Genomic DNA, 142027 nt, shown 5'->3' on the forward strand with positions numbered 1-142027 from the left:
AAATGTACAAAGTAATGTATTAACACAGAGAAATAAATTTTTGCACAAGCAGCAAAACATAATGATTTTTGGAGTCAAAACACATAATGAGCTCTGGAGTCTTGGGCTGGGATGCTGGCATGCCACATTGCAAGTCGGGAAACTTTTCTGAGCCTCAGTTTCCCCATAACCAAAACAGTGATTTTATTAGCACCTAACCTACCTCATAAGGTTGCTGTGTGTATTAAATGAAGTAATGCTCTGCTCACCTACTTCAGTCATTCAAAAGTACCACTGTCATGATTTTTGTCATGTTCATATAGCAATGACATTTATTTAATACTTTTACTTATATTGGTTCACCTTTTTAAAAACAGTCCCCAACATTTCATTATGAAAAATTTCAAACATTCAACACAGGTGAACGAATTTTACACGGAACATCTATAAACTCACCACCTACATTCTACAGTGAACACAGTGAACACTTTACTATATTACTATACTGGCTTGATCACATTTCTTTCTCTCTATATATAATATATATTTATATTTTAATATATATAATTTATTATGTTGATTTATATAGTTAATATAAATTAGAATTAATGTGTAAAAAATAAAAATACAAAATATAAATATATAAATAAATATATACTATATAAAAATATATTAAATAAAATATAAATGTATAAATATAAATTAATGTGTAAAAAATAAAAATATAAAATATAAATATATAAATATATTATATAAAAATATATTAGGGACACCTGGGTGGCTCAATTGGTTAAACATCCGACTTCACTCAGGTCATGATCTCACAGTTCGTGAGTTCAAGCCCCACGTCAGGCTCTGTGCTGACAGCTTGGAGCCTGGAGCCTTGGAGCTTCAGATTCTGTGTCTCCCTCACCTGCCCACACTCTGTCTCTCTCTGTCTCTCAAACATAAATAAACATTAAAAAAATTTAAAAATATATATATTAAATAAAATATAAATGTATAAATATAAATTTAAATAAGATATATAAATATATAATTATATATGATAAATATATTATATACAAAAATTATATATGTGATATAAACATATGTAACCTATAGATACAAATAATATAAAAATATAATAATTATATTAATTTAATTATTACATATAAATATATATAACATATACTTATATATATCAAAATAATTAAAAAATCAAAATAAATTGCAGACAATACACTTCCTCCTAAATACTTCAGCATGCATATCATTAACTAGAGTTCATATTTGTTTACAGTGTTTTTTGTTTCATGTTAAAGTTACATAAAATGAAATGTATAAATCTTAAGTGTCCATTCACTAAGTCTGACAGATACATACACCAGTGTAACCCAAACCCCAATCAAGAAATGGAACAGTGGGGTGCCTGGCTGGCTCATTTGGAGAACATGTGACTCAGAATCTCAGGGTCATGAGTTCAAGCCCCATGATGGGAATGGAGTGTACTTAAAAAAAGAAAGAAAGAAACAAATGGAACATTAACATCATCCCCGTAAAATTCCCCTCATTCCCCTTCCTGGCTAATCTCTTTCCCACCCCCACCCAAGAGGCAACCACTCTTTTGATTTGTTTTCACCATAGATTAGTTGTGTCTGTTCTAGAATTTCATATAACTTGAATAATACAACATACAATCTTTTCTGTAAGGTTTTTTATCAGCATTATGTTGGTGAGATTCATCCCATCTTGAATCAGTAATTCATTCCTTGTTATGGATGAGTAGTATTTCCTTGTATGAATAAACCACAGATTTTTTTAAATATATTTTTTTAATGTTTATTTATTTTTGAGACAGAGAGAGACAGAGCATGAAGGGGAAGGGGCAGAGAGAGAGGGAGACACAGAATCTGAAGCAGGCTCCAGGCTCCGGGCTGTCAGCACAGAGCCTGATGTGGGGCTTGAACTCATGGACCATGAGATCATGACCTGAGCCAAAGTTAGATGCTTAACCGACTGAGCCACCCAGGCGCCCCTCACAGATTTAAAAAAATCACCTTCCTATTGGTGGACCCTAGTCTGTTTTTAGTTCTGCCTGTTATGAAAAATGTCTCTATGAACATTCCTATACAGGTCTTTTTGTAAGTATGTTTTCATTTACCCCGAGTAAAATTCTAGGAATGGAATTGCTGGGCCAGGTCGTCAGTACATTTCAGTTTTGTACCAACTGCCAGATCTTTCCCCAAAATGGCATACTATTTGACATTCCCACCAAGTAAGAGTTGGTGTCTGATGTTACCAGTCTTTTTCATTTTAGTCATTCTGATGCATGTATGGTGTCACAATATGATTTTGATTTGCATTTATCTGATGACTCGTGATGTTGCATACGTTTTCATGGGTTTATCCACCATTTGCGTCTCTTCCTTTATGAAATGCCTCTTCAGGGGCGCCTGAGTGGCTCAGTTGGATAAGCATCTGACTCTTGATTTCAGCTCAGGTCATGATTTCACGGTTCTTGAGATCACGGAACAGTGCAGAGCCTGCTTGGGATTTTCTCTCTCCCTCTCTCTCTCCCCCCTCCCTGCTCTTGCTCTCTCTCTCAAAATAAACATTAAAAAAATGTTTTTGACCTAACTTTAGCAAATGGGAAATCAAGGGGTGTGAGAGAGCAAATTCTTGACCACTAGAACTATAAACCAGTGAATTTTCACGCTCTCTCCTTACAATTGTTTCTTCAAGGAAGGGAAAGTGGCGATACATCCATTTTTGCACCAAACACCCCTCCAATTCAGGGGGACTATCTCGCACTGTCAAACTTGATGAGGCAACACTACCTCCTTCCCTTCCTGGCAGAAAACTGCACACACGTCAGACCATGACTCAACCAATCAAATCTTTTGATAGATAGAGTGTGAGCAGGGGAGGGGCAGAAAGAGAGAGAGGGAGACACAGAATCTGAAACAGGTTCCAGGCTCTGAGCTGTCAGCACAGAGCCCGATGCGGGGCTCGAACCCACAAACCTTGGGACCATGACCTGAGCCAAAGTCAGACGCTTAACTGACTGAGCCACTCGGGCGCCCTGCATTTGGCATCTTGAAGCTTGAGGAAGTATCCTGGAGATGCAGGTCCAGCTGGAACCATACCACGACTTGGTGATAAGTGCCCTGAATTGGTGACATCAGCAGTGGACACTTCCTGAGAGAGGAGACCAGAGCTCGATTTCCCTCCTCTGCTGCCCTTCATAGTTAATGCTTTGTGAGTTAGGTTCTCCAAACTTCCATCAACACCATGAGTCCCCCTGCCTCTAGGAGACTCCTTTTCTCCTTTCAGTGGCCAGAGTGGGTATCTATTCCACGCCAAGAACTCTGACTGGCACAATAAACTACTAAGAGGAAAGTGCCCTGAACCATCTAGAAGGGATTGTGGCGTCAGAAACAACATGTCCATAATAAACTCTTCAGATTAGGCAGAAATGTCCCCTCAAATTGTAGGAAAGCTTCACTTAGAAGTTATGTCTAGAAAAGGTGGGTAGGTATTTTTAAAAGATGTTTCTTCCTTGAGCTACAACCCGATGTCTTCCTCTGATAGCCGTGTATGAATATGTCAACTTCCAGCAGACATAAAACTCCCTGAGGGTAGGGGCCCTGTTTCATCTTTTAAGTTACAGCTGCCTTACATGCACTGGCCTAAGCTCTCAAAAACGCATGTTGTATGATCCTCTTTACCTGTACTCGCATCCCTCAGATTGCTACATTTATGTTCACAGCTCTCATACCTAATTTTAGATTCAGAATTTCCTTAGGGGACTTTGTCTTTATTTTATTTATTTTTTTTTTTAATTTTTTTTTCAACGTTTATTTTATTTTTGGGACAGAGAGAGACAGAGCATGAACGGGGGAGGGGCAGAGAGAGAGGGAGACACAGAATCGGAAACAGGCTCCAGGCTCTGAGCCATCAGCCCAGAGCCCGACGCGGGGCTCGAACTCACGGACCGCGAGATCGTGACCTGGCTGAAGTCGGACGCTTAACCGACTGTGCCACCCAGGCGCCCCTTTTTTAATGTTTTTATTTACTTTTGAGATAGAGAGACAGAGCATGAGCAGGGGAGGGGTAGAGAGAGAGAGGGCAACACAGAATCCAAAGCAGGCTCCAGGCTCTGAACTGTCAGCACGGAGCCTGACGCAGGGCTCGAACTCACGGAGTGTGAGATCATGACCTGAGCTGAAGGTGGACGTTTAACCGACTGAGCCACCCAGGTGCCCCAGGGGACTTTGTCTTAATTGAAGCCCAACAAGGTCATCCAGGGGTCTCAGCTAAGTATCCTTTGGAATCTGGGGAGATTAGTAGTGTTTCAATCAAAGAATGCATTGACAATTCTTTGTCCTCTCTAGACACTCTGGCTGGGAGTTAAGAGGCATGGTGCCCTTACTGACTTCCATTTAATGGACTTACAAAAGGGAGGAGGAAGGGGGCACCCGGATTTGAACCGGGGACCTCTTGATCTGCAGTCAAATGCTCTGCCCCTGAGCTATACCCCCATGACCTATTATCCTTCTCTTCCTTGTCCACTTAAGGTGACTCAATACCACCAGGTTCCACCCACACCAGAGCTCTGGCAGGCTTTGTGTTCTAAAGCTCCACCTTCTTTTGTATCCATCATCTGCTGTGGCTTTTCTCTTGGTCACCAGCAAACTGGGTGGGGGCACTTGAAAAATGACATCCTGGAAACTAGCTGAAAAGGAAACTGACAGAGCACCAGCAGAGAAAGTGCCCACAAGCACTGTGTCAGAATTACTAGATCAGAATCCAGAGGCTAAAAAACACCCCCAGATATCCCCTTGTTCATGCCCTGACTCTTGATGGACTGAGGGTAGGAAGGAGAAGGAAGATGTCAATTATTTTGGATGGGATGACTCTCAGGAAAATCAGGAAACCCTTCTCAGGGCAACCAATGACAATCCCTTTGGCCGAATCCCTTTTGGCTCAGTTCTTGATGGAACATCGGTAGCCAGTGTCTAACCCAGGGCCCTGCTGCTGCCTGGGGCAGAGCTTTGTGGAGGGCTCGGTGAGCAGTGCAGTTTCTTCTTACACGGGCGGGGGAGAACTGAGGCCTCCTTTCAAGCCTGGCACTCGTGGGCATGGAGCGTAAGGGCACAGGCCTGAGGATGGCCTCTCTCCTCCCACCTCCTCTCCAAAGGCTAGAGAAGCAGAAGGTGAAGAAACTAGCTGGCCCCGGTCCCAAACTTGGGAAAGAAACAGCACACTTGGAGGCACAATAACATCACTGTTTATATAAAAGTAGAATTGAGACATCGTCTAAACATCTGTCTTCTATTCAGGTCAAGGGGTGGGAAGGGAAGAGATGCTGTCAGAAGAGAGGGAATCGGGTGACCTCTCCAAAGACCGATGGGCGCTGGCGGAGGTCTGGGGTGTTCCTGCGATAGCCAAACCGACCATTGAACCCGTTGATCATTTTCAGATCAGCATTGTAGTTATCATGCCCTGTCACCTGCTGGAGGGAATGCCCTTGGGGGCACAGAGAGAAGCCTGAGCCTGCATTCAGCCACCACCCCCCTCCCGCTTGCTTCCCCCCCCCCTCGCCCCCGCCGTCCCAGGGCTGGTATAGAACATGCTCCCCATGTCCCAGCTAAAACCTCAATCCTGGAGTGTCTCAAGGGTCTTGATTAAAAGCCAAGGGTTGATGAAGTCAAGGAGACAGCTTTCTAGAAACCAAACCATATACCACGAGTAGTATACAGGAGGAGTGTGAATGGTATGTGCTAGCGCAGGAGGGGCCAGAAGATTCTGGGCTTGGCCGAACTTGCCTTGCTCCCAGGAAGACTGAAAACATTTCACCCTTGCTTCTGACCCATCTGGAGAAAATGGATGAGCTCACTTTGGCCAAATGGTGCATAGGATCATATGACTAGAGTGTGGTGAAAGGGCGATGGGGTTGGGTGGGAGGAGGGTTCACACTGTCAGAAAAACAGCTCTCAACCCTTCCTTTCTTGTTGCTAAGTTGGGCTCGGAAGAGGAGCAGGACACAGCCTGCTCAGGCCGGGAGCAGTGAGGGGAACATGGGTTTTAGAGTTGGAAAGAGTGGAACTCTGATCCCAGCTAAGCCCTTCTTGGCCAATCACTTTACCACCCTAAACTTCCGTTTCCCCGGCTGTAGCACAGGGATAGCGTGAGGGCAGAAAGCATCTGACATACAGTAGGCAATCACTAAATATAAGGAGCACAGTGACACCATCTGCTCATGCATGAGAAGAAAAGCTGGAGGATGCAGTCCTTGGGCCTCTTCCCCTGAAAACAGGGCTCTCTGTGGCCCGGTTTCTCTCTCTGAACTGGGGGAATGCACATCACTCTTTCAAGTGGGTCCATGGTGAGGCTGGGAAGCCAGGTGGCACTTGCCTGCCCCTGCCCAGTTTCTCCGGTTCAGGTATCTCTGTCCTTGCCCGAAGATGTGGAAATAATCCACTATCCAGCCATCCCTGCCTGTGCCCCCGAGATCCTAAAAGTGAGGGAGAAAACAGACTGTCAGCCACCATGCTGAGAGGTGCACACGCAAACTCCCTTTGGGCTTATTTTGGGGAGAGAGAAGAGGTCACAGCCAGGGGTAACTGGGCCAGACAGATTAAATATAAATATACGTATTGACCTATTATCTCTCAGGGAGAGGCAGCATAGCTGGGCAGTCAAGGGCTGTCTGTTGCCAGACAGACTGGTTCCAGTCCAGCTCTGCCACTAACAAGTTGTGTGACCCTGGGCCAATGACACAGCTTTTCTGGACCTCAATTTCCTCCTGGCTTTAAGGAGGGTTGCTGAGAGATTTAAGTGAGATAGTTCCAACAAAGGGCCTGGCATAGTAAAAGTTACTTAATTTACTTTAAAAATATGCATTATTGGGGCAACTTGGTGGCGTAGTCGTTAAGCATCTGATTTTGGCTCAGGTCATGATCTCACGGTTTGTGAGTTCAAGTCCCATATCGGGTGAGCTCGAGCTCTGCTTCGGGTGAGCCCCACTTCTCTCTCTCTCTCTCTCTCTCTCTCTCTCTGCCCCTCGCTCACTTGCACACTTCTCTCTCAAAATATAAACAAACAAACAAACATACATTATTTGGGGAAGCCTGGCTGGCTCAGTCTGTAGAGCGTGCCATTCTTGATGTTGGGTGTGTAAGTTCAAGCCCCACATTGGGGGCAGGGTTTACTTAAAAACAAAACAAAAAAAAAATCCCCATTATCTTTTTTTTTTTTTAATGTTTATTTATTTCTGAGAGAGAGGGAGAGGGAGAGAGAGAGCACATGCGAGCAGGGGAGGGGCAGAGAGAGAGGTAAACAGAATCTGGAGCAGGCTCCAGGCTCTGAGCTGTCAGCACAGAGCCCAAAGCGGGGCTTGAACCCACGAACTGTGAGATCATGACCTGAGCCTGAGCCAAAGTCCGAGGCTTAAACCACTGAGCCACCCAGGAGCCCCAAACCCCCATGATCTCTATGCAAATGAAGTAATACCTACTACAAACAGTTGTGATGGTTAAATACTTACAAATGGAAAATTTAAAAAGTGTGTACACCGTATTATTTTCAAGCTTTTAAATACTCAAGTTTTTCTCTTTTTTCCTCCTAGACTCTGGTTCTGTCATAAAAATTACATGACTAATTACACGTACACCCTCAAGCATGCCACATACAGATGTGTCCATATACACGCGATATACACGCAGACACGCAGACACAAACACTGAGATCATACACAAAAAACCCAAGATTTGTTCCCAGAATAACCCCCGCTAAGCCCTCCTCTCCCCTACCCATACCACTGTGACATATGGAGACAGAAATATTGGAGGCAAAGGTGTTGAAGCCATCAGCAAATAGCATCAGGATCTTTGATCCCGGGTAGGACTCTGCTGAGAAGGGGCAACATCCACGAGGGGAAAGGGCTGGGGAGAGTGAGGTAGCAGAGGTTCGGGAAGCTTCCTTCCTGCCTGCTCACAGAAAGTCCCATCGAGGGGGCTCCTCTGCAACTATGACGTCACCGATGGAGGGCGCCCCGCCTGGCAGGTGTTCGCTGAGGTCACAAGCATTTTCGCGCTCTTAGAGAATCTGTGGTGCCAGTTCACCCCAAGGTCGGGTCCATGACGTCAAAAAGGACAATGACACCGATCTGTTTGGGAGAGGCCAGGTTCCAGGCCCGTTCGCTAAGGCTTGCAGAAACCCAAAATGGGAACATTCTCAAATTCAGGGCTGGAAAGTGATTTTGTGAGCCCAGTGAACTCAATACCTGTCATCCGCCTGCGCCAGTTCCGGGGGTTCAGTAAGAAAACCGAGGGGGTGGGAGGGCCCGCCCGAGGGGTAAAACGCCCCGCCACAGGGTCGAGCTCTGTGGGGACAGACAGTGGGATCGTCCGGGGCACTCATAAATAACCTGTTCAGTCCGGCGCAGCACTGGCGGAACCACGCGGCTCCGGAAGTATCGGCGGGCGTGGTAGTCCTGCTGAGCGTTGTAGGGCGGAATCGCCGACCAGACCTTGGGCCTCAGGTGCTCATAGGTGCGGGCCATGGTGCTCACGGCCACACCATCCAAGATGAAGCCCTTTTCCAGCCGCAGAGGACACTCGCACACGCGCGACATCCCAACCACTACAGCCTCCGAGGGCCTTTCTGGTGGGAACTGAGGGCCCTAGGTAGGGGCTCCCTTGCGCATTGTGACGTGTCAAAGACTCCTGCGACACAAACCCTATAGCCCCATCTAATAGGGTAGGCTCCTAGGGCTGTGAGGGAAGTTGCTTGCGTGGCCGTGGGATGAAGGATGACCAACAGGAGACCACACAAGAGGAATTGGAGATTGAAGAGGGGCATTACAGAATGTGGGCAGTGTGAACGCAACTGGGCCCCGCCCTACTATATACATTTCCCAAACTCCGTCTCCTTGGGAAGCTTGTTTGTACTCAGTACGATCAGAAAGTTCAGATAGCATCTACTTCCGACTCTCATTTTACACAAGTGGGAATTGAAGCTCAAGAAACATTGGGATATTCCCTAAACCCACTTAGTGGTGGATCCAGAGCCAGAATTCAGGTCTCCTGACTTCCAGGAAGTCCTCTTAAAGCACTTCTCCCCACCCAACCCCATTATTTCCATCAGCTAGTATTCCTCCTCCAGCTTAAAAAACAACAACAACAAAAAAACACCCACAAGAAACCAGCAGGTTGACACATTATCCCCTGGCTAATTTTTTTTTGTATATGTGACAGGATATAGCAAACCATGAACAATGATTTCCTCTAGTTGTTGTGACTACAGGTGATTTTTATTTCCTTCAACTTTTCCCCTTGAAGAAGCCCTTACACAGATGGTTTAACCATCAAACTACTCCTCACACCCAACTGAGATGCTATTATCCTACACGAGACAACAGGATCAGAAGTCTTTTATATTCACTATATGAAGGCACGTGTATGAGAAAAGGTTGCTTTATACCTATACGCAGAAAACCACTAATTCTGGCAATACTCAGCATATCTAAGGTTTCTATACCATGAAAGGCAAATTCCTAGAAACCTGAAATTATAGGTTAATGTCTATAGTTTGAGTCTACTCTGTTACAACTTGAAATGGACCCAGGCAGAACATATAAGACATAAGACAAGGAAGGGAAGAGACCCAACCCTCACTCCTATTTGAAGGTGAGAAATTTCACATGTAGAGTTCACACAACAGGATAAAAAGGATTAATTTTACATCTCACGTCACATTAAAGACTTCAATCTCACCAGGCTGGAGGATAGGGGGCAGGAGGAAGACAGGTCTGTTTTAGACTTCTGAATGTATTTCTAAAACAAGATAGGCTCAGTCTAGACAGCACCAGATCTCAATCTTGGCTGCTGCACCTTGGAATCTCCTGGGGAATCTTTAAAAGGTACTGAGGTCTGGGTCCTACCTCCATAATCTGACTTCACTGGCCTGTGATATTGCCTGTACATGTCTTTTTAACTCCTCAGGTTGAGGACCACTACTTAAATCTAATACATTCCATGCAGAATCTTAAAGGACAAAAGGGTAATCTTACAGAGTATGTGCTGGGGTCCTTACATACTCTCATCTCTAGCCTTACAAGAGAACACTTAAGGCTGGGTATTTTCAGAATACTGTTAATCTGAAAATAAGATGCACGAACACAAACCTCAATCTAAAAAGCCTATTCCAACATCTTTAGGCCGCACTATTGACCCAAACCTGCCAAATGGTCACTTTTCCTCAGGCCTTGAAACATCACATAAATCTTCCCATGGTTTAGAAAGAAAAGTTACAGGGGCACCTGGGTGGCTCAGTTGGTTGAATATCCAACTCTATTTTAGCTCAGGTCATGATGCCATGGTTGTGAGATTGAGTCCAGTGTAGGGCTCCACACTCAATGTGGAGCCTGCTTTAGATTCTCTCTTAAAAACAAAAACCAAAACCAATGTCCAATTCCTTCAAGTAGAATTTGCCAAGGTTTACACCCACTGTGCTGGTATCATCACATCACCTTTATTTTTTAAGGTTTTGAAGTTTTTTTTTTTAAGTTTAGAGTGGGGAAGGGACAGAGAGAATCCCAAGCAGGCTCTGCAGTCTGGGCCTCCAACTCAGGCACTGTGAGCTTGTGACCTGGCTGTGCCACCCAGGCGCCCCCATCACCTTTTATCCTCGAACTAAGGTTTAGCAGGTACATTATACAGCCATCCTGTCAAAATGTTTTGATAGCAAAAAACCTGATAATTTAAAATAAGATAAAATAATTCAATCACCATTCATAAAAGCAAACCCAATGGCAGTTACATACATGTTAGATTTTACAAATAACGTCATTTATGTGCCAGTTTACCCAAAACCCAGAACTGCACAAATATGCATCTATACACCTGTATCTGGTCCTTCCTCACGTCACTCCTGGACCTCCATGTGTGTCTAGGACCTGACCATTCACTCTACATTATCTCAAATGAATTGCAAGGCAGTTACCTGGGGTAACCTCCTATCAAACAGTACCTACTATCTGCGATTTAAGGACTCCAAACCCAAATAAGTTTTTACAGCAGAAATTGGAAAGTCCGTAAGTGTCTATAGAGTCGAAAAGTGCAAGTACTGTTTATCTTTGTTTTACACACGTCCCCAGAAAGTTTGCACTGAGTAATTTCATTTTACAAAAGGAGGCAAGGGCTAGGTGGTGTCAAGAAGAGTAACGTGTACAAGAGAACAAGAAGGCAAACACTGGGAGCACATAACTTTTACTTCTTTTTTAAAACAGATGCAGGAAATAATCATGCGATGCTGCCAGCATTGGATGCAATCCTGGGCCACAAGTCTGCACACTCCTTTGCAACGGGTCCTGTGATAGCAGAACCTGCATAAAAAAAGAATGTGGGGACAGGTAAGATCAGACAGACCCAAGGTTAAATCGTCCCATCTCAAAGACCTAGGGAACAATGTGGATACTTTCTTACCTTTCATTTCACCTTTATTATTTACTATGACCCCCGCATTATCTTCAAAATAGAGGAACACTCCATCTTTTCTCCGGTATGATTTTCGTTGTCGAATTACCACTGCTGGATGTACTAAAAGGGAAAAAAGGGTAGCAGTCATTTAACCTGTCCCAGTGCCACCACAAGAAAGCAGTTTACATCCCACCCAGTTCCCCAACATTTCCATTTGGACGGAATGCATACTCACCATTAGCTTTTCATTCCCTAAAAGCAAGTCTGAGAGACAAACCCCTTATCAAACACCAATCGCCCCTTATGGACAGACCTTACTCCAAGTCAAAACTGCCTGCATTTCCTTCAAGTGTAAGTTTGGACCTTCTTTCAGGAGAACAATTAGCAACATACCAGCAGGAAACTTGCTAAGCACCTTCTATGCTTTCATCCAACAGGTGGGGACTGTTAAGATCCTAGTATCACAAAATGGGACCCCCTTTAGAACTGAAAAAGTAGAGGGGCGCCTGGGTGGCTCAGTCGGTTGAGTGTCCGACTTCGAATCAGATCATGATCTCGCAGTTCGTGAGTTCGAGCCCCGCGTCGGGCTCTGTGCTGACAGCTCAGAGCCTGGAACCCGCTTAGATTCTGTGTCTGTCTCCCACTCTCTCTGCCCCTTCCCTGCTCATGCTCTGTCTCTCAAAAATGAATAAGCGTTAAAAAACAAACAAACAGGGGCGCCTGGGTGGCGCAGTCGGTTGGGCGTCCGACTTCAGCCAGGTCACGATCTCGCGGTCCGTGAGTTCGAGCCCCGCGTCGGGCTCTGGGCTGATGGCTCAGAGCCTGGAGCCTGTTTCCGATTCTGTGTCTCCCTCTCTCTCTGCCCCTCCCCCGTTCATGCTCTATCTCTCTCTGTCCCAAAAATAAATAAACGTTGAAAAAAAAAAACAAAAAAAAACAAAAACAAAAAACAAACAAACAAACAAACAAACAAACAAACAAACAAACAGGGGCGCCTGGGTGGCGCAGTCGGTTAAGCGTCCGACTTCAGCCAGGTCACGATCTCGCGGTCCGTGAGTTCGAGCCCCACGTCGGGCTCTGGGCTGATGGCTCAGAGCCTGGAGCCTGTTTCCGATTCTGTGTCTCCCTCTCTCTCTGCCCCTCCCCCGTTCATGCTCTGTCTCTCTCTGTCCCCAAAATAAATAAACGTTGAAAAAAAATTAACAAACAAACAAACAAACTGAAAAAGTAGAGAGGCCAAGCTATTAACTCATTAGGCAATGTTCCACCCCAGTATAGATCCAAACTTCTAAGAAAATACACACCTAGATGTAAAAATTACTGCCCTCCAAGATTATGTTGGAACTGAATATGTACCATGTTAGATTATATAAATATCAGCTCATTTACACATGAATTTAGCCAAAGAAACCCTGCAACTTCTAGCGTGCATACGTGTACACACACTCCTTGAACTCCCTGAGTACGTCCAGGATCGTGATCACACACTCTACTTTATCTCAAATGCCTAACTGCTACTGCTGGGCACATACGTATGTTAATAGAGCAAAAACTTGGATTTAACCCATCTATCTCATGGCAAAAACACAAAGCAGAATCATTTAAAAATGATTAGATCTATCTGTAATTTTTCATATGTAGTACAATCATCTGTGAAGCAAGAAGAATGGGTTAATGGGAAGGTCATGGTCCCATTTAAACAAGAAATTTTTTGCACGCAAGTCAAGAAAAAAGGACATACGGCAAAATATTAACAGTGATCATCTCTTGGAAGTCTGAAAGTTGGGCAATTTTAATTTAACTTCTATTGCCTATGTAATTAACTGGGTTTAACTTTTTGAGGAACCGTTTTCCAGGGTCTTAAGTAACTTCTAAAAACTTACTTGCACCTAAAGTGAACACTTTCCCAGATCTTCATCTACTGCACTTGAAAGAACTAAAGTCAGACACAACCTGCATGCAAACCTTGACAGTCACTGAACAAGTTACTTAATAATCTGACGTTCAAGTTTTCCTCTTGGAAAATAGAGGTAACAGTTACATTGCCATATTCAAGGTCAGACACTGCAAATACAGGATTTTTTATAGGACAGGGATCCTGGCTATCCTTGAGGCAAATACTGTCTCTATACATAGACTCTGATCAAGTTTTTAACAATGAAATACACGTTGAGGGTTAACTAGTATTTACTAAGAGCCTCCTGTTGAGCCCTTATCTACTCAAAACCATTTTTTAAAAAGTAAACTCTACGCCCAACATGGGGATTGAACTCATGACCCCAAGACCAAGAGTTGTATGCTCTACCCAGAGCCAGTCAGGCACCCCTACTCATAACCATTTAAATTCTCACAAATGACCAATCTAGCAGATGAACAAGGCCACACAAATCCAAGACTTTGGACTTCCAAAACTCCCCTTTCCACTGCCTGCATTTCAAGTTTCTGCTATATGGAAGCCTAACATGAGGGGATGTATTCATTTAGCAGAACCCAGAACAAAGTAAGACATTGATGGAGTTGGAAATTCACAACTATTTTTAAAACCATGAAGTGTTCTCTGGTCTGTCCCACAATAATCAGATGGAGACCAACAACATGTACTGCTGCCATCTCACCAACGGTGACAAGCGGGTTGCTCTGCCCTTCTCTGACAGCTTTCCAGGCCACAGATCAGACCCAGCAAGTGTTCTAAGAGGAAAGCCTGTCCAGTCACATGTAGATCTCAATTTACACACTGATTAATCGATGTTTAACCACAATGCTTGGTACTCCTTGCCTACCAAACCCTCAAGTGGTATTAAAGGAGAACAAAGATTTTTGACCCAAAGGCTAAAAAACCAAGCAGTAGAGATGTGTGTTTATGCAGGTTTACCAGGAGTAACTGCAGTATGTGGCCAAGACCCATCATATTTGTACTGTATATTCAAGTGATAGCTCAGACTCCTCAGGAAGAGGAAAACATTCCAGGGCAGACAGACTAAACAGGTACAGGAGGAAAGTTCCAAGAGCTGAAGTTAAGTGCACGGAGTATCAGAAGCTCTAAAACCAGACAAGACATTACAAGTCAGAAGTGCTCCAAAACCTTCTCCCCTCGACCAACTCCTACACCTAGTGGGGATTAAGCAATGACCAGCTCCCCGTTTTAGTGTCTACCAGAAGAGATTTAGAAGCAACCATGACAAACTTTTGACAAGTCACAATCTTGAGTTAATCTCCTCTATAAAAAGAGCCTGCCTTAAAACACGAAGGACATGTTATTCTGTACTTACAAAGTGCTAGGTGTCCCAGGCCAAATGCTCTACACGCTTTATCTGAATCTCACAACCACTTTATGCAAGTTTTCATTCTTCCCTTTCAAATCAGTAGTTCCAGGAAAGGAAACTTGCCTGACACCTGGTCAACTCTAAATGCCTATTAAAAAAACAAAAAACCAAACAACCCCCACATTTACTGGGCATATGGCTGGCTCAGTTGGTAGGGCATGTGACTCTTGATCTTGGGATCCTGACTTCAAGCCCCATGCTGGGTGCAGAGATTACTTAAAAACTGGGGCGCCTAAGGTGGCTCAGTCAGTTAAGCGTCTGACTTCAGCCCAAGTCATGATCCCCTACTTCGTGGGTTTGAGCCCTGCGTTGGGCTCTGTGCTGACAGCTCAGAGCCTGGAGCCTGCTTCAGATTCTGTCTCTCTCTCTGCCCCTCCCTCCCCTGCTTGCACTGCGTCTCCCAAAAATAAATAAATACTAAAAGAAATTTTTTAAATTATACACACACGCACACACATATATATACACTAAACACCACCATATTCATTTGTAGCTGAGAAATCAGCAATGAGCCAGACAGTTACCTGCTCTTCTGAACTTAAGTAGAAGAAACAACTCTAATGCTACACAAAAAATACCACTTGGATTTAGGTTACTGGAGGATGGGGGGCCGGGGGTGTGTGTGTGTGTGTGTGTGTGTTGGTGGACGGGGAGATGTGTTAACGAGCAAGTGAGCTAAAGATGATTGAATTTGAGTATTCCAGGCAGGAGGCACAAAGTACAAAGGATCTGAAGCACCAAGGAAGGTGGAGGGAGAAATCAAGACCTGAAAGCTGGAGAAGGCACCATGAAGAAGGACTAAGTTCTACAAGGACAGGGCTTTTGTTTCTACAGGTATAGGTACCTGATGTGGTTTAGAACTATCCACTGAACTCGGGGAAATGGCAGGGTAAATATGTACTTCCTCGCAGCTTGTATTGGGAACCAAGAAAGAACTTAAGTAGGGAAATGACAAGCCAAGGTTTACATTTAAGCCAGCCAGGTGCCCCAAGACTTACACTTTAATTTTTTTTTTTTTTCCAAATATTTATTCAGTTCCTGACAGAGAGAGAGGGAGACACAAAATCTGAAGCAGGCTCCAGGCTCTCAGCACAGAGCCCGACGCTGGGCTCGAACTCAGAGACCGTGAGATCGTGACCTGAGCTGAAGTCTGCCACTTAACTGACTGAGCCACCCAGACACCCCAGACTTACATTTTTAAAAGATGGGCCCTGACTTCAGTGTGGCAAATACACTTAGGGCGTAAGGGGACAAGGACAAATGTAACAATGGGGTGCATGGCTGGCTCAGTCACTAGCACATGTCACTCTTGATCTCTGGGTAAGGAGTTCAAGCCCCAGGCTGGGCAGAGATTACTTAAAACAATTAAAAAAAAAAAAAAAAAAAAAGCGACAGATACAACAAAACCAGATAGGGAAGAGAATAGTCTCTAACACAGCCAAGAGCAGAACTTCAACTGCAGATCAATAGCTCAGACTTCCTCTCAAAGAAAATCAAGCGTTTAAGAAGCCTTGAAAATGGTAGAGTAACTGTTCCATTTTCTAGTAAAGGGCACCTGTCCACCAAGCAACAGGAGGACTCAGGACCTCCACTCACCCTTCTTTCTGAGCTCTGGTTTGCCTTTCTTCACTGTGGCCATCACCATGTCACCCACGCCAGCAGCAGGAAGTCTATTCAGTCTTCCTTTGATCCCCTTCACAGAGATGATATACAGATTTTTGGCTCCTATAAAAGAATGTAAACAAACATGACTTTTTTGGAGAGCTTATTAAGCAGTTCCCCCCCATCCCACCCCACCATTTCCAGAGCCTCTCCCTCCCCTCTTACTCCCAAAGAGTTAGTCACCCCCCCTCCCACCTGACCAAGGTGGAATACCTTGTCACACCACCGATTGAAGCAAAACAACACAGCATGCTGCTGCTTCACCCAAAAGCAGTGTTTTTCCTCTGCCCTTTCTTGACGGCTCAGTGGGTCATTAGTCAAGGCCCAACGAGTGCTTTTAAAAGGGGGGGGGGGTTGGCAGGGTGCAGCTGAAGGTCTCACCCGTGTTGTCAGCACAGTTGATCACGGCTCCGACCGGAAGACCCAGGGAAATCCGGAATTTCGCACCGGAGGACCCACCACGTCCTGCGGGTAGGAAGGAACACAGGAATGGGGTCGCTGTCTAGTCATGGTTCGGAGTTGCCCTCACACTCGTAAGGTATAAATTCATTCGCACGTGCTTTGGGAAACGGCAGACTAAATTCCCTCTCTCTGGGATTCCACCTACCCCTCCCCATGTGCTACCCCGTTCTCATGGCGAACAGCCAATTCCACACTATTACCGCCTTTACGTGGAGAGTAAGGGGCCTGAACCACCCAATCTTCGCTCCAGCTTTTGCACCACGTACCTCTTCTTGCAAGACGGGAGCCCGCACAAGTCGCCCAGCATGGGGCCTAAGCCAGCCCCACTTCAATTCCATTACTGGAGCTCTAAGCGCAGAGCGACCCCGCGAGGTTCGGTCTAGAGTCCCGTCCGGATCCGGCCAACTCAACCCGCCAGGCCCCCCCAGCCGCTTTCGGCAGCCCTTCCACCGCTCTCTCGCGGCCCTCCTCTCCCTCTCCGCCCGGGAGGAGCGCAAAGCGCCACAGCTGCCCGTGGCCACCGCTCCGGGCGCGACCAGCGGCCACCTCGCGACAGATGGCGAAGGATCTCCCAGATACTCACCTCGCTTCGACATCTTTGCTCAACAAGGAGTCGGAAAAGGAGTCAGTGCAAAGGACTCTGGGATATGAACTTTGATGCCCCGCCCAATCCCGTCACGTGTCCCGGAGCCTGCTCAATCCGCCTCTTCCCTCCACGGCTTCAGGGCGCAGTTTTATTACGTAATAAATGCTGGACGTGGGGTTAAGTTCTCGCGGCAAAGTGGGCGGTGTCGGCGCTGAGGGCTGCTGGAGCGAGTGACGTCCGGAGTCTCCTTTTTAAGAAGTCTAATGTAGTCGGGGGCACAGAAACATTGGTAAATTTACCCAACAACCTCTTTTGAGCACGTAATATGCGTCAGGAACTTCGCTGGACCTTAGAAGTTCAGAAGTGATTGATTAAAAGGTTCTGTGCTGTGTAGGGGCCCCCGAAGAACACAGGGCGTGGGGGACCGAGCGAGAAAGCTCTAAACGGTACCCTTAGGATGTGGTATTGAAAAAAAAAACTGTGCTGAAAAAGAGATGGCGAGTAAAAATAAACAAATGTGAAAGTTCCCTCGCCCCCTCCCCCAAAAGGATGTGGTATTGGGAAGAGCCATTCTAGCGCTGCAGATAATCCCGTGTGCGGTGTGTGTGTGTGTGTGTGTGTGTGTGTGTGCGCGTGCGTGTGTGTTTGGTTCCATACCCATTTGTATTTTAGAGATCCTGGTATGTCAGTTATCCCTTTTATAGCTTCAACCTCCCCATTCTGGCCTCTTTCCTTCTGTTGATATATTCAGATATTAATTGAGCACCTGCTTTATGCCAGGTACTGTCATGGGCATACATTAGACTACATCAGGGGGAAAAAACAGATAAACGATTCTGCTAGGGTGGCAATGACAGTGAGTATTAGACAGTAAACAATAGATACAATAACTGCAGTGTATATAGTGTGTTAGATGATGCATACCGTGGAAAAGTAAAAGCAAGGTAAGGGGGATCAGGAAGTGGGTGGAGGGGCAAATTGTAATTTGAAACAATGTGGTCAGTGTGGGCTCCATGGGAGAAGCTGACATTAAAGCAAATAAGATTATTTGATGTTAGATTTTAGGTGAGGGAATTCGCAGGGAAGGGCAGTACAGATAGTCATGAGCCAGTGAAGGCTTCCTAAGGCATGAGTGTGCCTGAGATCACTCTAATTGAAGCTAGACTGTGGGAAAGGACACAAAGTTACAAGTAAGGAGATGTGCTAGGAAGCTCTTGCAATACTCAGGAAAGAATGATGGTGATTTGGACTAGAGTGGTAGCAGTAGAGGTAATGTAATGTGGTCAGGTTCTGGATGTGTTTTGGAGGTACAGCCAACAAAATGTGGGGCATGAAAGAAAGGAAGGAATCAAAATGTCTCCAAGGCCTTAAACGTCTGAGCAAGCTGAAAATGGCCTTGCCATTAACTGGCTTGGGGAAAACTATGGGGGAACAGATTTGGGGGTTAAGAACCGGACTTCAATTTTGGACATGTTAAGTTAGATGCCTATTAGACAACCAAACAAAATTCAAATAACAAGTTGGACACATTAGCCTGGAGTTCTGGAGAGAAGGATCTATAAATTCGGGAGTTGTTAGCATATAGGTATACAGTTGACCCTTGAACAATTCAGGGATTAGAGGCTCTGACCCCTCCATGCACTCAAAAATTCATGTATAACTTTTGACTCCCCTAAAACTTAACTACTACTAGCCTACTTGACCAGAAGCCTTACCAATAGCATAAACATATTTTGTATGTTGTATGTACTGGATTCAGAATACTGGATTCTTAGAGTATAAGACAGAAAATAAAATGTTGTTAAGGAAATAATAAGGAATAGGGGTGCCTGGGTGGCTCAGTCAGTTAAGCAGCCGACTCTTGATATTGGTTCAGGTCATGATCTCATGGGTTTGTGAGTTCGAGCCCCACCTTGTGCTCTGTGCTGCTGTTGTGAAGCCTGCTTGGGATTCACTCTCTCTCCCACTCTCTCTGCCCCTCCCCCTCAAATAAATAAACTTAAAAAATAATAATTTAAGAAAATCATAGGGAAGAAAAAATACATTTACAGTACTACAATATATATACTTTTTTTAATTTTTTTTTCAACGTTTATTTATTTTTGGGACAGAGAGAGACAGAGCATGAACGGGGGAGGGGCAGAGAGAGAGGGAGACACAGAATCGGAAACAGGCTCCAGGCTCTGAGCCATCAGCCCAGAGCCCGACGCGGGGCTCGAACTCACGGACTGCGAGATCGTGACCTGGCTGAAGTCGGACACTTAACCGACTGCGCCACCCAGGCGCCCCTACAATATATATTTTTTTAAAAATGCGTATATAAGTGGACCAGTGCAGTTCAAACCCATGTTGTTGAAGGGTCAACCGTGTTTAAAGCCATGACAGTGGATGAGATCATAAAGAAGTAAGGATAGGGGTACCTGGAGCAAACGACTCTTGATCTTGGGGTTGCAGGTTCGAGCCCCATGTTGGATGTAGAGATTAATTCAAAATAAAAAAAAATCTAGGGGTGCCTGGGTGGCTCACTTGGTTAAGCATCTGACTCTTGATTTCAGCTCAGGTCATGATCTCATGGTTCGTGAGTTCAAGCCCTGCATCAGGCTCTGTGCTGATAGTGTGGAGCCTACTTGGGATTTTCTCTATCCCGCTCTCGCGCGCTCTCTCTCTCTCTCTCTCTCTTTGCCCCTCCCTCACTCACATACACACTCTTGCTCTCAAAATAAATAAATTTAAAAATCTAAAAAAAAAAAAACAGTAAGGATAAATAAAGACCATGAGCTAAGCTCTGGGGCACTTCAACATTAAGAAGTCTATAAATCTGTACATTTATAACTCTCTCTTATCACTCTTAAAATGCCTTCAGTTGATCCCACCAACTTCTCTAGCTACCAATTTTTCACTCTCTTTCACTTCTCAACCAAATTCCATGGGTTTCTGAATATATGATTTCCTTAGCAAATGTGTCTCTCTTGATAAATGGAACCACCATCCATCCAGGTGTCCATCTGAGACTCTTAGCCAAGTCTTTTTCAGGTTGCCTTCTAAAGGTCTGTTGTAGGGGTGCTTGGCTGGCTCTGTGTAGAGCATGGGACTCCTGATCTTGGGGTTGTGAGTCCAAGCCCCATGTTGGATGTGGAGATTACTTAAAAAATAAAAAAGAAATCTATAAATAAATAAGCAAACAAATAAATAAATCTTAGGGGCACCTGGGTGGCTCAGTCGGTTAAGCGTCCAAGTCTTGAGCTCAGCTCAGGTCTTGATTTCAGAGTTGTGGGTTTGAGCCCCCCATCGGGCTCCGTGGAGCTTGCTTAGGATTCTCTTTCTGCCCTTCCCAGGTTCATGCTCTTCTTCTCTCTCAAAATAAATAAAATTTTTTTAAAAAAGTGTCTGTGGGGGTGCCTGGGTGGCTCAGTCAGTTAAGCCTCTGACTTTGGCTCAGGTCATGATCTCGAGGTTCGTGGGTTCGAGTCCTGCTTCGGGCTCTGTGCTGACAGCTCAGAGTCTGGAGCCTGCTTCGGATTCTGTGTCTCCCTGCTCCTCCACCACTCGCGTTCTGTCTGTCTCTCTCAAAAATAAATAAACATTTAAAAACCAGTGTCGGTCACGTCTATCCACTTCTTTCCATCTCCTCTAGTCCTGCTACGGTCCATCTCTTACTTAAACTACTTTTGAAGCCTCCTAGCATACCTCCTGACCTCTGTTTCTCCCTCTTCCACCCACTCTCTCATGGCCAAGAATCATTTTTCACAAATACAAATATTACAGTGTCACTCTCCTGAAAATCCTCCAGTGGTTTCTAGTGCTCTTAGATCAAAGTTAAAATCCATATGGTGGTCTACTAGGCCCTGACCTGGCCTCGTCCTACCTTGTCAACCTTATCTTGCACCATGCTTGCTGTTGTTCCAAAGAGTTGACATTTTAGTCCCAGATACTGTCCATGCTCCTGAATACCCATAAGTCTCACACATGCTTGGAACACTCTACCCTGCCTACCCTCATCATGTGCATCATGTCTACTGAAGTTCAGATTTCAGTTTAAATGTCTCTTAGGGAAATCTGCCCTGACCCCCATCCTAGGTCAGGTCCCCCTGTTGTAACCTATTTTGACATGCTGCATTTTTCTTTCATACGATTTTATTTTTATTATTTAATTTTTTTAATGTTTATTTTTGAGACAGAGCGCGAGTCGGGGAGGGGCAGAGAGCGAGGGAGACACAGAATCTGAAACAGGCTCCAGGCTCTGAGCTGTCAGCACAGAGCCCGATGCAGGCCTCAAACCCACGAACCGTGAGATCGTGACCTGAGGCCGAAGTCGGATGCTTAACTGACTGAGCCACCCAGGCGCCCCTATTTTTATTTTTTTTAATGTTTATTTATTTTTTTTTCAACGTTTATTTATTTTTTTTGGGACAGAGAGAGACAGAGCATGAACAGGGGAGGGGCAGAGAGAGAGGGAGACACAGAATCGGAAACAGGCTCCAGGCTCTGAGCCATCAGCCCAGAGCCTGACGCGGGGCTCGAACTCACGGACCGCGAGATCATGACCTGGCTGAAGTCGGACGCTTAACCGACTGCGCCACCCAGGCGCCCCTTAATGTTTATTTTTAAGAGAGAGGAAAAAAAAGAGAGAGAGACTGTGTGAATGGGGGAGGGGCAGAGAGAGAGAGAGAGGGAGACACAGAATCCGAAGCAGGCTCCAGGCTCTGAGCTGTCAGCACAGAGCTGGATGTGGGGCTCAAACTCACAAACCGTGAGATCACGATCTGAGCCGAAGTCAGATGCTTAACCGACTGAGCCACCCAGGCATCCCCCTCTTTTTTTTTTAACTTTTAAAATGTCTTTTATACTATTTATTACAATTCATAAATATACATTTGAAGATTTTTTGTTGAATGACCCCTCCCCCAACTAGTCTATAACTAGTCTATAAGTTGCATAAAGCCTGGGTTCATGTTCTTTTTTTGTTCAACAGTATATCCTGAGCACTTAGGATAGGGCCTCACTCAGTAAATACATGTTGATTGGTTGCTGAACAAATGAAGAAGTTGATCTCAATCATCTCCATATGTCAGCATCCTTGCATAAAGGAGCTTTCATTCACTTACGGCAAAATTAGAAATATTTGGAATATATAGTGTTTCTTATAAAGTTACATTTACTCAATTTAAAGGACTGCCTATTATTCTGGAATTATCTTCTTTTCATCTTTTTTGATGTTAAAAATATTTCTTACAACCCTATATCAGCTTTCTACCCTCCCAATGCCACTGTTTTGTGTGTGTGTGTGTGTGTGTGTGTGTGTGTGTGTGTGTGTGTGTGTGTGTAATTTCAATGGTCCATGAAAACCAAAGGCCTGGGAATGATCAATCTCTACTTCCTTATTTCTTGTATGCACACATTCCTTGAACTCCTGTAATCTAGCTTATGTCCTCACTACATGACTAAAATTATACTAGAAATTATATATGTTGAAAAATTATACTAGAAATGTCACCATGACCTACTTGTTTTCAAAATCCAAGGACACTCCTCAGTCTTTATCCTACTTGACCTTCACAGCATTTCACATTGTGACCATTCCCACCTTCTTAACACTCTTCACCCATGGTTTCCATGATGCTACTAACAATAGAAGTTACTATTTATGGAATGTTACTGACTACTAGTCATTGAGTTAAGCATGTTACTAGAATGTGACTTCTTGGATCCTCCCAATAACCCTCGTATTATTATTCTCACTTTACAGATGAGAAAACTGAGAAATAAAAAGGTTAAGCCATGTGTCTGAGACCACATAGCTTGTGAAAAGCAGAGCTGAAATACCACCCCAAACCTGGCTGATTCCAAAGCACAGGCTCAAAGTCACTATGCTCTCTCCTCCTGTACTTCCCTAGGTGATCACGCCCATCCTGAGAGCTTCAATTGTCATCTCTATGCTGATCACTTCCCCCATCTATATCTCCAGCCCAGACATTTCTGCTTAGCTCTAGCCAATATATGGAACTGGTGATTGGGATACTTTTACCCCACAGGCTCTTCAAACCTGCCAGGTCCAAAACAGAAACCATCATTTCCCCAGGAAATCTGCTCTTCTGCCTGTATTAGTTTTCTTTCCTTTTTATTTTTTTAAGTAAAGTCTACACCCAACATGGGGCTCAAACTCACAACCCCAAGGTCGAGAGTCACATGCTCTACCAACGAAGCCAGCCGGGCCCCCTGTGTTAGCCTTCTAAATAGGTGCTACCACCAGTGTCTGACCATAAGATTCCATTGCTTAAAACCCTATGCTGGCCCACTAGTGCTTATACAATAAAGTCCAAGCTCCTTAAGCACAGTATTGGAGTCTTTTCCTGAAATGGCTTTCCTCCTCTCTGGGCTCATTTCCTATCACCTTGCCTCTTAGACTTCACTCTCCAGCAACACCATATGGCTTAGGATTTTGGGATTCTTGCCTTATCCTCGTATTCTTCAAAATTGTGCTCAAATGTCATCTCTTCCCTGTGCTGTCTCACAACCCCAGCACGCTCGCCCCTGAGCCACCTCTTTACTCAGAGCAGTGGTTCTCAAATTTTCATCTGAAGACCCCTTAACATTCTCAAGTTATCGAGGGCCCCAAAGAGTTTTTGTTTATATAGGTTATATCTATCAATATTTACCAGACATTTAAACTGTGAAATGTATGTATTTTTTAATGCACTTACGATAATAATAAGTCCATTGCCTTTTAAAAATACTTAACATCTTAAAATGAAAAATAGCTACTTTTTTCCAAACGGTAAGGGTGACTTTGCTTTACCTTCTTCTGGAGATCCCTTTAATGTCTGGCTTAATGAAAGGCAGCTTGGATTTTTATGTTCCCGCACTTATTCTGTTATGATATCACAACATGTAACTTCTGGAAAACTCTACTGTAACCTCATGAAAGAACAAGAAACAGGTAAATAACGTATTAAACGATGACCTTTTCTCTTGCTAGAAAGGGCCTCCGAGACTCCCCCCACTCCCCAAAAAAGTCCCCAGGCCACCATTTGCTATCCACTGATCCTGGAACGGTTGCAGACAGTACCAGCTTGTATGATAATTCCTTTGTCTGCATGTTGACTCAGGTATTAGAGAACCTGAAATCCACTGTAGTTTATATTTGCTGTATTCCCAGGACATTCTGCAGAATGGACAAGATACCTGTGTGGTTAGTCATTGTCCTTTTCCTACTATTTTGATGGTAGTAAGGCTTAAAAGTAAACATGGCAGGGGGCACCCGGATTTGAACCGGGGACCTCTTGATCTGCAGTCAAATGCTCTGCCCCTGAGCTATACCCCCCTCTGCCAAAGATGAAGGGATTATACCTTAATTGTAGTGTTCACTGACCAGACTTCTCTGGTGATTAATAGTGGTTTAGTACCTATGATTGACTAAACCTATGATTTCAAGTTTCCCAGGGTGATACAAAGAACCAAGGGAAGATTCTTCCTAGCAGTGCCATCCTCCCTGCGTGCAACCTGAGCTGCACTGAATCCCCCAGTCCAGTGCTGTGTGCAGGAGAGGAAGTGCTTCCCTTGCCCTTTTTGACCCTCTCTGCTCCTGTACCGGATGAGCTTCTATTGTCTCAGTTCTCAGCATCTTCAGTCATTTCCTCTCCCCCTGCTTCTTCAAACATCAACAGGTTTCCCCTAGGCTGGAAAGCTCTTCCTTTAGCTGTGATTGCCCGTCCATTTCTTCTTTCTCACTACCAGAGAGTCAGGGACTTCATTTCTTTATCCAGCACCTGTGTCTGCAGTTCCGCTACTCTGCATCTGCTTTCTCGACTGCCAGTAATTTTTTCCCCTTGGAGTACGGATCTTGTTTCTCCAACTAGACTGTAAGTTCCTTGAGGGCAGGGATCACTTTACATTCGTCCTTGTATTCCCCCACAGTAGTTGGCACAGCGCCTGGTTCACTATAAGCCTAGTTTGTAGTTGCCAGCCAAACCACAATCCTAGTTAAACTCAACTCTCACATTGATTACACCAAACTAGCACCCAAGCAGCTGAATTTTGTTGGAGGAGAGCTCATAAGTCCTCTGTCATCTCATCAATCTCAAAATACCCTCTCTGGTATTCCTACACTACTGGCTGACTAGGTTCACTTTCTCACCAAAATGACTATTTCACACACTTTCTCCTGTCTCAGACCCTCCATATTGTCTCTCTCCTCACCCTCTTAGCTGAAGAGCTGGCCTCTTCCTTCTTCGAGAAAATCAGAATCAGGAGTAGTGCTGTGCTGGTAAATGGCTGACAACTGGCTTCAAAGGACCCGATTTATAGCATTTGCTGATTCCCATGGCGCAAATACTCCCACCTGCCAATTTCAAGCTACCAACATGAAGTAAGGATGGAAGCAGAGATCAGAGGGTGAGAGGTTCTACCTTGGCTTTGAAGATGGAGGGAGGGGCCATGAGCCAAGAAATGCAGGTGGCCTCTGGCAGCAACCGAAGCCAAGGAAACGGATTCTCTCCTAAAGCCTCCCAAAAGAATACAGGCATGTCAACCTGAGGTTAGCCCAGTGAATTTGATTTTGGAATTCTGACCTCCCGAAGTATAAGATAGTAGATTTGTGTTGTTTTAAGGAAGTAAGTTTGTGGTGATTTGTTTATAGCAGCAATAGGAAACAAATACACTGCTGTAATCTAAGATACTACCACCATCTCTCACCTGCACTACTGAAATAGAATCCTAACCTGTCTCTCTGTGTCCATCTTTTTCCTTTCCTTTATTGTGGTAAGAACACTTAACATGAGATCCACCCTCTTCACAGATTTTTAAGTGTGCAAGACAATACTGTTAACTATAGGCACAATGTTGTAGAGCAGGTCTCTAGAACTTACCCATTTTGTGTAATTGAAACTTTACACCCATTGGTTAGCAACTCCCCGTGTCTCTTTCCTCATCCCTGGCAACCACCATCCCACTCTCTGCTTCCATGAGTTTGACTGTTTTAGGTACCTCATATAACTCAGTGTTTGTCCTTCTATGATAGGCTTATTTCACTTAGCATGATATCCCATGTTGTAAAATACTGCAAAAGTTTCTTCTTTTTTTAAGGGTGAATAATATTCCATCGTACGTATTCTCTATGTCAGTTCTTGAGTCCCTAAACATCTTCCCCACAGCAGTGTGGGTGATGATTTCAAATCCCCGCTCAAAACTGGCCAAAGGCTGGCTTTTCATCCATTTGGGATAAATGGATTAATCCATTTTGGACTATAAGGCCCTCTATGGCCCTGGCTAACTGTCCAGCTATGTTGAATTGCTCTCGCCTTGTCCACCTCTCCAACCTCTCTGGTCCTGGCGCCTTTGCGGTAATCATTCCCACTGCCTAGAATGCCCGCCAACTGTCAGGTGCCCAACTGTCTCTTTCACCTCTTCCAGATCTTAACTTTCTAGTGTCCAGTTTGCCTTCATTAAATTATAAACTCGGCGTGAGAACAGACAGCGTGTTCTGCACCTAAAGTGGGGTAGTTGGCTCCACTAAAAGAGGGAGCGACCACTAGAGAGTGTAGCCAGCGAAGGTTTCTCAGTGGTGTCTTGGTAGCTGATGTTTGTATTCTTTTTAGACCAGGGAAAAGGATTCCCTATCTGGTTTTGCAAAAGGTTGTTTTCTGACTTCTTTGGGTAAAGAGATGGGTGGGATTGCGGATACAGAATTGAGCCTATTTTGAAATGGTACCTGAGTTCACGTCTTTTCAAAATGCCGTGTCTTCTATTGGTGTTTTAGTTTTGTTCCTCCTTATTAAAAATTTCAGTATTATCTAGTGAGAAGAAACCAACTTTGAACAAATAATATTCAGGATGAAAATTTTAGGATTGCAGTAAAAAGAATTTACCAAGCTTTTACCAGCAGAGGGGGTATAGCTCAGTGGTAGAGCATTTGACTGCAGATCAAGAGGTCCCCGGTTCAAATCCGGGTGCCCCCTTGGCTACCTTTAAGTTTTTCACAGTCAGGTATAATAACCCAGACATCTAAGGGTTCTCTGAATCTGAAACTCTGGAATCCTGGTCTCTTCTACTTGGCTGATTTCCCCCAGCAAGTACTTGTCCCTTGTACCTGAGAAACCAAGAGCAACACCCCGGAAGTTGAATAGGGATTACTTTGCCAAGCCTTTCTACATACCCCAAACTCGTGGAATCCCTGTGGGTAGAAAGAAGACGCAGAACTATTTTCCTGAGACGGTTCTGTTCAAGATCTATTGGTTTAATGTTATAGTTTCTTTTTGGGTAACAATGGAGTGCCTGGCCAGGGCAATATTATTTTGCTTAGTTCATACTCTGAATTGAGAGGACTAGGGGAAGAGAGTCCAAGTTTGGAAGGTTTATCTATGTGGTCACGAAGTTTAAGACCCAGGGCATAGAGAAGATAGGTCAAAAGTAGACGGCGTTCTCTTTCTTTACATTAGCTCAAAGGCAAGAGCTTTGGTGTGATCAATGTACAGGTGGTAAGTTTGAGGCCCAGTGTCCAGGAAAGGGGTGAAAAGCTGGGTATTTCTTGGGACTGGGCTTTGCACCAGGACAACAGTCTCCATGTCCAGGCTCTTGACGCTTCTCAGTTATGGGAGCCATTGGGAAAAATGCACTCCAGCATTCCCCCGGGGCTCCAAAGGATGACACAACCAGATTCCGGGTTTAAAATATCACAGCTGCCCCCTGACCCAGGCAGCATGCCTCTCCCTTTCTCCTTTATTTTTTCTTTTTTTGGGCAAAATCTAGTCAAGGGGGACGCCGTTGCTGCTTTAATTCTTACTATTTCCCTGTGGCCCAACAGTGATCTGACAACAGATATCTGTCCCGCCTTCAGGTTGTGAAACTCGATGGCCTCCTATTACTAGTTCAGTGGTTCTCAAAATGTAGTCCCCCCACCACCAGCAGCATCATCACCCAGGAACTGGTTACAAATGCAAATTCTTGAGGTCTCACCCCAGGCCTACAGAATCAGAAACTGGAGGTGTCTTAACAAGCTCTTCTGGTAATTCTGATGCACACTCAAGTCTGAGAGTCACTGCAATAGTATATCAGTTTGCATCCGGTTGTAACTTTATTTTTGTAAGTTAAAATGAGCCTATGGGTGTGCCTTCGCCATTTTGACATATTTGAAGCGCTTTGGGGAAGGGCAAACACAACAGGTCTATGACACCGTTAATAAAGAAAGTTGGAGAAAGGCTTAATTTGTGGGTTTCCCTCTCTTGACCAACTCCCCCATCGGAAACGGAAAGCCAAAATCGGGGAGTAATCGTGTCCCCTGACCCTGGCGCCTCCAACTGCCTGACACATGTGAGGCGGCTGGCTGGCGGCCGCCCCAGAAATCCCGACACTTTGGGCGCAGATCATGGGGACGCGCAGCTTTTGTACTTGATTTATGCGAACATCCACTCCTCCTCCTGCTGGGTACAAAGCAAAAGCGAAAGCTTTCTGCTAACGGTTGGAAAATGAGGAAGGCATTTTACAAAACTCGACTTTCTGTTTTCTTTTAACCTAGGATCCAATGTTAAGAGTAGATCCAGTAGTTTGTTAACTACTTTACCACAGAGTGAAGGAAAAGCCACGAAGGGGGCACCCGGATTTGAACCAGGGACCTCTTGATCTGCAGTCAAATGCTCTACCACTGAGCTATACCCCCGCGCCGCTGCTGCGCTTGGAGATGGCTCTTTTGGATGCTAAGACACTGCTACACTGAGGGTAGGGAGAAAGAGTAAGGGGAAAGGAATGAAGGAAGAAAGGGGGCCAAGGGGAAAGCAGAGGTGTCCGGACCCGGAGAACCCCGGGAAAGCTGCAGGGCAGAGCGCGGGAAGGGTAGAACTAGCTCGGGCTGCGAGGCGCAGTGTCCCGGCGGTAGGGACGGGTTCCGCCCTACAAATGTGGAAAAGGATGTGGGGGGAAGGGAGGCTGAGGGGCGGGGCAGGGGCTTCCCGTTCCGTCCGCAGGTTCACGCCAGGTACCTACGGGCACAAAGGAAAGTCCCCGAATCTGGTGAATCCAGTCGGGCGTTCCGGAGCGTTCCAGCCCCACCCTAGACGGGTGCGAGGGATTTGCGCGCCTCTCTCTGCCCGGGCTCCCCAGATGTGCAGCCAGACCGGCTCCGCGCGGTCTCCAGTGCCAAAGGGCCCCTGGCCTCGGGGCGCGCCTCTCCCGGGCACCTTTTGCTGGAGAGCGCCCGGGCACGCGGGACCCTCCCGACGCACCTAGACGCGCGCCCCCGGCCCCGCAGCCCTCCCCGGAATCCGCCCCCGCGCAGCCCCACGTCGCCCGGGGAGCGCGCCGCCCGCGCGCGCCCCTGTCCGCGCCCGCGGCGCGTCCCCGCCCCGGTGCAGCCCCTCCTCCCCGCTGTGTTTATTAGGGGAAGGAGGGCGGAGGCGGAGGCCAGTTCCCTAGCTCCAGCCGCCGTCGTCGCTGCCTGTGTAGTTGCAGCCGCGGCCGCCTCCCGCCAGCTCGCTCCGGGGAAAAGAGAACGCGCGCGAGCTCGGGCGTCCCCGCCCCAGCCCTTCCCGGAGCCATGAATCCCAACTGCGCCCGGTGCGGCAAGATTGTGTACCCCACGGAGAAGGTGAACTGTCTGGATAAGGTGAGCCCCGAGATCGGGAGACGCGTCGTTGCGATCCCCGAGCAATGCTCCAGATTAGGGGAGGAGAGAAGGGCCGGGTCTCTGCAGCCTCATCCCAGCGATCCCGGGAGGAGGGAAGGAGGGCGGTGTCACAGGGTATGGGGACAGACCCCAGTCTGGAAACCGGGAGATCTGCGGCAAGGCGAGGAGTCCGCGCGTGGCGGAGGGCCACTACCGGAGAAGAGTGGGCTCTGTGCCCTGGGGCTGGGAGGACGGAAGAGGAGTAGGGAGGCCAGGCCCCGGGGTGGGGGAAGGTTAGGGGTGCAGTCCCGCCCCCTAGGGCCGGGAGAGTGAGAGGAGACGGCCGCTCCCTCTCCCCGGCGCGCTGAGCGCCAAGTAGGCGGAAGCGCGGGGCGCTGGGGGAGGGGGAGGGGGAGAGGGAGGGGGCGGCGGGGGGGGCGGGGCAGAGGCTGGGGGGCCCAGTGAAACCTTCAGCTCTGGCCGCAAATGGCTGGACTTCATGGCCTGGAGACTGGGGGGCGGGGGCTATCAGCCGGCGAATGTTGCATCTGGTGAACTGGGCTTCGGATAAGGATCCGAGCCCTTCTGCGAGACCCCTTTTTTTGGACGACCTGCACCCCCCTCGGTGGTTCAACGCTTAATGGACTAGGAGCAGACCTCCTCTATAGCTTCCCAGCCCCCACCTCAAATTAGAAGCCAACTCCCGGGGCTGGGCTGCCCAGCCAGAGCGGGGCGGGGTCGGGTGCTGGAGTAGGGTGGGTGGGGGTGCTTTGCAGAGATCTCCTGAAATTGTGCTCAGAGCCTGAGACTGGCTTGTAGAACAAAGAGCTAACTTTTCAAAGCAGGTTTCCCCAATGGAGGGTGAGGTTGGCTGAGTTCAGGGGAAGCCAAGAAAAGGGGGAGGTGTTAGGAAGAGGGGAAGGTGGCCTTCTGGAAATTCACGGTCCCCTGGGGGCCCTTACGCGTCGTCTCCCCCATCCATGCTGGACTTGTTCATCTGGTTGCTATTATACTTTTGGAGGGGGGTGGAGAGTAGAACTGGGTGTTTCCAGCAGTTTGGGGTAGGTTCCGGTCTTTTAAGCTCCCTGAGATACTAAGGCGATGCCTCCCCTCTGCATCTTCTCCCCACTCTGGAGGAGAAGCCTCTGTGATTTTGTCTCCCTCCTCATCATGCCTTTTGCCCACCTCCCAAAGCTGGCTCCAAGTCCAAATGTTCCCTCCTAACTGTCTGAACTGGCAGGGGTTGGGGGGCATGGGATGGAAGAGGGGTACAGAAGTCAGGGGCCAACTTTTTCATTGCACACCTGGAGCCAGGGTTTATTTGGGAAAGGATAGTGCATTGGAAACTTTTGGTCTCTTCCCTCCCCTTTGGGATTGACGCTTTCTCAGTGATCTTTAGCCTCTGAATCAGGGAGATGGGATTGTGTTCCCAGGTCCTGAAATACATTTGAACTTGCTCTTGGGGGAATCGAGTATATAGGACTGCTGCTGTTTCTCTGTCTCTCCTGGTCTTGGCTGGGCAGGAGGAGAGGAGGGCTTATATTATGAACACAAGCGATGTGGGTGCTGACCTTCCCAAAGACCATGCCAGCCTCCGGAGGGCAGGACTTGAGCTTGGAGGCACTAGCTAAAGAACAGACAGTCCTTGCATACTGGGATTTTTACCTTCCCCTGGTGGGGAGGGATTTTGGCCTCTGCATTTCATGTGCCTCTCTTATTCTCCATAGTCATGGACTGGGAAGAGGCTGTGGGCTCCTTCACCTGTATAAGGCAGAAGCAACGTATGGTGGAGAGATTATTGGGCCAGGAGTTGGGAGACTTGATCCTAGTTCCAGGTCTGCTCCCACCAGCTTTATGAATGGCTCGAGGCCTCTGTATTCACCATCTGTCAGATGGGTATGAATGATGTCATTTCCTTGGAGGTGGGACAGTGTACTAAAGTGCCCAGAAGGGGATGTGGTATAGGCTGTGCCCTCCCTATCTTTCTGGGATAGTCGGTCCAGCCCCACATTCAGCTCCCTCGTAAAGTCTTTTCAGAGTGCTGTGTGCCAGAGGGGGGAGGGTAGTGATCCCACAAAGTGCCTTCCCCTGGGGGTTCTCTTGTCCTAGCTGGAAGAGGACATTCAGGCAGGTGGGGGGCAGGTGGGGTTGCCCTGGGAAGGAGGTTTTTTTAAAAAGCCCCGCGAGGGGCTCAAACTCACGATTCTAAGGTAAAGACCTGAGCTGAGATCAAGAGTCTGACGCTTGACTCTCTGAGCCACCCAGGTGCCCTTCCTCCTCTTTTCTTGAGCTCTCCTTACAGGAGGTGGCCCTGGGGAGACCTCACCCCCTGCACTGAGCAGGAGGCCTAGAATATTTAGGTATCAGACCTGTTCCATGTAACCCTCCCCAGGCAGTAAGGACAGACACTTGGACTAGGGACCTGGTGCCCAGAGGACCGAGACCTGGGAGGGGGGAACATTCAGTCCCATAGGTGTGGTTGCTAACCAACTTCCCAAGGCCTGCCATTTTATAGGAGAGAGTCAAATTAGACTCATTTCACCACGATTTCCCTATGGCACATAGCTCACGATGTGACCCAGAGCACAAGCCACGTCCTTGGTGTTAGTCTTTTCTCCTCCCTGAGCCTTATCTCCCGAAGGCTTAAGTGGGTAAAGGCCATGTCACCTCTGATGGCCACCCTGCCCCCAACCTGCAGTACCCAGTATGCCGTGCACGCTGAATAAATATGTATTGCTGATGACGATGTTTGAGGAAGGAGGTCGAAATGTGCTTCCCCAGAGGACTTCTGGGCTTAGAGTTGGGGGGAGAAACGGGGTGACCTCATTCACTCATTCATTCGACAAATATTTATTGAGCACCTGCTTTGTGCCAGGCTCTCTGAATGACTGCTGCAGGAACGTTTGGGGAGGAAGAGAGTCTGTGTCTTGACACGTCCTCTACATTTTGAGAAGGGTGGAGTTTCGTCTCCAACCCTGTTGGGAAGCATTTGTATCCGGGGACCTATGCACTGTCTAGAATCTCCCCTGGCTTGCTTTCCCAGGCTCCTGAAAACAGGTGGAGATATTCAGGAAGGCTAGAGGACTGGTAGGCTGCTAGTTCCCCTGGAATGCTTTTTTTTTTTTTTCTGGAATGCTTCTTTGGGAGGGCTCTCCTCCTCTGGTGGTCTGAGCCACCCCCCCACCCCCCCAGGGGGCAGCAAGGCAGAAGGCGGCTGGGCTAGACACAGAAGAGGAGGCAGGTCCATGAAGCCATGGTGCCCCATTTTCCCAGCTGAACCCCACGATCACTTCGTGATCATCCGTTCACAGGAGCTACTCCTTATTGCGACGTGTCAGCTTCAGTCTTCACAAAACCGATGCGATTGCTCCTCTGAATTATGAACCCCCTAAGCGGAGGCTCAGATAGGTCATGCGGCTCACTCCCCACTCACCCAGAGCTGTGAGCAGCCGCTTCCCCTACCTGCACCGTGATTCCAGAGGGAGGGTGGCTGGCCCAAGCCTCGACCAAGTATGGAGGACCTTGCTTCTGCCCTCATCAGCCTCCATTTGCCTTTCTGTGGAGTGGGGTTTCAGTGGAACCGGTTGTAGTTTTGGAGCTGTGGGTGAGAGCGTGGAGGGCACTGCCGGTGCCTGGAGATGGGCTGAGAGGGTTCTTATTGGCACTGACGTCTGGGTTTTGTGACTAGGGAAACTGTGGACTCCCAGGGCAGCAGGAAGGATTAGAGTTGCACGCCCAAAGGTGTACTTTGTCCCCCCCCCCCCCCCCGAGACTACAGGCTCAGGAATGCATCCTGAAAACTTCTTATCTGGGGCCTTCAGGAAAAGGGGGTGCTCTTGCTCTGGGACAGGGCCAGTGGGGCAAGGGAGGGAGGCAGACAGGTCCTGGTGGGGCCGTACTGACTTATTTCCCTGTGTCATTCGCTGGACCCGACTGAAACAGGGATGGGGTTTCTTTCCTCTTGGGGTCCCCAGCCCAGGCTTGGCCCACAGGGACTGTTGGGTGACTTGTCATCTTCTGTTCCCCCTTCCACTCCTCCCTCGCCCCGCTCCAAAGAGGACACAGTAGCGGGAGCTGCCGGATTTTCTTTAACCTTGGAGCCCTCCTCTAGAGAGAGGAGGGAAGTGACAGGAAGCCGCTATCAGTGCTGGGCTTCGAGCCTGGAACTGGGTCATCTCATTCCTCCCACCACCCCCACCCCGCCCCTCTGTGAGACCACTTTCCAGACTCAGAGACTGAGTTCAGTAGTGACCCTGAAGGCACTCGGTCCCCTCTTGTTTTCATTATTCTGCTCCTGAGCCCCATGTAGGGAACAGGTGACTACTGCCCCAGCCTTTAATGTGTTAGCTGAGAGCAAGGGGTCTTGGGGTGAGGGGGGAAGAGCTAATGATGGAAATGGGCCCCGTCCCCTCATGGGGGCCCCCTTCCTCCAAAAGGCAGCTAGGAGGTTTCTTGTGGAACCTCCTGCACCCCCAGCCTGGCCAGTCTGCTCTGCCCCCCTTCCCCAGGGGCTCAGTTCCAGGGTGGGGACCTGGCCATCTGCTAGGGTAGGGCTGTCTCTTTCTTTCCCTGTGTCTCCCCCAGGTCGATCAGGAGGCAGCGTTGGAGGTCCCCAGTCCTAGGACAGTGCATATTCCTGCATATGTGTGTGTGAAAGTGGGTCATGGTCCGGATTCCAGAGAATGTTTTTCCTGGCAGGCCCCTGAGGGGGTGGGGGGGAGGCGGAGGCCCAGGCAGGGGCCTGTGCAGCTAGGCAGGCAGCGGCCAGCAGACTGGGTGGTGACAGGGCTGGGGCACTCTGCCAGCACCTCCCAGGCATTGGGGGAGAGAGAGGGGCTGTGACTTTGGGGGCTGGTGGGGGCCGGGACTACCTTGTTCTGGTCTGCCAGCCAGGTTGCATGTGCTGGGTTTTTGTACGGAGAGGAGTCTGGGCTGGGCTCTGGGATGGGCCCAGGTTGGGGTGAGGGCCAAGCTTACGCCAGCTGTGCCTTTGCTTCCAGACTTCCAGCTGGCCATCTTCCCAAAAAAGTGGTTCTCCTATCACTTCATTTACTATTCCAGCTTTGGAGAGTCTCCTCGATAGGGAAAGTACCCTGTTAGAAGGTGATTACCCCCAAATTGTCCCCTGGTCCCTGGTTGAAGTGGGCCAGGGTCGAGGAGGTGGTATCCCAGCTTCTCAGCTTCCTTTTTTCTGTCCCCTCTTCCAAAGTGTCCCAGAAACATCCCTTGGCTGGGCAACACATTTTGAAAAGCCCTGTCTTGGAGGGATTCCTTAACAGATGGCTACGAACCAGCCCTGTGCTGGGCACCTTCGCAAGTCTCCCTGGGCTCTTCCCTGGCTTCCGGCCTCCTTCTTTGAGGGGTCAGGAGTGTCTTCCTCTGACTGCTGGGAAATGGGGCTGAGATGGGCCGGCCAGGTCACCAGACAGCCCGGATTCTGGGGTCCTGGAAGCTGGACTCCAGGTTGGTGTTGATCCTGGGCTGCCAGGGGGGGCGATTTCTATATCCTTTGTGTGGGTTTGCCCGAGAATCAGCATTTCTCAGGATGGGAGCATTTCTGTTGCATCGGTCCCCCTTCCCTCCTGGTCTTTGGCTCTGTTCCCCTTGACTGGCCCCCCTGGATTGGTCCCTGGGTTTTGCTGGAGTCTTACCCGCATCGTAGCTGTGGTTGGGCACAGGGAAGCCCCACCTCCTTCCCAGCACACACAAGCCTCCAGCGGGAGCTGCTGAGCCCCCCTCTGCTGGGTTTGTACCTGTCATGGGGCCCAGCACCTAACATTCGAGTACTTAGAGGGGGCAAGCGCTGGGCTGAGTGTCTTACAGGTGGTTTCTCATTTGCTCCTCATTATTGCTGATACTCTTTTCAGACATGAAGATGGCTCGGAGGCATACGCCCTGACCAAGTTCACCCAGCTAGTCAGGGTGGAGCTTTGATGCCCACTGTGGGGGATGGACCTCCAAGCAGAGCTCTGTAATGCCTCAGAGGGCGAGCGGCTGTGGGGGTCCTCTCGTCCCAGTTATCTGACTGGGGCTGGGAGAAGGGGAAGGGGAGGAGAAAGGGTATGAGTGTGGTGGCCAGAGCTTGGGGCACCCACCCCCCACCTGGTCACGGGTCCTTCGAAGTGGGAGGTATGACAGCTGGAGCAGGGCCAGGGGCCCCTGTGTGGCGGTCCTGGAGCGAGAGTGAGGAGTGCCAGGGTTTCGGCCCAGGGGCCTGGTGGCCGGCCCTCCTCCCCTTCTCCAGACCCTGTCAGGCTGCGGGGTTGCCCCTCTGAGTTCAGCAGCTGTGGCTTCTTAGCAACCCTGGTGCAGCTTTGCATAAGCAATGAGGCTTCTGGTGGTGGTGGTGGGGGGGGGGGGGGCAGCAGGAGTGGTCGGGGGAGGTGGGGCCATCCTTCTGGGGACAGCTTGCCACTGTTAGAACCGGCCCCTTCCACGCTCACCCTTCGTGCCTGCCCGTCTCCTGCTCCTGACAGCTCAAATGGCTGACGGGTGGGGAGTGCGGAAGGGAGGAGAATGTCAACGGCTGCCAGAGCCTGTGACTTGAGATGTCCCCGGCTCACCCCCGGGGTGACTCTGTGTTCCAGTCCCTGGGAGGGAGGGCTCCTTCCTAGGGCCCGAGTGCCCCTTCCCGAAGTCCTGGTGTCTGATGGGTGTCCCCCCTCTGTGCCTCTGTCCCCAGTTCTGGCATAAAGCATGCTTCCACTGTGAGACCTGCAAGATGACACTCAACATGAAGAACTACAAGGGCTACGAGAAGACGCCCTACTGCAACGCGTGAGTCCTGCCTCCCTCCCTAGCTCTTCCTTCTGTTCTCACGATGTTGCCCAGCACTTGCACGCTCTACCTGAGAAGCGTTCAGCGCGTTTAGTCCTCACCCCGGCTGGATGAAGTAAGGGCTGCTGGTGTGCCCATTTTACAGGGAGGGAAACTGAGGCTTGGGAAAGGAATAGTCTTTCCCCAGGTTACACGGCTAGCGAGAGGCTGGTTGAAAGCCAGCCAGGCAAGCATGTTCTTCCCAGCGCACCCTCCTGCGAGAGAGGGCCCAACGCGGTCCTTCAGGGAACAGTGCTCTCTCTTACTTACCCCCTGCCGGAGGGGCTTGAGGGGGGCTTCTGGCAGCAGCCCTTCCTGGCGTTCATCTCTTGAGAACTGAGGGCAACGTGAAGGGGTGGCTGGGCCTGGGGCAGGCCTCTTCCTGCCGGTGAGGGAGGCCGTGGAGACCTTCATGTCTTTTCCGGTGGAGTTGGCTGGGGCTCTGTTCCTTTCACACTGGGACCCGCAGCCTGTCCTGATGCGGGGAGGCGGGTAGAGGTGGGGTCCTCCATCCAGAAGGACACGCCTCTCCCATCCCTTGCCGTTCCGGAGAGTGCACCGCCTTCTACCTTCAAGTTGACGTCATATGTAGCAAGTGTAAACTCAGTGCAGGTCCACGGTATATGCAGGCCCTCCCAGCCACCCTGCTAGTGAGGGCTTCAGAAGGTCAAGTCACTGAGTCACGGCAAAATCCATATTCAAAGAAATTCAGGATCTGACTTGCGTCTAGGAATGTCTTTGGTCAGGAGGCTCTTCGCGGCAGAATCGCTGAGGAGGGGAACACTGGGACTTGTCGAAAGGGGTAGGGGGCTTAAACACCCTTGAAAGGCTGCCTCTCCCTCACAGCACCCCCAGTCCCCTCCTGATACCCCAACCTCGTCATCCCTGGGGGTTTGAACATTCATCAGGCAAGGGTGCCTGCCAACTGCTATATGCCAACCTGTGTCAGGGACTGGGAAAGGAGATTTCTTAAAAAATTTTTTTTTCTAATGTTTATTCATTTTTGAGAGAGAGCGTGAGTTGGAGGGGGGCTGCATAGAGAGACGGAGACAGAATCTGATTCAGGCTCCAGGCTCAGAGCCCAGTGTGGGGCTCAGACTCACGAACCACAAGATCACGACCTGAGCCGAAGTCGGATGCTCAACTGACTGAGCCACCCAGGGGCCCCTGGGAAAAGAGATTTCTAAATGACAAAAATCTCAAGCCCAAGGAGCAACTTGGATATTGTCCTTTCTGGGAGGGATTGGGCACTGGGAAGGCTGCCTGGGGTAGAAGGAAGATCCCAGCTCTCTCCTGGCTTTTGCTTCAGCTGCCTCCTCTCTTCTATTAGCTTCCACTGGTCCTCTCCCCCCTACCAACCCCTCCCACCCCCCAAGGGAAATGGGACATTCTTAGAATTCTTACAGGCTCACACAAGCCCTGATTCTCTGCCACTTCCTCCCTCTGTTGGGGAGCGGGGTGGGGTTCAATAAAGCCAGAGGCCCGGGCAGTGTAACCCCTTCATGGCTGGACCACTTGGAGCTGGATTCTGGGCCCTGAGACTCCTTTGGGGGCAGTTTCTGAGCCTCGGCCCCACCTGGCAGAAGTCTGGCTGAGCCACGTCTCTTCCTAAGACCCTAGTAGCCTAGCATTCAGTGAGCATTGGGAGTTGGTGACAGCAGTCAGCCTTGTCCTTGTTTCTCGGCGTTTTCTCAGCCTGATGCTAACTGCTCTCACCCTCTTCTGGGGAGGCTGCGGTAAGTGGGGGTGGGGACTCCTGGAGGTGTTGGGGTCTCTGGGGGCGGTAGAAGATGAAGCACCTCTCCCCGGATGCTGCTTCCACAGTGCCCAAGCAGAGGCTCCTGTCTCTGTCCTGGCCCCCAGCCAGAGAAGCAGACTGGCCTCTCTCTGTTTCCCCAGGCTTTACCGCCCCAGCCTCTGCCCTGCCCAGTTGACCTTTGGCCCAGCTGGGATGTTACCTTGGAGGACTCAGAGGACTCGGAATGAGAGCTGAAGCTCTGGGGGGATGTGTGGCCCGTCTGTGTCTCACCTCCGCTGGGAGTGGGCAGAGTAACACCCTGCCCGAGGCGCTCACACTCCCTCAGCCAGCGTCTGCTAGCAGTTGGTCCGGACCCAGCAAGCCTGACGAGGTGATTCCAGGATAAGCCAGATGTAGTATGCTCGGCCTGCAGGGAGCACCCTCAGGGCCTGTCTGAGCTTCAGTTTCTCCATGGTTACACATTCCCACCCAGGGATGCGGGGCCCCTAGACCAAAGAGTACTGAGCACCTGCCATGTGCCAGGCACTGTGCCCGCGTCCCCTCTCATTCCTTCCTGTTTGCTTTCTGCCTCTGGCCTCATCCTTCAGTGACATTCAGGTTCCTGAATCTTGGGGTTTGCCAGGGTGTAGCTTTGCCCCCACCCCCATCCTGGCCTTGCTTTGTGGACCTCAGGCCTGGCTTCCCTCCTTCTCAGAAGTAGCGTCTGCTCAAGACCCACGGGGGCAGGTGATCTCTCCCCGCCCTTTGCCAGGGAGTTGGACCCCCCGCCCCCCCCCCGCCCCCCCCCCCCCCCCCCAGTGAGCGAGAGTGTATGAGTTTGTTGTGCAGGGAGGCTTCTGTGTTCTGCCTCTTTCTGGCCAGTCCCTGAGTCAGGATCTTGCAGGGGGTGGTCAAGAGAGAGCAGAGGGCTGTCAGTCATTCCCCGGTTGGCTTCTCAAGACCGAGATTTTAAAATGTTCCGGAAAGGGACTGTAAGCAGCCAAAGGGCCTCTTCTGTTTCTCTCATTGCACTAGGCTTGTTTTGGGGTTAGGCAGCAGAGAGAACCCAGGCTAGATCACAGCCAGCCTGCTGGGCCGTGATGGACCCCCCCGCAAACGTACCCTTAAACACGTGCCTGCTGCGGATCCAGACACATACGCTTTCTCCTGGTGTGGGGCCGGGGAGAGATGCCAGGGAGTCAGACTGAATAGGTTGCATCTGTGTCGTACTTCCAGGCACAGCCGCCCAGGCACTGCCATGGCAAGGGGGAGGTGCGTCTTTCCGCTTTTGCACAATGGCTCGTGGTACCAGAACCACTGTTCCTCAGATTCTTTCGTGAAACGTCTGGGTGGGTGGAGTGAGCCTGCTCCCGTGGGTTAGAGGAATATTTACGCCCTCGATTATTTGTTTTGTAAACCACATTTTCCGAAAGTGGGGCTCATCTGTCCGCATGCGCGAACCTGCCCCTTTTCCTCCATGCAAATAGTGTGGGAGTGTGGAGGTCAGAGGTGGGGTCAGGGTGGGAACAAATGTGCCTGCGCCCTCCTCCTTGGGGGCCACGAATCAGTGCAGGCTGCACGCCCGAGGCAGAGTTGCAGACCAGGGGAACCAGGTTTGGGGATATCAAGTGTGGAGGTGGACATGGGCCGGGGAAGAAAGGGGGAGGCGCTCAGATGCCCCCTCCCCCTCTTCACTGACTACAGATTTCGGGGTCCATCCTTCACAGTTTCCTTGAGCTGTGTGATGCGGGGCTGAGGAGGCTGGAGATGGCCCCGGCACTGGAGAACAACTTGACTGTGGTCCTGCTCCTTCCCTCAGGTCTCAGAGTGTGGGGTCTGGGTGCTCAAAACGTCTCTGGATTCTGCCAGACTGTGTCGAATCCCAGCTGCTCTTGGGGATGGGGTATTGGTGGGCAAATCTAGGACTGGGGTCTGGGGCTTTCCCACTTCCCTCTTTCCTGCCTCTGATTGGGAAAAATGGGATCAGACGTGTCAGGAAGTAGGTGTAGCACCAGGAGTGGGAGTGAGAGGCGGGGCGGGTGTGTGATGTGTGTTTGGGATGGGGAGGCAGGCTCAAAGGGGCAGCCACAGTGGCCAAATGCAGTCTCTTCCCCCCCACCCCCACCCCGACTCATTCCCAAAGCCTTAAATCCAGAGATGTCAGGGCCTCAAGGAACCTCAGAGATCACTTTGTTTCTGAACGAACCCGTTTTATAGATGAGGAAACTGAGGCCCAGTGTTTCTATGCCTTACCCAACTTGGCAGAATTAGTTCTCTTTATGTATTGCCATCAGGGACTGGTACCAGCTTTGATTTTGCATCTTGCAGCCTGAGGGCTGGTAAGTCCCTCTTCATGTCTGGCCTTGATCCTTCTGGCTGCTTGTGTTTTTCCTCTGGTCAAACAATGCTTCCTTGTTGCTTCCTATCCCCACCATTTCAGCCCCTCAGGCCTGGGGGACTGGTAAGAAACTGGGTTAGAAAGGAGCCCTCCCCGCCTGCCCACGGGCAGTGTTCCCAGCAGGGGAATCAGCAGCTCCTTCCAGAGGCAGGATGTAGGGGCTATTTTTTTTTTTCCTTTGGTAAAACCAAAGGCTCCTTGTTGCTTTTGTTGATGTATTTTTGTTCCTCCTTGAACAAAAAGCTGTGGTTTTTGAAGGGGTCCAAGGCTGGAAGGGGCAAGGTTGCTTATAGAAAGGGGGTGCTGAGCTTTCGGGATCTCTGGTCTATTCTGGCTCAGCCTCTGGAATGCAGCTAATGGCAGGAGCAGGAGTGGGGCTGTGCCTTATATGCTGTCCCTGTCACCAGTATGTCTGTAGCAGGAGCCTCGATATCCTCCCTGTCCTCAGAGTCCTGAGCAGGAAGGTAACTCAGAGGTCCTTAGTCAGAGGACCCTTCTCCTGCATCCCTGCGCATCACTGTCTGCGCTCTTGAGACACCTGCTTTAGAAAAGTTTTAATTAAAGGAGGAGGTGGCTTCTGACTGAGACCCCACAGGGTCTCTCTTGACGCCCTAACTTGGCAACTGGTTGGGTTTGAAAGATAAAGTACTTTGTTCTTCACCCACCCCGCTAAGCACATCTTTCATTTCCCCAGGGCTCTGAGAGCTGGGGGTGGACTGGGTCCATCAGAGAGAGAGAGAGAGAGAGAGAGAGAGAGAGAGAGAGAGATGGCAGCCTCCCCCTAGATGCCTTGATGGCCGGGCAGCTGTGGTGGAGGGGAGTGCACTGGGCAAGGTGTTTGTCCTAGACGCTGAGCAGCAGTTTCTTTTTCTGTAAAACGGGCACAATGATAACACCTGCCTTTTCTAACCCAAAGCCTTGTGGCAAATCTCAAGAGACAATGTGCCTCAAGTCTATCAAGAAGTCACTCGGTATGCCTGTAAGTTCTCCCGGAGGTCTAGGCTGCTGCCCACTGCTGCCTGATTACCCTCCTGGTCCCTGTTCTTGCCCTCATGGATGCTAGGTCCTTTTCCCTGCGCCTACCCCCCCCCCCCCCCCCCATCCCCGGCTTCCCATCCTAGTGAACTTGGACTGTGTCCATGCCTCTCTCTTCCCCAGAGCAGCTGATGCTGCTGTCAAGGGTGGGGAGGGGCATCGGCAGAGGGCCTACTGCCTGGAATAGTTAACTAGGGGCTGGGTGCAGGCTGGCCCACAGACGGGACAAAGAGCAGCTGTGCTCTGCACCAAGCTCCAGGTAGGGTTGGGACACTCAGCTCTTCCCTCACTCCCTCAACCGTGATGCAGTCTGTTGGTGAGGCTGGGGTTCCGTCAGGGTCACTAGCTGGGGTGGGAGCCCCTCGTCTGCCTCAGTACCCACATTGGCACACACACACATCCATTCATCCCAACTGGGATCTGAGGGTAGCGGGTGGTGGTGGGGGTGGGTAGCTTCAACCTGAGAACAGAGGGAGGGAAAAGGTAGAATTCCCAGCAATTGTTTCTGGAAGGAGGTCAAATCAGTTGCAGCCCTCTTGGAAGGCAGTCATGTTGGTGGGGGAAGGGCACAGCACTGATGGTTGTGCGTCCTTCCTTCTGAAACGCACCCGTGGCACCTGTCTTCCTCACCGACATTGTCTATAAGGATCCTGCGTTCACGGCCTCCTGGTTTTGGCCTTCATGAGCTACTCCACAGCTGAGGACACCCTTGCTGTCTGCGCCTCTTCCCCCACCCCCACAGACTCTCTCTGTCTTCCTGCTCTGCCGCTCTCCTGCCTGGAGCTGAGGATGGGGTTGCCATGGGAACCTGAAGCGCAGTGAGCAGGGGAAGGGAAAGACAGGGTTGTCTCGCCAGGGCTGGGGGCTGTGGGGAGGGGACAGGGTTGACCCAGTAGGAGGAATAGATGTCTGCCTGCCTTCTTCTGGCTTAGGGTTGGGGCTCCGGGGGGCAGGGTAAGAGATTGGAGGTTCTGGAGCTCCTCTTTAATCTAGTTAATCTAATGCAGGATTAAAGTCTCCCCCACATCCCCCCTTCCTGCCAGATTAAGCTGCGTGAACATCTAGGCTGGTCTCCCCTCCCTTCTGATGCGATTGGTGCTCTGGCTGTCGGGGGCTAAAACCTGGGGGTCGTGGTGTCTCCAAAGAGAGGGTGATGAATACCTGACAATCCCATCCAGAGGCACTCACTGCCTTTTGGGAGGGTCTCTTGATGCCCTTCTGGTGGCCTGTCGGAGATGTGTGAATGTGGCCTGGAATGTGGGCTGTTATGCGTGGATCTTCTGGCTCCAGTGGCTACGGGACGTGCATCACTGCAGGGGGCCCATCTATGTATTCATCGTGTGTGAGGAACAACACAGCGTGTATGCTGTAGGAGCCTCAGAACTGCAGTGGGGGGGTGGGCGGTGCATGTCAGGTGCACACGTGTCTGGCTGTCCTTGGGCCACTGGAACAGGAGCTCCATTTTAACCTTGTACATTCAGGGGGTGCCTGAGTGGCTCTGTCCTTTGAGCGGCTTTTAAAAAAAAAAAATTTTTTAACGTTTATTATTGTTTAAGAGACAGAGATGCGGCATGAGCGAGGGAGGGGCAGAGAGAGACAGACACAGAATCTGAAGCAGGCTCCAGGCTCTGAGCGGTCAGCATAGAGCCCGATGCGGGGCTTGAACCCGTGAACTGTGAGGTCTTGATCTGAGTTGAAGTCAGACGCTTAACCACCTGAGCCACCCACGCGGCGCCCCAAGTGGCGGACTCTTGATTTCAGTTCAGGTCACGATCTTGTGGTTTGTGAGATTGAGCCCCATGTCGGGCTCCATGCTGACGGTGCACCTGCTTCTGATTCTCTCTCTCCCTCCCCCCACTGGCACTTGCTCTCTCTCAAAATAAATCAATAAACTTAAAAAAAAAAATTTTTTTTTTCAAAAAAAAAATTTTTTTTTAACGTTTATTTATTTTTGAGACAGAGAGAGACAGAGCATGAACGGGGGAGGGGCAGAGAGAGGGAGACACAGAATCTGAAACAGGCTCCAGGCTCTGAGCGGTCAGCACAGAGCCCAACGCGGGGCTCGAACTCACAGACTGCGAGATTGTGACCTGAGCCGAAGTCGGCCGCCCAACCGACTGAGCCACCCAGGCGCCCCCCCCCCCCAAAAATTTTTTTTTAATTAACCTTGTACATGTAGGCAAATTAGAAACCCCAGGTTTGCAGATTCGCTCCAGAGCACATGTGTTTGCTGAGCCTGCCAGCCTTCCCCCCCCAGATGCTAAGCAGTGCTATCTCAGAATTGACCTTTCAAGTTCCAGGCCACAGCTGCTGGGATGTCTTCCTCATGGTGCCCTTGCTTCAAGACCTCACCTCTCTCTGCCACAGGATTCTCTACCTGCAGATGCTCTCCTCACCATACCCCGCACCCCGTGACACCTTCAGAAGGGCTCTGATCTGGTGGGAGGGTCATCTCTGAAGCCTTCCTTGCCAGGACCTCAGGGTTAGCCAGTTCCGCTGGAGATCTTACTTGGATCCCTCCTGCTGTTATCTTTCTAGTCTCTAGGAACAGACTCCTGGTTGATCCTCCCTTTTTCTGGAACTGCTAAGCAATTTTGAATGGAGCTCCTCAGCTGTGGGTGGCCCTAGCTTCCTGCAGCTGGGCCAAGCCCGGGGACCGGACCGTAGCCTTAGCCCCATAGTCATCCACGGGCCATTTCTGTTGCCAGCTGCAGGCACCTGTGTTTGCTTTTCAGTCTCATCCCTCCCTCCCTCCGCGGGGGGAGCTGAGGGCCTGAAGTGACCTGGGAGCCAGGACCCAGGTGTGGCAGTGGAGGCTGGGGTGGGGGTGGGGGGACAGAGCTGGAATCACCTAGGTCCAGGACAGTGAAACCAGCCCAGAAGCAAAAAGGATTTGCCAAAGTCACCCAGAGAGTCAGTGGCAGGACCAGAGTCCAACACTGTGTCCATTCTGGTCACACACTCCTCCTCACCTTGGTTTAGTTGTGCAAATCCAAAGTCCTACCCTTCACAAGTGGTGGCTCACAGGGAAGTTATGTGTTTATAGGTAGCACTGGCTCAGGGTGGTGCCAGCAAGAACCTCCCAGCTCTAGGGAGCACACAGGAGTGGCGGGGGGGGGGGGGGCGGTTGCGCTCATTTCCGGCTCTAGGGCGCATGTCAGCCCGCTGGGATGAAACATGCCTGGAAGGAAGCAATCCGTCTCTTACCTGAGGACAGCGTGTGAATCGGAGATCTGCAGGTGGTCACAGTCATGGTGAGGTGTGGTCACCCAGGGCTGCAAAATAGCCGGACCTCAGCTCCTTTTCAGAGAAGCCACTCACTAGTCCCTGAAATAGTTGGGACCCATGTGGCCCCCTAGCCATTTCACATACCAGCACATACCCACAAGCCACAGTGATTCAGCGCTACGTCTCCTCTAGCTGGTTTGCTGGGGGACTTCGTGATGACCCAGTGGGATGTAGGAGATCCAAGTTCTAGTCTTGGTCCAGCTTCAGTGCCTGGTGTATCCGACAAATGTTCGTTGAATACCAGGTACTGTTCTAAGGAGTTTGAGGTTAATCAGTGGACAAAAGAGACCGAAAACCCCTCGTTTCCTGGAGAAGTAGAGAGAGGGCAATAAACCGATGTGATAAAGAAGTTAATTATGATAACAGGTAAGTATTAAGAGCGTGGTCCCAGCACGCTATTTCCTCCTCTGGGAAATGAGGAGGTGTGACTGCATGATCCTGGAGGTCACTACAGGCTTGGCTCTGAGGGCTGCCCTGGTTCCAGCTACCTCCAGGCCAGCCCTCTTTCTGGGGAACAGGCTCCTGGTCTGTCCCGTGTCTGCCAATTGGAGGGTTTGGCTCAGGATGCTGGGCCCTGGGCAGACTGGGTGCAAATTTAGATGCTACCACTTACTGGCTGTGTGCCTTGGCCACATTGTTCGACCTCTCTGAGCCTCAGTTCTCCCTTCTGTCAAAGTGGGAAAATAGGGCATTTGTGAGGATTTGGTGAACTAAGTAAGGCACGAGGAGAACATCAACCTTTGTTACGGTGTTAATCTGGCACTTGAAGGCCTCAAGCTGACTTTCCGAGTCCAGCTGATTTCTCACCTCCAGTTAAGTTAGCCCTTGTTGGCCCTTTGAAACACCACTCTGGATGTGTGCATTTTCTCTCTTTCACCACCTCCCCCAGGAAGCCCCCCCCCATATGTATGTCCCATTCTCCTTTACTTCTTCTTTTTTTTTCTTAAGTTCTTATTTTAATCATCTGGTGTTCATCACAGGTGCACTCCTTAGTCCCCATCACCTATTTTACCCATCCCCCCACCCACCTCCCCTCGGGTAACCATCAGTATTCTCTACAGTTAAGAGTCTGTTTCTTGGTTTCTCTCTCTCTCTGTCTCTCTCTTTTCCTTCTTTGCTCATTTGTTTTGTTTCCATTCCCTTTTACTTCTGTCTCTATACCCCCCCTGCCCTTCCTCTGCTTGGTCCCCATTTCTGGTTTTAGCTGAAAGCTTTGTCCTGACCTCTGCTCTATCGTCTCCCCAGTCTAGTTGGGCCGTCCTGGGTGGCCCAGGCCACTCAACCTCCCTGCACACGAGATTCTAAGGCGTGGATTATCCCCAAATAAGGGTCATCCGAAACCCTCAGACACTGTCCCTAGGGCCTCCCTTTGGCTCAGGACAGTTCTCCATGGCCGGCCAGCCACTTGGGCCTGATGTTGTCTTCCCAGTTCCGCCCCGGCTAAATCTGAGAAGCGCTTGCCTCCCCTCAGCCAAGGGTGATGCACATCGTGCTCGCGCTGCTGGGGCAGGGACAGGGGCTGCTGGCGGAGAAGAGGAAGTTTCCAGGAGAGTCATGTCTCTGAGAAGCCAGGAGGCTCCTGCCCCTTCTCCAGAGTGACCTCTACTCTGTTTTCTCTCTGTCCTGCAGACACTACCCCAAGCAGTCCTTCACCATGGTGGCTGACACCCCGGAAAACCTCCGCCTCAAGCAACAGAGCGAGCTCCAGAGTCAGGTGAGGGGGTGGGGCTGGCCCTGCGGCCTGACAGTGAGGGAGGGCTGTTGTAACCCTTGGATTTGGCAAGGGCTCCTTCCCCCTGTGGTTACGAAGCAAGGCCAGGGTGCTGAAATCCTGGTACTTGCCTTGTCTCCCTGCCCCCACCCGGGCACCAGTTGCTTCTTATTTCCTGCCTTTATCAAAGGAGTGGAGGAAGGCATGCCCCCTCCTCTTTCTACCTAAAGTGGGCTGGGGAGGTATCGGTATCTGATTCTTTCTGCTCCAGGAACTATGGTGTGGCCTCTAAAGCCCACTTCCTCCAGGAAGCTGTTTCCTTCTCCCTCCTCTCCACTCACAACCCACCCCCCCCCCCGCCCCCCAAAGGAGGGGACTCACTTCTCCAGGCTGGTGCCAGCCTGAGGTCAGTCGGCTCTTTATGGCCATGTCTGCAAACCTCCTCCACCCCTCAGAGGGCCTCTGGGAAGGGGGCCTCGCCCTGGGGGCCTGTCCTACCTTTGTCTCCTTGGGCCTGGTTTTCTTGAGCACTTGCTTTGTGGGGAGTGGTGCGTGCCACTGTGGGGGGTGGAGAGGGGGGAGATGGATTGGTGCCCCAGGGAGAACTCGGTCTTTAGGGGACACTGAGGAATAAGCAAAGGATCCAGAGCCCTGAGACCTGAACAGGTCACTCTCCCTAGTGGTCTGGGAGGGCTCCTGGGACAAACCTAGGCTGGACTGTGAAGAGGGGGGCAGGGCAGGGCGGGGCTTCTGCAGAGACCCCCTGAGGGACTTAGCCAAGTGGGCAGGGTGCCCAAGGCCAGGAACATGTTGGGAGGTCCCCCTGGGCCACAGAGGGGGATCTCTCCTGATCCCTCCGGAGTGGGGCTCCTGCTGTCTGATGTTAACATGACCTCTCTGGGGCCCTGTCTCCTAGTAGGTTGCTCGAAGGAGGACCAGCCCTGTGCTGCCTGGGGCTGTGGGCGCACTCTCTCCTTGACTCCTCCCGGCAGCTGTGAGGAAGGTGCTGTGTTTTTCCCGTGGTGCAGATGAGGAAACAGAGGCCCAGAGATATTAGGGGGCTTGCTAAGATCAGACAGTGGTAGTAGGGGTAATAACACTGTTAACCACTAACTTGTTGAGCCTCCGATGCCCTGGGCATCGAAGCTCCCTCGGTTCTCAGCCTGTGCGGCTGGCAAGGTCGCTTCTAAGGTCACTTCTACTTTAGGGAAGAGGGAAGGGATGCTGCTGACTTTGAAAGCCGGTTTATCTAATTCTGAGACTTGTGCTCTTTCCCGTTTTCCACCCAGCTCCCTAAGGAACACTGTCTCCACTTTGATGCTAAACACGATAGTTCCTCGTGCTGCTGGGAACATTTATAGTTTAGCAAGTGCTTTTAGTTACTTTGCCTCATGGATCCTTGACCCCACTCTGGGGGATATCAGATGAGGGAACTGAGGCTTTGCCTGTTGACACGCCCAGTAAATGAAGTTGCAGGATCTGGCCTCTGGTTTTTCCACTCCCAAGTACAGTGACCTTGACCATGTACAGCCCTGGTGAGGCCTGAGGCTCAGGCCTCCCCTGTTTCCCACAGCAGCTGGGAGCAAGTAGGGGAAGCTGGTTTTTCCCTCAGCAGCAGCTTACATCTGCCAGCCCAGAGGCGGACCCTGCTTGGCCTGAAACCTGTAGTTAAGGGGGAGCCGGTATGGATACCAGACCCCTGCCAGCTGAGGAGGTCAGGGTGGTCCAGCTGGCAGGGAGAGGGGCTGAGGCAGCTCTGGGGCCTGGGCCTAGTCTACACAGGGAAGATTTTGGCCAGACCCTCCTTGGTGAGCCGCGTACTACCGCCCTGGCCTCCCAATCCAGTAGAAGGCCCCCTGGGGCCAGAGGTGGAGGGGGCTTCGGGGGGTGGGTAGGCCACAGCATCCAGGGTGACCCGGACTCCCCCCACAGCTTGAGAGGGACGGTCAGATCCCCAGTTGGTGGGGGCCCCATCAGAGGAACCTGGAAGAAGAGGTATGGGGAGGGGACATTAGGTCTTTGGCAAGGTGTGGGTCCAGAGGTGTGAGAGTATGTGCACACACTCAGGCAGAGGCCAGGGCAGACACACACACACACACACACACACACACACACACACACACACACACCTACTCTCAGGAGGAGAAATTCAAACCCTATTAATTCCCTCAGCCTTTGTCAGTCCCACAAAAGCACGGCTGTAGCTCTTTTTGCCCCTGGAACCAGATCCCTGAGGGGCGGGGTCTGTAGGAGGAAGCGCTCAGTGCTCAGGCTCCAAAGGTTCCTCTGCCTTTGCTCCCTGTTCCCCAGGGGCCTGGCCTGCTGCTCACCTCCTGGGCTCCCAGGCTCCTCCTGTCTCTCGGGCAGGCTGAGGACCTTGTGAGAATGGCGGCCATTCTCCATGCGGTCCTCGCTGAGGGCCAGGCCCTGACCTCATTTAATCCTTATGACCACCTGATGAAAGAGGGATTGTTTTGTCCCCATTCTACAGATGGGGACACAGGTTTAGAGAGGCTAGGCCCCTTGCCCAGAGCCCAGTGACAGAAGCAGATTTCAAACCCTTTGCTCTTACCAATTCTGTAGTCTGACGTGGTGCCCAGCCTGGTACTCTTGACCCACAGGATGCCGTTACCAGTGGTGGGGGACAGAGAGAGAGAGAGAGAGAGAGAGAGAGTGTGTGTGTGTGTACACACATGCACACACACACACACACACACACACAGACACGTGCGTGCATGTGCGTACTGGAATACAGATTCCTAGGCCCTACCCAAGAGGTTTCTGGTTGGTAGTTCTGGGCAGGGCCCAGGAATCTGCCTTTTGACTGCCCTGGTGATTCTCGTGAGCCTTTTGGACATACTCAGAGCCTTGGAGCTGGGCTGGGGGGCAGGCAGGGAGTGGGTGGAACTGACCCCAGCTCTCCCCTTGCTTCTGCCGCGTGGGGTGTGAGTCACGGAGTCGGGGCTCTGGACTGGGGTAGGTGGCGGGTGGGGGGTAGGGCCCCTGCCTTCTTTGCAAGCCTGGTTCTGTCTTCCTTCTACCTCGCCCCCAGCTCTGTGGTCTGAGCCTGGCCGCTTTTCTCTCATAGCTTTTTTTCCCCTCCCTGGTAAAATGGGGACAGCAAAGCCCAGTCGCCTGGAGGTCCGGGGCTGGCCGATGCACTGGGTTTGGAAGGGATGAGTGGGCCTGACCGGGGGTGGTGACAGGTTCTGGCTCCTGTGGCTGCTGTGGGGGCAGGGCCTGCTAGAGCAGTCTGTGGCTGGCAGGAAGGGAAGTGGGAGCCTCCTCTGCCTACCGTGCCCCACCCCACCAGGGTGTCAGTTGGTCTCTTTCCAGGGCCCCTTCCTGGCCTGGGTGCGTGTGTCTCAGCCCTCTCCTCTGGAAGCCGCTGGTGCTATTTCAACTTTATTTGTTTTCCTGTCTCCAGTTTGGTTCCCAAAGTGGTACTTTGGGTGTCTGGGACACCTGGAGCCTCCCTTGCGGAGGAGGTAACCACAGAACTGACCAGAAATGACCTTCTGGGTGGTCCTGCCCGGGCCTGGCTGAAGCAGGGAATGGGAGACTGGGGCCCAGCTGTATCCCCTACCCGAAGTAGCTCTCCCACCTCCAGTCCCCAGGTTGAGCAGAGAGGCAACATCTTTGGGGTGGGGCTGAGCTGGGGGTGTCTGTGTGGCCCTCTGAGGCCCTGCAGAAGTGCAAAGAGAATGCCTCTTTCATTTTTTCCCCCATCTCACACCCCCGTGGTGCTGGGCAGTCCCAGCACAGAGTGAGAAATGCCCTGAGGCACAGGAGAGTGTGGTCTGTGACCAGCACAGGAGGCAGCATACTGGTGTCACTCTAATGTTTAGAGATTTATTTTTGAGAGAGAGAGAGAGAGAGAGAGAAAGACACAGAATCTGAAGCAGGGTCCAGATTCCAAGCTGGAAGCGCAGAGCCTGATGTGGGGCTCGAACTCACAAACCTTGAGATCGTGACCTGAGCCAAAGTCAGACGCTTAAGTGACTGAGCCACCCGGGCGCCCCACTTCTGTCACTCTTACCTAAACCAGCTGAAGGTCAAATCCTGGGTCTGCCACCACTAGCTGTGTGACCCTGGGCAAGTTATTTCACCTTCCTGAGTGAGCCTCAGTGTCTTCATCTGTAAAATGGGGCTTACCTTTCTCCAAAGGTTATTGTGAGGATATTAGTATATATTAGGCATTTAGAACAGTTCCTGGCATAGAGTCAGCACTCAATAAATGTTCACTATTAACTATTCTCCTGGAAAGGAGAGGAAATGGAGCCTGGGCACAATGAAGCTGGGGAGTAGACACAATGACCTTTTCATGATTGCTTCCAGCACTGACTTTCCCATTAGTTCTCCTCCCCATCTGTGTCTGTCTAATTTTAAAACTGATTTCTTTTCTGTTAGAAGGGGGTGGGTTACATCGTATGGGCGCCCAGCACATAGTAGGCACATAGTCGGTGGAAATTGTTGGTATTGTATTCTTTTTTTCCAGACAACAATTTTTTTTTTTTTTTTTTTAAGTCACGATCTTTTATGTTACGTCAGCAACGCAGTTATGTTCTAAATTATGCTGTTGGGAGATTTTGTGTTTGTTCAGTTCAGTCACCACTCATGTGACAAACACTTACATTTGTACCTCCTTTGCTCCGGCATCAGATCTGGCCCCGCCTTGGGAATTTCCAGGATGGGAGGCCCAGGCAGTTCCTGGGCATGGAGTCATCCGCCCACAGTGCTGAGTTGCACCCTGACCCTACCAACAACTAGGCTGAATGACCTTGGGCAGGTCCCTTCCCTCCGAGACCCCCATCACGTCCTGGCGAGCCATCCCAGATGAGGGCAAACACTCCTGCTTGGGTGACAAGGGAACCCGGACAGAGGGGCTCTAGGCAGCGGGGCCCTCCCTGCACTCCTGGCTCTCGACCTTTTCCCTGTGCACCTGCTCCAGCACCAAAAGGCCTCTCAGAGAATGTCTCTCACCTTGATTCTTCATAATTAAGGCCTGCAGGTACATAAAAATGGTCACAAACTCCAGAGCTGGGTGGGCTCTTAGAGATCAGCTGGCCGGCCCCCGGCTCAGGGGATTCCAGAGAGGGAGACTGACTTACCTAGTGACATACAGCAAAGAGGTGCCGAGCCCAGACCTCCCTCCATCCTTTCTCAGCCCCCATTCCACCCCAGCCCCGCCCTATCTGACTGCCTGTGCCAGGAGTGAAATGAATTCTCCTTCCCCGGCAGGGAGGGAGAGGCAGTTCCTGAGCTTGGGAACTAGCTGATGTCATTGTGGTGTCGCCATGGCAATTATTCCCCTGGATTAGGGGCCTGACCCTTACAAGGCCAGGAAGTGGAGGAGAGAATGGGGGTCTGGCGCTTGTTCAGGCACTTTGAACGTTGACAGAGCACTTCCACGCTTGCCCTCTCAGTGGGTATTGAGCCCTGCCTTGCTTCAGGATGCTTCAGGATGCAGTTGCTGTGTGAGGGCCACTGTCTGTAGTCTGTACCATTGATTGGAATGAGTGGTACTATCCCCATTTTACAGATTGGAAACGGAGGCTCAAGAGGTTAAGTCATTTGCCCGAGATCACTTAGCAAGTGGGAGACTGCGCCTGTGTTAGAACCAGCTCCCTCTGGCTCTTTGCCCATGCTCGGTGACGGGAAGCCCCCCTCTCCATATTTTAACTGATTCCTGTGACAGCCCTTTTACAGATGAGGAAACCGAGGCCAGAGACCTTGGATTTGGGGCTTCTGCATCTGGAGCTGTAATTTTCTGGCTCTAATGCTTTCCCCTCCCTAATGCCCCTTTCCCAAAGGGTCCCTCTACCTCCAACACAAAAAGTTGCCCTGCTGCTCCAGGCCTTCCTGGAAGAGGTGACGCTGGAGGCAGTTCTGGGCCCTTGGGGTGGGTCAGTACTTGTATTTACTGCATTAACTTCCAGTCTGATGGGAACTGGCATATCCAGGCCTTTGATTTTAGTCTGGATCAGAACGGAGGAGCTTCTGAAACCTTTTTAGGATGAAGAACCCCATGGATGGGTAAGCTGGGCTCCAGACGGTGGACAAGGACCTCTGACCCCTGGGGGGTTGTGCAGAGGAACTGACAGGTGTGGCCACAGATTTATACGTGTGTGTTGTCGGTCGGGTCAGGGTGCAGCTCAGCCCTGTGGCCAGATGTCTCCATGCCTGGGAGCTGCCCGGACGTCCCATCCTGGAAACTCCCGAGGTCCTGGGCCTCGTGTCCTGGGCTGACCTGCTTCTAGGACAGTGGAGCAGCCCCCATGGAGGAAATCCAGGCAGCTGGTGGGGTTGGAACAGCTGGCTTCTGAGGGGGACAGTGAAGCCTCTGGAAGCCGAACGGTTCTCTGTCCCATGGGCATTCCCAGCCTCCATTCTGTGCTTCAAACCCCCCAGGAGAAAACAAGATATTTTTCATATTTCAGTTCTATTAGTGTTCAGGAAGTCCTTTCGTACGTCCGACTTGAGCCCCTCTATACTTGAATTTCTGTGGATTTCTCAGAAGAAGAAGGCAGTGGTGGGGTGGTAGGAACCCTGTTGTGAAGTCCTGTCTGTCCCCCGCCAATTTCATCCCCTCATGTGGCATTGACCTTAGAAGAGTCTCCAGGAAGCCGCCAGGCCTGTCAAAGACTCATTGATGGAGTCTTCGAGTGGCTGTCTCACTGCCCTTCTCTCTGGGTGCTAACTCTGTCCCTTGGCACAGCCTTCATTCGGCTGGTCGCTTAAACACTCCTCCGGGCTCTCAGTGGGTAGGGCCACATCCTGGCTGGGGCTGTCTTTGGAGCTCTGGAAAGAACCTTCTTCCTATAGCTTGCAGGCAGGATAGGCTAGCGGTGAAGGGTCAGGAGTCCTGACAGATGAGAGTTTGCACCATGGTGGCTCTGGATATTTATTGCCAAGCTGTGTGACCTTGGCAGGGGACTTTGCCTAGCTCTGGCTCAGTTTCTTTATCTGTAAGATGGAGCCAATAATAGAACACGGTAAGACTCACATGAGAGAATTCACGTAAAGCACTCGGTGCTCGGAATGCCCTGAATACGTGTTAACGGGTTATCGTTAGCGGCCTAACACTTCTGGGCTAAGGCTTCTGCTCTGCGTTTGGGGGTGGGTGATAGATGTCGCTGCAGGGGGATTTCTGGTCGGGATCTCTCTCCTGGCCGGTTGCCGCCTCAAAGGTGGCCACAGGCTGGGGCCCTCTCTGCTGCCCCGCCTTCACTCGAATCCCTTTCCCCTCCTTGGTCCTCCAGGTGCGCTACAAGGAGGAGTTTGAGAAGAACAAGGGCAAAGGCTTCAGTGTGGTGGCAGATACGCCGGAACTCCAGAGAATCAAGAAGACCCAGGACCAGATCAGTAACGTATGCTCCCCTGCCCGCCGTGGAACCTGCACTGACCTGCTGCCCTCCCCGCTCCTCCCCTCCCTGCCGGTCTGGCAGGCATGAACGAGGCCAGTTCGCCGCTGTTCCCCCGGCCCTTCTGGGTGTGCCTGGGTGGCAGCCGCTTGAGCAGAGGGAAGAAGGGGTGTGGGGTTCCCAGAGGCCTTTTTTTCTGTGTCCCCGTATTCCCCTGTTCTGCCCTCTGCCCACAGAGCATGTCTGCCTTGAAAGCACCATACTTCTGGGGGTACGTGGACAGGATGGGCCTAGGTGCTGCATCACTCCCCACCCTCTCTGAAGTTTTTCCTTTGTTTCCTTTCCCCTCCTGGCTATGGTGGGTGTCAGGGTCCAGACTGACTGTTTTGTCTAAACACAGAGGTCATAACTGGGTGGCAGGGGTGGGGAGGGGCCAGCCTCCCCCTCGTCTGTCTCTGGGTGCTGACATTGCAGTCATTTCCACCCTCCCTTGGCCTCCTCCCCCACCTCAGCCTGCTCTTCCTTCCTGTGTAAAAACCCCAGCTGGCTTTGCTGGCTGGCCCCGTACCCCCTGGCCTGGCCCTCCCGGGCTGGGGATGGTCAGCCGTGTGTGGCTAGGGCAGGACTGGGTATAGAGAGTGGGTGGTAGATCGATGGGCCCATGTCACCTGTGGCCAGGGGGTAGGCATTGGTTTCCTGCTTGGTAGAGCCAGCAGCCAGCAGCCAGTGCAGCTCTGCCTTTGTGGGGAGGCTGCCTGGGGGGTTTTGGGTATGTGGGGGCGGAGCGCTGCTTTGAGCCACAAGCACAGAACATGGGCTGCGGACCTGTGCACAGGGTCCCGGGGCACAGAGTTGCAGTGTGGGCCTGGCCACCCTCGTCTGGGAGGTCCTACGAATGGACGCCTCGGCAAACAGTTGTCTTTATGGCTAGAACAGGGAGGGGTCAACAGGTTGCCCAGTGTCTCTCTGGGCTGAGGGCCTGGGTGCCAGGTGGTCCACCTGGCGCTCATCCCTGGGCTCCACAGGCCTCCCCCTTCCTCCCCCCGGCCTCCTTGATGGGGCTGTGCTGGGAAAGGTCTCCACAGCGGCTCAGGTGGATTTCAGAGCCAGAACCTACCCGGGGAGCACCCGTCACGCCCAAGCCCATGGCCGTCAAACTTTGCAACCTACACTACGAAATACATTTCACATAGCGACGCCCCAAACGGGCACGCTTGTTTATTTAGAGAGAAAAGCAAGTCAAGACTTACGTGAAAGAATCCTTACTACTTGGAGAGCATTCAGATATCTTCTGTCTTATTTTATTTTGTAAAGATGCTCGTTGCAGACTTAACCGAACGGGTAACAGAGCGGGTTTTGCCACGAGGCTGTTGCCCTGCAGTTTGAAATTTGTGGTTTGAGGAAATGGAGCGCTTCCTTTGGGCTGGGAGGGCTCTAGTCCACACCACCACCGCCGCCACCCCTCCCCTGGAATACACACATAAATAAAGCCTGTTTCAGTTGCTTCTTTATAAGCCAGGGCCTGGCCCCACACCCTAGAGCTTCCCTGCTGATGCTGCCCAGACCGTCTGAAGGGTAAAGAGGGTTAAAGAAGGTCTATGCCTTCCAACTCTCCACATGGCAAGTGGGAGGGAGGGGGCAAAGCCTTGGGCAATGGGGAAAACCTGGAATGGCTCACAAAGCTGGCATCCTGACTCCCCAGCTTCTGTGGCTTTCCACTGTGAGGACACATGCTGTCCTCCACAACCCCAGCTCCCCAGCACATCCCCTCATTGCTTCCAGCCTGTGGGTTTTAGAGGGCAGAAGACAAGCAAGCCCAGTCATCTCTGCCTCCCTCTCTGGAAGGCTTCCAGAGTATTCCCTACCCAGTTATTGGAGGTGTTAATATCTGAGGAGCCCTGGTAACAGAACTCACTGTGGCCAGGACACCTACACCTAAGGAGATAACTATCTTTTCGTTAACCACAGGGCTGCAATTAGCTGATTGTCCTCTGCTCTGAGTTGGGGGAGGTGACTTGAACCTGACCCGATTCTGCTTTTGCAGCTTTAGCTGGGACCTCTGAGGTGTGACCACGAACCTGGAGGACGCTTGGTTTTGGTGAATGCAGTTAGAGTCTGTCAAATGCGGGCCTCCAAATACCTATGCTACAATCACGTGGCAAGGTTTATTAAAAATGCAGACTCGGGGCGCCTGGGTAGCCCAGTCGGTTAAGTGTCCGACTTCGGCTCGGGTCATGAGCTCACAGTTTGTGAGTTCAAGCCCCGCATCGGGCTCTCTGCTGTCAGTGCAGATCCCGCTTCCGGTCCTCTGTCTCCCTGTGTCTCTGCCCCGCCCCTGCTTGCACTCTTGTCTCTCTCTCCTTAAAAAATAAAGATAAAAACAAAAACACTGAAAAAACTTCACCAAGCCCTCGTCAGAGGGTGTCAGGCCTGGCCGCCTCCCGAACTCTAAGGGAACTTGAAGCTATGCTTAGAGCCATTGTTCAATTGTCCCAACCTCCAGAAGAGTTTTGGGAAAAGATAGTGTTTAAAGCCACACCTTTTGTTTTGTATCCAAAATAGCATCCTGTGTATAGTTTGTCACTCACTTCCCAGGTTAGCTGTTTCCAGGGAGGTCAGAGCATCTTGCAAAGAGATGAGATTTGCCTCCCTGGAGGAATATATGCTCCAGATTAGAGGATTTACAAGCAAGAGCATTTTGAAAAAGTGGCCGGTCTCCCCCGGTGGTGTTTCAACACTTTGGACGTGTGTGGTCTGTCATCCATCAGCTCAGTGTTGTCAATGTTATTCTCATTTCTGTAAAGGCAGACCTGTCTCCTTTCCACCTTGTGGCTAAAGAAGAGGCAAAGAGGAAAGCTTGGTTGAAAAATTGGGCCGTTGTGGGTACTGAGAATGTGTGAAAACTTTTGAGGCAAGGTGCTAGTAAGTTATACTTCTGGGGTGATTGTGTCTTCATGAAAGGCATCAAAAGCGTTGAGAGGCCAGGGATGGCCTCTGGGATGCAGTGTATCCTTCTGGAATCCTGGCCTTTGGTCATGAGCTCTAACGGCTGTAAGGGACCGGGGAATTTTCGTCGTGGACACCCTTTTTCTGGAAGCCCCTGCCTAGTAGAGAAGCTCTGCTTGTATTTGCCTATGTCTCTACTTACATGATGATTTTCTGTATACAATTCTTTTCCTTCTTCTGTGAAACGTAACACCCGGTAACACATGCAGTAAACACCTCTGTGTGTACTGATCAGTCAAGAAACAATATTACTGAACTCCTCTTACAAGTTTTCAAAGTGTTAAAAACATAATTCTCCTGCAGTGAGCACCTATCATATATTTCACTTAATTATGCTGGAGGGTAGGAAGGCAGAGGTGATGCCTCCTTGGTGAAAGAAGGTGCTGGATGCAGTTAGATGCAGAGCTGGTCCATGCCCTGCCCTGTAGAACTGGTTAATGTTCTACAGGACCATAAAACCATAAACTCTGGGAATATCTTTGCCAGGGGCAGAAATGCTTTGCCTTTCTATTAGTTAAAAATAATCAGCAGGGCTGGGCACCTGGGTGGCTCACCCAGTTAAGCATCCAGCTCTTGGTTTCGGCTCAGGTCAGGATCTCACAGTTCGTGGGGTCGAGCCCCACATCGGGCTCTGAGCTGACAGTGGGGAGAGCCTGCTTGCGGTTCTCTCTCCCTCTCTCTCTGCCCCTTCTCTGCTCGCTCTCTCTTTCTCTCAAGATAAATAAACATTAAAAAAAATAGTAGCTGGCAGTGCATATTCTGTAAGTTAGCTTCAGTCTTTAGAATCTGGGCGTCATCAGCAGTAAATGGTGAAGTCAAACAAAAATTCCATCCCCAGGGTCAAGTGACCTGGAGGCAGGCTTGTGGGACAACCCTCGGGTAATTTTTGAAAACATGTGCTGTTCTTTATAAGTTTAATATGGAACCATGCATTTCTAAACACTATAGTTTTGGTTTTCCTGACTTTGAACATCTAGTAGGTATTCCTTTTGTGTCTTTCTTCCTTTGGTCGACAGGACCCGAAATTTCAAAGATTCAGGCACAGGGCGCCTGGGTGGCTCAGTCGGTTGAGCGTCTGACTTTGGCTCAGGTCACGATCTCGTGGTTCGTGAGTTTGAGCCCTGCATCGGACCCTCTGCTATCAGCGCGGAGCCTGCTTCAGATCCTCTGTCTCCCTCTCTCTGCCCCTCTCCCACTTGTGCACACTTGCTCGCTGTCTCTCAAAAATAAACAAAACACTAAAAAAAAAAAAAAATTCAGCTACGTATTCGCGTGTAGCTATAGTTCACTCTTTTTCATCGCTGGGTAGTGTTCCGTTGAATGCTTATACCAGCATTTGATTGATGCTGGTGTTTGTGTGGACTGGAATTGCTGGGTCTTAGAGTTTACGACCCTTCACCTTACGAAGTAATGCTCGTCTATTTTTCAAGTAGCTGGACTGACTTACCCTCCCGCCAGCAGTGATGAGAGAGTCTCCACAGCGCTACGTCCTTAGACTTACTCATTTTAGCCATTTTGATTGTATATCCTGGTATTTCACCATGATTTTAACTTGCCTTTCTCTGATAACTAATGAAGGTAAACAGATTTACATTTGTTTTACTTACTTATTTAAAAAATTTTTGTTTAATGTCTATGTATTTTTGAGAGACAGAGACAGAGCACGAATAAGGGAAGGGCAGAAAGAGAGGGGGACACAGAATCTGAAGCAGGCTCCAGGCTCTGAGCTGTGAGTGCAGAGCCCAACGTGGGGCTTGAACCCATGAACCATGGGGTCATGACCTGAGCCAAAGTCAGATGCTTAACTGACTGAGCCACCCAGGTGCCCCTATTTATTTTTATTTTATTTTATTTTATTTTATTTTATTTTATTTTATTTTATTTTATTTTAGAGAGAGACAGAGAGAGAGAGAGAGAGCACAGGCTGGGGAGAGGAAGAGAGAGAGAATCTCAAGCAGGCTCTATGCTCAGTACAGAGCCCGACACGGGGCTCGATCCCACAACCCTGGGATCAGGACCTGAGCTGAAATCAAGAATCAGACGCTCAACCAACTGAGCCACCCAGGCATCCCAAAGATTTACGTTTGTTTTAAGAACAAAATGTTATTAGTCTGTGATCGGGAACAATATTGCACGGTAGTTGAGAAGCAAGGGTGTGATGTTAGAGCTGGATTCCGATAACCCACCAGTTACCCACCTCCGAGCATCAGTTTCCCCACCTATAAAATGCGGGTGAGGGTGCTACATAGTTGTAGGGCTGGCTGAGAAAAGGAAATGAGTAATCCATGTAAGGGCACAAAACAGGCCCTCAGCAAGTGGGAGACGTTATAAAAAATGCACCCTGGCTGCTGAGTTGCTGATTCCATTCGGAGCCCATGTTCCCCTGTTGACCATGACGTAGAATCATGTGGCAGCATCGTGGGGAGTCAGACCTTGGTTTTCCACCAGCGTGAGGAGAGCAGGGGCTCAGAACACAGAACGTCGGCTAGCAGAGAAAATGGGTTTCTGGAGCTTTGGAAGGGACCTCCCAGCTGGTCATCCCAGAGTCCTGGCTAGCAGGGGCCTGGGCCCCTCAACCCACGCGCACTTGGATCTTCTGGGCACCGAACAGGGTGTCCTTCCATGGCGGCCCACAACAGTTCTTAAGCCGGGGATCTGCTGACAGCTCTGGGCTTGTGGTGGCCCTCCCTTTGGGGCTTTTAGAAGGTCAGAACTTTAGGGGCGCCTGGGTGGCTCAGTCGGTTAAGCGTCCGACTTCAGCTCAGGTCACGATCTCGCGGTCCGTGAGTTCGAGCCCCGCGTCGGGCTATGGGCTGATGGCTCAGAGCCTGGAGCCTGCTTCTGATTCTGTGTCTCCCTCTCTCTCTGCCCCTCCCCAGCTCATGCTCTGTCTCTCTCTGTCCCAAAAATAAATAAACGTTGAAAACAAAAATTAAAAAAAGAAGGTCAGAACTTTGCCGCATGTGGAGCGGGGACCAGCCAGACCCCCAGAGTCTGGAAAATGTTTCTTTCCCTTTCGGATGTGCGAACACCCTTTACCTGCCAATTTGCTTCTCCCATCATTCGGTGGGTTGGCAGAGCAATGACAGAAGTTTCTCACTCGCTGGGGGAACGGAGGGAGAGGAAGTGGGGAGTAGTGGCCCAGGTGGCCCAGACAGAGGGACTGTACTCTGCTTTTCTCAGGCCACTTATCCCTGCCATGCTGCCTCTCCTTCCCTCAAAGTTAGGGGGACCTTATGCTCGTCATCCCTGTCGCAAGGGAAAGGCGTGCTTACTCATAGTTATTCCAGAACAAGAAGACATGGCCTGGGACGAAGGGCAGACTTGGGCCTGTGGTCACCCTGCTCCATGCCTGCCCTCAGGAAAGGACCCGTGTAGCTGTGACTTTGTCCCTGTGTCCCTTTGTCCCTTATTGAGTAATGAAAGCTCTGTCTTGGGAAGGCATTTAACTTCTGAGCACATTTTCCTCTTCTGTAAAATGGGAATTAAAGTGTACCTGCCCAGCTTCTTTTTTCAGGGGGACTATCCCCAGGGCCAAGGGAGATCATGTGCAGAGAGGCTTTTTATGCACTCAGTGTGAATCGCTGAGCAGGTGCGAAGGTTATTAATATTAACAGTAGCAGGTGATATGTGCATGGGTGCTGGGGAGGGTTCCTTTGTGTCCGGGCTCGCCACGCCTCCCTCCACCTGGGGCAGCTGGCCCTCATGTTATCAGTATTGACTCCTGCAGGAGCTGTGTCAGAAGCAAGGTCGGTTCTATCAGCTACTTGTGGAAACACGCCCCCAGCACAGGCCTCTGTCCTCTTCCACACATGCACTTCCCCTTCCCTGGTCACTGGCTCCTGGGGTCAGGCGTCTTTTCCTTCACAGAAAGTAAACACAGGAAGCTGACCTTTCTAACCCCCCAGGACAAAAGTCGGAAGGGCAGTTGCCTTGCGTGCCTAAAGGCCTCAGGAGGGTTGGCCCCTCTCCTTACCCCCTCCCCACCAGTGGACAGGGGTCACTGAGGGAGTGGGGCTCGGGGACACTTGCCTTTTGCTCTTGTCTTAGGAATCCAAGAGCAGGGCACTGGCCCTGTGTCTGAGAACTTCACCCCTGGGTGCCCTTCTGGGTGGGAGTTGAGGGAACCCAGGGGTTTTCAGTCCGGCCAAGACTGGCTGCCTCCCCCTGAGGAATGGGCTCAGCCCATTTTGCCGTTTGGGTGTGAGTCCCCCCCGGGGCATGACGGGAAGGGGCAAGGCTGGTCCTGACCCAAACCCCTAAGTGAGGCCCTGCTGCCATTCCAGAGGACGGCCAGAAGGGACTGCCCCGGGCTGGGACAGCTCCTATCAGGCCTTGGGGCACAGAATCACTAGTTCCTTCTGCTCCAGATAACAGGGCAAGCTTTGCTCTCCTCCCTTCCTTGATGAGGAGGGAGGACCCTGCATTTCTTGTCCTGCAGCCTGGGATCCTCAACAGAGCCCGGTGAGGTCACGCCCACAGAGGCAGAATTACCTAACGCTGAAAAGCATAGGCCCTGGAGTCTGCGTGATCTTAGACACCGCACTCAGCTCGTCATTGCCTTGGTTTCCTTCTTGTGCGTTAACTGGGGACCGTCACATCCCCCCTCGTAGGTGCTGACAAGTTAAAACGAGCCCATGGTGCATCACACGTAGCACAGAGCCTGGCGCCCGGCAGGTAGTCAGGGAACCGGAGTTGTCACCCTGCAGCAACACCGGAGGTAGACACCGATGCCCTCTCTTACAGAGGTGGAACCTGAGGCCCAGCAAGGTTAAGCAGCTTATCCAAGGGCACACAGCTGGCGTGCCTCCCGCAAGGACCTGGCTCTCTCTGCCTGTAGCCCTCGGGGAGTCTCTCCTCTCCTGGGAGATCTGAAGTGGCAGGGAGCTTTGGTTGGTTTGCTGTGAGTCCTTCACCCAGCACTTTGTCCCACTGCAGATAAAATACCACGAGGAGTTTGAGAAGAGCCGCATGGGCCCCAGCGGGGGCGAGGGCCTGGAGCCTGAGCGCCGAGATTCCCAGGACAGCAGCTACCGGCGGCCCCAGGAGCAGCAGCAGCCGCCCCACCACATCCCCACCAGCGCCCCGGGTGAGCCTGAGGCCTGTGGGGCAGAGGACCTGCGACCGGGCCGGCTGTGGGATGGGGAGGAGGTCAGAGAGAAGCCTTGTCTCCGTGCACACACAGGCACCTGTTCATGCACACCCTCAGATCCATCCCACCAGGGGCATCGAGCATCGAGCACCGGGGTCAGGGTCTATGCCGGCTCCCCAGCGTGTTGGTAGAGACACAGCCCCTGCTGTAGAATATGCAACACTGACACACAAGCCTTTGAGGAGTGGGGGCCGAGCCAGGTTGCGGGGGGTGAAAATACACGACAGGGGCTTTGTGGGGGAAGGCAGGGGAATCCGGGAGGGACTGCGTTTGGCAAGACAGTTTCTGAGCCCCGTCTCCCCCCGTCTTCCAGTTTACCAGCAGCCCCAGCAGCAGCAGGTGGGACAGTCTTATGGTGGCTACAAGGAGCCTGCAGCCCCGGTGTCCGTACCGCGCTGTGCCCCAGGCGGGGGCGGGGTGAGTAGCTCTGGCCAGAGGGAGAGGTCCTGGAGCTGGGAGGTTGGATGGGGCCCAGAGGCCAGAGGTGGATGGGCAGGTGGACATTGCTCAGAGATTCTCCTTAGAAACCCCACCCAGGAGGCCTGGCTTTCCCTGACCTTTGATCCCAGCTCCTGTCGTCATCTGCAGGCGATAGGGACCTCAGCCTCTGATCAAGGAAGTGTGCTTAGCGGACTCGGCCCTGGGCTGGGATTGGGGCCCTGCGTTCGAGCTCTGGGTGTACCTTGTGCAAGTTACCTCTCCGTGCCCGGTTTCCTAACTCCGGCTGCCCAGGAGCACACAAAGTACCTTTCTGTTTGGGGCCTTCCAGACCTAGGCCACGCTCCCCACCCTTCATGAGGATGACCCACCCCCATGTCCTTCGGATCTCAGCTTGCCCCTGCCTCTGAGGGGCCCTCCCCAGCCCCCCATGTCAGGCGGGTCTCCCCTGACATCTCTACCACTCCCCCCGCTGCCCTTCAGAACACTTTTCCCAACTCAGAACCGTTCTGTGTGCCTCCCCTGCTGAATGTGAAGCTCTGTGCGGGCAGGGCAGTGTTCCTTGGGCTCAGCTACCGTGAGCCAGGCCCAGAGCGGGCACTCATCGATACCGCCAAGTAAAAACGACGAGTAAAGAGTAGGAAGAAGGGCAGGATCAGGCTTCCCAGTCCTTCGAGTCGAAGTGCCCCGTCTGTAAGTCCCGATCCTTATCCCATCGAGGGGGCTGCTGAGCCACTCACACCACCGAGCTCCTGGCTGAGCTCAGCCCCTCTGTGCTGGGTTCCTGGGAGTTCGAAGCTGCTCATGTTGGAGCAAGAGAGACAATACCTAGAGAGGTAAAATAGCCCTGAGATACATGTCCTCCTGGAGCCTTATGCCCTGGGTACGAGGCAGTAAACAAGGGAGTGTCCGTGCTGTGTAGGGTACCGGGCAGGACCGGGAATCTGTCTGTAGGATTAGATTCCAGATAGACCAGCCGGTCCTTCAAATACTTGCGAAACCTATCTTGGACAGGAGGGAGTTGGCCCTGACTAAAAGACCACGTTCCTGCAGTCTTGGTGCTTACATTCCAGTCGGGGAGGCAAACGAGGGAGTAAAATAAGAGGGTATATATATAAGGTCGGATGGTGGCACGTGTTGTGAAGAAAAAGACAGCAGGGTGGTGGGAGGGAAAGCAGCAAAGTCCTCAGGATGATGAAAGGGTGAATGATTCAGGGAGAATAGCAACTGCAAAGGCCCTGGGGCCAGCAAGAAGGCCAAGGCGATTAGAGGAGAAGGGGGTAGGAGATAAGGTCAGATCATGCAGGGACTTGTAGGCCACAGGAAGGCCTTTGCAATTAGTGAGCTACGCAGAGTGACAGGTTTTGGTTTATGTTTTTCATTTTTTTTTTTTTCTTTCACGTTTATTATCAAGAGACAGAGAGAGACAGAGCATGAGCAGGGGAGGGGGAGAGAGAGGGGGAAACACAGAATCCGAGGCAGGCTCCAGGCTCTGAGCTGTCAGCACAGAGCCCAGCGAGGGGCTCGAACTCACAAACTGCGAGATCATGGCCTAAGCCGAAGTCGGGTGCTCAACCGACAGAGCCACCCAGGCGCCCCTTGGTTTATGTTGTTAAAGGATCGCTCCGGCAGCTGTGTGAGAAGAGGCAGTAAGAGGTTGAGGGTGGAGGCAGGGAGGTGGGTGAGGAGGCTGTTGTGGGAAGCAGGCATAGCTGGCATCAACCCAAGAGATAGAGACAGACTTGGTGATAAGAGACCAAGGTCACTTCTGGGAGGGTGTGACCACTTATCCCACAGCCTTTGGGGCTGATGGAGCTGGTTTCTGTTGCTTGAAAGACAGTTTGAACTTTGGTGCTAGGGGTACCCGGCTGGCTCGGTTGGTGGAGCATGCAACTCTTGATCTCGGGGTTGTAAGTTCGAGTCCCACGTTAGACGTAGAGATTACTTAAAAATAAAATCTTTAAAAAAACACACACACAACAAAAAGAGGGGCACCTGGGTAGCTCAGTTGGTTGAGCATCCAACTCTTGATTTTGGCTCAGGTCATCATCCCAGGGTCATGAGATCGAGCCCCGTGTCAGGCTCTGTGCTGAGCGTGGAGCCTGCTTAGGATTCTCTCCCTCTCTCTCTTTCTGCCCCTCTCCCGCCCCCCATTGTGAGCACACGCCGTCTCTAAAATTAGAAAGAAAGAAAAAGAAAGAAAGAAAGAAAGAAAGAAAGAAAGAAAGAAAGAAAGAAAAAGAAAAAGAAATTTCGTCTAAAGAAAGTAGGACACAGGGGCGCCTGGGTGGCTCAGTCGGTTAAACATCCGACTTTGGCTCAGGTGATGATCTTTTGGTCTGTGAGTTCCCGAGCCCTGCGTTGGGCTCTGTGCTGACAGCTCGGAGCCTGGAGCCTGCTTCGGATTCTGTGTCTCCCTCTCTCTGCCCCTCCCCTGCTTGCACTCTGTCTCTCTCTCTCTCTCAAAAATAAATAAACATTAAAAAGAAAAAAAAGAAAGCGGGACACCTCTGAAGGATTTTAAGCCAGAGAATGACATGATCAGGTTTGCGCTTTGGAAAGTTCCCCCTGAGATCACAGTGGGTGAACAATTGGAGGGGGCAGATCGGAGGCCAGAAATAGAAAGCCTGAGCCATGGCCCTAGTGGAGTGGACCCGTGGGGGCAGATGTGGGAGGTTGAGGGGGCTCCTCCATCCTGGACCGGTCGGCCCACAGATCCCAGGGCCTGGCCTGGGGGACCACGAAGGCTGAGGTGACCCCCGGAGACCAGTCGATGTAAAGGGCAGTGAGGATCAGAGGACGTTAGAGTCTCGCCTGCCTCCCACACGGCGGTTGGATTGCAGATTCACTGGGCATTTCTCAGGGGCTTAAGCATATCATTTTGGCTGAGGTTGGAGGGTGGAAATTCTTGTGTCAAGTGCAGATTTTTCTCCCCAGAATACGTCTTTGAAACACTACCGAGCATTGTATTCATTGGACCTATTGCATTCCTGTTCCAAGAGGTGGGGTAGAGCTGTGGCAACTTCAGTCCTGCGCCCAGCCCTTGGTAGATGCCAGATGATTGTGAGAAGGGTGATGGGTCTCAGACAGGGAAACACAGGGGTGAGAAAATGCGTAGCAGAGCCCAGGCCTCCCCTGTCTCCCAGCCCCTGGTTCGCTGCTGGGCTGGGCTCTGCGCTGGGTCCTGTAGGGTTTACAAAGAAGGGAGCCAGGCCCTGGCCTGACTGTGTCCCCACCCCCGCAGAAGCGGTACCGCGCTGTGTATGACTACAGCGCCGCCGACGAGGACGAAGTCTCCTTCCAGGACGGGGACACCATCATCAACGTGCAGCAGATCGACGATGGCTGGATGTATGGGACCGTGGAGCGCACCGGCGACACGGGGATGCTGCCGGCCAACTACGTGGAGGCCATCTGAGCCCCTCCCCTGGGTGCTGCCCCGCCCCCACCCGTCTTCAGTGCGTTCCATGGCATCGCGTCTGTCCTGGGCGTGACCTGCCCACCCTTCAGTGTCTCTGTTTTGTTTTGTTTTGTTTTTTTTCTAAATCTGCGACAGCTTGTTTTATTCCCACCCTCCTCCAGCTACTTTTGCCAACCGAAGCCTTGTTCTGCCACTTTCGCGGGCTCCTTCCTCTGGCGGGTTTTCCCCTTGACCAACTTCTTGGTTTTCTCTCTGGATGGAACAGGCGTGGACCTCTCTGGGGGAGGCCGAGGCCCGGGGAGCTGGTCTGGAATGGGAGACCCGTTGGCTCCCAGGCCTCTGCCTTCACTCTTTTCTGCCCCCTCAGACCTTCCTGCCCTCCTCCGCACACACCCAAACTTTCCAGGACTCCCGGGGGACGGGGCTCCATACCCCCTTGCCCCCGGGATGGGCTTAGCCTCTGCTTCTCCGAGACGGGGCGACTGGCCCTCGGAGGGGCCCCCCAGCACCCTCTCCCACTCTCAAGGACCACGAAGGAGGGTCGAGTTCCTGCTTTGGGATTCATTCATCCCTCCCCACACGTGTTCCTTCTCACACTGTGATTTTGCTCTCCTGCCCACGCAGCCCTGGTGCGGGCAAGGAGCTCCCCAGGAAGCATGGCTTGGGTCAAGTGCTCGCCTTTCTTACTTTTAGGGACAGTTGCAGGAGGGAAGGGAACAGGGTGTTCTCTCCCACAGCCCTTTTTCCTCCTCCCACCCCTCGTCTCCAGACGCCTTGGTTGCTCCTGAACCATGAGGCAAGGAAGCCTCGGGCCTCTTGGCCTGCCACGCCGGGCCCCTGGGCTCTGGGTTAGGTGGGCCATTCCCTACTCCCCACGGGAGGATGTCTCAGGCCTCCCACGGCCTCCCCTCCTTGGTCCAACCCCACGCACGCTGGAGTTACACACAGCCACAGGACCTTCTGTGTCTCCAGGACTCAGCATGTGGGGGAAGGAGCGCGTCTATATCCATGACAGGCTCGTGTGACCGAAGCAGCCAGGGTCCCGGCCGGCGGGAGTCTCTGGGCTTACGCAAGGGTGTGTGGGGCTGTCTCCGCCTGATAGTTTCCTCACACCCCACGGTGAGAAGGGAGGGCCGTGGGAGAGAGAAGTTCCTCGTGTCTTCTTTGGAGTGAAGGCCCCTCCTTTCCTTGTATCCCCAAACGGCGCAAGCCCACCCGCCTCCTTTTCAGCGTGCTGGGCAGAGGTAAGGGGGTGGTCCTGGAGTCGGTGGGGCTGATGTTGGGGCCTGCAGCTTGCTGAGGTGAGGGTGGGGGGCAAGGTTTCATGGCTCCAGGCATATTCTCTCTCCTCACGTCCGTGTCCTTGGCTGCAGAGTAGAGCATGAGACGACCCTATGTCCCCCACACTGTGGGTGTCTCGCTCTGGGGGCTCATCCCCCGCACCACCAGACCTTCCCTCGCTTACCTAAGGCCCCCTGGAAGCAGAAGGAAAAAGTCCCAGGGCTACAAAACTGGAAGCGCAGACCCCGGGGTGAGGAGGGGAAAAATGGTGCTATTTCCAAGTCCCTTCTCTCGCTTGTCGGTGGCTGTGACCACCCTCGCTTGGCTTCACTCATCTCTGGGCTCTCTCAACACCCCTCTGGGCCTCCCCCTCCTGCCTTCGCCCTGAGTCCACTCAGGCTCCCCAGCTGACATCTTTGCCTCCTTCGGGAAGGAGGACCCTGCAGGCGAATTCAGCAATCCGGTCCTCACCGCTTGGGGGGGTGGACGTGGGAATATTTTCCCCAAATCAGAAGGTTGAAAAGAAATGGCCATTGGTGTTGGGGGAGAGCCCTGCTTGACTCGTCTCTTTTCCTCTGGCCCCAGCCGAGGTGAAGGCGGGTGGAGGGTCTTTACGTCGGACCATGTGGAAGCCGAGGGCGCTATGGGGGAGCTCTGTTGCCTTTCTTCGTGATCTCAAAGCACAACGCGGGTTCGGGGACCAAAGGTCAGAGGTGCATCCTGTTGGAGCACCTGTGGCTGGCAGCGTGGTGAGAGGCAGGAGGAAGGCCTGGAGGAGCAGGAGGCGGCCTGTTTTTCCCTCAGCCTAATTTTCCTTCCAAAGCAAGGCAGGCCAGCCACTGGAATCTTGTTGCTGGCCTCTCTGCTCCTCCCGTCCTAAAAATAGGGGACCTTTTCCACACCCCCAGAGAGAAGAGGGACTGTCACACTGGTGCTGAGGGACCCAGGGGCTGCTGGGAGTCCTTGCTCCTTTCCAGAACCATCCATCCCTAAAAGAGCACAGAACCGAGGGCTGGGCCAAGTCCCTGGTCTTTTCTTACAGTTCACAAAGGTGTTTGGCCAATCTAATCCCAGGAAAGAAGATGCGTTAAAGCTAGAATGTGAATATAACGTTAGTGGACCAATAAGAAAGTGTAAGAAGCCCAATGGTGAGAAAAGTGAATTCTATCAACACTGCTTCCTATTTTCTTCCTCATGTCCCTCCAGGGAAAACTACTTTATTGCTTAATTTCTGCCTTTTTCCTCTCACATATGCACTTTTGGGCCTTTTTTTTTTTTTTTTTTAATAGCTGGAAAAAAAAAAATACCACCCCACAAACCTGTATTTAAAAAGATACAAATGACCATGTGAAATTTGCCTCTGTCCAAACATTTCATCCGTGTGTGTGTGTGAAGCCGTCCGTTCATCTTTTTATATGGGGTGGTTGTCTTTTCTTGGTCTGTTTTGGTCCCCTCCCTTGTGGGCTTGTGCTTGGGATCAACTCTTTCTGGCCTGTTACGATTCTCAACGTTTGACTTGGACCACAAGTGAATCTTTCTCCTGGTGACTCAAATAATAAAAGTATAATTTTTACCTGCGGACTTGGTTTTCTCTCTGGCTCTGAGGTACTGCTGCTGAGTGTGTGTGTGTGCGTGTGTGTGCATGTGTGTCCGTGTCCTGTTTGGGGGCATTAGCCTGGCACCCTCCTGAGAGCACTGCTGCCCTTCAGGGACAGAGTGACCAGTTCCTCTGCCCAGCTTGGTGGCATTTCCGGAAACTTCCCCGAGCTCTTTTATTTCCCTCTTCCTGTCTGACTTCCTTAGTTATGCACCTGTCTCCTCACCAGCCAGTGCACTCAGAGGGCAGGACTTAAGTTCTCTAAATCCCCAGGGCTTGCCCGGGGCCAGGCACATAGCTGTTCAACAAATAAACCTGTTGCATTAATGCATGAGCTCAGCTCGGGGGACAGCTTTGGGACATGGGAGGAGCTGGGCGCTTGTTTGAGGGGTGAAATGGCAGAGGGGCCGTCTGCGGTGGGATACGACAGGGGATGAAGCCATCTGATCAGGTGGTCTGGCAACCCAAAGCAGTATTCACGAGCCAAATCACCACGGCGATGTCTACCTCACCGATGGGGGTTCACTGGAACCCAGGGAGGCCGTGCTTTGGCAGAAGTTGCACAGCTAGTGGCAGGGCCAGAGGTCTCAGGACCCAGGGTGTGACCCTCGCAGCCTCACGCCATGCCGCCTTGCCAGCTGCCTTGTGGAAAGGGGCCTTTCCCGCTTGGGGCTCAGAACAAAGGCATTCTCTGGCTTCAGGTCAGCAGCAGCGGAGATGGAGAGGGCTCTCCCCGAGCCTTGGGAATGGAGAGTAAGAGAGAGGCAGGGCTGGAGGGTGTAGGGAGAGTCGGAGTCGCTGGGCGGGATAATTAAAGACAGTACCGCCACCCGCTCCCTCTGGGAAGGAGCTGCCGCCTAATGTTTTCCGGCGGAAGGGAATGAGTTGGCAGATCTCGCCTCCTGTTGGCCTGCCCCCTCTTGTCTGCAGAGCTGCTGCCCTCTCTCCCAGGAGGCTTCATTCACCTTCATTCAAGGGGGCAGTGGGCTTGGGAGGGGATCCGCCGTCTCTAGAAGCTCCCCGCTCACAGAGACCCTGGGCTCTTCCTCTTGGGCACGAGCCGATGGGAGCAGTTTCTAGACCCCCTTCTAGAAGTGGCCTCAGTTCCCGCGGCCTAACATGTGGAAGGGGGTTACTAATGCCCTCACCCCTGGGGCCTTCAAAAGAACTATTTAGGGTAGGGCCAAGGACACTAGGCCTCAGAGATGTCACAGGGAATTTTTTTTTTAATTTAATAGGAAATCATTAAGACATAAAAAGGAATAAAAACAACACAAGACGTAACTGAGTACCCACCACCCCGCTTAAAAGATAAATCATTAATTCTCCTTTCCCCCCCAGAAGGCATCGCTTAAATTTGTATATCTAGACCCTCTCATTGCAGGGAGGGGCCTGGGAATTCATTAGTGTGCTCTTTTTTTTTTTTTTTTTAAGTTTATTTATTTATTTTGAGAGAGAGAGAGAGAGAGAGAGAGAGCAGAGGAGGGGCAAAGAGAGAGGGAGACAGAGAATTCCAAGCAGGCTCCACGCCATCAGTGCCGAGCCTGATGTGGGGCTTGAACCCACGAACCATGAGATCACGACCTGAGCCGAAACCAAGAGTCAGACCCTTAACTGATGGAGTCACCCAGGCACCCCAGGACGCTCTTTGATGAAACACTGCCCTGAGCTCTCTGAAGAGAACAAGAATGCGGGTAATGACCACGAAGAGACAAGGAGTCGCTGGAGGAGAGATCTCTGGCGCTCACACTGTCCATGGAGTGATCTGAGCGGTGCAGGTAGGGCTGAGGGGCATTTCAGATGAACAGGGTGGGCCCGTCAGGTTGGGGGGGGGGGGGGGAAGAACACGGACTCCCGAGTGTGCAAGCCTAGTTTTAAATCTTGGTCTCCCCCATTTCCAATGAGACATCAGGCCGGTTCCTGACCATCTCTGAGCCTCATCTATAAAAGGCTTGTGGGGAGGTTGAAATGACCTACAGCGCGTGTGCAGTATCTGGCAGAGTTCAGGAATCCCCCAAGCGTTAGCTCCAACCCCAGAGATGCCAACTGAGACTCACCCGAGGCCTTTGTCCGTGTCCCTCCACGACGTGACCCTTACCACCTGCCCATGGCCCACCCAGCTCCCCACCATTATTTTTCTGAGGTAATTGGCCACAGATGTGTTAGAGGAAAACGGAAGAAGGAAGGCAGCCAGGAGGATTCATTCCTAGGGCATCTGGATAGAGATCAGATCTCCTCCTCCGTCCATATCATGCAGCCTCCATTTAGATATGAAGGGGTGGGATTGGGTTCCTGGGGAGAAATTGAGCCTCTTCGCTTCTGCTGGGTCTAAATCGAGCAGTGTCTTGGTTACCCGCTCCCGGGCTTTGTGATTGGTTGGCTGTGGGGGGAGAGGGGGTGGGGGGGAGGGGGGCAGTAGGCTGCTGATGGAGCTGCGGCATCCCTTCGGCTGGGGCCCCGGGAGGGGGAAGGGAAAAGACGGAGCAGTGGAGGGAAGAGGGAGCCATTTCTCTCCACTGGCTGCGACCTCCGTGCTCACAGCTCACATTTGCCCGGAATCCCGAGGCCTCCTCGGCCGAGGACTCCATCATGCTGGATATTTTCATCCTGATGTTCTTTGCCATCATAGGCCTGGTCATTCTGTCCTACATTATCTATCTGCTCTAGCTGCGGCCGGGAACCCTCAGAACAGCTCGGGGGGGAAGGATGGAGCTGACCGGCCGAGCATCCTGCTTTGCTGACGCACCGGTGGATTTTTGCTTCTGGTCGTTATTTCGGGTATTGATTCAAAAACCAAATTGAAAGAGATCTTGTTAGCCTTTTTTTTTTTTTTTTTTTTTTTTGCCTCAGACGCATTGATAGAGCATTTCTCAGACCACCCTGAAAAGAATAAGAAATGCCAACTTCTTTCTCTGAGACCTAATTCGAACGATTTTGAAAATGAAAAATAAACCCCGCAGTACAAAGGATTTTTAGATAGAATGGGTTGGGAGTGGTGTGCTTGGCGGGGGAGGGACTATTATTTTCCTAGTTTTTTTCTTCAAGTTCGGTGCTCCTAGTCCAAGTTGCCTTTCTTCTCCTGGTAATTAAAGGTAAAACACATCTTTATGTGTCAGCAGAGCGGTTTGCAATTATGCTTCCATAATTGCATTAATTAATTAGTGACTCGTTTTCCCTGGAAGGTGAAGCAGCTAATGAAATGTACTTGGGAGCGGGGTCTGGGGGAGATGTCCATTCTTTTCCAACTGTGGGGTTTGGTGGCCAGGAGGGAGGAATTCCTAATTTGTTTCTTAGTCCGTAGCCAGTACTGGGTTGCTGGTATCTTTGCTGTTCCCATCTGAGCCTTGTTTCTGGGTTTCCCACAGCTCCTGGTCTCCACTCCAACCAGAGACCTCTTAGCAGCAGTCCTGCTGCCCAGCAGACCTCTTCCAGAACCTTCCGGATATGGCTAACCACTGTGGAGCAAGGGGCTTTTTGAGCCCAGAGGCAGAGGGGCACTCAGCCGGGACGTCAGGAATTCGTGGGCAAGGCTGGCAGATGCTGTGTGTGTTTGAGCTGTGGATAGAAGGTGTTGAGGACACAGAGCTGAAATGCAGACTCATGAAAGTCACCACGGAGAACTGCGCACATATCCATTTTGATAGCCTCTCTCTAGGTGTAAATGCAACTGCGTATTATGCTAAAATATGTTCTTTCCTTTCCCTCTCACACACTGGGGGATAGTTCAAGAGCACATTGTCTACCCTCATCTCTGAAGTATTCAGTTTATCACTGTCTTTGCAGACTGCACAGCCTGAGGTGGTGTAGTATCTATCCCTTGCCTCACTCTTTAGCCAGAAGGAACTCGTCATTTGAATTTTTAAGATTTATCATATTTTTTCCACTCCATACCACGTGAGCCCCAGCTTCTCATTTAAAGAGAGAAATGGTTATATAGTCATTATTCTTTGAGACTGTCTGAATTATAAATTATTGAAATAGGGTAGCTATAACTCATCTTGTTATGTGGGAAAAATCTCTCTCTCGCCCCAAAATAAATGTTTTTTTTTTTTTTTTATATTGTCAAATGTTCCTTTTCTGGAAAAAAGACTTTCAACATATTTCTTTGTCCAGTTAGGGTTGAAGAAACTATATATTTTGGAACCCAGAGTAGACTTGGGCCCCAAATCTGCGGTACCCATTCCTTTGAAAAGTCCATCATGATGGTTCTACACTGGATTTTCCTTTCTAGCTTAAAAATAAACAAGGAGAAAGATTAACTTAATAGTTTTTATTTATAATATTGTGTTCAATTTCCGTGTTTTAAAAAAGCAGTATAATTGAGGCAATACAATATATGATCCAATAAAAATGGAAAACTTGCATTTTAAGATTCTGGCCAAGAAAAATACACTACTCCAGGAGCATTGTCTTGGCAACAAATTATGTGACCTTCAAGAAGTCATTTAACGCTGAGGGCTTTTGTTTATTCTGACAAATGAAAGGGTTAGACTAGAAAATTGTTAATGGTAAATTTTTTATTTCAAATTTATTTTTTATTTTATTATTAAATTTTCATTTAAAATCTTCCCTTTCCGTTTTAAACTTCTTCAATCCTGGGATGCATTAGCTTTGGAAACCACACCTTTGAGAGCAGAATTCCTATGGAACAAACTCTTAATGTTCACCAGCAGTTTGCTTTTCTGCTCTCTCTAAATGACATTTGATAATGAAATCCAACTGGAAAACTCTCTCTCTTTTTTCTTTTTTGGGCACTACCAGCTACATTGTGAGAAGAGAAGGACAATATTTATTTACTCCAAACTTGTATCAGTGATAATTCGCCTAAGCTGTTTAGGGAATACTAACAGGTGCAATACTATATGGTGGTATGTGACACAAGGAGGTGATCTGACAGATAAGCTAGTGTAGGAAGCATACATACAGGGATGAGGCTGATCTTCAGTTATCCGGGGAGGCCTTGACATGACATTTCCCACTGAAACACTCCTCTGACTCTCTGGCATAACTTCATGTCTCACACTAAAATTTTTTCTACTGTAAGGCAAGCGTCAGTATTTTGGAGGGGGTCCAAGTTACACAGTTAATTATAGTGGTATGAATCTTCAAGGTTTAGTCTCTAACCAGGTTCACTCTGAAGTCTTTTATGAGGCCAAGGCTCTTTAGCTTGTATTCACGCATAGTTGAAATGGCTAAACAACTCCGTGAAAACAATCAGCCAGTTTCAGTCCTAGCCCACTGATACATATCACCGATATTGGGTGCAATGTAAGCACAGAAAGAGTGTCCATATTGCTTGTGAAATATTATGGTTTCAAAAAATAAGTAATTATATTTTGGAAGAAATTTTAGGACTTTGTGCCTCTATCCATGCTAGAAAATGCCAGCTTATAATAGAATTTTACTGGGTTCATCATTTCAGTACATTTTTTAAATTTCATATTTAAACTATTTGTGTATTGGCCTCCTAATACATAATAAAACACTGAAAAGAGTTACTTCTGTAATATAAAGGTTTTTAAAAAATATTTATTTTTGAGAGAGAGAGCACCCATGCATACACAGGGAAGGAGCAGAGAGAGAGGGAGAGAGAGAATCCCAAGCAGGCTCCACGCTGTCAGTGCTAGAGCCCGATGTAGGGCTCAAACCCATGAACCGTGAGATCACGACCTGAGCCAAAATCAAGAGTCAGACGTTTAACTGAGCCACCCAGGTGCCCGTATAATATAAAGTTTTGTATACATTTTATAAATCTGTCATAGGCAATCCTGTCCTATAAAGTGGGTATTACACTTGGTCCACATCAATGCAGTAATAAATCTAAATAATTGTAGATTACTTAGAAAATAGTTAATGTGGCATTACACTAATTCTTGCTTTCTTGATAAAAAATAGAAATTTGTATGGGAAAGTGATGTATTTTATTTCAGGAGAAAGAGGATATATTTTGGGAAACAGTTAAATAATAGAAAATAATAATAAATATTACTAAGTTTTAAACCACCTAAGACTCATTATTCTGGGTGTACAGAATCATGTCCAAACTCTTTGAATTTGAAACTTGGCATGACATAATTTACTAAACTTCAGAAAATTTGTTTGCTTTTAAGAGGCTTAAAATTAGCATTATCCAAAAAATTAATAAAATTAGCATTATTCAGACTTCAGATCCCTTAAAAGTACCATTTTAATGTTAAATTGCTCAAAAAAAAAAAAAGGGATTTTTCCCTTAATAAAAAGTACTTAAGCATAGCTGAAGTGGAAAATTGTCTTTGAATTACATGCTTTAGCTTATCACACTCCAAATATTTGCTAAGCCTAGAATGGCCTCTTCTAAGTTAGTTTTGATCCCATCTATTTTAAACAAAAATAAAACCAGTCACATATAAAAGAGGAAACAGAAAAAGCCATTGACACAACTTCCATTATAAACTCAAACATGCAGATCCATCTAGAAATACTTAAGAACGTTTTTGTTCTTAGAAAAACAGATCTTGTTGTCATGGGAAACTGCAAGTAATCAATCCACAATACTTAATTACATATTTTGTTTTTTGAAACTGATGTTAAACTATACTTGTAGTATTTGGAATATCAATTGCTTGGAATTTGGTCTCTGAATTAAATAGCAGAATAGTATAGAATACTGATCTACTTATAGGTTATTGTTCAATTTATGAGTTTTTGGTAGCAAATGAAATTATTTAACCAATTAATTTATATACTATAGTATTAAGCATAAATATACATAGATATATAGCTTATTGCAACATTATATTAAGATGTTTTGTTTTGATCATGGTAGAGCTATAATTAACAGCTTAAATAAAAATAAGTTCCTCCACAAGAAATAATTTAAAGGAATTACATTTGGGGTGCCTGGGTGGCTCAGTCAGTTAAGCACCCGACTTCAACTCAGGTCATAATCTCATGGTTTGTGAGTTCGAGCCCCGCATCGGGTTCTGTGCTGACAGCTCAGAGCCTGGAGCCTGCTTCGGATTCTGTGTCTCCCCCTCTCTCTGCCCCTCCCATGCTCATGCTCTGTCTCTCTCTGTCTCTCAATAATAAATAAATGTTTAAAAAAAATTAAAGGAATTACATTCAATGACTTACATAATGACAAAACTCTGAACAAGTTAGAATGTTTTTAATTTTAATTTTATTAATATGAATAAATAACAAATTAAATAAAATTTAGCAAATATTAAATATTTAGGTATCAAAGACATTTTATCATAAATATAATACTTTAAAAATAACACTGATATTTTTCAGCTTTGTACACATTTATAAGAAAGCCTTTCAAGGGCTACACTAAGCCTTTTTTTTACATCTCTGGTTACTTAAGGAAGTTTCAGAAATTATATTTGCTTTCTTGATGAAAATCAAATGTGTCCTTAGTACTTTGGCACTTTTTTTTTTTTTAACCTAGAGAAGACTATCCAATAGTTTTCAGGTCATTTTTCCTATCTTCGAGACGTTTCAATCAACGAAGAAACATATGTCCATAACCTGATTTCTTACAGGTTTCACTGCCACCTGCTAGTGGAATTGAAAGAAGTGACATCTCTAGTAAGGTGTCCAGCAACCAAAGAGCGTAACAGTTTTATGTTTTTACCCTTCACAACACTTACTGACAAAGAAATCTGTAATCGTATAATTGGATACTATTCACTTAAAGAGGCTAACTCTTGAGCGACAAACACACAAAGAGGTTAAGGTTTGTTTTTTATTGACATAAGATGGTTCTTCCAGTTGCATCTTTTCCTGTAAACCTCATGCTTGCTCTGATCTCCATTTGAGGTGAATGATTATCCTGGCAATAAAAATCTTTGTGATAACAGAAGAACTGGAAGCAAGAACTAAGTCATCAGAAGATGGGAAAAGTGTGAAATAAGGTGTCTATTGTTCATGCTATGGAGAACAGCCTGATAGGCAACCACCTGAACTTCTTGAATGATTGAACTGCTGCCCAAATTTAGTAATTTACTGCCTGCTTTGTGAATATGATAAAGAAGTTAAGGGGTCCAAAGAGCATGAGACACAATTATTAAAAAAAAAAAAGTGTTAAGGTTAGATAGATGTTCCCTGATCTCTTAAGGTACAGTGTATTTATCTCACAAGATAAAAGCTTTAAATGAGTTTCCAGGAAAAGAAGTGTCCTTAGTTTGTCAGTATGGGGTTGTGTGTGTGTTTAGAAACAATGGTAAAGATAAATATAATGATGTGTCATTGGGTTTGCCTTCTAGTAGAAGTAAAACTCAGCATCAAATGAAAGTCAAAGGAGACTGAGGGAATCACTATTAAAAGGTAAAAAAGAGTTAGAAGACCAGGTCAATCTTCTAATTTAGAAAAGGATATGGGATAAATGATCTGACCTGTTAGCAGCTCATGTTGTTATAACTGTTCTCAAGTTAGCAGTGGCCAGTCTCCTGGTTATGGTTAGGCCATTCATTTTGCGAATGCTCCTTTTTCGGTAGCACTATGAATGTCTACATCGTCACTTAAACATCAATACCAGTGATAATAATACGTGCTTTTTTTGCAAGTTAATCTCCCACCTTAACATCTGATATCACACTTCATTCCTGATGACAGATGTATTTGGCAAAAAACTGGGCTGCTGAATTGAGGAAATTGCAAGTTTAGTTTCAATGTTGTTCTTATCTATTAATAACTGAATGAAGAACTTGTCAGTTTACTTTTTATTGGTAAGCTTTTTCTTTTCACTTTCTTTTCATGTATCTACTGTACCTAAAGAATGAATCAGACTTCTTTATGTTCCAAATTTTGGGGGTGGATGAGATAATAGTCTCACAATTATCCGGGATAATACAATGATGTTTTTAAAACATTGTATAGCAACAGTCAAGTCTGTTCAAGTGTATAATGAGATTGAAAATTGGCTCCAAAAATGTTTTAAGCTAAGGGGCACCTGACCTGCTCAGTCGGTAGAGCCTGCGGTTCTTGATCTCAGGGTTGTGAGTTCAAGCCCCACATTAGGTGTGGAGCATACTTAAATAAATTTTTAAAAATGTTTTAAGTTAAACCATGCTTCTTTGTTAAACGTGCTGAAAATAACTGGTGTGGAGACTGGGATAATTCAAGGAATTCAAGAAAACTTCACAATGCCAAATTTCTTTCTGTAAGAGAATGAAACTTAACATCTATTTAGTAAAATACTAAAGATATTCACTGTTTATTTTAAAATTTTACTTTCCCCCCATTTTCCTTTTTTCTCCCCAAATAATCTAATAGGTATATTGGCAACTTGGAATCACCAGTGTTTTCATAAATAAATGGATTAGGTTTTCCAAAGCGTGTATAGGAAAAAGAGTGAGAGAGGGAGAAGAAAAGGCTAAAATCAAGGTATTATTTTGTACTCTGGTATCTGCCAACTTTTAATCTTTCTAATTTAATTGTGGATGAATTTTGTTTTTAATTTAATGTTTATTTATTTTTGAAAGAGAGAGAGAGAGAGAGAGAGAGAGGCAGAGAGTGATGGGGACAGAGGATCCGAAGCATGCTCAGCACTGACAGCAGAGAACCTGATGTGGGGCTCAGACCCACGAAATGCGAGATCATGACCCGATCTGAAGTCAGACACTCAAATGAGTGAGCCACCCAGGTGCCCCTGGGTGAATTCTTAAAATGAGAGGAAGAAATTGAAACCAGGATAAAAGCAAGAACTTTGTTTCTGCATGAATATGCAAATGCTAAACTCTGGAGAAAAAATTCCAGTCACCAACGGAAGCATAGTTGGACCATCCATCAGAGAAAGATAGTTAATTTCTGACATTCCAGAAATGAAGGAAAGTGCTTTTGCTACTGAACTATAGTAAAATCTTGTTATCACAATTGACGCTTTCTCCAAAAATTTCACTCTTCCTCAATCCTATTAAATCTCTGGGTCCCTCTTGCCAAACACTTGAGAATTTCTCACAATTTACATCCCACTTATATGGGTAATTTCTATATTTTCTAGTGTTCCTTTCCTTCATCAGCTGCAGAGGTGAGTTAAGTCAAGAGCTTAGAGAAACTAAGCCAGCATCCTTTCCGGGGGGAGGGGGTGTATCTTTAGCAGAAATAAAATGATCAAACCCAAAGGGAAGAAAATGGGAGATCCGGGAAGGCTCCAGCATGATTTCAGCCCCGTGAGACACTATCAGTTTCTATTTTAATAGTAAGAGTGGTGGTAGATGCCAGTTAGAGTGAAATAGTCCTGGAGCCTCTTGGAAACCATTTACTTGAATGAAAACCTCACTCTCTCCAGGGTTGCTCTACCCATGTGTGCTTCCACTTTCCTTCAAGTCCCACTCTTTGGGAGGAAAGCTTTAGGAAGAAGTGCAAATTACTTGTGAAGATTGTTCTGGCAGTAGAATATTCTCCCTTACTTGCAACATTTTACTCTAATCTCTGGGAAGGAATAAAAGATGATTTAATTGGGGTGCCTGGGTGGCTCAGTCGGTTGAGCGTCTGACTTCCACTTAGGCCATGATCTCATGGTTCGTGGGAGCCCCATGTTGGGCTCTGTGCTGACAGCTCAGAGCCTGAGGCCTGAATCAGATTCTGTGTCTCCCTCTCTCTCTGCCCCTCCCCCACTTGTGCTCTGTCTCTCTCTCAAAAATAAATAATTATTCAAAAAAAAAAGACTATAGACTTTCCTCTATTTATAGATTTTTGCCTTAAAGAAGGAAATATATATATATATATATGTATATATATATATATATATATATATACACAGACATACATATATATGCATGTGTATGTATACACACACTTCCTTTGGTTTTTGATCTGTTAGCTCATGCAAAACATGAACAAAATATATGTTCTTTGTAATCATATGCCAAAAGGTAGTAAAAAATGTGATTTATATGTATACATTCCAAAATATCATATCACAAATCTTCACAAAACATTTTAGGTTATGTCTACACAGTCTAAGCAAAGTGAACAGATACAAGCCATTTAGTGAATTTGAGTCATCTCTACCTATAAAACAGAATTTTCCCTTGCTTCAAACATCCACACATACAGGTTGGCCCCAGATTCTTGGATACTAATGCTCCATTTAGTTGGGTGTTAGGTTTATCAAAATCTGGAGGCACAGCTTGTTTTCCAGAGAAATCTCAATACATTCTTGGGGTTGTCTGTAATTTTTATATTAATAATGGTGTAAGTAGTTGCCTCTAAAATTCTATGGTTTTTGAGTTCTTAGGTTACTTAGGTGATAAAAAGTCCCATGGATGCTGTTCTCTGAGTGTGGAAAAGTAGCACTCTTCTAATTGTTAGTTCAGTGAGGTATTCTCTAAATGCAAGGCTTTCTGAGTAGTTAGGTGGAAAGAGTATTCATGGTCAAATACAAGACCTCCTTATGGAAGTTAGCCTGAGCATGCACAAGATGGAACAGATTCAAAAAGCTTCTGTCATCTTCATCACGGTCTCCTGTATGCCACACAGGAATGGACAGTAGGGAAAAGAAAATCACAGTTAAATTTTTAAATATATGATTTATTCAGAACAAGATGTTCCAATTTTCCCTAATAGTATGTAACAGAAGACTAGTTAGTGATCTTTACTAAGTCATACACTAACCACTGAAATCAGGGAGTTATATATGAGTACTGACTAAGAAGTAGAAGAAAAGGGTGCTGGTTCATGCTTTACTGCCTCTAACTATATGACTTTGGGCAAGTCAAGTAATTTCGCTAAGACTTAGTTTTCTCAACTGCAAAATAGGGTTGATTATCATATTGACTAGCTAATTAAACTATACAATAATATGTGTTGAAACTAAAAAATAGGGGATATTATTATGATGATTATGATAGTTGGCAAGTTAACATTTTACTGTGCAAAATTGAAACGAGTTCCTTCTGGAGCAGACTCTTCAACTTGATGTTTTCCATTAAAATCCATACCACGTTTAAAAAGTAGCAAAACCAGGAACTAAATATATCTCATGGAGAAACAAACCAAAAATGTCTGCTCCTTCTATTCTTAGTTTAGAAGTAAAAGTCTACACAGAATTATCTGTTTCAAGTGGAAATTAGAATGCATTTTATTCACACCTGTGTACCATCTACGTGTACACTCACCAGACATAATTGACTGCAGCATTTCCATTATAACACAAGCAAATGCATTTGCCACACTCTGCAGGAAGTTATTTCTTTCCACCGGAGTGCTAAAGACTTTACAGACTTTTTGCATCATTTTAACCGCCCAATTCATGCAGTATAGTTCTTTCTCACACACCTGATTTAGATATAAAAAGAATTATGGTAAATCTTCATGTAAAGGAAACTGCAGAATTTTAAAATGGTACTAATAATAACGGTTTATGACTTAACATGATTTTATTACACATAACATCATATTGAGTTTATAAGTGAGAAATGCTCTTACATTTAATTCTCCTTTGCTTCCAAATGGTACAATTTTAGTGGGAAAAAAGTGTGAGGTAAATAAAAGTTTTGCTCAAGATTATCATAGTGTATTATTTATTAATGTAAGAACTAACATTGCAAATAATTATTAAGCATATCAAAAATAAGACTTACGCTCATTCATTCAATCAGCAAATATTTACTGAGCAGATGCTAAGAGCTGGAGACACAATGGTTAAGCCATTAAGACAGGGCTTCTATTTTCCGGGAGTCCAATAAGGGTGACAAACAGGAAATTTTAATAGGCAAGAGAACTATGGTATTATCAACTCTCTACCATAAGAGTTGTAGGGAGTATTTACCTCTCTATTATTTAAAAGATAAAATATTTAAAGTAAAGATTACATGTTAATAGTCAAGAGTAGCTGAAAGGACAAAGGTTTATTTACTAACATTCTAAATGGCCAACTTAAATCACAGAGTCAAATAACACACAGCATGAAAATAAACCATACAGTAGTGTAACATTTAGTTATAATGTAAATCTGACAGGAAAGATTTGTGGACTGTGCACTGCGTAATAGGCACTGTTCCAGGCACTATGAAATTAATAAGCAACATAGTCCTGGACGTCAAAGAGCTCACGATCAATTCTGGGAGATGACTTACCCCACACATGCAATGGCTTATGACCACTATTAGCAAATGAAGACAAAGAGAAGACAAATCTGACGCCATTTAGAGAAAATTAAGGATCAGAATTAAGATGTTTATCAGAGGTTTTGCAGGGAAGTCATCCTTAGTGACTTCCTCTTCATTCCACTTGCTAGAGTGCTGCCAAAGTAAACTTCCAAAGACTTAAAACTGATCATGTCACTCACCTTCCTAAAACTTTTCAGCAGCTCCTTATTAGAGGATGTGTTCAACCTCCACAGGATGGTTGACAAAGCCCTTCCTTACCTAGCCTCTCCCTTCCTATCTAACCTTACCTCCTCTTCCTCTGAACATTTTACTCCAGAAATAGTAATACTGAACTGCTTACAGTCCTTTGAATACAGCCAGGCAGTTCCATTTCTTTCTCCTTTTGAGGGAATCTGCTTAATTATTAAAATAAATATTTGCATTGCGAATTCAGTTAATTTATAGCTTTCTTCACAGTTTCACATTTTAAGAAGAGCCACAGAGGTTTCATTCATGTTTTAAGCAGTTGAGTTGGTAAAGAACCTGGTCTCCATTTCATAGGAAACGGATTACATTCAATTACTCCTCATAATAGTCAACTGGAAGACTATTGTTGCTGCTTTTCAAGCACTGGTGGGGTGGCATCTGTGATGGTAGCTAAATCAATGAGATTTTATGTAATACGTGCAGGTACATGCTTGAATAATTTGCAACGCCCCCCCTTCAATCTTCTGGCAAACTTCTATTCATTTTTAAAAACATATTTCTACTGGGATTGGGGAAGCCTTGTCTGTGCTCTATATTCACCCAATATTGGCTCCTCTGTGTTACCTGTTTCTATTTGTACATTATTTTTGTACTTATCACACTGAATTTATTTATAAATAAATAAACTGATACCTCTTAAAAGACCTTAAGCCGCTTTTTGTCAGAGATTTGTTCTGTTAATCTCCATAGTTTTTAATAGGTATTTTTAAAAATGTTTATTTATTTATTTCGAGAGAGAGATAAAGACGGAGACAGAGAGAGCACACACAAGCAGGGGAGGGGCAGAGAGAGAAGAGAGAGAGAAAATCCCAGCGCGGAGCCTGACACAGGTTTTGATCCCAGGAACCACAGGATCATGACCTGAGCTGAAACCAAGGGCCAGAGGCCCAACTGACTAAGCCACCCAGGCTCCCCAATTTCCACAGTCTTAGAATATTACACAGTGTATGACCCGTAGTAAAACACTCGATTTGTGTTAAATGAATGCATATTAAATATATTTTTTGATGTTTTATTTTGAAAAACATTTTAACTATACAAAGTGTAAATAATAGTATAATGAACCCCCAATATACATTCCCTAGCTTCAACAATCACCAATCTTGTCTCCTCTCTACTATCATTTACTTTTACATCCTCTCCCTGCTGCCCACTGATTATTTTGAAGCAAATCATAAAAAGTGCTTTTTTAGGGGTGCCTGAGTGGCTCAGGCGGTTGAGCGACTAACTTCAGCTCAGGTCATGATCTCGCGGTTCACGAGTTCAAGCCCTGCATCGGGCTCTGTGCTGACAGCTCAGAGCCTGGAGCCTGCTTTGGATTCTGTATCTCTCTTTCTCTCTGCCCCTCCCCTGATCATGCTCTCTCTCTCTCTCTCACAGTAAAAATTAAAAAAAAAGAAATAAAAAGCGCTTTTTGAAAATGGGACTTTAAAAAAAGAATATAATTTGGCAGAGTTGTATAATAACAATATAGACATGAAGTGGGGAGAGGTGAATATAAGGAATGTTTCCAAATATGATATTATATTACTATATTAAAATATTTTTAAGTATCATAAAAATATATGCTTAAATACTTATTCTTTCAAAATGTTTTGAACATATTTCAGTTCCTTCAGGGCAGCTCCCTAGTAAGTAAACTGTAATGTTAACCTACTAGAGAAAAACTTGTTTACTTACCAAAGCCAAAAAGACTATCAGCTTTGCCAATTCAACGGCCCGTCCATTCACAGCTTTACTAGCCATGAAAGTGAAACAGATGTTGTTCCCACTTAGGATTAGGAGATGTGCATTATTCTCTAGAAGCCATTCACGGGGAACCACTTTTATTAGAGGGAGAACAGTTATTTAGTGAAAAATTATACAATAGCTCTAGTAAACACCATTAAGAACATGCAATATTATATCACCTTGTTGGAAATACAACTAGTGCCAAGGGAAAAGCTCAGAAAAAATGCTTTAGTTGTACAGCACTCAACTAGAGACAGAGATTATTGCCAAGTTATGGTGACTTTTACAAATGTTCTAGTAATATGGTCAAAGCATTTCTCCTACATATAGATCAAAAGGCATGATAGTCTAATTCTGTGTAAGGAAAGAAATCTTATAAACTTTAGAATCCGAAGAATTCTGCAAGAATGGGAAAAATTGTTTTCCTTTTCCTTGCCAATAGGAGAGGGCTTTCTTCTTACACAGCCTAGGAGGGTGTTTGTGAGAATTTACAAAATGGGAATGATTGAGCTATAATTAAATTCGTGAAACTTTCAAACAGTAATGGTAATAAATATATATGTATTGGCAAGTGGAGGAAAGTACATTGATGATATGCGTTCTCTTCAAACATAATGTCAAACTCTTTAAATATTTTAGAACATTTAGTGATCTCGAATAGGTAATTCATTTATTACCCATAGAATTATCCTTACAATTTTATAACCATATTCTGAGAATACATTTCTATTATTCTATGTGGTAAATATGTATTTTTACCTGATAGTTCATCTATAAGACTGATAACATCATCTGCTGTCCATTCTTTCATGCCTGTGTCATATAGTAATTTAATGGCATCAGCCAAACCTTTCAGACTGGATTCATCTGTAGGTTCTTCTATCATTTTCTGCCAAACCACCTGTCCTAGATAATTGAAACAAAAACTAGGCTATGACAGAATAGTTGGATTTATGATAAAGACTTCATGGATTGTTTAAAAAGGAAATTGGGGGGCGCCTGGGTGGCGCAGTCGGTTAAGCGTCCGACTTCAGCCAGGTCACGATCTTGCGGTCCGTGAGTTCGAGCCCCGCGTCGGGCTCTGGGCTGATGGCTCAGAGCCTGGAGCCTGTTTCCGATTCTGTGTCTCCCTCTCTCTCTGCCCCTCCCCCGTTCATGCTCTGTCTCTCTCTGTCCCAAAAATAAATAAAAACGTTGAAAAAAATTAAAAAAAAAAAAAAAAGGAAATTGGATTGCATAATGGAATCCCATTGCTTATATATGCTACTTTCATTTTAACTTTCATAATGAAAGTCAATTTTGATAACAGTCTAAGTTTGAATGTCTCTGGATGACGTGATGAAGCATAGGAACAATAGCTAAATGAAGTAAAGGTAGTTTTGCCAAGCAGAATAGTGCTTCTAGTTCAAAGATAATGCTATTCCTGTAACAGAAATTGTAGTAAATGATGTAATCTTAGTAAAATCATGTCAAATCTATTGATGTCCTTCTGAAAGGAGAGCATGCTGTATCTGAGTATCTTTCAAACATTTATACCAAAACACAGTAATCCAGTCAGTTTTTGATTATTTATCTATGACCAATTTGCTTTGTGAATTACACAGAACAAAATTTTATCCCAGATTGGCTTCCTGTTCCTATTCAGTGTCCTTTAAACTAGTTACTTCCTGACAGAGACAATGTGAAACAAAGAACTGCACGCTAATATTAACGTTAACCTAAGCAAAACTTAACTAGAAAGGCAAAATTTCAAATAATCATATTATGCACCCAAAACATCAATTTCGACTACTGTGCTTTACAGGCATTATGAGTCCCCTCCAGCAGCAAACATAATCTTGAGTTAAGGTAATGTTTAGAAATAAAATGTAGTGATTTTTAGGTATACCAAAGATGATTGGGATATATTTGGTAATGGCCTGCAGTCTTAAGTTATGCATAAGCCAATGTAGTGTACATCTATGAAATCATGAAACACAGTATAGCCAATAGGAATGATGAAACTGAGCAGGTACAAAAAGATATGCTTCCTAAAGTAAAAGTAATTAACCAGTTTTGTAACATACATTCCTGAAAAATGGATGCTCACCATCTTGAGGAGATATTGGTCCAAAGATGATATACAATAATCTTGCCTGATTCACCATTGGCCATGGTTTTAATATACGCGTCAACCAAAAAGCAGAATCACTTTGATGTATCCAGTGATCAAGCAGGACGCTCCTACAGAATAGTCTGATCCTTAACTCTAGTTTTCGAGCACTTCCTATGAAGACAAAAGAATTGTAAACCACTCTTCCTAGAAAGGCTGATGTGCATATTGGATAGGTCAGTGATAGACATTTGTAACATGCTTTGTACTGAAAGTGCTATTTCATTTTCCTCTGTAAAAATTTTAGATTATCAAGGGACTATTATTTATTTATTTATTTATTAAAAAAATTTTTTAAATGTTTTTATTTATTTTTGAGACAGAGAGAGACAGAGCATGAGCAGGGGAGGGGCAGAGAGAGAGCGAGACACAGAATCCGAAGCAGGCTCCAGGCTCTGAGCTGTCAGCACAGAGCCCGACGCGGGGCTCGAACTCACAAACCGTGAGATCATGACCTGAGCTGAAGTCGGACGCCTAACCGAATGAGCCACCCAGGTGCCCCAAGGGACTATTTTTTTTAACAATTTTATTGAGATATACTTTACACACCATACAATTGAGTGGCTTTTAGTATATTCACAGATATGTACAGCCAGCACCAAGCCAATTTTAGAATCTTTCATCACCTCAAAAAGAAATCCTGTTCTTTTAGCTATCACCCCCCCCCCCATTATTTACCACCCCTAGCCTTAAGCAACAATAACCAACCCTCTGTCTCTAAAGCCTTCCTCTTTCTGGACTTTCATATGAATGAAATCATATAGTATGTGGTCTTTGTAACTGGCTTCTTTCACTTAGCATGTTTTTTTTTTTTTAATCACATTTTTATTATAGCAGTATATAAAGCAAGTAACTTTAAATGTTCATAACTACAACACCTGGCATGTTTTTAAGGTTCATCCATGTTATGGCATCTATCAGTACTTCCTTCATTTTTTTTTTTTTTTTGGTCAAATAATGTTCCACTGCATAGATATACCTCATTTTGTTTATCCATTCACCTATTGATGGACATTTGGGTTGTTTCTACCTTTCGGCTATTATAACATTTGTGTACCAGTTTCTGTGTGGACATATGTTTTCATTTCTCTGGGGAAATACCTAGGAGTGGAATTTCTGGGTCATCTAGTAACGCTATGTTTAATCATTTGAGGAACTGCCAGACTGCTTTCCAAAATGGCTGTACCATCTTACATCCCAAACAGCAATGTATGAGGGTTCCAATTTTTCCACATTCTCGCCAACATTTGTTATTATTTGACTTTTTGATTCTAGCCATTCTGGTGGGTATGAAGTGGAATCTTGTGTTTGCTTTTTAAACAGACTTATTGAAATATATATAATTTACATACCGTATAATTCACCCATTTAAAGTATATAATTCAATAGTTTATAATCTATCATATTATTGGGGTGCCTGGCTAGTCGGAAGAGCATGAGACTCTTGATCTTGGGGTCATGGGTTTATAACCTCTGTTGAATGTAGAGATTACTTAAATAAACTTTAAAAATCTATTATATTATTAATTTTTAAAAATTGTGGTAAATATATATATTTATATGTATATAAATATATATAACATAGTGTTTGCCATCTTAACCATTTTTTAAAAATTTTTTTTAATGTTTATTCATTTTTGAAAGACAGAGAGAGACAGAGCACAAGCAGGGGTGGGGTGGAGAGAGAGGGGGACACCGAATCTGAAGCAGGCTCCAGGCTCTGAGCTGTCCGCCCAGAGCCCGACGCGGGGCTCGAACTCACGAACCACGAGATCATGACCTGAGCCGAAGTCGACGCTCAACCGACTGAGCCACCCAGGCGCCCCATCCATTTTTAAAGCTTGTATAATACAATGGCCTCAATTACATTCACAATATTGTTCCACCATCATAACTGTTTATTTCCAGAACTCTTTATCACCTCAAACAAACTCTATAACCATTTAAGCAATAACTCCAATTTCCCTCTGCCCCCAGTTCCTAATAACCTCTAATCTGCTTTCTGTTTTTATGAATTTGCCTGTTTAAGGTACCTCATTTAAGTGGAATCACAACACCTGTCCTTTTGTGTCTGACTTATTTCACTTAGCATGCTTTCTAAGTTCATCCATTTTAGCATGGATCAAGACTTCAATCCCTCTTATGGCTGAAAAATATTCCATTGTATGAATATACCACATTTTGTTTATCTGTTCATCTGTTCAACACTTGGGTTGTTCCCACTTTTTGGATATTGTGAATATTCTGTGGTGAACATTGGCATACATGTATCTTTCCAAGTCCCAGCTTTCAATACCTAGGAGTGGAATTGCTTGGTCATATGATAAATCTATGTTTAGCTTTTTGAGGAATGGTCAAGCTTGTCTTCCATAGTGGTGGCACCATTTTACATTTTTATACAATTTATGATCTATTTATTTATAGATAAGACAAGTATAAATGGAAAGTCTACCAACGATCTAAGGCCGTATGAAGTATGTACTTCCTAATGTGTTAAGCCACATTAGGCTTAATGTAACGTAGATGTGTAGGTGTCAGAGATCACTGAAGGCCTGGGGATCAAGAAAGGCTTTACAGAGGAAAGTCAGGTAAGTTGGGTCTTAAAAAATGAGGAGAGGGGCGCCTGGGTGGCTCAGTTGGCTGAGCGTCTGACTTCAGCTCAGGTCATGATCTCACAGTCCATGGGTTTGAGCCCCACGTTGGGCTCTGTGCTGACAGCTCAGAGCCTGGAGTCTGCTTCAGATCCTGTGTCTCCCTCTCTCTCTGCCCCTCCTCTGCTCATGCTCTGTCTCAAAAATAAATAAAAACATTTTAAAAAATGAGGAGAGATGGTATTTCAGAAAAAAAATAGAGAATGAATAAAAGATATGAAGTGGAAATGTTTAAGAGATGTGTGAGACACAGTGAGTAGAGTGAGAAGCCTACTCTATGTCAAACAAATACAGAGAATAGTGGGGAATAAGTCTGCAAAAGTTGGGTGGGATTAGAATGTAAAGGCCAGCATAAAAAGTTTGGTCTTTATTTTGAAGACATTAGGGAGCCAGTGAAAGTTTTTGATCAAGGAAGGGACATGATAAATGAATTTTGTTATTGTTTCATTGGGTTTCTAATCTGCCTTTTTGATCCATAATTTGTATCATAATGAAACATCTCAAACTGTCAGAAAAAACAGAGATACTACAAAAATACTGTGTACCAATCACGTAGCTTTGTCAAAGCTTTACTTTTTGCTATATTTGCTTCAGATTTTTAAAATAAATAAAACATTATAGGTACATTTACAGCTCCTTGTATATCACTCCCAATTCCCTTGCCCTTCATCCTCAGAGGTGATCACCATCTTGAATTTGGGTTTTGACCCTCTTCTACCTAGTCAACATTCTCTGGAAAAATAAAACAAACAGGGTGTGTATGTATACACAGAGAAGAATTTATTCTGAGAAACTGGCTCATGAGATTGTTGAGGTTTGGCAATCCAAAATCTGCAGGATATGCTGGCAGACTAGAGAACAGAGAATAGTTGCAGTTCAAGTCCAAAGGCAGTCTGCTGGCAGAATTTTATCTTGCTTGGGAAGGTCAGTCTTTTTCTACTAAGGCCTTCAAGTGATTGATGAGGGTAATCTGTTTATTCAAAGTCTACTGCTTAAATGTTAATTTCATCTAAGAAATAATTTCAGAGAAATGTCTAGAATAATGTTTGACCAAATATCTGGGTACTGTGGCCTAGCCACATGGGCACTCAAACTTAATTATCACATCTCCCAACTATGTTCTTATACTTTTCTTTTTTTACATTTTTTAAACGTTTATTTATTTTTGAGAGAGAGACAGAATGAAAGCAGGGGAGAGGCAGAGAGAGAGGGAGACACAGAATCCGAAGCAGGCTCCAGGCTCTGAGCTGTTAGCACAGAGCCCGATGCCGGGCTCGAACTCACGAACTGTGAGATCATGAACTGAGCTGAAGTCGGATGCTTAACTGAGCCACCCTGTTCTTATACTTAAAAAAAAATTTTTTTTTTAACATTCATTTATTTTTGAGGGGGAGAGAGTGCGAATGGGGGAGGAGCAGAGAGAGAAGGAGACACAGAATCTGAAGCAGGCTCCAGGCTCTGAGCTGTTAGCACAGAGCCTGACACGGGGCTTGAACCCACAAACCGTGAGATCAAGACCTGAGCCAAAGTCAGAGGCCTAACTGACTGAGCCACCAGGCACTCCTGTTCTTACACTTTTTAATACATGTATGTTACCATACAGAATATATAGAATTATTTTACATGTTTTTAATTTGTACATAAATAGTATTATATTGAAAATATCCTTTGGTTACCTTTTTCTCAAATTATATTTTAAGATTTATCCGTACATTTTAACTACTCATTAATACATTTTAACTACTAATGGGTTTCATTGTATGAATACTTAATTTATTTATCCATTCACCTGACAATGGGCATTTAGATTGTTTGCAGTTTTTCATGGTTCCATACTGTATAAGAATGTTCATTCTTATACATGTCTCCTTATGCACACTGTGGGAGTGTCTCCCAGTGATATTGCTAGATTGTAGGATTCCATAATTTTAAAAATATGAAATATTTCATATATATACACAAAGGTTTAAATAATGCTATAACAAACACCTTTGTATCCTTCATCCCGACTTAAGGAATAAAATATGAATACAATTAAGCCCTGAGTACTTCTTTCTCTAATCACATGCCATATTTGCTTCACAGTTTAATTCAGTGTTTATCATTCCCTTACATTTCTTTGTCCTTTTACTACATATGGATGTCATGATTTACTTTTTTAAGTTTATTTTTATTTATTTTGAGAGAGAGATAGCGAGCAAGTAGGGAGGGGCAGAGAGGGAGACAATATCCCAAACAAGCTTCGCTCTGTCAGTGCAGAGCTTGATACAGGGCTCAAACTCATGAACCCTGGGAGCATGACCTGAGCTGAAGTCAAGAGTTGGAGGCTTAACCGACTGAGCCAACCAGGTGCCCCTGTCATGATTTACTTTTAAATACATTTTTGAACTCTGCTCTTTTTTTTTTCCTATTTAAAAAAAATTTTTAATGTTTATTCATTTTTGAGAGACAGGGCATGAGTGGGTGGGGGGAGGTCGGTGGAGGGGCATGGAGGGGCAGGGAGACACAGAATCGGAAGCTGGCTCCAGGCTCTGAGCTGTCAGCACATGATCCATGAGATTGAACTCATGATCCATGAGATCATGACCTGAGCCGATGTTGGACGCTAGGTTGACTGAGCCTCTCAGGCAAGGTGCCCTCCTTTCTTTCCCCTATTTTAATATCTGTAATAATACTAATTAATTGTAGTTTTTTTTTTACCTGGTTTGCTGCAGACAACGGTCTGCATCTTACGGGAGAGATCAGTCAGCTCACATAAGAAGTTATACACACGATGGCACTCGAGTTCATCCCAACCTGCTGTTAAGGTCTAAGAATAATAAAATAAAGGAAACATTGCAGATGTTCAGACCATCAAATCAAAATGTAAGTCACTACTGCCTTATGAACATAATAGCTGTATCATATGATTGAGGTGATGTGCAATTTTTATGCACTATGGAATATTTAATAAGAAAATTTATATAAACAAATCCTAGAAATGCTCCAAAATCCAGTTTCTTTTTGGTTGTAAAGGGAGTATCCTTTCAGAGAACTTTCAAATGGTACTGAATCCTGAACTCTGACAGTATGAGTAAAATAACAAAGCCAAAACCCTAGAACATAGCATTAGCTATCTGACTCACAACATACGGTAGTTTAGTTTTAGACTTCAACAGAATCCCTTTAATCTCCTCTAGCTATCATTTATGATATTACATACAAGTGATAATGATTTCATTTTAATATGACAGTTATGACTATTTATTAATGACATTTTGATGTGAACGAGCAAACATTTTTATTAGGACAGAGTTCAATAATTATCATTGAACAAACCATAATGTAAAGTTATACATATATGAAAAGGAAATTCAAATGGTATACCACTATAGTTAGATTCTCAAAAGGTTGACTAATCATACAAATTTTTCTTAAAATAGTTGAACTGGATTTTAGTAGTTTAAAAATTAATCTCATTTTCTCTGGAAGGACATAGAAGAAACTGCTAACAACAGTTACTTCTGTTGAAGGGAACTTGGTAGATAAGGGACAGGCCTTGTTGGGAGATTTACTTTTCACTTTATACAATTTTGTACCTTTTGAATTTTATATGCATATATGTGTTTATATTACCTGTCCCTACCCCCTCTCCCAAAGCAAAAGTCTATCTCCCTGGAATCTGGGCAGGCAGATGGTGGCTGGGAGGCTGGGATATAGAGCAAGATTGTTATAAACATTGTAAGGTTGTTTAAGTTTTAAATAAGTTATTACAGCTGATCCTTGAACAAGGCAGGGGTTGGGGCACTGACACCCCCTCACAGTCGAAAATCCACATATAGATTTTGGCTCTCCCAAAACTTAACTACTAATAGTCTACTGTTGACCACAAGCCTTACCAATAACATAGTCAATTGACATATATTTTGTATGTTATATGTATTGTATATTGTATTTTTACAATAAAGTGAGAAAAAAAATGTTATTCAGAAAATCATAAAGGGGCGCCTGGGTGGCTCAGTCGGTTAAGCATCCAACTTTGGCTCAGGTCACGATCTCAGGGTTCATGAGTTTGAGCCCCACACACGCTCTCTGCTGACAGTGCAAGGCCTGCTTCGGATCGTCTGTTTCCCTCTCTCTCTGCCCCTCCTCCGATCTCTCTCTCTCTCTCTCTCTCTCAAAAAGAAAAATAAAATAAGAAAGAGGTAATACATTTATAGTACTATACTGATTTATTGAAAAACATCTGTCTATAAGAAGACCTGGACAGTTCAAACCTGTGTTGTTCAAGGGTATACTGTACATTTAAACTGCTTAGAACGATGTAATAGATTAATAATATATCATTAATATTGAATAACATTAAATAATAGTATTGTTATCTTCTTTGTTTATAATAAAAGATTAGTCAAAAACTTTTATTTTATTTTTTTATTTTTTTAACGTTTTATTTATTTTTGAGACAGGGAGAGACAGAGCATGAACAGGGGAGGGTCAGAGAGAGGGAGACACAGAATCTGAAACAGGCTCCAGGCTCTGAGCTGTCAGCACAGAGCCCGACGCGGGGCTCAAACTCACGGACCGCGAGATTATGACCTGAGCCGAAGTCGGCCGCTTAACCGACTGAGCCACCCAGGCGCCCCTGTCAAAAACTTTTAAAATCATGTAGTTTTATTTCTTTTTTTTAATCAACTTAATTGAGATATAATTGACATTAACATTGTGTAGGTCAAAGGTGTACCGTGTAGTGATTTTATATATGTATATATTGCAAAATAATTACAATAATTAACACATCTATCATCTCCCAAAGTTACAATTTTTTTCACTTCTAAAATCACATTTTAAAAAAATGTTTATTTATTTTTGAGAGAGAGAGAGAGACAGAGTGCAAGTGGGGGAGGGGCAGAGAGAGAAGGAAACACAGAATTCGAAGCAGGCTCCAGGCTCTGAGCTGTCAGCACAGAGCTGATGCAGGGCTCAAATCCACGAACTGCGAGATCATCTGAACCGAAGTCTGACACTTAACCGACTGAGCCACCCAGGCATCCCTAAAATCACATTTTAAATAACTAGCTCAAGACTAAAACTTCATTACACACACACACACACACACACACACACACACACACACATGCACGCACACTCCACCCCACAAGATTACTAGTCTTTACAGTTGGCTGGAAATGTCAAGGATATTAGTATGGAGCAAATAAATATTAAATGTTCTTACCATTGAGAAATTCAAGAAAAAAATCTGAGGTGGCAAACACACTATTAGATTAACACATCCTCAGATCTTTACATTTTGTTCTCTTCTAGATTATTTTTATTAACCTACAGAAAGCTAGATTACATGCTCTACTTGTTAACATTTCAAAAAGCATTCCTTTTCTTCTTCTTTCATGAAATGTACCTATAAAAAATAAATTTTAAAAATGTACCTGCAAAAACATGCCATAACATGGTAATCCTAAGCATTGGATAGGAGCTGCACAGCCATTGAATTTAAAACAGGAAACCTGTAAAGAAACAACTATTAATTCCTCTTTTTCTATGGAACTGTACAATGATTGGACATTCAAATTTAATGGAAATATGCAGGAATTTTTCAGTATTGAAAATAATTAAAACACTAAATAACTAATTAGCATTGTGTTATATAGGTGGGATCTCAAAAGAAGTATAAACAGAGTCCATCTTCAAGTTCATAATTTATTTAGAATAAAATACATGCACATGAAATTATTTTGATAATTCAGGTTAGAATACATATAAATGTTAAAATGACCAAATATACACTGTATCAGATATTGTGAAAGCAGAAACAAGATAAATTTGATCAAAACAGCTTCTGAAGGATGTGAAAAAAGCACTGTCTTAGAGTAAGATGCAAATATAATGAATGGAAAAGATAGGTGAGGGAAATGATAATGACAAAATTTTATAGAGGTAGGATAAAAAGGTTTATATGGAAAGAAAGATATGACATGCTTAATTGGGCTCAATGTAGTAGAAGTAAGGTTGCATCGTCAGGCAGAACCCTAAATATGGACTTTGGACTTTATCTTGCTGAAATTGAGTAACCACTGAAAGATTTTTAAGCAAGAAAATTAACTTGATGAAAGGGATGCTTTAGGAAGAATATCTTAATTCAACATACAGAATGTCCTGGGAAGTGAAGAAATAGATGGCAGAAAGATCATCTGAGAAGCTGCTGCAATAATATAGATCTGAACTTCATGCAAATGCCGACATGAAAAAAGCTGATGCATCAGAAACAGTTTGCATACTATTGAGTGTAGAACTGAACCGCAGCATTGGATGTATATTTGAGTTTGTATAGTGAAATTCAAACGCTTATACAGAGATTATGCCTAAACACATTGATACATATTTCCAAGTCATAAATTATCATAAAAGTTTTATTATTTCAATATTAAAAACACTTTCCTATTTTTTGAAAATTTAAACAGTAAGAAATGATTTCGTTTTAATAAAATACGTAAATCACCACTTTAAAACATCCTCAGGATTCTCATGTAGGGTAAAAATACTTTTGTACTCTGATAAGCTTAACAAACTTGAATGATGTTCTTAGTTATATAAAAATATTATTTTATGGGGTGCCTGGGTAGCTCAGTTGATTAAGCATCTGAGTCTTGATTTTGGCTCAGGTCATGATCTCATGGTTCGTGGGACTGAGCCCCACATCAGGCTTTGCGCTGACAGTGCAGAGCCTGCTTGGGACCTCTCTCTCCCTCTGCCTCTCTCCCCTGCTCATTCTCTCCTCTCTCTCCCTCTCGAAACAAACAAACAAACAAACAAACAAACATTTAAAACATTGTTATATGATAAGTAAAAGACTACTGCATTTTGGTGGTTTATAATCTCTGGATACTTGGTATTAGATCATCATCAATCAGTTTTTAGTACTAACTTACGAAATTCTACTAATTGAAGATGGATCTAAAATGAGTGTAAGACATTCATTAAAATATCTTTACTGGAAACCAAGATTATGAACTAATTAAGAAGCGTGATCTTACTTCTGCCAGTATCCTGTGAATGTACTTTAGTCTTTCCCTTGTGGGTAGCAGCAATGTACATCTTTTAAATAGCAGACCTGAGAAAGTAAAGAGACACATGAAAAAAAAAAAAAGATAACAATGCAATTAATTTAAGAGTACCTATAAAGCACAGCATGACATTTCCTGAAAGTCAAGTATGGTATATCACAGTAGACTGTGAGCTGACATGGTTCTGAAGAGGAAGTTTGGGAGTAAGAGTATATGGTATTTACCAAGTAACTCTGATGTCCACTAAGTGGCATAAAATCTTACAAAACATTATGAAATCGATATTATAAGACAGATACGGAAACTATTTAGACTTAAAAAGATACAATAACAGACACAAAGATACACTAGTGGAACTTTATATTATCTTTATTCTCAAGAAAACAGATTCCAATAGTTCTTGAAATTAACATCATGTTCAGGAAGGAAACTGTTTTAAGAGTCGTTAACGTAAAACATGGAAAGAATGAAAAAAGGGATTTTGTATTCCTTTCTCCAGATAAAAAAAATTTTAAAGCATTAAGTACTTAAAATTTCAGAGGTTAGAAGTTATTTTCACTCACAGAAAGTATCCAGTTTGGATGAAATATCCATTTCTTCCTTCAAAGATATCCTTTTATGGGGCTTATATGTTAAGAATGTATAGAATTTTATATTCAGATATTTTAAAAAAGAAAAAAAAACTCTTCAATTTCCCAGTGAGATATGTAACTTGAACTACAGTGACAGTGTATGATTTGTTTCCTGTAACTTTATGTGTTCTGTTTTCCTAAAATGGCAATACACTGTTAACATTCCTATAAGGGCAATGTTGTCCTTACACTAAAAATAAGATACATGGTAGGAAAATATATATCTGAATATCATGAATTTCTCCATTTTTATCTTCTCTGCATTTACTTTTTAACACATATAATAACTGCTTTATATAATTCTGTAGAATCTATGGGAATCCAATTTATTTTTAGAAGTTGCTATGTTTGGATAACACATGACCAGAATTGAGTTTGAAATATAAACCCTTCTTATTTTTGTACATAAAAAGACTTTTTCAGTGCTTGGTTTTTAAGCTGAGTTCTTTTTCCTTTCATGTTTTGGCATCCAGTTCCATGGCATAGCATAGCTGGGGAATTGTAAGCTATAATTGTTATGTTGGTTGCTTTTTCTAATGTAAAACTCCTATTTTTAAGGATTGCAGTTTACCATAAAAACCAGTACTGGCTGGCTTATTTATTTTTTTTAACACAGGTGCTCTGCTATACCCTTTAGAGGCCAACTTTTAAAATTTCTTCCCACTAAAATAGAATCAGATGTAATGTTCTTTTCACACTGGCCATCTGCTCTGTTTTGTATGAAGAAGCAAATTAAAATTTATAATTTTCAGAGCACAGAATTCTGAAAATGTTATTTTGATGTCTGAAAACAAGAACAGATCAGATAGGAATGGCAACATGAGAAAATGGTAGGTACATCAAATTTACCTAAAGAATAAGTCATAAGCCAGGTGTCTGCACCAAAATTAAATGGAAGGTTGAAATCATTACGTGAATAAAATTGTTCTTAAAAGCTGGCTATTAAGATCAATACATATTTGTATTTTTCCACTGAATTATCCATATAATTATCTTAAGGCTGTTTTGCTTATTTGAGTGACTAAGTCTTGGTCATGGAGAAAAAAATTCCTTCAGATCAAAACCAAAAAAATAAGCTCTTTCACCACACCACTTGTTCTGTAACTAAGGATGTTTGGAAAAGGATATTTACAATGACAAGTAGCAAAAAGCCATTGCTATATTCTGTTACAGGCTTTACTAAGTCTAATCATAAATACTGAAACCAGTAACAGTGCAATCAGATTACATACCTTTCATTTAATCTTACTAAATACACTTATCAAATACACTTTTATGTATTTACACAGGTATATAATCTTAAAGCTAGGCATCCTTGGGCTACTAAAAGATAATAATCATTGAACTATTATACCTTAATTTAAAACCTGAAAACATCATCTTAATTTTTTTTTTATTTTTTTAATGTTTATTTTTTAGAAAAAGAAAGAGAGACAGAGTGTGAATGGGGGAGGAACAGAGAGAGAGGGAGACACAGAATCCGAAGCAGGCTCCAGGCTCTGAGCTGTCAGCACAGAGCCTGACATGGGGCTCGAACTCACAAACTATGAGATCATGACCCGAGCCAAAGTTGGATACTTAACCAACTGAGCCACCCAGGTATCTCATTAATTTTTGGTTTTATTGCCATACTTTGGTTAATTACAAGGTAGTTTCATAATTAAACTGGTGTCACTAGTCAAGTCAAAATTAGAATTTTATTTCAGCACTCTGAGGGAGAATAAAATCAATGAATGGGATGAAAGACATAAACAACCATAAATCAAGGAAGAAATTATAATTTCCTTTGATAAGGTTAATTTATTATAGCATAAAGATTTATTAGTAAATGTGTGGAGTACCTTAAAAAACACATTGTTTCTGATAACAGAATAAGTGATCTTCCACAACATTTCTGTTTTAAGGACTATAGATTATGGTTAAAAGAGAAAAGAGGTTTCGAGATAAAACTCATTAGATACACAGGAAGTAAAGCATAGAAAATACATCAGTTTCCTAAACTGATAAGCCACCTAGACAATAAGCAAAGGTGACATTGTATGGACATGAAATCACAAGGACTGATACTTTACATTAAAGTGCATTCTCTCATCTTCAAAGATAAGTATAAGAGACTATTATGGGAAAGTCCTCACACTGAAGGGTAAAAGCATCATAGCAATAGGCACATCTTAAGAAATACCCCATTTCCCACAGGCCTTACAGAATTGTTTAATAAAATCCCCTTAATTAAGTGTAGTTCTTTACTTGTTACAATTCTCATTACATAAATTACCTAGAGATCTGTAATGTTCCAGTATGGCAGAGTCTTGTCTCTTGCTAGGCAGCTCAAGGTTATGAAAATCCTGTAGTAAAAGTCTTTTGCTTCCTGATGAGGTTGAGATATAATTAATAATGTGCTGGCTGATTGTTTTGGACACCATGCTTAGCATGCTGATATCCTTCACTACCAAAAGAAATATATATGCATATATATAAATGGCTTAATTATAAGGATAGCACTATTATACAATCTTAACTTATAATCTTTAAATTGTTTAAAATCTACCGCTCAATGAATTGGAAATATTTAGGGATGTAACCGCCAAGTTACCATGTTATTATAATTAGAGGCATGCTTTAAAGAGTTTGAGTGTCGTACTTTCTTCATTGTACCCCTTGCCTAACAATGATGAAAATTTAGAAAATAAACATAATGTAAATACCATTAATATTCTAGCAGGGCCTAAGATGACAAACTAGTTCTTGGGAAAAAATATTCAAGTGTCTATATAACCTACTCATAGTCCCCAGACCTCACCTGACAAATATCTTAAGATTATTTGGAATATTTCCAATGGCAAGGCTTTAAAATTTCCAAGCGTTGATAAGAGCTGAGATTCTGAGCCAAGGGTATCGGAAAAATAGCTGTTGGATCGACGATTACTACGTCTATATTTCTGGTTGGGAATCAAAGTGAAACTGGTGTTTATTCTAGATGCCATCCTCTTTCTTATCTCATGAATTGATCCTGGTTAGAAAAATAAAATATAAGAGACAAAGAAGAAAGGAGATTATAGCAATGAAGAGCTGTTCTTTTAAAATGAATTTGACACTTTGATGGGCAACAGCTGTCTGTCTATTTACAAATCTTTTTTTTTTTTCCTTAAGTGATCTCTACTCCCATTGTGGGGCTTGAACTCATGACCACGAGATCAAGAGTTACATGCTCTACCAAGTGAGTCAGCCAGGCACCCCTGTATTTACAAACGTTTTAATATAATATCCAATTTATGGAGTTCCCCCCGGTAGAGTCATTTATTCATTTCACACGATATGAAATGTTTAAAAATCTTTTCCCTCTTAGCCAAATATTCTAGATAAAGAATTTTAGTAGAATAAGAAACACGTATTTGGGTAAGATATAGTCTAAGAAAAGAAATATGCAAAAATTTGAAAAAGTAAAAGATGTGACACAAAAAACCAATTTAACAAATTCAAAACATTCAATATCTGTCCGTTAGTATGTTGCTTTCACAATCTTTACATTCTAAAAAGAAATCAAAATATCAATGTAGCTTTAAAATTTTGTAGTAAAGTCTTTCTATGTCTTTAAAACTGAGTACTAACATTTTCTTTTGTTGGAAATAGTAAAAACAAAGAGAGAAGAAATAGAAATTTTAGGGGCACCTGGGTGGCTTAGTTGGTTAAACATCCAACGAAGTCTTGGTTTCAGCTCAGGTTATAATCTCTCACTTCGTGAGTTCAAGCCCTGCATTAGGCTCCACGCTAACAGTGTGGGGCCTGCTTGGGATTCTGTCTCTCTCCCCCCGCTCCCTACCTCTCCCCACACTCGCTCTCTCTCTGAAAATAAATAAACTTAAAAAAAAAAAAAAAAGAAATTCTAAGTTTAGAGCTTTTAAAAGTTACCAGCTCTAACAGATTAAGAAGATTGCATTACTATTACCAATTAGGTACTGGATAACACAAATAAGCAGTAAAATTAAAGTCTTGTAAAATTAATAAGACTAGAAAAAATAAATGAGCAATGATTTTCCTCTTAATTCCACTTTTGGTTAATATTAGTTACTTATAAGGTTTAGGAAGGGCCTATACAACTTGATTTCAAAAATGAGCATTTCTTCTATAATTTACTTACACCAAGAAAATTATTTAAAAAAAAATTATTCATAACATGCAGTGACTTTGTGTCACTACTGCTCCCATTCAGAAAACACAGTCTTTTGTATATACACACACAGGTATATGTGCAGATGCATAACTACAACTCCAATCTAAGGCTGTCTCCGAAGTAACGACTGAGACATTTCATCAGAGTTACAAATACATCTGACCAAAATGCATTTCCTCCTTTTGTCACAAAATTGCTAAAATCACATTGTTATGTATTCCTCTAAGAGGTTACTTATAGCAACTTAAAATCAGTTACATTTGAAAACATGGCCAATAAGTGTAGTTCTTAGTGAAAAGCACACTGAGGCCCTCCTTTAAAAACATACCATAGCACCTTGCTTTAGCATTCCACGAGCATTTAAATTAGAAGAGATTTCAAAATACTCGTTAAAATTACAGAAGTAACATACTGTATTGTCAAAAGTTTACAAAATACAGCAAAACAAAAAGACCATTAAATTCACTGATAAACACTTTTGTTCATATCATCCCAGAATTATATATTTAATAACATATGTATAACATATAACACATACATTATATATATTATGTATGTTATATATACACATATATAATATATACATATATAATACATATACACATATAATATACACACATATATAATATATACATATATAATATATACATATATTATATATACACATATATATTACATATGCACATATATAATATATACATATATTATATATACACATATATATTATATATATGTATGTTTCTAACAAAACAGGGATCACCGTTCATATTATTTTGTAATCTGGGTTTTTTTTTCAATTGCAATTGTAAGTGAAACTAATTTCCTTCCATACCAACAGATACTTCTACAAGTATAGATATTTTAAAGTCTGCATGCAAATCCACCAAATGGAAGAATCTTCATTTACTTAATTCGCGAGGTTGTTTTTCACTTCTCACAGTATGTGATTTCTAAAATTATAAACCTGGCCTAGGGCTTGTCCTGCCCCTGAGGAACGTGTCAAGTGGGACTTGGGTGGGGCCTGCGGGCTCTTCAGGGCCTCGCCGAACACCTGAGGCCCAGTGGTTGACTCAGTGCGTCAACCACCGAGCGTGTGTATTTAAACCTCTGAGGATTAAAACGCAGTGGGCCCATTCTTTCAAAACCGAAGTCTCCCCTTACAATTCCTTGTTTCTCCTCACTCAGACCTGGAGGCTTCTGGGGCAGGGGGAGGGCGGGGAAGCGGGCTTTCCAGAAAATCCTAAAGGTGTAATCCAAACTACTTCCGGTTTCCCCCCCCACCCCCCGTATCCCTCAAGAGAATGAGAATCACTGCCCGAAATAATAGTAATAAAATGTTTCGATGCCTCTGTTCCAGCCCGCTCGTTTGGAACTGAGAGAGGCTTTGAGGGCCTTCTTGGCTGAATTCCCCCCCCCCCCCCCCCCCCCCCCCCCCGCTTTCGGAGAAAACCGTCCCACAGCAATTCGCTTCGATTTCTGTTTTGTTTTAACCTAACAAACCCTAGAGGAGACCCGCCACATCTGCACGGGCATTGGCCCAAAACACCTCAGAGAGGTAAACCAGGGAGGCCATAAAGGAGAAACTGGCCGACAGAAGAGTCAAACCACATGGCGATGCATTTTTTACCCCCTTCAGTCCACGAGAAGATGAAACCATCCCAAGTAAGTACTGAGGGGAAAAAAATCTCTTTTTACCACAGATTTTGACACTTTTCCGGCTAAGGAATCACAGGCAAATGGGATTTAGTTGGTCTGCCCCACCATCCTCAAATTTCTTAATGTTTAAAAAAGAAAGTATCTCCTCAAGGTTTTCCCGCCGGGTAGACGGCGGGTTCGGCTCCGGTCGGCTCCCGAATTGCGTTCCCGCCTCCCAGGCGCCCCTGTCGCCTCAAGAATATTTTAGAATCCTCCCAGGAGCCCCAGCGGGAGGGAAGCCCCGCCCCCTCACGAATAGCAAGAAGCCCCTGCTCCCATAGTACCCTCCTCCCTCATGAATATTTTAGAACCCTCTCAGGAGCTCCCGCGGGAAGGAGACTCCGCCTCCTCATGAATAGTAAAAGCCCCGGCAGGCATAGTGCCCTCCCACACCATGAATAATTTACGAGGATGTAGTCCACGGAGCCCGAAAGGAGGCCGAAGCCACCCTTTGCTCCAAGCTGAAGACAGGAAGGGGTGGAGCCGTTAGAATCTGGGGGAGGGGAGGGTGCAAACGAAGAGCCCCAACCTGGCCCGCCACGCATCTCCTCCAAACCACTTCCTTTCCCTTCAACCTAGTTCTGAACCCATTTTTGTTCCCATTGCTCCCACCCCAGTAGGGTAAGTTACAAGAGCTTTGATCAAAACTTCTGTTGGAAGAAACCTCCAAACATTCCTTTTTAAATCTATCTGGGTGCCTAGAATCAAAGGAGGATTTGTGCTTCCAGCCTCCCAAGATGGAGTCCAAGACAGATCTTACTAGCTTGCCCCTCTTCCCTTGAAAATGAAGTTTACATTCATTTATTCATTCATTCAATAGCTATTTATTAAAGCCTGCTCTGGCCAGTTACTGGAGTAGGCCGTAGGGATACAACAGAGAACAAGACACATACGTTTTCCTGCCTTACTGGAACTTATTACTTTAATGGGAAAGACCACATAAACAGTGTTATGGAGGAAATAAGGCAAGGTGGTATGGGGGGGCTGCCTACTTTAGACGGATTGGTCAGGAAGGTCCCTTTGAGGAGGTTATACTTTGAGAACTAGTGGAGGAGAAGGAGCCAGTCAGGCAAAGGGATGGGGGGCAAAGGGAAAAGCAAGAAAGATTTTGGTACATTGTAGGAATTTGTCACGCTGCCTGGCTGAGTTTAGTGAGCAAATAGGAGAGTAGCATCATGGAGACCATGGAGAGGTAAGCACAGATGGGGTTGTGTAGAACCTTATATAAAGGCCTTAAAAGAAGCTTATTTTAGAAGCCCTGTAGGGGACCTACTCCTCTTATAGCCCACATCCTTCATTGAAATAAAATACATAAATGACTACATAAAGATTGACTTTATATTTAGCATTAGTTGGCATATTGTTATATTATGAAGTCATGAACATTTATTAATTTTGACTGTAGTTTTTTGGAGTTAGTTCTTCCCCACTAACCACCCCCCCCCCAACCCGCTGAACAGTTTTTATAGGTCCATGAAGATCTCAGCCCTTAGGCAGTTGGCCGGTAGTGTCTAATGGATACAAAGATCCTGAGTGATAGCAGTTTACCTTTAATTCAAAGTGTCATGGGAAGTCATGGAGGAGTTTTAAGCAGAGAGTGATATAATCTGCTTTACATCATTGAAAAATTGCTCAGCTTTCCTGTGGAAAATGAATGAGGCTGGTAGAAGCAGAAGAGAGGAGATCTGTTGGGATGTTGATGCCTGACTAGAGGGGTGGCCTGGAGAGATAGGTTAGAGATATATTTTGGGGGTAGAAGTAACTGAATTTGCTGACGGATTAGAAATTGGTGGGAGAGAAAGGAAGACAATACAGAATGATTCCCAGGCCTCTGATGTTTAATGAGTGGGTGGATGTTAATCCCAGTTGCTGAGATCTGCAAGTGAGGAGGAGCGTTCCAAGCAGAAAATTAAGAGTTTAATTTTGCAGATGGTAAATTTGATGTGTCTAGGAGACATCCAAGTCGAGATATCAAGAAAGTAGTTGAATTTGCAAATCTGGAGGTTGGAAGAAAAACTCCGGGCTGGGGATACACGCTGATGGACATTCAGAGATTGGGGAAAGTAGGACAAGTTCTTAGAGGAATTTGAAAAGGAACATCCGGTAGAGTTAGCTGAAGAAAACCAGGAGAGAGAATGGAGTCCTGGAGGCTTGAAATAGAGTGCTTCAAGAGTGAGGAGTGGTCAGTAGTGCTGAGTGCTGCAGGGTGTCTGTTGGATGAGTCCTACCAGTGTCCGTTGGATTGGCAATCCAGTTGAGGTAGAAGAACTTTGGGTCCGTTTGTCATTTCCCATCTCAAGAATGTACAGTGACTTTGCCTTGCCAGCCACGTCAAACTCAAATCTCTGCCATTTCTTCAGTGTCCTCTATAATCTGTTTCCCTCAACTTGTTCGTTCATTTGTTGCATTTGATCCATGCCTACTTTTCTGCCAAGCCCCATGTTAACTGCAAGGGAAGTATAGTTTCTGCCTTCCATGGCTCAAGGTCACAAGCACCTGACCTGGACTAGCATGTATTCTGTTCCTTCCCAAGAAGACAAACCTGCTACTCCTGTGGGGATGAGGGGGGAGGGAAGAATGGATGGGGGAAGTGTCTCCTTTAGCAGAATTTTTGTGTTGAAACGTCCATCAAAAATGATTTCCCTGGGTGTCTCGCTGGCTCAGTCGGTAGCATGCAACTTTTGATCTCAGGCGTTGTGAGTTTCAGCCCCATGTTGGGTGTAGAAATTATTTATAAAGAAACAAACTTTAAAAAATTCTTCCTCCTTGCATGAAGCTTGTTTCTTCAATAGGTATGCTTTCCCTCCTAAATGACACTGTAAACTCTTTGAGATGCCTTATACCTCTTCCTTCACATATGAAAGAACAACAGATATAGAAATGGATCCACCATGAGCCAAGTGAAATTTAAACTTCAGGACTTCCTACTTGCATAGACTCCTTCCAAGGTCCTGCACTTAATTTTGTATTCATAAAGAGCAGGGGAACATGAATGCATGTTTGCTCATGGACTCCAAATTAACTAACTTCAAATATTTATAGATTTATTAAGCTTGTTTTATTCACTGGGATATATATGAGTATTTTAATTACTGATTATATTATTCCCTTGCCCCAAAGCCTTCAATGGATCCTTATTGCCTCTAATTAAGTCCAAGCTTCTCAAGCTAGCCTTCAAGACCTGCCTCAATGTGGCTGAATTTTATGTCTCCAGAAAACTTCCCAAACTCCCCACCACCGACCCCATTGCTGTCACCCTGGTAGTGTCATTCATGCTGATTTCTCTGCTTGGAAATCTCTCTCTTCCAGCTCTATCTTTGGACATCCTAAGATAGACTTTAGACCATTGCTTCTGGAAGAGGAGTCCCAGGACCAACAGTATGCATGACCTGGGAGTTTGTTAGAAATGCAGAATCTCAGACCCTGCATCCAGCCTACTGAATCAGAATCTGCATTTTAACAAAATCCATAGTCAAGTTCAACGTATACTGACTTTCACAGGCTATTTCCTCTAAGAGTCTTAAACCTTTAAAAATCCCTATAATGAGAAATGTTTTTCCTCTTTTGAACCTTCTTCGTTCTGGTACTGTTCTATAGGCACTTCATTCTGCCTTGAATCATAATTAATTATGTATTGGTCTAAGTTATCCTGTTATTCTTTGAGCTCTTTGAAAGCATTAACAATGGTCTCAACGTAGAGATGAATTACTTCCCATGGTATTTCTCTCTGTGCTCATGCTACATCCCCATACACACACATACACCCACCCAAACCTAGGTGATGCTGGTGTTGCTTTACTCGATACTCAGAATTTTGCAAGGATCCAAATATAAATTGACTCCCAGATAGCCACGTGTGGGCAGGGAGATCTATTGCAACTATTTTTATTTAAGAAAATGAGCACCTAACCGTTATTGTATGTCATGAAAGTCTTGAATATCATTCCCTTTACCGTTTTTTAATGTTTTTTTTTCCTTTCATTTTTGAGAGAGAGCATGAGCGGGGGATGGGCAGAGAGAAAAGGGGACAGAGGATCTGAAGCGGGGTCTGTGTTGATAGCACACAGCCTGATGTGAGGCTCGAGTCCACCAACCTTGAGATCATGACCTGAGCCGAAGTCAGACGCTCAACAGAGTGAGCCACCCAGGCACTCCCATTCCCTTTATGGGATGCCGTGTGATAAAATTATATCTTCATTCCTGACTTTCAGAGTAAGAGGAGAGAGAGCTGGCCTAAATTATTCAAAAGAAGCTGGTTATCTGTAACATTCTGTAAAAACTTTAGGGAAGGAAATTCCACAAATATTTTAAGCTGAAGCAATACACAGGTTTTCTTCTTAAAAATATGAATTCAGGGCGCCTGGGTGGCTCAGTCAGTTTAGTGTCCAACTCTTGATTTCGGCTCCGGTCACAATCCCAAGGTCATGGGATCGAGCCGTGTCCGGCTCCATGCTGAGCGTGGACCATGCTAAAGATTCTCACTCCCTCTGCCCCTCTACCCTGCTTGCGCTCCCTCTCTCTCTCTCAAATTAAAAAACGAAATAATAACTCCAAATTCCTACAAGAAATCAACGATCACTGCAAAAAAATGTAAAAATGTACACAAGTTCCACCTCTTCCCCCACCCCATCCCCCACTCCAAAATCAACCTCATCTTTCTACTTGATGATTACTACTGATAACACTTCAGTACATTTCCTTCCTGATGGGATCTTTCCTGGTCAAAAATATAAATCTATATTGTTCTTCTTACTAGTTACATAGTATTTCACTATAAAGATATATATGGTACAAAGTTTTTTTTTTTTTTTTTTAACGTTTATTTATTTTTGAGACAGAGAGAGACAGAGCATGAACGGGGGAGGGTCAGAGAGAGAGGGAGACACAGAATCGGAAGCAGGCTCCAGGCTCTGGGCCATCATCAGCCCAGAGCCCGATGCGGGGCTCGAACTCACGGACCGTGAGATCGTGACCTGAGCCGAAGTCGGACGCTCAACCGACTGAGCCACCCAGGCGCCCCCAAAGTTGTTTAATTAGAGTCATTAAATTGTTTTCAATTTTTTGCTACTCAATGCTGCAAGGAGCACTTTGTATATTCATCTTAGGATAAACTTTTTAAAGTTAACTTCTACTTTTAAGAGTAGATCACTTAAGGGGTGCCTGGCTGGCTCAGTCAGTAGAGCGTGCAACTAGAGATTACTTAACAGTAAAGTTAAAAAAAAAAAAAAAGTATCACTTAAAATTAGGAGAGGCTGCAACCGATAGAGAACTCTCAACTATTGCAGCTTAAACAAGATAGGAATTTGTTTTTCTCGCATAAATAAAGTCTAGAGATAAGCAATCCGGGCTGATGTGGCAGCTTCACCATCATCTGGAATCCAGGCTCTTTCTACCTTCTTGCTTTACATGCTTACCCTGTGGATTCCATCTCATGGCCCGAGATAGTGGCTTGAACTCAAAGCATCATATTCACATTTCAGCCTGCAGGGAGAAAGGAGGAGGAAGAAGAGACTTCTCTCTGGCCCTTTAAAGACACTTTCCTTGACATGGATTTGACCAGAAGTTAGTAACATGGTCACTCTGAACTAGAAAATATTTCATAGGGCCTTGTGCCCCACTGAAAAAGAAAATATATAAGAAGGGAAGGATAGGTATCAGGTTGTAAACAGCAGTCTCTGTACAAAAGGTTAGCACGTTTTCCATTTTTGGTCCATTTTACCGTCTTTTCCAGCCCTTTATCGACAGTTTTTAATGTGTTAATTAATCTACCAACAGCTTAAACCAATTTCCTGTTGGTTCTTGATAAAGAAGACACACAATTGGCTTATGTCTTTTATGAAATTGGATGTAATTAAAGCCACCTCTACCTTCCCTTCTTTAGACAAAGTAATTTCCTTTCTAGTTGGATTTCCTTAGAGTTTCCAAAACCCTATTCCATCCTTCTGAGATAGTTGTTGCATTCTACTGATGTTCCTTTATTTTGGTTCCTAAGTTTCTTACTTTTTTTTCTTACTAAGTCGTAATTGTCTGAATTGCACTGAATTGAAATGTAGTGATGTTCATCCTGTACTTTTGTGCATTTATTTCTTTACATACGAAGAGTAAAGCCCAATGATAGATTTTTTTTAGCTTCTCTTTTGTTCTCCTTTTTTTATTCAAAAGATGGGTATTTTATTTTTACTCTTTATCTTTAAAGACTAGTCAGCTGGCTCACAAAAATTGCCAGCAGAAATAATAAGACAGATTCAAACGATTTGCATAAGGCAGTTAAAAATATATACTAACAAAAAATAAAACTCTGTATAAACTAAGGGTTTGTGAAAGTAGGGGCTGTTACATAGAGTCCTCAGGATGTAGCATAGTGATAAAATGTCATCCCCAAATAGGCTTTGGCAGGAGAATGGCAAGAAATTCTTCACTTTTTTTTTTTTTTTTTTTTTTTAAATTTTTTTTTTCAACGTTTATTTATTTTTGGGACAGAGAGAGACAGAGCATGAACGGGGGAGGGGCAGAGAGAGAGGGAGACACAGAATCGGAAACAGGCTCCAGGCTCTGAGCCATCAGCCCAGAGCCTGACGCGGGGCTCGAACTCCCGGACCGGGAGATCGTGACCTGGCTGAAGTCGGACGCTTAACCGACTGCGCCACCCAGGCGCCCCAAATTCTTCACTTTTCAGACAAGGACACCAAGGTCCAAGGCATTCAGCGTCTTTCCCAAGGTTTTCAACTCCAGCATCCTGGCATGAACCCAGTTTGAGTAATCACATTTGGGCCATGTCACATTTTGCCTGGAAAAGTGTATGTTAACAAATCAACTATGAAGCAATACACACAGTGTTATAGTAGTTTTGAAGGGAAATATATATATACGTATATAAAATATTGGAAGGAATGGCACCATTAACATGTTGGCAGTAGTTACTTTTGCGTGGCAATATTAAGGAAGATTTGAGTAACTTCTGTTTCTTTTGTGCATTTCTGGGTTTTCCAAGCTTTCTGTATCGAGCCTGTGTTATTTGTATTATTAGAAAAAATAGTAATAGGATACACTGCTGTATATTACTGCATCATAAATGAAAAGAGGTGGAGGTGGGTTGGAAAGTAATTTTGGATGTGTTTTAATGAGTATCATCATAAGGTGAAAGATGGGTGATAAATAAATGTATTCAAATATCTAGGCCTGTCGATAGTTCTGTCAGGAAGCAGAAGGGAGTGGGCATTACCTCTTTTTCCCAAAATCTCTTCCTGTTCTCCTTTCAAAAGAAGCCCCACCCCAAGGTTAGTTTTTAGAAAGGAGTGGGACTCTGAATTTATTGCCCTTCAGATTACATCAAGCTCCTGGCAGCTATACAACAAAATCCTGTGATAATGTGGATTCAGATATGAAGGGACTGGCTGTTGGCTCCCACCCTCTGAAGCTGACTCAACCCCATCTGGCAATAAATTTAGTCCTATATTTTATATTTTATGATTGAATTATTTGGATTGCACTTGTAGCGTTATGATGGGAACTCTGGAAAGCGATTTTAACTGTCTTAAAAATGAAGCCCGATGAGCCACAGACTGGGCGTGAAAGACATAGCTTATAAAGGGCCATCATCCAAAATATACAAAGAACTCTTAAAACTCAACTGTAAGAAAATTAGCAACCCGGGGCGCCTGGGTGGCTCAGTCGGTCATGATCTCGCGGTCCGTGAGTTCGAGCCCCACGTCGGGCTCTGAGCTGACAGCTCGGAGCCTGGAGCCTGGAGCCTGTTTCAGATTCTGTGTCTGTTTCTCTGACCCTCCCCCGTTCATGCTCTGTCTCTCTCTGTCTCAAAAATAAATAAACATTTTTTTTTTAATTTTTTTTAACATTTTATTTATTTTTGAGACGGAGAGACAGAGCATGAACAGGGGAGGGTCAGAGAGAGGGAGACACAGAATCGGAAACAGGTTCCAGGCTCTGAGCTGGCAGCACAGAGCCCGACGCGGGGCTCGAACTCACAGACCGTGAGATCATGACCTGAGCCAAAGTCGGCCGCTTAACGGACTGAGCCACCCAGGCGCCCCAATAAATAAACATTAAAAAAAAAAAAAAAAAAGAAAATTAGCAACCCAATTAAACAATGGGCAAAAGACCCGAACAGATACCTCACCAAAGAAGGTAGACAAGTCACAAATAAGCATATGAAAAGATGCTCCACATCATCATATTGTCATCAAGGAATTGCAAATTTAAACAACAATCCCAGTCCACACCTATTAGAATGGCCAAAATCCAAAATTCTGACAACACCAAAATTCTCACCAACTCGGGTGAGTACGTGGAGCCACGGGAACTGTGATTTATTGCTGGTGGGAATGCAAAATGGTATAGCCACTTTGGAAAGCAGTTTGGTGATTTCTTACAAAACTGAACATATTCTTACCATATGATCCAGGAATCATGCTCCTTGGTATTTACCCAAAGGAGTTGAAAGCTTATGTCACACAAAAACCTGCACACGGATGTTTATAGCAGCTTTGTTCATAGCTGCCAAAACTTGCAAGCAATCCAGATGTCTTTTAGTAGGTGAACAGATAAACAAACTGTGGTACATCCAGTCAATGGAATATTATTCAGTGCTAAAAAGAAATGAGCTATCAAACCACGAAAAGACACGGAGAAACCTTAAATGCATATTACTAAATAAAAGAAGCTGGTCTGGAAAAGCAGCATAGCATATGATTCCAAATACATGACATGTGGAAAAGGCAAAACTATGGAGTCAGTAAAAAGACCAGGGATTGCCAGGGGCTGGAGAGGAGGGAGGACTGAGTAGCCATAATGTGGGGGATTTTTAGGGTACTGAAAATATTTTGTACGTATGATACCATAATGGTAGATACATATCATTATGCATTTGTTAAAACCTATGGAATGTACAACAAGAGTAAACCCTCAGGTAAACTGTGGACTTTGGGTGACAATGATATATCTATACAGCTCATCAGTTTTAACAAATGTACCACTCTGGTATGGGATGTTGATGTGGGGGGAGGCTGTATGTGTTGTCGGGGGTGTGCACGGCCATATGGAAAACTTCTGTAACTTCACTCAATTTTGCTGGGAACCCTAAACTGCTCTAAAAAATAACGTCTATATGTAAACAAATTTTAAGGACGGCACTGAACCTTTATTTTTTTTTTTAAGTTTTTAAATTTTAATTCCAGGATAGTTCACATACAACTTAGCCTTTAATTTAGAAAAATTTTTTCTAGTTAAAAAAACTAGACTATATGGGGCGCCTGGGTGGCTCAGCCAGTTAAACATCTGACTTCGGCTCAGGTCATGATCTCATGGTTCATGGGTTCAAGCCCCATGTTGGGCTCCGTGCTGACAGCTCGGAGCCTGGAGCCTGCTTCAGATTCTCTTTGCCCCTTCCCCACTTGTGCTGTCTCTCTTTCTCTCTCTCTCAAAAATAAATAAACATTAAAAAAAAATTTAAAAGAAAAACTAGACCGTAGATATTAAGCAGTCAGATTTTTAAAAATATGTACAGTATTCCAGGCTGTGTGTGCTTATGGGAAAGTAGATGAACAGTGTATCTTTGTCTTCTTAAATGTTTCAAAAATCATTAAAAGATATTTTAAGAAAAATAGTTTTTCTGTTCTATTAAATACTTTTTATCAGACCTCATGAATGCAAGACTAATGGCACTATTTTTTTTTTTTAACTAACAGCAATTATTAGAAAAAAATTCCATGAGTAGATTTGGCAGGGCAGTCATTGCAAAACACTGGACAAGTATAAAAAAGAAAACGTTCCTGTGGGAAAACCTGCTAAAAAATGAATTTCCAGATGGTCAAAGTTCAGGCTTGACTCATTTGGAATGTTTTACAAATTTAAAAACACTGAAACTGGGAAAACTCAGAAAACCATAATTCTCATTAATTGACTGAAATTACTAAATAAACAAGCCTCAGTATCAAGGGTACTGGCTGGATACTAGACAGAGTTCATTTCAAGCCAAAATGGATGCTGTAATTTTTCCGGCAGGTGGCAGCAGAGAGCTGTATAAGATTTTAATATGTTTTCTGGACCGAGGCCTGGAAATCCCAAAGGTAGAGGACTGGAAAACACTTTAGTCACAAAACACCTTCTCACAGACGAGGAAACTGAGCTCCATAGACATTATCTGACCTTCTGAAGGCAAAACTCTGCATTATACTTCCTTGAAACATGTCAGGCTGTGCAGATTTCATTTATAATTATACTCCACCCCATGCAAACAAATTTAATTAGATATGACAAAATATTATATTTCACATGAAATTTAAGTTATAATTTAAAAAGCTTTGGGGGTATTTCCAGAACACTCTCTCTCTCTCTCTTTCGTGTGTGTGTGTGTGTGTGTTTTAGTTTTTATTTTAGTTTTTATTTTAATCGCAGTCAGCTAACCTACAGTGTTTTAGTTTTGGGTGTATAATATAGTAATTCAACAGTTCCATACATCACCCTGTGCTCATCACAAGTGCACTGCTTAATTTCCATCACCCACTTCTCCTCTGGTAACCATTAGATTGTTCTCTATAATTAAAAGTCTGTTTCTTGCTTTGACTCTCTCATTTCGTTCCTTTGCTTGTTTGTTTTGTTTCTTAAATTCCACATATGAGTGAAAGCATATGGTATTTGTCTTTCTCTGTCTGACTTACTTTATTTAGCCTTATACTGTCTAGCTCCATCCGTATCATTACAAATGGCCAGAGAACTCTTTTTTTTAAGTTTATTTATTTATTTATTTTTGAGACAGAGAGAGAGAGAGAGAGAGAGAGAGAGAGAGAGAGAGAGAATCCCAAGCAGGTTCCACACTGTCAGTACAGAGCCCGATGTGGGGCTGAAATTCACCAACTGTGAGATCATGACCTGAGTGCAAATCAACAGTCGGACGCTTAACCGACAGAGCCAGCAAGACAGCCAAAAGCTTTCTGGTAGAAAGTGCCCCGAGAGGGAAAAGGTACAGACTGGAGAAGCAAACCTGAATTTCATTCTTCACCCATCTCATGTCTGCTGTCTCACCTGGAAAAAATTACTCAAGCTCTGCGTTTACTTGTAAAATGGAGTAATATGTACCCCCATAGACTGTGGCAAGGTTTAAATGCGATCACACTTATGATGCACTTGGCTTATACATAGCTGACACTCAATGAATGAATGTTACTTCCTTTTCCCATCCACTCCAGGGTACACAGAGATGGAAAGCCTGGGCACTTCATTCCCAGAGCTGCCAGATAAAATACAGGGCGCCCAGTAACATTTCAATTTCAGATAAATAATAAACACTCTTTTAGTGTAAATATGTCCCTGATTTTGCATGCTACATACTAAAAAGTTACTTGTTATTTATCTGAAGTTAAAATTTAGCTGGGTGTTCTATATTTTTCCTTGCTAAATCTGGCAACCCTAAGGTGGGTTTTGTTTATTTGTTTTAATAATGTATTTATTTTTAAATTTACATCCAAGTTAGTTAGCATATAGTGAGACAATGATTTCAGGAGTAGATTCCTTAGTGCCCCTTACCCATTTAGCCCATCCCCCCTCCCACAACCCCTCCAGGAACCCTCAGTTCTCCATATTTATGAGTCTCTTCTGTTTTGTCCCCCTCCCTGTTTTTATATTATTTTTGTTTCCCTTCCCTTATGTTCATCTGTTTTGTCTCTTAAAGTCCTCATATGAGTGAAGTCATATGATTTTTGCCTTTCTCTGACTAATTTCACTTAGCATAATACCCTCCAGTTCCATCCACGTAGTTGCAAATGGCAAGATTTCATTCTTTCTGATTGCCGAGTAATACTCCATTGTATATATACACCACATCTTCTTTATCCATTCATCCATCGATGGACATTTGGGCTCTTTCCATACTTTGGCTATTGTTAATAGTGCTGCTATAAACATTGGGGTGCATGTGCCCCTTCAAAACATCATACCTGTATCCCTTGGATAAACACCTAGTAGTGGAATTGCCGGGTCATAGGGTAGTTCTGTTTTTAATTTTTTGAGGAACCTCCATACTGTTTTTCAGAGTGGTTGCACCAGTTTGCATTCCCACCAGCAGTGCAAAAGAGATCCTCTTTCTCCGCATCCTTGCCAACATCTGTTGTTGCCTGAGTTGTTAATGTTAGCCATTTTGACAGGTGTGAGGTGATATCTCATTGTGGTTTTGATTTGTATTTCCCTGATGATGAGTGATGTTGAGCATTTCTTCATGTATTGGTTGGACATCTGGATGTCTTCTTTAGAGAAATGTCTATTTATGTATTTTGCCCATTTCTTCACTGGATTGTTTTTTGGGTGTTGAGTTTGATAAGTTCTGTAAGATGTTGGATACTAACCTTTTATCTGATATGTCGTTTGCAAATATCTTCTCCCATTCCGTTGATTGCCTTTTAGTTTGGCGACCCTAAGTTTTAAAGGCTGCTAGTTTATTACAAAATGAAGAAATGCCAAAGCAGTGTTATAAAATGTATGCTAAAATTTTTAAATATTTACATTTAATAAATTAGAATTCCAAACAAAAACTACAGTGCAGGGGACGCCTGGGTGGCTCAGTCGGTTAAGCGTCCGACTTTGGTTCAGGTCATGATCTCACAGTTCGTGAGTTCAAGCCCTGTGTTGTGCTCTGTGCTGACAGCTCAGAACCTGGAGCCTGCTTTTGATTCTGTGTCTCCCTCTCTCTCTGTCTTTCCCCCGCTCACACTGTCTCTTTCTGTGTCTCAAAAAAGGAATAAATGTTAAAACAAAACAAAACAAAACAAAAAAACAAAAACCCAAACTCCCGTGCAATATAACTGCTGGCCACAAGATAACAATAGGACTTACAACAACCATCCACTCTTAGGGAAGTGTGGTCTGGTATTGAGACATATACTTAAAACTGCATAACAAATGTTTTCATCTTTTTTGTGTGTCTTTTAAAATTTTTTAATTTAAATTCTAGTTAGTTGACATACAGAGCAGTATTGGTTTCAGGAGCATAATTTAGTGGCTCGTCATTTACGTACAACACCCAGTGCTCATCACAAGTGCCCTCCTTGATTCCCATCACCCATCTAACCCATCTCCCACCCACCTTACTCCATCAACCCTCAGTTTGTGTGTGTGTGTGTGTGTGTGTGTGTGTGTGTGTGTCTTTGTGACTGTATTGCAATCTCATTATAGATGAGGTCAAAGATCTAAGTTTGAGGTCTTTTGTGACTGTGAGGGCCCAGCCAGATGGCCCTCTGCCCCCTCCCCCAACCATAAGCCCTACTCACTTTGTTTTTTTTAATTTTTTTAATGCTTATTTATTTTTGAGAGAGAGAGAGAGAAAGAGAGAGAGAAAGAGCATGAGCAGGGGAGGGGCAGAGAGAGGAGACACAGAATCTGAAGCAGGCTCCAGGCTCTGAGCTGTCAGCACAGAGCCCGACGCAGGGCTCGAACTCACGAACCTTGAGATCATGACCTGAGCCGAAGTCGGACACCCAACCGACTGAGCCACCCAGGCACCCCAACCCTACTCACTTTCTGATATAATAGAGATTGTTAGTACTTCATCCTAGAAAAATGTTTCCTTTGTCAACTGTGACAAGATCTTTTACGTGCTTGTATTTTATGTGTTGTTTTTTTGTTGTTGTTGATGTTGGGGAAAAAGGCAGAGAGAGCTAATGGGCTGAATGCAGCCAAGGGACATGGTGGCCCCATTTCTACCCTGTAAGGAACTGGAGGATCTTCAGTAAGCCTTTAATATGCCCCAAAGGAGGGCATGCTCTCCTTTTAACGACCAGCATACAGGAGAGTGATAGTTTATTATGTACTGAGGTTGTCTGTTTATTACATCACAAGCACTTTTTCAGACCACTGTGGTCATCCCGGGGCACCACTAAGGTATTAGGAAAGAAGTAGCCGGGACAAGTAGTTCGATCAAGTAGCTGGCCTCAGTGTTTGACACAAGCCAGATTTACAAATAAAGCCACAAGTTAAAAAAATATACACATATATTAGGGTTTTCCTTACAAATTACACTATTTGAATAAATAAAAATGAAAATTTGCAAAATATATGTAAGGAGTAAATAATCATGATGGGAGGGACACCCATGTGTATCCCACTACCCAGTTGTAAAAAACAAAAATCAGCATGACCTCTGAAGTTCCCTGGGGTCCCCTTCCAGATCGCCTTCCTTCCCTCTCCCCCCAGAGGTAACCATTATCCTGCATTTGTGTCTATAACTTCCCTTGCTTTTCATTATTGTTTTGCTACCTGTGTTTATAGGTGTTTAAGTTTTTTTTTTTAATGTTTATTTACTTTTGAGACAATGCGAGAGACAGAGTGCAAGCAGCGGAGGGGCAGAGACAGGGAGACACAGAATCTGAAGCAGCTCCAGGCTCTGAGCTGTCAACCCAGAGCCCCACACGGGGCTCGAACTCACGAATCACGAGATCATGACCTGAGGCGAAGTCAGATGCTTAACCGACTGAGCCACCCAGGTGCCCCAATATGTGTTTAAAATTTTAAGAGAAATATGGCATGCATACTTCATGCATGAAAATCATGCATGAAAATCTATGTTTACTTAAAAAAACCAAAAATAAGGGGCACCTGGGTGGTTCAGTCGGTTGAGTGTCTAACTTCGGCTCAGGTCATAATCTCGCTGTTCGTGAGTTTGAGTCCCATGTTGGGCTCTGTGCTGACAGCTCGGAGCCCGGAGCCTGCTTCGGATTCTGTGTCTCCCTCTCTTTCTGTTCCCGCCCCCACTTGCACTCCCTCTCTCTCTCTCTCTCAGAAATAAACATTAAAAAAAATTAAAGACCACAACGACAACAATAAAATCAACACTTGTGAATCTATTAGCAGGCTGAGGAAGCACATTATCACGTCCCAGAAGACTCATGTGTGTACCTCTCCAATTGCATCTCCTATTTTCATCCCAGAGATGAGTATTCTCTGGAATTTTGTGTTAACCATGTTTTATTGGGGTAAAATCTCCAGAACACTCACCATTTTAGCCATTTGTAAGTGTACACTTCAGTTGCATTAGGTACATTCACACTGTTGTGCAACCATCACTGACCATCATCCATCTGCGGAACTTTTCCATCTTCCCGGTGAAACTCTGTACCCATTAAACACAAGTCCATTCCCCAGTCCCCTCTCCCCTCAGCTCCTGGGAGCCATCATTCTTTCTCTAGGAATTTGACTACTGTAGGTTCCCCATGTCAGTGGAATCATACGGTATTTTTCCTTTTGTGACCGACTGACTTAATTTAGCATTCAAGTTTCGTCTTCATTTTCATCTCGAAAGTCTTCAAGGTTCATCCATGTATGTGTCAGAACTTCTTTCCATGTATTTATGTATGTACGTATGTATGAGAGAGATAGAGAGTGCGTGTGAGCAAGGGAGGGCAGAGAGAGAGAGAGTGAGAGAGAGAGAGGGGGAATCTTTTTTTTTTTTTTTTTAATTTTTTTTTCAACATTTATTTATTTCTGGGACAGAGAGAGACAGAGCATGAACGGGGGAGGGGCAGAGAGAGAGGGAGACACAGAATCGGAAACAGGCTCCAGGCTCTGAGCCATCAGCCTGGAGCCCGACTCGGGGCTCGAACTCACAGACCATGAGATCGTGACCTGGCTGAAGTCGGACGCTTAACTGACTGAGCCACCCAGGCGCCCCGAGAGGGGGAATCTTAAGCAGGCCCCACCCTCAGCGCAGAACTCAAGCGGGGCTCCATCTCACAACCATGAGATCATGACCTAAGCCGAAATCAAGAGTGGGATGCTTAACCGACTGAGCCACCTAGGCACCTCCCCCCTTTTAAAGACTTAATAATTAATCTGTTGAATGGGATTGCATTGGATTTATAGATCAATTTGAGGAGGTGATATTTTTATTCATGAGAGTCTTGCAGTCTCTGAACATAGTATAGCCCTGTATTTATTTAAGCATTCTTTAATATCTTTTTTTTTTTTTTTTGACGTTTATTTATTTTTGAGACATGAAAAAGAGCAGAATGAGAGCATGAATGGGGGAGGGGCAGAGAGAGAGGGAGACACAGAATCGGAAGCAGGCTCCAGGCTCTGAGCGGTCAGCCCAGAGCCTGACGCGAAGCTCGAACTCACGGACCGCCGGATCGTGACCTGAGCTGAAGTCGGATGCTTAACCGACTGAGCCACCCAGGCGCCCCATAATATCTCTTAATAAAGTTTTATAATATTCCTCCATAGAGGTGTGGCCCATCTTCTGTTAGATTTATTCCTAGGAATTTCATATTATTCATTTTATTATAAATAATATCTCTTCTAAAAGTACAATTTCTGTTAGTAGATGGTTATAGAAATGCACTTGATTTTAATTTGTCTAATACTTGCTTGCTAAATGTATCTAACACGCTTGCTAAATTTTCTTATTAATTCTTGTAATATGTCTGTAGATTCTTTGAGATTTTCAAGTAAGTAACCCTGTTATCTGGAACAATTTTGTTTCTTTCATTCCAATTTTTATACTTGCTCTGTGTGGTCTCTGGTACAATATAGAAAATCAGTCATTTTTGTCTTGTTTTCAGTCCTAAGAAAATAATTTTTACATACTACCATTATGTTTGTTAATAGTTTTTCTTCTTTTAAAATCATGAATGGATGTTCAATTTTGTCAAAGACTTTTCCCTTACTCAGTTAATGTGGTAAATTTCATTACCTGGTTTATTTTTTTCATCATTTTTCATTATGAAAAATTTCCAGGGTACGTAAAAGTTGAAAGAACAGTACAATGAACACACATGTACCTATGGCTTAGGTACAAGCATTGTTAACATTTTATTATTTTTGCTTTATCTATGTAGCTTATATAGCTCTCTATATAGACAACATGTATACATCACATATATATATATTTTTTTTTTCTTAACCCTTTAAAGTTAACCTGCAGATATCATTACACACCACCCATAAAATACTTCAGCATGCAGATCCTAAGTATAAGGACATTTTCCTACAAAAACACAATATATCATCACACCTAAAAAAATGAATAGTTAATTGATTTATTAATAATAAATCTCTTAGGTATTCTTGGGGAAAATCCAACTTGGTAATAATCTATTATCTTTTTAAACGTTGCTGAATTCAGTTTGTCAATAGTTTACTTACGATATTTGCATCTATATTCATGAGTGAACTTGGTAAATAGTACTCTTTCCCTATATTGTCCTTGTATGATGTTACTTAGAATGTTACTTTGGCTTTGTTCTATGTGTGTCCATTAAATTAATCTAGGTAATTATGCTATTCAAATTTCATAAATCCTTACTGATTTTTTTTTTTTTGCCTGTTTAGTTTATTGATCACTGGAGGGTGGTATTAGTGTCTCCCATTATCATGATAGATTTTCAGTCTCCACTTTGAGTCTGTCAGTTTTTGCAATTTTTTTATCATTATACATATAGTGATCTCTTATCAAATAATAGATATCTTTTTGCTTTCAAGTACATTTGGTCTGATACTTTCAGAGTTATATCAGCTTTCTTTTACTTAACATTTGCTTAGTGTGTCTTTTACATTCTTTTGATTTCAATCTTTCTGTATCTTTACGTTCTAGGTGGGTTTTTTAATAAACTGTATAGAGCTGGGTTTTTCCTCTACTCTGACAATCTCTTAACTACAGCATTTATTGCATTACACATTGCAATTGCTGATGTATTATTGTTATTTTTTCTTATTTTATCATTTTGAAAAGTTTATTTATTTATTTATTTATTTATTTATTTAATCTCTACATCCGACGTGGGGCTCAAACTCACAACCCCAACAACAAGGCTTGCATGCTCTTGTGACTGAGCCAACCACATGCCCTTATTTTTCTTTTTTAAACTGTTGTTGTCTTCAGTTAACCGTTGAAGAACATAGATTTGAACTGTGTGATTCCACTTATAGGCATTTTTTTTTACAGTAGAGTCCTATAAATGAATTTTCTCTTCCTTATTATTTTCTTGATAATCCTTTGTTTTCTCTAGTTTACTTTATTATAAGAATACAGTATATAATACATGTAATATACAAAATATGTGTTAATTGACAGTTTATGTTATTGGTAAGGCTTTCAGTCAACAGTAGGCTAATAGTAGTTGAGTTTTGGGGGGAATCAAACATTATATGAAGATGTTTTATTATGTGGGTGTCAGTGCCCCTAAGCCTCGTTTTGTCCAAGAGCGAACTGTATTGGGTCTCCCCCACCCTTTTTTTTTTTTTTTTTTTTGAGAGAGAGAGAGAGAGAGAGAGAGAGAGAGAGAGAGAGAGGTAAAGAGAGAGAGAGAGAGAGAGAGAGAGGGAGAGAGAGAATCTTAAGCAGGCTCCATACTCAGCATGGAGCCCAATGCAAGGGATGATTTCATGACCCTGGGATCATGACCTGAGTTGAAATCAACTCAACCAACTGAGCCACCCAGTCGCCCCCGGTTCTCCTTTTTATGCTTATTTTTCCTTTTCTAACTTTTTATCACTTCAATTTTCCTCCTCTATTACTGTGGAAGCTAAATATTCTATTCTTAGACTTTCAGTAGTTGATCTAAAAATTTATTTTGTAGATTTAACTCATTAAAGTCTAAAGTAAATCGTTATTCTTTTTGCCTTTTTCCAAACACTGTAAGGACCTTAAAGCACTACAATTCCAATCACCCATCTTCTGACTTATGTATTACTGGGTTGTGTGTTATGTTATGTTATGTTATGTTATGTTATGTTATGTTATGTTATTTAATGTTTTTATTTAATTTTGAGAAAGAGACCAAGTGTAAGCAGGGGAGGGGCAGAGAGAGAGGGAGACACAGAATCTGAAGCAGGCTCCAGGCTCAGAACTGTCAGCACAGAGCCTGATACAGGGGTCAAACCCACAAACCTCGAGATCATGAGCCAAAGTCTGACGCTTAACCAACTGAGCCACCCAGGTGCCCCTGGGTTGTGTGTTTTTAGTTCTTTCTTGCCAGTTTATTTTTTTTCTGTAAAGCTTTTCTTATGCACAGAAGGGGGAGGGGGCTCGAGCCACTTGGCAGCTGCTTTCCTCATGGTGGCCAGGATGCCGCTCAGTTCTCTTATTTCTTCTTGGTGCAGATATGTGTCTCCAATGTTTTCTTTTCTTTTCTTTTAATTTTAAAAATGTTTATTTATTTTTGAGAGAGAGACAGACAGACAGACAGACAGAGACAGAGTGCAAGCCGGAGAGCGGCAGAGAGAGAGGGAGACACAGAATCCAAAGCAGGCTCCAGGCTCTAAGCTGTCAGCACAGAGCCCAAAGTGGGGCTCGAACCCACGAACTGTGAGATCGTGACCTGACCCGAAGTCAGACATGTAACCAACTGACCCACCCAGGTGCCACCCAGGTCTCCACTGTTTTCTTGATGAACTTGAGGGCCTACTTGCCCTTGGAGACCTTGAGCAGTTCCATGGTGTGCAGTTCATGTACCATTTAGAGCACAATTGCATACCTCTTGGATTATGTTCCACAGAAACGTGGTGTGCTTGATGAGGAACCTAAGGCTACAGCTATGTCTTGGCCTGCTCATGTTCTTGGTTACCTTGGCCCCTTGTTGAGATCCATGGCTGTGAGACAGTACAGAACCATGTCTGGACCTATACTGCATCCCTGGGGGCTAGGTGACAGCAGATAGCCTCTTGTTAGTTTTTCAATGCTATAGGACATTATCATAGTTTTATATAGTCAGTAGTAGGCCAGTATAATAGGTTGTTTATGTTTGATTCATTATTTTACCACTTTTATCTCTCTTCACTCCTCCATCTCATTCCTTCCATCTGAGATTTCTTCTGCTTGAAATATATACTTTGAAATTTGCTTAGGTGTTGATCTTTGGTAGCAAATGCATTTAGTTTTTATTTGTGTGCCATTCCTTCTTTTCACCTTTGTTCTTTTTTTAATATATTTTTTTAGTTTTTTAATGTTTCTCCATTTTCGAGAGAGAGACAGAGAATGAGCGGGGAGGGGCAGAGACAGACACAGAATCTGAAGCAGGTTCCAGGCCCTGAGCCATCAGCACGGAGCCCGATGCGGGGCTTGAACTCACGAATTGCAAGATCATGACCTGAGCCGAAGTCGGATGCTTAACCAACTGAGCCACCTAGGCACCCCTGTACTTCTTTTTTTAAAGTAGGTTCGAATCACTAAGTTCTACACCTGAAACTAATATTATGTTGTATTTGGCTAACTGGAATTTAAATAAAAACTTGCAAAAAAAATAAAGTAGGCTCTATACCCAACGTGGAGCTTGAAGTCATGACTCTGAAATGAAAAGTACCACACTCTACTTAGTGAGCCAGCCAGGTGCCCTTGACCTTTGCTTTTTATAAATATCAGTAGGTATTGAATTCTAGGTTGATTGTAATTTCTTCTTAGTACAGTGAATTCCATTATCTTTTTACTTTTGCTGTTGTTCTTGAGAAATCAGCTCCCAGTCTAATTGCTGCAGCTTTGATGTTATCTGACCTTTCTTTCTGCTTTTATGATCTAGATTCTGTCTTTGGTGTTCTGCAATTTTATTATGATATGTTGGAATGCAAATTTCCTTTTATCTCTAGTAGGAATTCATTGGGATTCTTGAATCTGAGTATGCTTTTGTTTCCCATTTTTTGTCCCGCTGTGCTCAGATGAATCATTTCCTTAGATGTCTTCTAGCTCATGAATTCTTTCTTCACTGTGTCTGTCTGCTATTAAATCTGTCCACTGAGTTTTACATTTTATTTATTACACTTTTCATTTCCAGTATCTTATTTACTTTTTACAAGCTGCTTGATCATTTTTGTAGTCTTATTATTTACTCGTATTATATTAGTAATACACAAAAAGCATATTAATGCCTTTTTTATTTCTTAAAAGCTCTAAAATAGTTATTTTATGTCATGTCTCTGATAATTCCTTTATCTAAAGTCTGTAAATCTGGTTCTGCTGTCTGTGTTTCAGCTTCTCTTGTTCATGGTGCCTAGTTTCCTTGGGTTTTATGATTTTTGACTATGGGCTTACATTTCTTAAAACTTTATCTGTGGGAGGGGCGCCTGGGTGGTTCAGTTGGTTAAGTGTCCGACTTCAGCTCAGGTCATGATCTCACTGGTTCGAACCCCGCGTCGGGCTGTGTGCTGACATCTCAGAGCCTGGAGCCTGCTTCAGATTCTGTGTCTCCCTCTCTCTCTGCCCCTCCCCCACTCATGCTCTGTCTCTGTCTCTCTCAAAAATGAATACATGTTAAAAAAAATTTTTTTAACTTTGTGGGAATTTGGGGGGGCCCTGAGATAAAGGTGGGTTCATCTAGAGACGATTTGCACTTGTTTCTTCTAGCACTACAGGCACTTAGGACCACTTTGCATTAAATTCTCTGGTGAAGGCTTTTCAGACCAAACCACTAACGTGGATGTGTGCAAGCTAGCTCTGGGTATACATTCTTGGGAATTCGTTTCACTTTCATGCGGTACCAGGAACCAAGATAGCCCATTTTGGTTGCAGACCCTCCAGGTGGAAAGATGAGATTTACAGATCTTCCTTGATTTACAGTGGGGTTACCTTCGATAAAGCCATGGTAAATTGGAAATATCTTTTTTTAAAAAAACATTTTTTTACCGTTTTATTTATTTTTGAGACAGAGAGAGACAGAGCATGAATGGGGGAGGAGCAGAGAGAGAGGGAGACACAGAATCGGAAGCAGGCTCCAGGCTCTGAGCCATCAGCCCAGAGCCCGACGCGGAGCTCGAACCCACGGACCGCGAGATCGTGACCCGAGCTGAAGTCGGACGCTTAACCGACTGAGCCACCCAGGCGCCCCTAAATTGGAAATATCTTAAGGCAAACATGCATTTGATACATCTAACCTATGGAACATCATAGCTTAGCCTAGCCTACCTTAAATGTACTCGGAACACTTACATTAGCCTGCAATTGGGCAAAACACAAGGCCTATGTTTTATAATAAAGTGTTGAATAGCTCATGCAATTTACTGAAAACTGTACTGAAAGTGTGAAACAGAATGGTTTTCTGGGTGCAGAATGCCTGTAAGTGTATCGATTGTTTACCTGCATGATTGCCCTGTCCAGCATCATGGGAAAGTATCTGACAGCATATTGCTGGCCAGAGAAAAGACCAAAATTCAAAATTCTAAGTATGGTTTTTATTGTACATGTATCACTTTTGCACCATCATAAAGTCGAAAAATTGTAAGTCAAACCATAGCAAGTTGGGGATCATCTGTTTATCTAGCTTAGTCTAACAGTGAAGATACAGTCTGTATGGCCTCACCTGTAGGAGAGGGCATCCAATCTGAATCTCCACTTCAGGCAGACCTGAGGCTCTGTCTTCTGACCCTGGAGCTCCTTAAGGTGTTGAAGACTGAGAGTTAACTGGTTTGGCAATTGCTCCCGTGATCCCTCTGGGCTCCTATCATCCCGTGGTTTGGGCTGAATATGTCTTACTTTTATTCATGTATTAGAAGAAGATACTTTTGGGGCGCCTGGGTGGCGCAGTCGGTTAAGCGTCCGACTTCAGCCAGGTCACGATCTCGCGGTCCGTGAGTTCGAGCCCCGCGTCAGGCTCTGGGCTGATGGCTCAGAGCCTGGAGCCTGTTTCCGATTCTGTGTCTCCCTCTCTCTCTGTCCCTCCCCCGTTCATGCTCTGTCTCTCTCTGTCCCAAAAATAAATAAACGTTGAAAAAAAAAAAATTAAAAAAAAAAAAAAAAAGAAGAAGATACTTTTAGTATTTTATCTAGAACTTAAAAAAATTTTTTTAGTGTTTATTTATTTTTGAGAGAGAGTGTGCAAGTGAGGGAGGGGCAGAGAGAGAGGGAGACACGGAATCTGAAGCAGGCTCCAGGCTCCGAGCTGTCAGCACAGAGCCTGATCGAGGCTCGAACTCAGGGACCGGAAGATCATGACTTGAGCGGAAGTCGGCCGCTTAACCGACTAAGCCACCCAGGCACCCCTAGAACTTTAAATTGTTTACAGCAGGACAGTCAGGGTGCCTGGGTTCATTATGTCATGTGAAATTGAAGACTGCATCACTTATTTTTCATTAATATTCTTTTTTTTTTTAAATGTTTTATTTATTTTTGAGACAGGGAGAGACAGAGCATGAACGGGGGAGGGTCAGAGAGAGGGAGACACAGAATCTGAAACAGGCTCCAGGCTCTGAGCTGTCAGCACAGAGCCTGACGCCGGGCTCAAACTCAGGGACCGTGAGATCATGACCTGAGCCAAAGTCGGCCGCTTAACCGACTGAGCCACCCAGGCGCCGCTCATTAATATTCTTAAAGTTCCTCTAGAAAATCCTCAGGCTTTTATGTGTCAAACCTTTTCCCTTCTCTTTATCCCATTCTTCTCTCTCAGTACCTTGTCTTTTTTTTTTTTTTTTTAATTTTTTTTTTTTCAACGTTTATTTATTTTTGGGACAGAGAGAGACAGAGCATGAACGGGGGAGGGGCAGAGAGAGAGGGAGACACAGAATCGGAAACAGGCTCCAGGCTCTGAGCCATCAGCCCAGAGCCCGACACGGGGCTCGAACTCACGGACCGCGAGATCGTGACCTGGCTGAAGTCGGACGCTTAACCGACTGCGCCACCCAGGCGCCCCAATACCTTGTCTTTTAAGTATGACACATACTGACCAAATTTTTAGCATGTGACCCTGATAGCTTGGGCCAATGAAGAATTATGTAATGTTAGGCAGAGAAAAAGATTTCAAGGGCAGCTGAAGTCTGCAATGTTCATGCAGTTTTGGATTTTTTTTTTTTTTTTTTTTTTTTTTGCCTCTTGTTTTCTTTTATGGTTTAAACTTCAATTTTGAAATACTCCTAAATAGCCCTATTGTTTATTTTCCTTGTTAACATTTCTGGTAAACAGAACAGTTTGATGTTTATCAAAGGAATATTTTTAAGGACAGCATGATCACATTGGATGGTCTCCATTTTTAGCGTGTCTGGTTTTGAAGCACGTCATTGAAACATTTTGAACATCTGATTCTCCTCATTTCATTAAATAACATGCGTTATTTTCTATGAATGCACTGATTATTGCAGCCAGAGTCAAGAAAACACGGCAAAGACGAGACGAGATGCACTTAACCCTCTCTCCTTCCTGTTCTCAGCTGGGAAGCTCTTTTCTTTTTCTCACTTTCCTTCTATTTTCTAAAACCTTCTCTGACCAGCCTGGGGGAAGTCCTCTCCTCCTGAAAGGGAAGGAGGAAGGTACTCTTGTTCTCAGTAGCGTCTCCCCAGGTGACCCACTACATCTCAGTGTCTTCTGGAACATCCTTTTCTCCTTTTTTTTCTCTCTTACCTCTCTGGCCTCTCCTCCTGACCTCCTTCTCAAGAGCCCCTTCTCATCCACCTACTCCTTAAATGCCAATGCTCCGTAAGGCTGTGCGAGAGACTCTTTTCTCTTCCCCAGCCAAATACTCACCCCCATCTGAGGCTCCAACCACTGCCTTATGTTGTGACTCACAAAGATATATCTTCAGGTCAGTTTCCCCAGGAGCCCCAGATCCCACATCTAACTACCCACTGGGCTCCTCCACCTGGATGTCCATGGGCTTCTCAACCCAATATATTCTGAACTCATTTTTCTACCTAATGCCCCAACTCTACCAATAGCTGCTTCTCTTCCTGCTTCTAGCCGGAAGCTGGGAGTCATCCTAGACCCTTCCATTTCCTTATTTCCTCCTCTTCTTTTTCCTCTAAGGCTGGCCAGTTTTTTCCTACATATAAATATTTGTTGTCTATTCCATTACAAATGCCACTGTCCCATCAAGGCTGGCTTCATCCTTTCTTGCCTAGGCCACTGAATTTGCATCTTAACTGGTCTCCCCGCTTCCCATAATATCTTGCTCTCACCCATCCTCCATGCTTCCTCCAGGGGTCCTCCAGAGTGATTTTTCCAGAACGCAAATCTGATATCTTTCCCTCGCTTAAAACCCTTTGCTGGTGCTCTCACCTTAAGGACCTGATTAGAGGTCCTCAGGGACGCACGCCACGCCCCCCCACCCCGGACTTGGCACATGCCTCTCCTGGACCTTGCCACACCTACCCTCTGTTCCAGCAGAGTGAATTGCTCTTAGCTTCCAAAGGCTCCAGGCTCTTGTACCACTCTCCTTTGCTGGAAATGCCTTTCCCCTTGTCAGCCTGCTTGTCGCCAGCTCATTCTTGTTTATCCTTCCAGATTCAGCTCAATATCACCAATTCTGGAAAGCCTCCCTTGGATCCTAACCCTCTGCCTTCCTTGGTCCGAGCACAATTATGTCTTGGAGCAGATCGGTCAGTAGTGTGGAGGTCAGTCTCCGGGGTTGTGAGCTCCTTGAGCGCGGGTGCCATTTCTGTTCTCTTTGGGACCTTTGGCACCTAACACAGTGCTGGCACAGCAGGCATTTGGTCAATAAGCGTCTCATGAGGGACTTTTTGATCCTGAGTTCTTCCGTTTATTAGGTGTGTGATCTTGGGTGAATCATTTAACCTCCTTATGTTTTAGTAGAGATAATAATACAACCCTCACAAGGATCAAATGAGATAAAGCACATTAAAGTGCTCTGTAGATTGCATTTCACTGCTACTCAACGTTTTTTATTTTATTTTTCAAGAGACATAGAGAGACAGAGCACAAGCAGGGGAGGGGCAAGAGAGAGACACGCACACACAGAATCAGAAGCAGTCTCCAGGCTCTGAGCGGTCAGCACAGAGCCCGACGGCCGTGAATGTGAGATCATGACCTGAGCCGAAGTCAGATGCTCAACCGACTGAGACACCCAGGGGCCCCATCGTTGCTTTTCAGATACAAGGACTTATTGTTATCACTATGTGCTGCTCTGATTGGTAGGCTTTTTCAAAATACATGCTGTCTCGGTTTTCCCTTCCTTCTCTGGGATTTGCTCTGCTCCCCCAAATGGCCTCTGTCCCCTTCCTTTCCACCTCTCTGCTTCTTTCTCGTCTGCCTACAAATCTGTTATCATCTCACCCATTCCAGAAATCCCATCTTCCTCCAACCCTACCTCCCACCACACCGCCCTGGTCCTTCCTTTCTTCTCCCCATGGCTGCCAGGGCCCTTCAAAGAGCGCTTTAGGGGCACCTGGGTGGCGCAGTCGGTTAAGCGTCCGACTTCGGCCAGGTCACGATCTCGCGGTCCGTGAGTTCGAGCCCCGCGTCGGGCTCTGGGCTGATGGCTCGGAGCCTGGAGCCTGTTTCTGATTCTGTGTCTCCCTCTCTCTCTGCCCCTCCCCCGTTCATGCTCTGTCTCTCTCTGTCCCAGAAATAAATAAATGTTGAAAAAAAAAAAAATCAAAGAGCGCTTTAGCTGGCCGCCTCCAGGCTTTCACTGCCCGCTCCTTCCCTACCAGACACCATCTGGATCCCTCAGCAGCGTCACAGTCACTGCGCCCTCTGTGGGCTCTTGTGACCTCCTGTTGCCAAATCCTGCGGGCTTTTTCAGACCTCGTCCCACTGGACCTCTGAAGCATCTGGTCCTGCGATCACCTCCCCCTCGAAACCAGCCCCCTCCGCGATGCCGTGCTGCGCTTTCCTGTTTTCCCTTTTGTCTCTCCAGCTGCTGCTTATTCTCTTCCCTTGGTGTGGGCATTCCTCAAGGCTCTGCCTCTGAGGCTCCAGGCTTGGGTGTCCTCTCTCCTCTGCCCCGTGACCTCACCCACTCCCAAGATTGCCACTGGAACCTCTCTGCGGATGCCCCCCGGGTCCAGAGCTCCCGCTGCATTGCCTCTTGGCTAGCTGGCTTTGGGCACGACCTGAAACTCAGAGTGTCCAAAATGAAAATCATCCTTTGACTGCCTTCCCCCACCTCCATGCTTCTCCTCCTGGTTGTCTTATTTCTATTAATGGCCCCATCATCTTTTCCCAGTCATCCTAGGATCCTTGTTTTTGCTTTCCTCCCCCACTGGCCATGCCAGAGATGCTCTTACTGAAGTACTGTGGATCGCCCACCTGACCATTTCTAACTCCTCCGTCACTGCAGAAAGGTCTCTGGTGCCTCTCCCCAAACTATCTTCATAGCATACCACAGGTTTGGCTTTTTTTTTTTTTCCTTCCTTCCCTCCCACCTTTCTATTTCTTTCTTTCAATAAATATTTAATGAGCACCTACTATGTGCCAAGCTCTGGGGAAACAACGAATTAATGCAGTGCAGGACCGGACTCAAACTCACGAACCACAAGATCATGACCTGAGCAGAAGTCGGATGCTCAACCAACTGAGCCACCCAGGCGCCCATGTCCTTAGCATGTTTTAATGGGTTTTCATCAAGTGCCCCGCCTGCTTGTTCAGATGCACCTCCCTGGTTTTCCCTCTCTGTCTTCCCCCATGGCCCACCCTCTAGATGGGGTTCCCTGAACATGCTCTGTTCCGGCTTCTGTGCCTTTTTTTTTTTTTTTTTTTTTGTAAATGTTTATTTATTTTGATGTGGGGGGGGGTGGGTCATGTAGAGACAGAGAGGGAGAAAGAGAATCCTAAGCAGGCTCTGCGATGTGAGTACAGATGTGGGGTTCAAGTGAGATCATGACCTGAGCCGAAATCAAGTTGGACAGTTAACAGACTGAGCCACCCAGGTGCCCCATGCATCTGTGCCTTCTGCTAATAGTTCCATCCCCCCGTCACCCCTGCCTGTAAAAATCCCAACCACGGGTCTATTTTCAGCCCTGATTCCGGGAGATACAATTCTTTCCTCCGATGGTGCTTCAGACCATTTCATCATCCCTCCAGTGTGCAGGAAACCACTGATTTGGTGAGCAAACCCGCCGCTGGAGACACAGAGAGCTGCAGCATCACCCAACTGTCTGGGGTCAGCAAGCAACCCCTCGAGAGCCATCACCAGCAGCAGCCAGGCTTCCACAGTAAGTGTAGACAGCCCAGAGCTGTTAGGGGGCACCTCCGGCTCATGGAGGAAGAACGCAGATGGGACCAGAGCCAGCTACACTCGGTGAGCACCAGCACCGCTGTCGTGGTGAGGCGACGCTGAGAGTAGACCCAGCGGGTGGTCTCTTGAGTCTGTTTTACACGGGGGTGTAGAGCATGTCACAGAGTCCTGGGGGACATTCTACATCTCAGGTGCCACCCACGCTTTCCTGAGTTCTCCAGCTCACGCTTTACTGCTATCACCTTTCAACTCCCATGACGTGTTGCTTTTCACACCAGTCACCCAGTTGCAACCGCGACAGTTGGGATGTTCTGCCTTGGAGTTCTGCTTATTTGTGTACTTTGTCTTATCCCCCCTGCTAGACTCGTAAGCTCCCTAGGATGGGGACCACGAGCCCTGTGGCATGAGAGACGGGGATCCGCAAAGTATTTGCGGATTTCAATACAGAGAAACTTCTTCCACTGCAGTATAAAGCAGGAGCTATATTCTATTCTTGATGCTTCCAGGGTGACTCACACACACGTGTTCTCAAGAAATACTGCTTGAGGGGCACCTGGGTGGCGCAGTCGGTTAAGCGTCCGACTTCAGCCAGGTCACGATCTCGCGGTCCGGGAGTTCGAGCCCCGCGTCAGGCTCTGGGCTGATGGCTCAGAGCCTGGAGCCTGTTTCCGATTCTGTGTCTCCCTCTCTCTCTGCCCCTCCCCCGTTCATGCTCTGTCTCTCTCTGTCCCAAAAATAAATAAACGTTGAAAAAAAAAATTAAAAAAAAAAAAAAAAAGAAATACTGCTTGATTGATGGGCCCAACCCTTGAAGGGTCCCTTCCATAGTATTTCAGTTGAAACATTATGATGAAATCCCAAACCAAACGGAAATGCGAACCACAAACATCAAATCTAAGTGTTTAAAAAAAAAAATCAAGCATTGGGTTCCTGCCACATAAAAATTCCTAGGTCAGCGTCTGACGTACGGGTGTGTTGAATAAATGTTAATGTTATTCCATGAGCACTGGACAGCCAACTCAGTAATGTGTCCTGAGATAGCACAGCTGGAAGAAACTGGTTCGGTAACATTTTCTTTATTTTTTTATTTTTATTTTTTTACATTTTCTTGTCTTTTTTATTTATTTATTTTTTAATGTTTATTTATTTTTGACAGAGAGAGACAGAGCATGAGCAGGGGAGGGGCAGAGAAAGGGGGAGACACAGAATCCGAAGCAGGCTCCAGGCTCTGAGCTGTCAGCACAGAGCCCCACGTGGGGCTTGAACCCACGAGCCATGAGATCATGACCTGAGCTGAAGTGGGACGCTCAACCGGCTCAGCCACCCTATGTTTTTTCTTTAGAGAGATGCTACTGGGGGTAACAGGCAGGAAGGTTTGTCCATGTGGCCAGGTGGGCGGGTCTTCATGGGGTTGGGCTGCCAGAGGGGCCTTTTTGGACTTAGCAGATCATGACGGTAGCCTCCCCACATTATGCTCAAATGCCACAGGCGGCCAGGGAATGCTTCATTCCCCCCTGGGGGTGATGTAAATCTTACACTTTTTCTGGGCGTTCTGTGGTAATCTCTCACCCGGGGTCATTATTTTGAGGGAGTCAAGAGCACAGATTTAGAAGATCTTTCTCTTTTAGAGATACAAACTGAATTGTTAATGGATAAAATGGCATGATGTCTAATGTTTACTTCGAAGTAACCTAAAAAAAGAGAATGGGCAAGCATAGAATGGTAACAAAGGCTCTGTGTTGATGATTGTTATAACTTGGTGTTGCGTATATGGCTATTTGTGGTGCTTTTCTGTATGTTAGAAATTTCCCATAATAAAATTTAAAAAACTTTTTATAAAGACTTCTTTATTTTTTTTAAGTTTGTTTATTTTTGAGACAGAGAGAGAGAGAGAGAGAGAAAGAGAGTATGTGTGCATGAGCAGGGGAGGGGCAGAGGAGGGAGAGAGAGAATCCCAAGCAGGCTCCGCACTGTCAGCACAGGGCTCAACACAGGGCTCAAACTCACGAACCGTGAGATCATGACCTGAGCCAAAACTGAGAGACACTTAATTGACTGAGCCACCCTGGTGCCCCTTATTTTGTTTTTTAAAGCACAGATTTTACAGCATGGCAGAGCTGGCTTTAGATCCCTTCTCTGCTACTTTTTGTCTGGGTGATCTTGTCATTTAATTCTTCCGAGTCCGGTTTCCACATTTCCAAAATGTTAATAAGAATAATTCCTGGCTCACACATTTGTGGCAACTATGTAGATAGAGACTTACGGCAAAGCACATGGCTGGAATCAACAATGCTACTAGGGGTTTGCGTGAGCCTAACTATGCTAGTTACACCAACTCTTAGAAACAGTCGTGGCTAGGACCGCAAACCGTGGCTGCTGGCAGGTGGTAGACCTGAGGTCTTGACCACACGGGGCCTCCCACAGCTTCTCTAGATGAATTGCAACTGGGGATCAAATTATAGGCTTCAGACCCTTTACTAAAACCCGTAATTCTGTGTCAGAATAATTTATTATTATTTTCTTTTTATTTTGAAAGTGGCAGGGAGGGGCGCCTGGGTGGCTCAGTCGGTTAAGCGTCCGACTTCGGCTCAGGTCATGATCTCGCGGTCCGTGAGTTCGAGCCCCGCGTCGGGCTCTGGGCTGACAGCTCAGAGCCTGGAGCCTGCTTCAGATTCTGTGTCTCTCGTTCTGACCCTCCCCCATTCATGCTCTCTCTCTGTCTCAAAAACAAATAAACATTAAAAAAAAAATTTTTTTAAAGAAAGTGGCAGGGAAAGGAGGGAAGAGGCAGTGGCAAGGTTTAATGATGCCAATTCTCATGGCTGTGAGTGTTCTGGGTTCACAGCTCTGTTGTCACTGTGAAGGGGACAGACCAGGAAAGCAGACCCCTGGAGTATGATGTCACAGGAGCTGGGTGGGTGGGGGGGAATCCCTTTTGCAGATCCCTCCTCTTGTATTCTGTCCTCGACTTTATTTATTTATTTAATTGGAAAGAGAGAGGGAGAGGGGCAAAGAATCTTTTTTTTTTTTTTTTCAATGTTGGGGAGAGAGACAGAGACAGAGAGAGACAGAACATGAGCAGGGGAGGGGCGGAGAGAGGGAGACACAGAATCTGAAGCAGGCTCCAGGCTCTGAGCTGTCAGCACAGAGCCCGACGCGGGGCTCGAACTCATGAACTGCAGGATCATGACCCAAGCCGAAGTCGGACACTCAACCGACTGACCCACCCAGGCATCCCGGGGCAAAGAATCTTAAGCAGGGTCTACACTTAGCTCAGAGTCCAACACGGGACTCGATCCCAGGACCCTAGGATCATGACCTGATCCAAAATCAAGAGTCAGATGCTCAACCGACTGAGCCACCCAGGCACCCCATGTCCTCAACTTTCATCCGTTAGCAAGCAGCCAACAATTCACAGGCTGCGCTGGGACTCGGGGTTCCGTCTACCTGGGCACATTGCAAGCTCTGGCTGGCAAAGCAGCCCTATTGAGTTTTGCAGAGGAGGGTGTGCTGGAAGGAGAGTGAGATCACAAGGAATTCATTAGCATCCCAGATCCTTCCTCTTCTCCTCTCTATGCCTCTCCCAACCCTGAGTCCCAGTCCCTACCCCCAGCAATGTCTTTTTTCCCCTTAGAGTAGCTGAGGGAACCTGTCAAAGCCAGGCCAGAAGCTTGCCTTTTCTAAAGACACAGCATTCAGCCCTCACCAGATGGGAACCTGTCAGCACAGCGGGCAGATAATTATCCTTTCAGTGGTGGGAAGCCTTAGCATGAATGGAAATTCAGATGTTTGCTGCAGCTGTGGCCCCACAGCCAATCAGGGAGGCTGTCTGTGCACATGAAGCAAGTGAGATTTACCTAGGTCAAGTCTGTAGGACGTGCTGGGCAGTGAGGTGGCCCGAGTGGGGTGTAGGGCAAATTAGGGCGCCCTTCCCCACAAAGCAGTGATGAAACTGCCGGACCTGTATCTGAGACCTCTCCTTAAAGGCCAGTGCAAGCCAGCCTGTCCTTTCAGCCTAAGCTCAAGTTGGCTGCCTCCTCTCTGAGTATACGAAACTCAAGGACAGAACTTAGGATGGACTGATGTCTCCTCATTTAGTGGAGGAAAATCTAATAAGCAGGTGGCCAACAATAGGGCATGCTGCCAGGAAAGGCAATGACCTCCCCATTACCATAGGTATTCAAGCAGATGCTAGCCGTCTGTCTTCCAGGAATGCTGCAGAGAGATGACCTGACATGGGTGGGAGTTCAGCTCCTCTGCCCTCTGTCAAAGGTTCCAAATAGCCAAAGCAAAGCCAATGAATCACTGAAGCAGGAAATAGGAGAAATTTATTGTGCACACACCAAAAAGGCAGTTTGCAAACTGGGAGCACTCAGACCAGAACATGGAATGAGGCTCAGGAGTATATTGCTGTCAAGCAGCTTAGATAATGAGAAAGCAGTGATTGTTTATTCTTCACAGTGATTGGTTACAACATGACAATTTTCAGTGGTTCCCTCCTAGCAAGCTGGGAAACAGTTCAAGTTTTGCTTATCGTTTGCAGAGGCACAAGCAAGGAATAATCCAGGTCAGGTTAGCCTTGCAAAATAAGCTAAATTAAGCTTTGCCTGCATGACTAAACTGGTTCTGTCTCCTCAGGGAACCTTTCAAGGCCGGTCTCTCTCTCTCTCCCCTTGATTTTAACACCTCCAAAGCCTTCTTACCTCTGTAGTTTCTCATGGGGATGAGAACAGGCATTAGGAGTTGTCATAGATCCAGGTTCGAGTCCTGGCTCTGCACTTGTTGAATGGATATGGGCAAGTCACTTAATGTCTTTATTTAAAGTAAATTACACAGGCATAGTTTATTTTCCTGATAAAGGATGATCATGGTTAAAAAACCAATTTAATGGTTAAAAAACCTGAGTGGCTCAGTCAGTTAAGCATTCAACTCTTGATTTTGGCTCAGGGCATGATCTCATGGTTCATGAGTTCAAGCCCTGCATTGAACAGCACAGCACAGCACAGAGCCTGCTTGGGATTTTCTCTCTCCCTCTTTCTCTTTTCCTCTCTTTCTCCCTCTCTTTCAAGATAAATTAATGAACATTAAAAAAAAAAAAAACAATTTAGATGGATTCCATCACAGTACACATAGTTTTAATTTACCCTCTTATTTTATTTTTTAATCAAATTTTGATTTAATCAAAATTTTAATTTTATTTAGTTTTTTAATCGCACATTAAGGGAGTGAAATTAATTTTAATAATTTTTATAACTCAACATATCCAAAACATAATTTCAATAGGTAATCAATATCAAAATTATTTCAACGTTTTTATTTATTTTTGGGACAGAGAGAGACAGAGCATGAACGGGGGAGGGGCAGAGAGAGAGGGAGACACAGAATCGGAAACAGGCTCCAGGCTCTGAGCCATCAGCCCAGAGCCTGACGCGGGGCTCGAACTCACGGACCGCGAGATCGTGACCTGGCTGAAGTCGGACCCTTAACCGACTGCGCCACCCAGGCGCCCCAATATCAAAATTATTAAAGACGTATGTTTACAATCTTTTCTCTGGTACTAAATTTTTTAAATCCAGAGTGTATGTTACACTTATGGCACATCTCAACTGGGACCAGCTGTGTTTCTTTTTTTGTTTATTAATTAAAAATTTTTTTTTAATGGTTACTTATTTCTGAGAGAGACAGGACACAAGTGGGGGAGGGGCAGAGAGAGAGGGAGACAGAATCCGAAGCAGGTTCCAGGATCTGAGCTGTCAGCACAGAGCCTGACACGGGGCTTGAACCCACAAACTGTAAGACCATGACCTGAGCTGAAGTCCGGCACTTAACTGACTGAGCCACCCCAGCAGCTCATGTCTTTTATGTGCTAAGTAGTCATGTGTAGCTAGTGGCTACTCTACTGAAAGGAGCAGCTGGAGATCTTCCATCTTGGTTTTCCTTGGAGCTACTGTACCTCCGTCTGAGAGTTACCAGTTTAGGCCATAAATGTGGATTCGGTTCTATGGTTCTCTGTTTCACGCGACCTCATCTTTCTCGCAGACTCTACCTAAGTACCGTAACTGTGACTATGCGACTAGCTCTTATTTTCTATATGCCCACATCTCTTGCTTTGCAGGGTCCAAGGTCAGGTGCCCAAGAGGCATGTTTTCATTGACATCAGTGGGAATCCAACCATGAGTAAAGGTCATGGCCTCCCTCCTTATCTTCTGTTGAAATGCCACCGAAATGCTTAGTTAGCACTGCAGGACCACAAAAGACACTCCATAACCTTAGCTGTCCTTGCCATATTATTGGTGGCGGGCTAAGGTGAAGTTCCCATGCGGCGTTCCGGTCCGAGGCAGTGGGGCCTGGGAAAACCATTCATGCTCTGAGCTTCAGTTTCCTTTATCCTTACAATGAGATCTAGTTTCTACCCTGCCAACCTGGAAGAACTAGGGAGCTCAGACCATAACCGAGATATTGAGAAAATGTTCTTGACCACTAAGAAGATTAATCGCTAAGACGTATAGTTATGCTTATACTGAACTCAGCATCGTGCTCGGCTGGGGCTGGGGCTGGAGAAGGGACAGGCAGTCGAGTGTCCCCAAGGCTGAATGGTGTGGGCTCTGCTTGCCCTGCCTTTGAGACCTGAGTGTGTGAAAGTGTTTTGAAAGCTGTAAAGCCCCCTAGGAGGGATCCTTTTATTCTGAGTGAGTGTGGAGGTGGGAGAGGAGCCCTGTATATGCCAAACTGCTGAGGCGCTTTGTTTTCCGGAGTGTAGGAAATACAGGTGGTGCGGGAGACGCGAGCTCATTTAGGTTCCTATAATTGCTAGTTGTCAAATCTGTACAGTTGCCTGAAAGGAAGGAACTCAGACGGAAGTAACAGAAACCGCCACAGCGGTGAATTATTTCTTTAACCATCAGATCCAAGTCAAGGAACAGAGAGAAAGCCTGAAGAAGACCCTGTGGGGTCTGTTCTGCGTCTCTGAGATCTCAAAGGCAGTTACTTCCTCAAAGGGCCTTTTTGGTAAATCTTCACTAACAAAGGAAAAGAGAAATTCCTTTGTAGCCTTTTGGTGCTTGATTCTAACCCGCCCTGGGCCATGATCCCACACCACCCACTCTCCCAGGGTGTTTATATAGCAGTAAGTGATTTTCCCCAGAAACTGAGAATCTGAATTGCGAATACCAGGCCAGGAAGGAATTCGTTCCAGAAATGCTCCAGAAAGGCACCCGGCGCCTCTGGCAGCTTGCTCTGCATTTCTTCATTTTGTGTCCTTTCTTTATGCAGCAGGGCTGACTATGAGTCATCTATTTGGGTGCTGAGGACTGAGAGTTAATTTATGCTTTTTTGCCAAATAACCAGAAACCAGCAGACCCAGCCTGTGCTGTTTCTGGAAGCTGCTGGGACAGCGACCTTCTCTCCTGAAGGAGGGGAAGCCTCCAAAGGGAGAATTGAGGGTTCTAAATTTGGGTTTTCTGGTTATCCTGTGGGCCTAGGGATTAGAGGTCCCCTCCTCCTGCTCTCCCTGGGGCCTGTGAGCCTGCAGCCCACCTGAACACATACCCTATAAGAGAGCCACATCTGGACTTGTCTTGGCCTTATGTGCCTTTGAAAGAAAATGAAGGCTTTTCACCTTTCTTTCTTTTTTTAATGTTTATTTTTGAGAGAGAGAGAGAGCGAGCAGGGGAGGTTCTGTTCTGAACTGTCAGAACAGAGCCCAACTCGGGGCTCAAACTCGCAAACCTTGAGATCGTGACCTGAGCCAAAGTCAGACGCTTAACCAGCTGAGCCACCCAGGCACCCTATAGGTGCTTTATTAGTTTAATCTGTTTTTTTTTTTTTTTTTCCCATTCCAATATAGTTAACAGTGTTATATTGGTCTCAGGCATACAATATAGTGATTCCACAATTCTATACATTACTCAGCACTCCTCATGATAAGTATACTCTGATGGGGTTTTGGGGGTATGGGTGGGGGTTCTGAGCTGACAGCTAAGAAACAATTCTTGAAGTCGTCTTTGGTGTAAAAAGGTGATTTTATTAAAGCACAGAGACAGGACAGTGGGCAGGAAGAGCTGCACTGGGGCTCTGCAGAGTGACTGCTTATCTACTGTAGAGTTGGGGAAGGTAAAGTCAAGAGGAAGTTTTTTAAAAGGATTTCCATATGCTAAAGAGGGTTTACAGATTACTGGAGGCATAGGTATTGCCAAGCTAAGGTTGTTTTTCCCTCTAAGGAAGCATTATTAAGATAGTAGGGAGTTCCTGGAGATTAGGCCATTGATGAGATATTTGTAAACTGATGGAGACTCTATCACTTTAACCATTTGTTTTCTGTCCTTTCCTTTGTTCTTGGGCAGCCTGGAGTGCCTGAGTAATGTCACACATACCCCACCTGGTGGGGGGAGTGGGGGGGGGACGTTGTGCTAGCTTGTGCTTGGCCCTCAGCTTCCTTATGGCTTCTCATCATACTCTAATACCCATCACTCATTTCACCCATTTCCCTTCCAATAACCATCAGTTTGTTCTCTATAGTTAAGAGTCTGTTTTTTGGTTTGTCTCTTTTTTTCTCTATTCATTTATTTCGTTTCTCAAATTCCACATGTGAGTGAAATCACGGTATTTGTCTTTCTCTGACTTATTTCACTTAGCATTATACCTTCTAGATCCATCCATGTCATTGCAAATGGCAAGATTGCATTCATCTTTTTTTTTTTTTTGAAAGAGTGTGCAGTGTGCATGTGTGCACAAGCAGGGGAAAAACAGGGAGAGGGAGAGAGAGAATCTTAAGCAGGCTCCATGCCCAGACCATGAGATCATGACCTGAGCCAAAATCAAGTCAGACGCTTAACCAACTGAGCCACCGAGGCGCCCCTCCCAGATTTCATTCTTTTATGGCTGAGTAATATTCCACTGTGTGTGTGTGTGTGTGTGTGTGTGTGTGTATCCTATCTTCTTTATCCATTCATATATAGATGGATACTTAGACTGCTTCCATATTTGGGCTATTGTAAATAATGCTGCAATAAACATAGGGGTACATATATCTTTTCAGATTAGTGTTTTCATACTCTTTAGGCAAATAGCCAGTAGTGCAATTGCTGGGTCGTAGAGTAGTTCTATTTTTAATTTTGGGGGGAACCTCCATACTCTTTTCCATACTGACTGCACCAATTTGCACTCCCACCAACAGTGCATGAGGGTTCCTTTTCCTCTACATCCTCACCAACACTTGTTGTTTCTTGTTTTTGATTTTAGCCATTCTGACGGGTGTGAAGTGGATACTTCATTGTGATTTTGATTTGCATTTCTCGGATGATGAGTGATGTTGAGCAGTTTTTCATGTGTCTGTTTGCTCTCTGTATATCTTCTTTGGAGAAATGTCTCTTCATATCTTCTGCCCATTTTTTAAAAAAGTATATTTATGTATTTTTTGAGAGAGAGAGAGAGACAGAGAGCACAAACAGGGGAGGGGCAGAGAGAGAAGGAGAGAGAGAGAGAGAGAGAGAGAGAGAGAGAATCCCAAGCAGGCTCTGAGCTGTCAGCACAGAGCCCTAAGCGGGGCTTAAATTCACCAACTGTGAGATCATGGACCTGAGCTGAAACCAAGAGTCGAGTCGGATGCTTAACTGACTGAGCCACCCAGGCGCCCCATCTGCCCATTTGGAAATTGGATTATTTGTTTTTTTGGTGATGAGTTGTATAAGTTCTGTTTATATTTTGGAGAGTAACCCCTTTATCGGATATGTCATTTGTAAATATCTTCTCTCATTAAGTAGGTTGTCTTTTGTTTTGTTGTTTCCTTTGCTATGCAGAAGATTTTTATTTTGGTGTTGTCCCAACAGTTTATTTTTGCCTTTGTTTCTCTTGCCTTAGGAGCCATCTAGAAAAATGTTGCTATGGCCAATGTCAGAGGTATTACTGCCTATGCCCTGTTCAAGGATTTTTATGGTTTCAAGCCTCACATTTAGGTCTTTAATCCGTTTTGAGTTTATTTTTGTGTATGGTGTAAGAATGTGGTCCAGTTTCATTCTTTTGCATGCGGCTGTCCAGTTTTCCCAGCACCATTTGTTGAAAAAACTGTCTTTTCCCCATTACGTATTCCTGCCTCCTTTGTCAAAGATCAATTGACCATATCATCGTGGGTTTATTTTTGGACTTCTCTATTCTGTTCCATTGATCTGTGTCTCTATTTTTGTGCCAGTACCATACTGTTTTCATTACTACAGCTTTGTAGTAGATCTTGATATCTGGGATTGTGATACATCCAGTTTTGTTTAGTTCAATCTGTTTTTAATTTAGGTTTAAAAGGAACTAGAAAAGAAAACCCAATGCCTCATCTAGACTACTTACAAAACAGTCAGCCTTGGGTACTGAGATCCTCCTTCAAAATTCATCGCTGAGGGCAGTTTTCAGGGGTTGATTTCTGCAGAAATTCTGCAATATCCCTTTCTCATATTCCTCTTTTTTTCCCTCTAAAGAACACGAAAATAACTTAGTGTTTTGAAGATAAATATAGAAAGCTAAGAGTGAAGAGTGAGGAGACATTTCAGTGCCTGTTTCCTTTAGAGTCACAAGAGCCACCCCTTTGCAAGGATGTCTGTCGACATCTGTCCCCACCCTGAGGTAAGTGGGAGGCTTTCTTGAGAGAGAGATGCTGCCTGCTGAACAGGTCGCCCAGCAGAGCACCATCTTCTGGTGGGAACGACACCCAAACATAAAGGCAGTAGAAGGTGCCAGAAAATCCATTCGCCCCCAGTGATAATACATCATGCTGCAGTTAGTAATTAACAAGTGGAAAAGAGGCAAAGAGGGGCCCTTGGGTGGCTCAGTCGGTTGAGCGTCCAGCTTCGGCTCGGGTCATGGTCTCACGGTTCGTGGGTTCAAGCCCCGCCTCGGGCTCTGTGCTGACAGCTCAGAGCCTGGAGGCTGCTTCGGATTCTGTGTCTCCCTCTCTCTCTGCCCCTCCCCTGCTTGTGCTCTGTCTCTGTCTCTCAAAAATAAACGTTAAAAAGAAGGAGGAGGAGGAGGAGAAGGAGAAATGGAGACCTGGAGAGCACTTTCTGAGTGCTCTGCAAATGCTGGGATATTTAATCCTTACACAGCCTGATGAGGCAGGTGCTACTATTTTCATCGCTTCCGTTTAGCTGATGCTATAAGTGAGCAGGGATATGGAGCGATTGTGTAAGGTGACAGAGGGGGCATGTGGCATCGCCAGCATTCAACCGAGGCCCAGGGGCACCAGAGTCCCTGTGCTTTACCCACCGCACATGCTAGCTCTGAGAACCAGCAAGCCTGGGCTCTCCTGCTTTCTCTGTGGCTGTGGGAGAGTCATTCTTGGCCTTCACGGGCCTCTGCTTTCCCTCTGTAAAACTAAGGGGTTGGGGAACTGGACAAAGCCATTCTTG

The 142027-nt window shown here is 45.6% G+C and overlaps 4 protein-coding genes, 2 long non-coding RNA genes and 5 other non-coding genes across 12 annotated transcripts; 4 read left to right on the forward strand and 7 right to left on the reverse strand.

The window, feature by feature from the left end:
- Positions 1 to 4430: 4430 nt before the first annotated feature.
- TRNAC-GCA lies at positions 4431 to 4502 on the reverse strand. Its single transcript has one exon. It is a non-coding gene; the product is annotated as a tRNA-Cys (tRNA).
- Positions 4503 to 5233: 731 nt separating this feature from the next.
- On the reverse strand, positions 5234 to 8926 carry CE1H17orf98 (chromosome E1 C17orf98 homolog). Its single transcript, XM_045488643.1, has 3 exons — positions 8393 to 8926; positions 6379 to 6478; positions 5234 to 5490 (listed from the first exon to the last, which is right to left on the reverse strand). Exons 1-3 carry the CDS (start codon positions 8597 to 8599, stop codon positions 5333 to 5335), a joined length of 465 nt encoding a protein of 154 aa, XP_045344599.1. The 5' UTR covers positions 8600 to 8926; the 3' UTR covers positions 5234 to 5332.
- Positions 8927 to 11218: 2292 nt separating this feature from the next.
- On the reverse strand, positions 11219 to 17591 carry RPL23 (ribosomal protein L23). The gene is made up of 5 exons (XM_045488647.1): positions 17475 to 17591; positions 16811 to 16894; positions 16364 to 16492; positions 11451 to 11564; positions 11219 to 11350 (listed from the first exon to the last, which is right to left on the reverse strand). The coding sequence occupies exons 1-5, from the start codon at positions 17485 to 17487 to the stop codon at positions 11268 to 11270; spliced, it is 423 nt and encodes a 140-aa protein (XP_045344603.1). The 5' UTR covers positions 17488 to 17591; the 3' UTR covers positions 11219 to 11267.
- LOC123604737 lies at positions 16642 to 16776 on the reverse strand. The gene has a single exon (XR_006715469.1). It is a non-coding gene; the product is annotated as a small nucleolar RNA SNORA21 (small nucleolar RNA).
- A 76-nt stretch (positions 17592 to 17667) lies between the features above and the next one.
- On the forward strand, positions 17668 to 69295 carry LASP1 (LIM and SH3 protein 1). Of its 2 annotated transcripts, none has more exons than XM_045488646.1 (7): positions 17668 to 17766; positions 36752 to 36846; positions 46974 to 47058; positions 54318 to 54425; positions 62364 to 62514; positions 62891 to 62994; positions 66260 to 69295. In XM_045488646.1, exons 2-7 carry the CDS (start codon positions 36791 to 36793, stop codon positions 66431 to 66433), a joined length of 678 nt encoding a protein of 225 aa, XP_045344602.1. In that variant the 5' UTR covers positions 17668 to 17766; positions 36752 to 36790; the 3' UTR covers positions 66434 to 69295. The 2 variants fall into 2 exon arrangements, with proteins under 2 accessions (XP_045344602.1, XP_045344601.1); XM_045488645.1 differs by lacking the exon at positions 17668 to 17766 and adding an exon at positions 29401 to 30069.
- Positions 24727 to 24798, reverse strand: TRNAC-GCA. Its single transcript has one exon. It is a non-coding gene; the product is annotated as a tRNA-Cys (tRNA).
- Positions 27359 to 27430, forward strand: TRNAC-GCA. Its single transcript has one exon. It is a non-coding gene; the product is annotated as a tRNA-Cys (tRNA).
- On the reverse strand, positions 29056 to 29127 carry TRNAC-GCA. Its single transcript has one exon. It is a non-coding gene; the product is annotated as a tRNA-Cys (tRNA).
- Positions 69296 to 71050: 1755 nt separating the features above from the next.
- LOC123603578 lies at positions 71051 to 73573 on the forward strand. Its single transcript, XR_006714936.1, has 2 exons — positions 71051 to 72092; positions 72680 to 73573. It is a non-coding gene; the product is annotated as an uncharacterized LOC123603578 (long non-coding RNA).
- A 6599-nt stretch (positions 73574 to 80172) lies between these two features.
- On the reverse strand, positions 80173 to 102993 carry FBXO47 (F-box protein 47). Its single transcript, XM_045488648.1, has 11 exons — positions 102748 to 102993; positions 99682 to 99891; positions 99157 to 99327; positions 96220 to 96296; positions 94615 to 94692; positions 91892 to 92000; positions 86478 to 86654; positions 85148 to 85294; positions 84338 to 84480; positions 81419 to 81578; positions 80173 to 80765 (listed from the first exon to the last, which is right to left on the reverse strand). The coding sequence occupies exons 2-11, from the start codon at positions 99863 to 99865 to the stop codon at positions 80653 to 80655; spliced, it is 1359 nt and encodes a 452-aa protein (XP_045344604.1). The 5' UTR covers positions 99866 to 99891; positions 102748 to 102993; the 3' UTR covers positions 80173 to 80652.
- Positions 102994 to 128473: 25480 nt separating this feature from the next.
- LOC123604680 lies at positions 128474 to 131158 on the forward strand. The gene is made up of 3 exons (XR_006715426.1): positions 128474 to 128589; positions 129627 to 129788; positions 130484 to 131158. It is a non-coding gene; the product is annotated as an uncharacterized LOC123604680 (long non-coding RNA).
- Positions 131159 to 142027: the final 10869 nt, after the last annotated feature.

The sequence above is a fragment of the Leopardus geoffroyi genome, chromosome E1, assembly GCF_018350155.1.
Source record: "Leopardus geoffroyi isolate Oge1 chromosome E1, O.geoffroyi_Oge1_pat1.0, whole genome shotgun sequence".
In the NCBI taxonomy this organism is placed as follows: domain Eukaryota; kingdom Metazoa; phylum Chordata; class Mammalia; order Carnivora; family Felidae; genus Leopardus; species Leopardus geoffroyi.

Bases quoted from the DNA above. Each gene is read 5' to 3' on its own strand.
- LASP1 (XM_045488645.1), top strand. From the start codon at position 30,001: ATGAATCCCAACTGCGCCCGGTGCGGCAAGATTGTGTACCCCACGGAG. The intron at 47,059-54,317 runs GTGAGGGGGTGG...TTGGTCCTCCAG, and splicing joins AGAGCGAGCTCCAGAGTCAG to GTGCGCTACAAGGAGGAGTT. The intron at 62,995-66,259 runs GTGAGTAGCTCT...CCACCCCCGCAG, and splicing joins GTGCCCCAGGCGGGGGCGGG to AAGCGGTACCGCGCTGTGTA.
- CE1H17orf98 (XM_045488643.1), bottom strand. From the start codon at position 8,599: ATGTCGCGCGTGTGCGAGTGTCCTCTGCGGCTGGAAAAGGGCTTCATC. The intron at 6,479-8,392 runs GTTATTTATGAG...CCTCACTTTTAG, and splicing joins TGCTGCGCCGGACTGAACAG to GATCTCGGGGGCACAGGCAG. The intron at 5,491-6,378 runs GCAAGTGCCACC...TGTGCCCCCAAG, and splicing joins GAGAAACTGGGCAGGGGCAG to GGCATTCCCTCCAGCAGGTG.
- RPL23 (XM_045488647.1), bottom strand. The intron at 11,565-16,363 runs GTGAGTGGAGGT...TTTCCCTTTTAG, and splicing joins ACCAGAGCTCAGAAAGAAGG to TACATCCAGCAGTGGTAATT. The intron at 11,351-11,450 runs GTAAGAAAGTAT...TTTTTTATGCAG, and splicing joins TAATAAAGGTGAAATGAAAG to GTTCTGCTATCACAGGACCC.
- FBXO47 (XM_045488648.1), bottom strand. From the start codon at position 99,865: ATGGCATCTAGAATAAACACCAGTTTCACTTTGATTCCCAACCAGAAA. The intron at 86,655-91,891 runs GTAAAAAAAAAA...TTGTCTTCATAG, and splicing joins CGTTGTCTGCAGCAAACCAG to GAAGTGCTCGAAAACTAGAG. The intron at 84,481-85,147 runs GTAAAAATACAT...CTCTAATAAAAG, and splicing joins TCTTATAGATGAACTATCAG to TGGTTCCCCGTGAATGGCTT.